The 144,179-nt window shown below is 42.8% G+C and overlaps 1 protein-coding gene across 1 annotated transcript; it reads left to right on the top strand.

The window, feature by feature from the left end:
• The first annotated feature begins 31,465 nt into the window (after window positions 1–31,465).
• On the top strand, window positions 31,466–116,353 carry LOC124555927 (protein DDI1 homolog 2-like). Its single transcript, XM_047129981.1, has 6 exons — window positions 31,466–31,628; window positions 33,956–34,090; window positions 50,516–50,634; window positions 87,927–88,031; window positions 105,142–105,358; window positions 116,172–116,353. Exons 1-6 carry the CDS (start codon window positions 31,466–31,468, stop codon window positions 116,351–116,353), a joined length of 921 nt encoding a protein of 306 aa, XP_046985937.1.
• The last annotated feature ends 27,826 nt before the right edge of the window (window positions 116,354–144,179 follow it).

A 144,179-nucleotide genomic window follows, 5' to 3' on the forward strand; every position in this document is an offset into this window, starting at 1 on the left:
TTCCCCTACCCTCTTCAGTGTTGCACAGGGCACCTTTTCTGCCACTGGTCTCACCATCTCCTCACCTGCTCTCGTGGCTTCCATACATTGGTCACAACATGATGATCTTTGTGACAGTGACCACTTTTCCACGATTCTGCAATTTCCTGCCACACCAGACCCCGATGCTGGGCATTCTGCAGAACCAGTTGTCTGCTGTGCACTTCAACACTTCCTTCTCGTATTACATTGATGTGGTCATGCAGGACGTCTCTGCTGCTCTTCTTTATGCCTGTGGCACTGCTATCCCTCTATCCCCAGGTCCCCATTGTCATCAACCAGTACTGTGATGGATCAAGGACGTGGCAGTTTCTATCCAACACCACCAAGTGGCATTGCAACGGTTTAAATGACAACTTTCAGAGACCAATCTATTCACTTTCAAGCATCTCCATGCTAAGGCTTGCTACCTTATTAAGCGGAGTAAAAAGGAATGCTGGGAGCACTATGTTTCCTCCTTGTGACATATGCCTCTACAACTGGTCAACTGTCCAGGATGCTCTGTGTACTGTTCCATTGGCCCTTGCAGAACATGTCACGACACACTTCGTGACAACATCAGCATCCTCTTCCTATCCTGCCACCTTTCTCCAGCAGAAACACTGAGTTGAATAGACCCCCTCTGTTTCACCTCCACCAAGATGATTCTGTAATGAGCCCTTCACTGTATGGGAATTCTTGCAGGCTCTTACCTCTTCACATGACACGACCACAGGCCCGGATTCCATCAGATGAGCCAACATTTGGACATTACCGAATGGCAAAATCTACACAGGGTCTTCAACCACATTTGGCTCATGGGTGCCTTCCCCTCACAATGATGAAACAGTATAGTTATCCCAGTCCTTAAGCCTGGGAAGAACCCAATGTCTCTCGACATCTACTGCCCAATTAGCCTGACAAAAGTACTTTGTAAATTCTTGAGAGGATGGTTGCTTCCAATTATGTTGGGTTCTTTAATCTCAGGGCCTTTTGCCCCCGCATCAGTCTGGCTTCCAGGAAGGACATTCTCCAATAGACCATTTACTCAGATTGGAAACAGCAATCCAACAGACTTTTACTAACCACTGGTACTTTGTCGTGGTCGTCGTTGACCTAGATAAGGCATATGTCACGGCTTAGCACCATCACATTTTAGTTACCCTCCATGACTGGGGCGTTCATGGTCCCCTTCTGATTTTTATCCAAGAGTTATCTCACTGGCGCTTCACTCGGTACCCCTCAGATTCAGAGAATGGCACACCACAGGGGCAGTGTTAAGTGTCACAGTCTTCCTAATAGCCATCAATGGGCTTGTAACCTCTGTTGGGCCTCTGGCTACTGCGGCGCTGTATGTCAGTGATTTTTGCATCTGGTGCTGCTCCCAATTGGCAGCATCTGCTAAGTGACGGCTCCAAGGTACCATCCGACAGGTCTCTGCATGGGCATCCCCCATGGCTTCCAGTTTTCTCCTTCCAAAACACAGGCTATGCATTTTTGTCATTGACGCACAATACACCCTGATCCAGAACTTTATTTAGGCAACCAGCTCCTAGATGTTGTAGCACAGTGCCATTCCTTGGGCGTTATTTTGATAAAAAGCTGACTTGGCTGCCCCATGTTCACCACCTGAAGACTACGTGCATGCAGAAGCTTAATGCTCTCTGCCTCCTGGCCTGCATGTCTTGGGGTGCAGACTGTGCTACTCTGCTCCATCTTTACCATGCTCTGTTTTTGTCCAGACTAGATTATGGTAGCCAGGTTATGGCTCAGCGAATCCGTCCACTCTGAAACTACTTGACCCTGTTCATCATTGTGGGGTGCATCTGGATATTGGTGCCTTTCACACTAGTTCCATTGACAGTCTCTTCACAGAAGTGGGGATTCCTTCTCTGCAAATACAATGGATCCAACTCCTGGTTTCATACGCAATTGCAAACGAGGTATGTCTCCATCGTCATAACCACCCCGTGCGGGTCTGGGGTAAGAATAGGCCCGAGGTATTCCTGCCTGTCGTAAGAGGCGACTAAAAGAAGTTTCAACCGTTTCGGCCTTCCATGTGATGGTCCGCCTTGGGGTTTGACCTCCATTTTTCAAAATTCTACAGAAGTACGAGCATTTTGGGGAAGGACGCCTTACGTGGTGTACCACTGGTCCTCAGTGCACTAAGACCTTGGCACTCAGCATTGTACCGGCGTTGTACACATACCCACTGTTCCTCAAATTGGGCCTAAACGCCTGATGGGTTGTACAAGTTACGCCCATAGTGCGTCCCCATCTGCGCCTACGATCATGGACTTTCCATGGCACCAGAAATCCAGCACGGTAGCCAGCCCGTTGTGGTGGGGTCGTCATGTACCCTCTAGGTTGTAGCCCCCTGACAACACAGGGATCGTACTGCCGATACCTGAGCTGCACCCTCCCCACGTCGGCCAAGGAGTAGATGCCCGTCTCCTTGGGGCATCAGGACTCCCGGCAACGGTCATCCTGCCAGGTGGCCCTTGCCGAGGCTGGGTGGCGCCCATGGGGAGAGCCCCTGGTCGGAGTGGGTGGTATCGGGGCGGACGTTTCGCAGATGAAACGTCAACACGTATCAGGTCGCTCTGTGGCTGAATCTTTCAAAAGGAAAGGTACTGTTTCTAGTTCTGGTTCTCCTGCCCTTTCCCCCTTGGCCACTCCCTGGGAGGAGGGACAGGCCCGCCGACTTGGGGCGAAGTACTTCCCCCGCTATTTGGTCTGTTCTCGAACTGATGGGGGGACGTTCGCCACCTCCAAGCCCATGTTCTTTGTTCAGCACATTGAGGACATCTTCGGGGAAATCGAGGCTCTCAGTAAGATGCGTTCGGGGTCCATTCTTATAAAGACCACCTCCGCCACACAGTCGGCGGCGCTCCAGGCGTGCGACCGCCTAGGGGACATCCCAGTGTCCATTGTCCCGCATCTGGCACTAAATAGGACGCAGGCGGTCATTTTTCATCGTCACCTCCTGCTTCAATCTGATGAGGAGCTCAGGGCCAACCTGGAGCGCCGAGGCGTGCATTTCGTCCGGCGAGTCCAGCGCGGCCCCAGAGACCGTCGCATCGACACCAGGGCCTTTATCCTCGCCTTCGAGGGGGACGTTCTCCCAGAGAAGGTAAAGGTGATGTGCTACCGGTGCGACGTGCGACCTTACGTCCCGCCTCCTATGCGCTGTTTTCGGTGTTTGCGCTTTGGGCACATGTCGTCACGGTGTGAGGCTGAGCCCCTTTGTGGCGATTGTGGACGTCCTCTTCATGAGGAACATACATGCACCCCACCACCTCAGTGCGTTAATTGTCCTGGCATCCACTCGCCTAGATCCTCAGGCTGCCCCGCATATCAGAAGGAGAAGAAGATACAAGAACTCAAAACTTTGGATCGTCTCTCTTATTCTGAGGCCAGGAAGTAGTATGACCGCCTCCATCCCGTGCCGTTGACCACTTCGTTTGCCTCAGTTGTGTCCACTCCTTCCGCGGTATCCTCACCCCTATCCTGTCCCCCCTCCACCTCCTCCCCCCATCCGGGGTCTCTGCCTCCGCCTCCCAAATCCCTCCCTTCCAAATCCTCCTCCCCCGTGGCCCCCGCCCCCTCTGCCCCAGGGGCCACTCCTCCTCCTCCTCCTCCTCCTCCTCCTCCTCCCCCCCCCCCCCTCGCTGCCTGAGAAGCGATCCTCTTCTCAGGCGTCCATCAGGGAAACGTTCCGGACCCCAGCTTCCGAGGTCCGGCGTTCCAAAATGGACCCCGCGCGTGAGGACCTTCTTCGGGTCCAGCCCACCATCCCTGTGCCTCCTCGGACTTCCAAGAAGGCCTCCAAGAAGTAGTCTCTATTCCCCTCTCCACCCCGGCGCGTTTCGTCTGGCACTCCATCCGTGAGTCGCTGCTCCCAGCCGTCCTCAGTTTCGCCGGGACGCTCTGCTGCCAGGCGCTCAGCTGGCCTCTCGTCGGCAAATGATGCTGCCCATCCTACATAACCAGGGACAGCGGCCACAGCTGGCGATGACTCGATGGAACAGGATCCGCCTCCCGCCGGTTGTAGCGTTGTTCCCTCAAAACCTGGCCCTCCCTGGCCGTCGAGGTGACCAGCTCTTCCCCCGTCTCATTCCCCCTCTTTTTTGACTAGCGATGGCCTTGTTACATTGGAACATAAGAGATATTCGATCTAATTGGGAGGAATTACAACTGCTCCTCCGCCTGCACCGTCCGTTCGTCCTTGGTCTCCAGGAAACCAAGTTGCGCCCGACTGACCGTACTGCCTTTACCCACTATACCTCGGAGCGGTATGACCTCACCCCTGTGGACGGTATCCCAGCTCATGGTGGAGTCATGTTGCTCGTTCGGGACGATGTCTATTACCATCCCATCCCATTGACCACCCCACTCCAAGCAATAGCTGTCCGTATTACTCTTTCTGCTTTTACTTTTTCAGTTTGTACCATCTACACTCCATCGTCATCCGCTGTTAGTCGGGCTGACATGATGCACCTGATTGTTCAGCTTCCCCTGCCATTTTTATTGTTTGGCGACTTCAATGCCCATTATCCCCTTTGGGGCTCTTCTGCATCCTGTCAAAGAGGCTCACTCTTGGCGGATGTCTTCAACCATCTCAATCTTGTCTGCTTCAATACTGGCGCCCCGACTTTCCTCTCGGACTCTACTCATACCTACTCCCACTTGGACCTCTCGATCTGTTCGACCACTCTTGCCCGTCGGTTCGAGTGGTATGTCCTTTCTGACACCTATTCGAGCGACCACTTACTCTGTCGTTAGTCTCCTGCACCACACCCCATCCCCACGTCCTTCGAGCTGGAACATACCGAAAGCTGACTGGGGACTTTACTCCTCCCTGGCGACCTTTCCGGACCACGATTTTCTCAGTTGTGACAGTCAGGTCTAATACCTCACGGCTGTTATCATCAATGCTGCCGAATGTTCCATTCCTCGTACTACCTCTTCTTCACGTCGCGTTTCCGTCCCCTGGTGGAACGAGGCTTGTAGAGACGCTATCCGCGCTCGACAACATGCTTTACGCACCTTTCGCCGCCATCCTACGTTGGCGAATTGTATTGGATACAAACGACTCCGAGCGCCCCCCCCCTGCGGGTCCGGGGATTAGAATAGGCCCGCGGTATTCCTGCCTGTCGTAAGAGGCGACTAAAAGGAGTCCATCCCCCTCACGGGGGTAGTTCGCGCCTGCGTCCGGAGACGGACGGTTCCACGACCTATCATCGTGGTCCTTTTGGTTTTTTCACTTCTCGTTTCTTCCTTCCTTTTGTTGGTTCCTTTCTTTGCTCTTCTCCACCTCACTGTCTTCCTTACTCTTTCCCTTGCCTTCTCATTGCCTTTTTCTCCTTGCCTTCTCATTGCCTTCTTCTCCTTGCCTTCTTCCCCTTGCTTTCTCATTGCCTTCTTCTCCTTGCCTTCTCTGGTCTCCGCCTCGGCGTTTGAGACAGTCTGTCCTCTTTCTCCCTCTCTCTCTTCTTTTTCCTCTTCTTCCTTCCTCCCTGTGCGTGCCTGAAGGCCGACCCACGCGTTCGCACGCGTAGCCGGTGACGGGGTAACGCGTAAGTCCCCGCCCTGGGTAGACATGTAAGGCACGCGCGTACCCCCTGGTAAAGGCCAGGCCCGGGGAGGGGTGATTGCCTGAGCTGATACCTTCTGACCATGCCGATTGGTCCCTCCGTCTGTTTCTCGGGAGGTGTGACCTGAGGTGTAAACATTCACCTAAGGCGGGAGTGCCCTCTGAGAGGGTCCCCACAAGGAAGGAGCGCGCCATTGGAGACGCTGGCAATCATGGGGGATTCCTCCGCAATGGATTCTACTCCATCTCTTTCGACTTCGACCCAAAAACGGAAACGTGACCAGCCAACAGTGACAAAAGTACTACCGCCTGCCCCACAGTTCCTCGTAGTTTCTCGAACTGAGGACGGAAAGGATTTTTCCTCTGTCAACCCATTCGTTATTCAGAAGGGCGTAGATGCCATAGCCGGATCTGTCAAATCCTGTACCAGGTTGCGTAACGGCACCTTATTACTAGAAACTGAGAGTGCCTTTCAGGCACAAAAACTGCTTCGGGCCACCCTCCTGTACACGTTCCCTGTCCGGGTGGAGGCCCACCGAACTTTGAATTCGTCTCGTGGTGTGGTCTATACTGGCTCCCTCGACGGATTGACTGACGAGGAGCTTCAATCATTCCTCGCTGAGCAGGGCGTGACGGCTGTCCATAGGGTCATGAAAAAGGTCAACAATGACCTTGTACCGACCCGGACAATTTTCTTGACCTTCGATAGTGTTAAGCTGCCATCGCGCATCAAGGCGGGCTACGAGGTTATTTCTGTTCGCCCCTATATCCCGACACCTACGCGCTGCTACCAGTGTCAGCATTTCAATCACACTCGACAGTCTTGTTCCAATGCGGCTAAATGTGTCACCTGTGGCAGGGATGCCCATGAGGGTGACTGTCCACCTCCGTCTCCTCGTTGTGTGAACTGTCAGGGTGACCATGCCGCATCCTCCCGCGACTGTCCTGTCTATAAGGAAGAACGCTGTGTCCAGGAAATTCGGGTCAAAGAGAAAGTGTCCACCTCGGCTGCTCGCAAGCTATTGGCTAGTAGGAAGCCCACGCTGCTCCCAGCGGGGAAATACAGTACTGTCCTCGCCTCTCCTCGGACTACCCGGGAGGTAGCAACCCAGACATGCGATCTGACCTTCAGCACCACGGTCGTCCGTTCGGCCAGTGCTAAGATTGTGCGGTCGACGTCTCCTCTTCCTCCCATCACCCCACAGACACGAGCACCTTCCTCAGCTTCTGCTAAGACGAAGACACCGAAGTCAGATGCACGGGCCTTCAAGAAGGAACCATCCCGTGCAGACTTCCTCCGTACCTCGACCTCCCAGCCTTCGACCGGTACTTCCACTACACGTCCTTCCAAAAAGGCGCATAGGAAGCACAGTTCTCCTTCCCCGCCACGGCGCATTTCTTCTCTTGCGCCACCCAGCGGCTGCCGCCCCAGGCCGTCATCCGTTTCGCCTGGCCGCACCGCTGGTCGCCGTACATCTGGCCGTTCACTGGCGGAGGAAGCTCCCCCTCCCGGCCATCCTCCCGAGATGGCCGATGACCCTATAGACCCAATGGATGATGACTGTCCGCCTACTGATAGCGGCGGCAGTGCTCGCTCGAAGCCAAGCCCTAAGCGGCCTTCGAGGTGACCACTTCTCTCATCTTTCTTTTCTTACGATGGCACTTATTCACTGGAATATTCGCAGCATTTGCTCCAACCGAGAGGACTTGAAGTTGCTGCTCCACTTGCACCGTCCGCTTGTCGTAGCCCTCCAGGAAACGAAGCTACGCCCATGCGATCAAATTGCCTTGGCACACTACACCTCTGTGCGTTTTGACCTACCCCCTGTGGTAGGTATCCCAGCTCATGGAGGGGTTATGTTGCTGGTCCGGGATGATATTTACTACGATCCCATCACGTTGCACACCGGCCTGCAGGCAGTTGCCATCCGCATTGCTCTCCCCACTTTTACGTTTTCCTTTTGTACCGTTTACACTCCGTCATCTGCCGTTACCAGGGCAGACGTGATGCAACTTATTGCTCAGCTACCTGCACCATTTTTGTTAACTGGAGACTTCAATGCCCACCATCCCCTTTGGGGCTCTCCAGCATCCTGCCCGAGGGGCTCCTTGTTAGCAGACCTTTTCAACCAACTCGATCTTGTCTGCCTCAATACTGGCGCCCCTACTTTTCTTTCGGACACATCTCACACCTATTCCCATTTAGACCTCTCTATATGTACTCCCCAACTTGCACGCCGGTTTGAGTGGTATGCACTTTCTGATACATATTCGAGCGACCACTTCCCGTGTGTTATCCATCTCCTGCAGCATACCCCCTCTCCGTGCTTCTCTAATTGGACCATCTCCAAGGCAGACTGGGGGCTCTTCTCTTCCAGGGCGACCTTTCAGGATCAAACCTTTACAAGCTGCGATCGTCAGGTCGCACACCTCACGGAAGTCATTCTCGCTGCTGCTGAATATTCCATCCCTCACCCTCCTTCTTCTCCACGTCGCGTACCGGTCCCCTGGTGGACCGCAGCATGTAGAGACGCTTTACGTGCTCGTCGACGTGCTTTACGCACTTTTAAACGCCACCCTACAGTGGCGAATTGTATCAATTATAAACGATTGCGTGCTCAGTGTTGTCGTATTATCAAAGAAAGCAAGAAAGCCAGCTGGGCTGCTTTCACAAGCACCTTCAACAGTTTTACTCCTTCTTCTGTTGTCTGGGGTAGCCTGCGCCGGCTATCTGGCACTAAGGTCCACTCACCAGTTTCTGGCTTGAAGGTCGCGAATGACGTCCTTGTGGCCCCTGAGGCTGTCTCCAATGCCTTCGGCCGCTTTTTCGCAGAGGTTTCGAGCTCCGCTCATTACCACCCTGCCTTCCTCCCCCGCAAACAGGCAGAGGAGGCTAGGCCACCTAACTTCTGCTCCTTGAATTGTGAAAGTTATAATGCCCCATTCACCATGCGGGAACTCGAAAACGCACTTGGCCGATCACGGTCCTCTGCTCCAGGGCCAGATTCTATTCATATTCAGATGCTGAAGAACCTTTCTCCTGCGGGTAAAGGTTTTCTTCTTCGTACATACAATCGCATCTGGATTGAGGGACATGTTCCCGCATGCTGGCGCGAGTCTATTGTTGTCCCGATTCCTAAGCCAGGGAAGGACAAGCACTTGCCTTCCAGTTATCGACCTATCTCGCTTACCAGCTGTGTCTGTAAAGTGATGGAGCGAATGGTTAACTCTCGATTGGTTTGGCTGCTCGAGTCTCGACGGCTACTTACCAATGTACAAAGTGGATTTCGTAGGCGCCGCTCTGCTGTTGACCATCTGGTTACCTTGTCGACCTTCATTATGAATAACTTCTTGCGGAAGCGCCCGACCGCGGCTGTGTTCTTTGATTTGGAGAAGGCTTACGACACCTGTTGGAAGGCGGGCATCCTCCGCACCATGCATACATGGGGCCTTCGCAGTCGCCTCCCTCTTTTTATTCGTTCCTTTTTAATGGATCGACAGTTCAGGGTACGTGTGGGTTCTGTCCTGTCCGACACCTTTCGCCAGGAGAATGGGGTGCCACAGGGCTCAGTTTTGAGCGTCGCTCTCTTCGCCATCGCGATCAATCCAATAATGGATTGCCTCCCAGCTGATGTATCAGGCTCCCTTTTCGTGGACGATTTTACCATCTATTGCAGCGCGCAGTGTACACGTGTCCTGGAGCGCTGTCTTCAGCGTTCTCTTGACCGTCTTTACTCCTGGAGTGTCGCCAATGGCTTCCGTTTTTCTGCCGAGAAGACGGTCTGTATTAACTTCTGGCGATACAGAGAGTTTCTCCCACCGTCCTTAAGACTCGGTCCCGTTGCTCTCCCAATCGTGGAGACAACCAAATTTTTAGGCCTTACATTTGACAGGAAACTTAGCTGGTCTCCACATGAGTCATATTTGGCCGCCCGTTGTACCCGTTCTTTAAATGTCCTCCGTGTTCTCAGTGGTCTGTCGTGGGGAGCGGATCGAACCGTCTTACTTCGTCTATATCGGTCGATCGTCCACTCCAAGCTGGATTATGGGAGCTTCGTATACTCCTCTGCACGGCCATCCATCTTACGCCGCGTCAACTCCATACAACATCGGGGTTTACGACTTGCGATCGGAGCATTTTATACCAGTCCCGTAGAGAGTCTTCATGCTGACGCTGGCGAATTGCCACTCACCTACCGGCGCGATATACTGCTTTGTCGGTATGCCTGTCGGCTACTGTCAATGCCCGACCATCCGTCTTATCGTTCCTTTTTTGACGACTCTCTTGACCGTCAATACGGGTTGTATGTCTCTGCCCTGCTACCCCCTGGCGTTCGCTTTCGTCGCCTCCTTCAACACCTTACTTTTTCCCTCCCTGCAACCTTTCGAGTGGGCGAGAGCCGCACGCCACCTTGGCTCCAGGCTCAGGTCCGCATTCACCTTGACCTCAGCTCGCTCCCAAAAGAGGTCACCCCCGGTTCGGTCTACCACTCCCGTTTTTTGGAACTTCGTTCGAAGTTCATCGACATGACTTTCATTTATACAGATGGCTCTAAGACCAATGACGGGGTCGGGTGTTCCTTTATTGTCGAGGCACAAAGTTTCAAATACCGGCTCCATGGCCATTGTTCGGTCTTCACAGCTGAGCTCTTTGCCCTCTACCAGGCTGTTCTTTACATCTGCCGCCACCGACATTCTGCTTATGTCATCTACTCAGATTCCCTGAGCGCCATCCAGAGCCTCAGTGATCCGTACCCGGTTCACCCTTTCGTACACCGGATCCAACGCTCTCTTCAGCAGCTGGTGGACGTCGGTTCTCCAGTTAGCTTTATGTGGGTTCCGGGCCATGTCGGTATCCCTGGGAACGAAGCTGCAGATGCCGCGGCCAAGGCTGCGGTCCTCCAGCCTCGAACAGCTTCTTGTTGCGTCCCTTCGTCCGATTTTAGCAGGGTGATTTGTCGGCGCATCTTATCTCTGTGGCATGCCGATTGGGCTGCACTTACCGACAACAAGCTTCGGGCTTTAAAACCTCTTCCCGTGGCTTGGACGTCCTCCTCACGCCCTTCTCGGCGGGAGGAGGTCGTTTTAGCCCGGTTAAGAATTGGACACTGCAGGTTCAGCCATCGCCATCTGCTGACGGCTGCGCCGGCGCCGTTCTGCCCATGTGGGCACTTGCTGACGGTTAGACACATTTTAATGTCCTGTCCAGATCTTAACACACTGCGCCTCGATCTTAACCTGCCAAATACTTTCGATGCCATTTTAGCGGATGACCCACGAGCAGCTGCTCGTGTTCTTCGTTTTATCAATTTGACACACCTCGCTAAGGACATTTGATGATGCTGTTTTTTAATCCTATGCCTGTCAGTCTGTCTTTTATCGTGTTTTCCCTTTTAGTTGTTGTGGTCAACTTGTGCCTCGCGGTGCATTCTTAGAGTAGTCAGGGCGCTAATGACCATTGAAGTTGTGCGCCCTTTTACCACAAAAAAAAAAAAAAAAGACTCCGAGCGCAAGGCCGTAGAGTCATCAAAGACAGCAAAAAAGCTTGTTGGACCTCTTTCACCAGCTCCTTTAACAGTTTTACTCCCTCTTCTGTCGTATGGGGTGGCCTGCGCCGGCTGTTGGGCATTAAGGCCCACTCCTCGGTACCTGGCCTGACCTCAGGTAATGAGGTCCTCGTTGATCCTGTGGCTGTCTCCAACGCCTTCGGCTGGTTTTTCGCGGAGGTTTCAAGCTCCGCCCATTACCACCCTGCCTTCCTTCCCAGGAAAGAGGCAGAAGAGGCTCTGCGACCTTCCTTCCACTCACTGAATCTGGAAACTTATAATGCCCCCTTTACTATGCGGGAACTCGAACGTGCGCTTGCACTGTCCCGGTCCTCTGCTCCGGGGCCAGATGCCATTCATGTTCAGACGCTGGCACACCTTTCTCCGGCGGGCAAAAGCTTCCTTCTTCGTACCTACAATCGCGTCTGGACCGAAGGTCAGGTCCCCATGCGTTGGCGTGACGCCATCATTGTTCCTATACCCAAACCCGGGAAGGATAGACACCTTCCTTCTAGTTACCGCCCCATTTCTCTTAAATGCTGTGTCTGTAAGGTGATGGAGCGCATGGTTCATGCTCGGTTAGTTTGGATTCTTGAATCTCGACGGCTACTTACCAATGTCCAATGCGGCTTTCGTCGCCGCCGCTCCGCTGTTGACCACCTTGTGACCTTGTCGACATTCATCATGAACAACTTTTTGCGAAGGCGCCAAACGGTAGCCGTGTTCTTCGATTTGGAGAAGGCTTATGATACCTGTTGGAGAGGAGGTATCCTCCGCACTATGCACAGGTGGCGCCTACGCGGTTGCCTGCCCCTTTTTATTGATTCTTTTTTAACGGATCGAAAGTTTAGGGTACGTGTGGGTTCTGTATTGTCCGACGTCTTCCTCCAGGAGAACGGAGTGCCTCAGGGCTCCATCTTGAGCGTAGCCCTTTTTGCCATCGCGATCAATCCAATTATGGATTGCATTCCACCTAATGTCTCAGGCTCTCTCTTTGTCGATGACTTCGCGATCTACTGCAGTGCCCAGAGAACATGCCTCCTGGAGCACTGCCTTCAGCGTTGTCTAGACAGCCTATACTCATGGAGCATGGCAAATGGCTTCCGGTTCTCTGAAGAGAAGACGGTTTGTATCAACTTTTGGCAACATAAAGCGTTCCTTCCACCATCCTTACATCTCGGTCCCGTTGTTCTCCCATTCGTGGAAACAACTAAGTTTCTAGGGCTCACGTTGGACAGGAAACTGTGTTGGTCTCCGCATGTCTCTTATTTGGTGGCCCGTTGTACACGTTCCCTTAATGTCCTCAGAGTTCTTAGTGGTTCATCTTGGGGAGCGGATCACACTGTCCTGCTTCGCTTGTATTGGTCCATAGTCCGATCGAAGCTGGATTATGGGAGCTTCGTCTACTCGTCTGCTCGGTCATCCCTCTTACGCCGTCTCAACTCCATCCACCATCGGGGGGTTACGTCTTGCGACCAGAGCCTTCTACACTACTCCTGTCGAGAGTGTTTTTGCTGAAGCTGCCAAATTACCATTGACCTGCCGGCGCGACGTACTGCTGTGTCGGTATGCCTGCCGGCTGTTGTCTATGCCCGACCACCCCTCTTACGAGTCCTTCTTCGCCGATTCTCTCGACCATCAGTACGGGTTGTATGTGTCTGCCCTGCTGCCCCCCGGAGTCCGCTTCCATCGCCTGCTTCGACAATTGGATTTTGCCCTCCCTACCACCTTCGGAGAGGGTGAGAGCCCGACAACACCTTGACTCCAGGCTCCGGTTCATATTTATCTCCACCTCAGCTCACTCCCGAAGGAGGGTACTCCAGCTGCAGTGTATTGCTCATGGTTTGTCAAACTTCGTGCTCAACTTGCCGGTCACACCTTTATTTACACCGATGGCTCCAAAACTGACGATGGTGTCGGCTGTGCCTTTGTCGTCGGGGCCGCCACCTTTAAACACCGGCTCCTCGACCAATGTTCCAGCTTTACGGCCGAGCTTTTTGCTCTCCATCAGGCCGTTCAGTATGCCCGCCGCCACCGCCATTCATCGTATGTACTCTGCTCTGACTCACTCAGTGCTCTTCAGAGCCTTGGAGCTCCCTATCCGGTCCATCCCTTGGTTCAACGGATACAGCAGTCCCTCCATTCTTTCGGTGATAATGGTTCTCCTGTCAGCTTTCTGTGGGTTCCCGGACATGTAGGAGTGCCTGGAAATGAGGCTGCGGATGCTGCAGCCAAGGCTGCAGTCCTCCTGCCTCGGCCAGCCTCCCATTGTGTCCCATCATCTGACGTTCGTGGGGATGTTTGTAAGAGGCTTGTGTCGTTGTGGTGGGATGCTTGGTCATCTCTCCAAGGAAACAAGCTCCGGGCAGTAAAACTGCTCCCAACTGCTTGGACAACCTCCTCCTGACTGTCTCGGCGAGAGGAGGTCCTTTTGACCAGGTTGCGAATTGGGCATTGGCGGTTTAGCCACCGCTACCTGCTCTCTGGTGACCCAGCCCCGCAGTGCCCTTGTGGTCAGGCATTAACAGTGCGCCATGTTTTATTGTCTTGTCCCAGCTTTAGTCAATCTCGTGTTGTCCTGTCCCTGCCATCTACTTTACCGGATATTTTAGCTGATGGCGCTCGAGCAGCTGCTCGTGTTCTGCGTTTTATAACTTTGACTGGCTTGTCCGAAGACATCTAACTTTTTCACTTATTTTATCTGCATCTTTGTAAGAACTTTCTGGTGTCACCCCCCCCCCCCCTTGAGTTTTACTAGATTCCATGTGCTCTAATAACTGTGACTGGGCGCTAATGACCTCAGTAGTTGAGCGCCCTTAAACCCCACCAAAAAAAAAAAAAAAAAAAAAAAAAAAAAAAAAAATCGTCATAACCGCCCATGGGTGGGATTACCGGTTGGAATGCATCTCACTTTCCTTTGTTGGGTTCTCCATATCCACTTCCTTGTATATGCCCTGTTCATTTCTTCCCACACACCTCCTTCTATGGTGCCTTGACCACAGATTAGGACCAACATATTCCAGGGCCCTAAGGTCTCCATCACTCCTACAGTTTTCTGGCATCTTTTACTTGCCATCCTTACAGAGTTCCAGGGTGCCACCATCTTCTAGACTGATGGTTCTAAAACAATAGGTAAGGAGGGATATGCTTTCACATCTCCAACTTGCTTAGATAACCATTTATTGCTGTGATTATGTAGCGTGTTCACAGCAGAGCTCCTAGCCATTCACAAAGCCTTACAGTTTGTTTCTCAGGCCTCCCTCCACAGTGTTTTAATTTGTACTGACTCAATGAGCAGCCTGCAGGCTATCGAATGATGCTACTCTTGTCACCCTTTTCTCTCTGTTATCCATGACCTTCTCTGTGCCCTTGGCTGTGCCGCCAGCTCAGTTGTCTTTCTCTGGGTCCCAAGTCATGTGGGCATTCTAGTGAATGAACTGGCTGACCATTTGGCTAGAGAAAGCTGATATTTACACCCCCCACCCCCCCCCCCCTCCGATTCCATTTCATGATTCCAACTGCGGATATGCTGATCTATGTCAAATGTGTCTTTGCCCAACATTGGAATGACATCTGGTGTGCTACTGCTCACAGTAATAAACTCTGCACACTCAAGTAGTTAACTGCGGTTTGGTGCTTTTCCTTCTGGACCTCTCACGAGGAGTCCATGTCTTAACACCTTCTACGCCTTGGTCATAACAGGCTCACACAATGTTTCCTCTTGCATTATGAACCACCTCCACAATGTGGTTGTGGAGCCAGACTGACAGTATCCCATATATTGGTGGAATTTCCCCTTCTTTTGGCCCTTTGTACTAAGTATAGTCTTCCAGATTCCTTAATTTTAATATTAGCAGACAATTCATGGATGGTTGAATTGGTCCTCAGTTTCCTCTGTGAAAGTGGTTTTTTGTTTGCAGATATAAGGTTTTGCTTTACTCCTGGAGCAGGGGCAGGATGGTTGTGGTTGGAGTCTCTCTTAGAGCTTTCTCAATCTGGAACCCCATGATCACTCCCCCATGGAAAGACAGCTCTTTTACCCCTCTATCTTTTCCAGTTTTATATTTGGTCTAATTCTTTTATGCCTTCTACCCTGGTTTTATAGTCTTGACTCCACTAACTGGACCCGTCCACTCTTAGCGGACCTTCTCCCTTCTGCAATTATCTTTGGAATTGTGGGATTGATGACCTTGCCGTTTGGTCCCATAATGCCCCTCAATTAATCAGTCAACCAACTTCTCAGTCGAGTAGCTCCTCAGTTTGCCTCACAAGGGCTGAGTGCACCCCTCTAGCCAACAGTGCTCGGTAGACCCGATGTTCACCCATCAGAGTTCTAGCCAAGCCCGACAACGCTTAGCTTTGGTGATGTGACGGGAACCAGTGTTGCCACTGTGATAAGACCATTGGCCAACCAATAAACCCTGATTCTTTAAACTTTAGACTACTACAGACATGCTCTTAGCATTCCGTGCTGAGCAATGCTTTTCCGTTGCTCTACTGCTTGCAGAATGCTGATAACTATGCTGAGAGGTAGTGTTTCAGTTGCTGTGAAATATTTATCATCTGATTTTAAGAAAACTTATGTGGTGAAAAAAGTTGATTTTTTGCACATGTTACAGTCTGATACCTTCACTCAATAAAGGTCTGATTTTCTTTAAGTTATTGATCGTAGTTACTGTGCTGCATCAAATTAAGAAAAACATTGCACAATATTTTAAGAGTTTGCAGAGATAAAAATACATTGCGTAAACTCTGCAAAAGGTGATATTAGTTCATCCTTTTCTGTGTATGAAACATAGATAAGATATTGAAATTTTATTGAAAATTAAGAGCAGTGTGATAACTCATTTCATTGTTGAGTTACTGGTTCTTATTTCTTGCTATGTGCCCTCTTCCATCCCTTTGCATTGAAAATTGTATGGTCATGAGAACCATCATATTTCGTAAATGGTTAAAGATATCAAAATGTGTGTGTTTTTTTTTTTTGTTTTTTTTTTTTTTTTTTTTTTTTTTTTTTTTGTAAATGATAGCAAGTAAAGAGGCACATGTTGTATCGTAAATAATAGAAACATTTTTATTCATTTTCTTATGGAAGTAACTCATTCGCAACAGTGAGTGTGTTGACTGAATGGGACATGTATATATGTAATCAGCATGGAGGGAAAACCCAGGGGCTGTGTTTAAGCATGCCCTCAGCATTGTCTATAGCAGTCAGTGGGTTAAAGAATTAAGCTGCTGTGTATAAAACATCTTCAAACATCTGCTTACTTTACAAATGAATTATTATGTTGACTTTAAGTATGACAGCAAGAAAAAGTTTAGAAAAGATTTTGTTAGTAATTATAATCCCAAAGTATGAGATTGGAGCTGTCACATATGAAATGTTGTGGAAAGGTAAAGCAGACTGTGTTTTATTGGCAGAACACTGGGAAGATGCATCAGATCCACTAAAAATACTGTTCGCACTGTACTTGTTCTCTTCTGGAATGTTGTTGTGTAATATGGGATCCTTACAATTGGATGTAGTACTGCCTCAGTTGTCTGGAATAGGAATAGGTAAGATAGGATACATGCCAAGGCATTGAGGAATAGTCAGTTTGTTAGTGAAGGGAAGCGCGGGTGATAAAAATTGTCGAGGAAGACGGAGGCTTGACAAAAAAGAAAAAAAAAAGGTACCAACTCATGCCAAAATTTTAAAAATATCCGACATATTGTATATGTAAACATAATATCCATAGTCTGAGTGTTTATCTAAAAGAATGTGTTCATGTTAAGTAAGTGGAAGGCTACATAATTTATAAAAATGATGAATAATATACACACAATATTCTTTGATTTTTGTTACACGGACATTGGGCACAACAAAAATCACCAAGCATGGAAATACAGTAGAGCATCGATTATCTGAAGTAATTGGGGGACATGGGTGTTCAGAAAACTGGTTTGTTCGGATAATCGAACTGTACATGTTTATTTGCCAAAAAGAAGTTCTGTACAGTAAATTTATTCATAAAAACAGGCATCTCTTTTAGTATTACAAAGTAACATACAAAGGCAATTTCACTAGGAATATATAGCATGTGGCACAGTTTATTAAACAAAAATATATAAACATATTACATACTCATTTTGCGTGAACAATACACACAGTATACAAAATTAACATTTAAAAACATCCTTTATTTTGGTCTGTCTAAGCAAGCCTACACGCTTACGAGCAGCTAAGTCACGTACTTTTTTCATTACAGATGTCTGAAACTGGTCACTTTCATCTTGGGCTTCAAACCATCGCAAGGCAATATCTAAACAAGTGAATGCCTCAGAAGCTGTTGGTATACTTTAATCTTTACTTTCTGGAGTACTGATTGATGATATGCTGGCGGCGTCATCTTTATCAGTGACAGCGTTTACAATCTCGCTGTCCTGCATGATTTGGTGTCCTGGATCTGCATCATCGATATTCATCCATTCATGAACATCTTCTTCATCACATTCATGGCACTCTATTTCTTTTAGCATACCGAGAATTTCAGACATATCATTCTGTTCGTCATTTTCAATCGTACCTTGTGAATTTTCTTCTGTGTCCAAAATTTTATTCCAGGCTTTCTTCAAATTCTCTTCCTTTACACTATTCCATGCTGCGCTGATCATGTAGGATGCGTCTTTCAAGTCAATATTCTTATGATTTCTTAAGAGACTTTCTTCTCCATCCTCTTCTCTTTCTAACAATAACTTACGCAACAATTCTTTCTTGTAATATCATTTGAAAGTCTCAATAATGCCTTGATCCATGGGCTGTAATAAGGAGGTTACGTTAGGTGGAAGAAGTATTACCTTCATGAACTCGTCTTTTTCGTTTGAAATATCACATGACGGATGAGTTGGTGCATTGTCAAGGAGAAGTAGTGTTTTCTCCCTCTTCCCATTCTTTAGCTGATGAGCTTTCACAGGGGGTATGAAAATGTCCAGAAACCACTTCATAAAAATCGTACTATCCATCCAGGCACTCTTTTTGGCTGATCAGCAGCACCTTGTGAAGGCCCCATTAGAAGCAATCTTCCACCAGTGGTGGCCCAGTGTGATGACTACTGTGGGAAACTTGGTTTGGGAGTGAGGGGGATGATGGACGATAGGGTGGGAGAGTAACAGGTGCAAGGAAGTACACAGTTCGGTTAAGCGGTCGTTCGGTTGACCGACATTCGGATAATCGACGCTCTACTGTACTGATGTCAGAGGCAGCATATTGTGCCCGCTGTGTTGGCACTGCATAAATAACAGTAAATGTGTCTACAGTTTGCACCTAACAGTCTTTATTCTGTACTTCCGATACCTTCTCTTGTTGTGGTAAACTGGCATCATAAAGTAGTGATGGGTTTCTACACTAAGATAGGTACAAATCAGTTGAAATTTGTGACAAGATTGAGGATACTTTGGTATGGACTATGTGCCATAGAGCTTATCAGAAGATGTAGAAGTAACTTCAGCTGTTTTCTAGCAGAGTGCAGAGTGAGGTGTCAGCTACTTTTCTTCCTTTTAGTCATCCTTTTTTAATGTTGTCACCTTTTTAAATTTTGTCATAAATAAATAAACAAATAAATCACTTTTGTTTCCAAGTTACAGTATTCATCTTCATACACTTAACTTTTTGGGGTGCACCAATTTACATCCACATCCATACTCTGCAAAGCAATGTCAAGTGCTTAGCAGGGGGTACATCCCATTGTACCACTTATTTGGCTTTCTTCCCATTCCATTCACTTTTGGAGTGTGGGGAAAATGAAAATGTATGAGCCTTCCAATCCCTGAAGGAGTGATACATAGAGGTTCACAGTATATAAAACTGCTGCTGTGATACTCTGTTCAATTTTGAAAATAAACCTTTGAAGATGGGGAAAACGCCAAATTTTTTAGTGATGGTCTCGAAAAGAGAGATTTGTAGTGTGTGCTCTTGCTCTATTATGTGACAAAAGGTTTTCAGGCAGTTTTTAAACCATCATTTTCAACAAAACATAAGTGTAATTTTGAAGTTAAATGTGGACCATATCAGTTAAATTTAGATTGTTCCGATCAACTAAAACCGTCGAGTTTGGTATGTAAACCAAAATGAGGTCATTAAATGCGAAGCATAGTTCTGTCAAGGCTGAATTAATTTGGGCAGTGAAATGAGTGATTTGCAGTTACTCTATGGATTTTTCAAATGGCATTTGTAATGTTAAGGTGATGTTCCATGAATATTTTTCAATTCTGTCTAAGAAAATGAGGTACATAATAACTGATTGACTGGCAGCATATTTCCGGGAACGTATATTACAAGCAAAATGTTCATCATATTACAGACAGTGTTTCATTGAAACTACAGTACCAATGTTACAAATAAAAATGGATTATAAACAACCATTACATTTTGGCCAGAGGGGGAATGTACATATCAACACAGCACATTTACCTGCAAAACAGACAGTGAAATGTTATATCAGTAATTATATGAAGCACTTTATGAAGCCAACTTGTTCCTAAATTAATGCCTTATGCTCGGGCAGATGGACCTAATGTAAATAAAAGTGTTTATGCTTCAAAATAGTGATGTAAAAGAGTAAACATTGGAAGTTGCAACATTCCTACAATGCATAATGCCTACGCCGAGGATTCGGTCTGTTGAGGGGTGGTGAGGTGGAGGTACAAAATAAGACTGAAGTAAAGAAAGATGGATAACAAAATCAGAAATGTTTTGACACTGTAAATTGCTATTTTTAAACAACACGAATTGCTAGGAGGTCAGGCACCTCTGTTTAACAATTTGTGTCAGGTGAGCATTCTACCACACAGGCACATGGCCTGTCGAGAAAAGTAGACCTTGCTTTAGCATATTAAAGGTGACTGGAAAACTTCAAAGTTGACATTCTTAAGAATTTTTGAGAGTTGTAGTGAACTATTTTGCGAGTTTTAATATTACAGTTGTGAACATCGTGTACCATAAATATAAAAAAATTACAGAAATCTGATTGCTGTGTGGTCCTCTCGTTAGACTCTTCTTGATCTGAGCATGTCATTCTCAGTGTTCCATTCATAGTCTTCCGAAGTAAGAGTGATTTCAGGTGTGCCGCAGGGGAGTGTTGTAGGACTGTTGCTATTCTCAATATATATAAATGATCTTGTAGATAACATCGAAAGTTCACTGAAGCTTTCTGCGGATGATGCTGTAGTATATCGAGAAGTTGTAACAATGGAAAATTGTACTGAAATGCAGGAGGGTCTGCAACAAATTGATGCATGGTGCAGGGAATGGCAATTCAATCTCAATGTAGACAAGTGTAATGTGCTGTGAATACATAGAAAGAAAGATCCTTTATCATTTAGCTACAATATAGCAGGTCAGCAACTGGAAGCAGTTAATTCCATAAATTATCTGGGAGTAGGCATTAGGAGTGATCTAAAAGAAATGACCATACAAAATTAATTGTTGGTAAAGTAGATGCCAGACTGAGATTCATTGGAAGAATCCTAAGGAAATGCAGTCCAAAAACAAGAGAAGTAGGTTACAGTGCACTTGTTCGCCCACTGCTTGAATACTGCTCACCAGTGTGGGATCCGTCCCAGATGGGGTTGATAGAAGAGATAGAGAAGATCCAATGGAGAGCAGCTCACTTTGTTACAGGATCATTTAGTAATCGCAAAAACATTATGGAGATGATAGATAAAATCCAGTAGAAGACTCTGCAAGAGAGTAGCTCGGTACGGGCTTTTGTTGAAGTTTCAAAAACTTACCTTCACCGAAGAGTCAAGCAATATATTGCTCCCTCCTACGTATATCTCACACAAAATGACCATGATGATAAAAACAGAGAGATTAGAGCCCACACAGAGGCATACCGACAATCTTTCTTTCCATGAACAATAAGATACTGCAATAGAAAGGAGATCTCATAGAGGTACTCAAGGTACCCTCCGCCACACACCGCCAGGTGGCTTCTGGAGTATGGATGTAGATGTAGATATTGTTTCTTGTTGGTTCTTCTTTCTTCTTGGCTCTTGATTATGTGCGATAGAGCTACCATGTATATAAGTAATATATACAGTAACTGTATGGAGGTGTAATCAGTATTTTTTTTCAATTGGTTTACCTTTATATGGCATATCTGAACAAACGTGTGCACATGCGCGATGTTCTTCTACGTCAGTACATGTAAAATTCTGTACGTAATAGTATGCATTTTTCTATTAAATCTCTATTGATGCCATATTAAAATACTAAATTAATTGAGACTTAACTGGTCACACAGTGTGTGTATCTTACCATCAGCACCACTACTGTCCATTCCTGCCACCTCATCATTCACATACTGCCTCTCTCTGTCTCTCTCTCTCTCTCTCTCTCTCTCTCCCTCCCTCCCTCCCTCCCTCCCTCCCTCCCTCCCTCCCCCCCCCTCTTTACCTTCCTTATATGCTTATTTCTACACACAATTACATATGTGAATTTATTTATTTAATTCCTAGATATATTATTTGTGAAGGAGAATTAATGTGTGAATGTTGTGTGCCCCTCCAGCTCCAGTCCAGCTTCAGTCAACTGGCAGTGTCTCACTATCCAACTACGAGAGTTCAGCAAATGAAAGTTTGACCCGTCGCGTGGACCAGTGGATCTCACACTACCAGTCTGTCCTGGGTAAAGTTGCACATGTGCACTTCTGTGGAGTAGTGGGGAAAAATCGAGGAAATCCTGGGAACTTTTTAGAATCCTGGAAATTTTGTATTGTTTTAGTTTTCAGCAATTTTTTTTTTTAATTTCACTTGTAAGAACTGGTACTGCAACAGAGAATTTAACTTTTGTGTGTTACTGCAGAGTAATACTGCAACAATAAAACCTTAACGAGAGAATAACATCAAAACAAAACCTTAAGTCACAAAGAAAGTGCACCATTTACAGCAACAAAACACAGTGCTTACACAAGCATCTGCCAACAGCAAAATGTGTCAAAGATCTTCTGAAGAAGATTATGCAATACTTTGTATAAAAAACTGCTTATGATGAGTGTTTAGTTACTACTGTTTAAATTTCTAACAGGTCATGGAAAAATATTGTGAATGGTGATATGAGAAGTGTTAATTTCAAAGTAAATTTCCTTTCATGCATGATGGACTAATGTTACTTGTGAGAATGTGCAATGAATTTCTTAAATTACAGAGCATTGGATCTGTTTCAAAACAAAAAACATTATATATGGAACCGTAGTTTTTCTTATAGCTGTACTGTATGAATATCAATTCAAACCATTAACTTTCCCTGTTAGTGTGTTAACGCTACTTAAGTGATGTTGCTATTGGCTAATTACATCACGTGTCATATGCTCTGAATATCTGCTGTCAGTGGCTGGCGAGATCACATTATGTGAGTTATGATTGGCTGATAAAAATGCATCTCGTAGTGCAACCTTATTTCAGTGCTTCGGAGGCCACTGGGCTGTATTTGGTGGAATTCATATTTATACTCTCATAATACAAAAATATGCAGTATATGTGTTACTGCGCTTCAAAGATCATTCCAAAATGCAAACACAAACATACACACAAAATTCAAGCTTTCGCAACAAACTGTTGCCTCATCAGGAAAGAGGGAAGGAGAGGGGAAGACGAAAGGAAGTGGGTTTTAAGGGAGAGGGTAAGGAGTCATTCCAATCCCGGGAGCAGAAAGACTTACCTTTGGGGGAAAAAAGGACAGGTATACACTCGCACACACGCACATATCCATCCACACATACAGACACAAGCAGACATATTTTCTAGGTCTTTAAATATGTCTGCTTGTGTCTGTATGTGTGGATGGATATGTGCGTGTGTGCGAGTGTATACCTGTCCTTTTTTTCCCCCAAAGGTAAGTCTTTCCGCTCCCGGGATTGGAATGACTCCTTACCCTCTCCCTTAAAACCCACTTCCTTTCGTCTTCCCCTCTCCTTCCCTCTTTCCTGATGAGGCAACAGTTTGTTGCGAAAGCTTGAATTTTGTGTGTATGTTTGTGTTTGTTTGTGTGTCTATCGACCTGCCAGCGCTTTCGTTCGGTAAGTCACCTCATCTTTGTTTTTATATATAATTTTTCCCACGTGGAATGTTTCCTTTGTGAGACTTGAACTAGCGAGCCATGAACTGAACCATACTATCAATTACTATGCTACCAATTCCACTATACATCGAGGAAGTAATTTTGTTTCAACTGTATCAAATATAGTCCCTCGGAAAACTTCAGAGATGTTTTTTTTTTTCCTGTAAATTTATGACAAAACATTAAGAGCAGCCTACTTCTCACCTCTTTTTAACCCCATTCTGCATGCATGTTTCATGACAGGGCAGGAAGCAGCCTCAGTCATTTTCATACTGCATATTAACAGCACAACAATGAGAGCACAACAGCACAGAGACTGACTGCACACGATTTTTGAAATAAAAATTACTTAGCTAATGCATGTTTTAAGACAACTGCTGAGGGCTGTTAATACATTAGAATATCTTATAGTTTCATTTAATGTTGCTTAGTAACATAAGTAGGACCTACTTGCAAGAGTGTAACACCACCAGTGTATGTATGCTACAGCAGTTTTGTTTATTTATGAGCTGTAGATAACTTTCCACTCCCTGTATTGTATCCTTGACACTTTCAGAAATTTTAAAGAGTGGTTTCCAGTCGACCTTAACAAAAAAATTTCTCTTAAACTACAAATAGAGTAAATGTTGGTTTGCCCTTGTTCAGTTTACCTTACAACATAAATTGTCAGGGCATTGTTGCTTTGCACGTTCAGATTTTACTGCAACCCACGCTGAGCTACCTCAAGGATGGCTTCTAGCAATTCTTCCATTATTCTGTGAAAAATTTATATGGGTACTTTCTCAACATTACTTATTAAACAGATAGTTTGGTAATAATCACACCAGTTGGCACCTACTTTCTTTGGAGTAGAAATTATTAAATTCCTCTTGAAATCAGAGGATATTTTCACACTCATAATATCTTATGCACTAGGTGCAATAATTTTGCTGTGGCTGGCCGTCCCTAGGACCTCAGTAAATCTCAGGGAATGTCATCTATTACAGGGGCCTTGTTTCTACACAGGTCTTTCAGTGCTCTGCCAAATTCTTCCCACAGTTCCGTACCTCCCATCTCACCTTGTTTACTACTTCTTCTGTTTCTGTATTATTCTCTCATGAAGATGTTCTACATATATCTTCCACCTTTCAAATTTTCCTTCTGTGCTTAATACTAGCTTGCCATCTGAGCTCTTCATATTTGTACATGTGCTTCTCTTTTCACAGAGGTGTTTTTTAATTTTCAAATAGGTGGCATCTATCGTTCCTCTATTCATGCCAGCTTATACGGTCTTGCAGTTGTCCGGTAGCCTTTTGCACTTCCCTTCGACCTCATTTTTTAGTCATCTGTATTCCCTTTAGCTTGCTCCATTTTCTGAATTTTTTGTTTCCTTGTCTCATCAATTAACTCTAGTATCATATATCCAAAGATTTCTATTTGGTTTTTTCTTTTTCTTCTATTTGACATTCTGCTACCTTCACTATTTAATCTCTCAGAGCTATCCATCCAGATTCTGTTGTATTACTTTCACCTATTTCAGCCAGCTGTTGCATTAATTCTCAAGAACTCTTTATTCTTGTAATTTTCCCAGGTTCCATCTCTTTAGCTTCTCACATTTATGCATTTCTTTATTTTTAATCTGCATTTCATGATCAATAAATATGGTCAGGGTCCAGCTCTTGTAATGTCAATATATGAGGGCTGTTCAGTAAATAACGATCATAGCTGTTTATGACAACTCGCCTACATAAATTTGGCGTTCTCCTCAAAGTAGTCTCCTGTGGAAGCAAGTCACTTGTGCAAGCATTTCTGCCAGTCTGCAAAGATGTGCTGAAATCCATTTTTTGAAAGGTCCTTCAGAATTGCCTCCAGAACCTGCTGATGGAAAAAGCTTCCCATGAAGGTGCATTTTCAGCTTATAAAATAGGGAAGAAGTCATACAGGGATAAATCTGGACCATAGGTAGGGTGAGGGAATACAATTTCCACTGATTTTTGCAAGATATTCAGTAACGTAATTTGAAATAAGCGGATGTGCATTTAAGTGGATTGGGATCCAGCCAGTTTCGTGGATAAGTGGTCTCTTGTGCCTAATATGGACTCTTAAAGTTTTCAGGACATCTCTGTAGTATTATCCATTTATTTATGTGCATGCCGTTACAATGTGCTGATAAACCATTTCATGAATATAAAAACTGAAATGAATGTAAATTTCCCAGCAGAAGCAACCGCTTCTGGGATTTGTGATGGAGTAGATTTCCACACTGAGCCTTGCTGTGTGCTCTCAGGATCAAAATTATGTATCAAAGTTTCACTACCAATGATTGACATTGAAAGAAACTTCTAATCTACATCTAACATCAACTTGAACTACATGCAGACCTGCATGTGTAAACCTTTTTTAGGGAATTGACAGTCATTGAACCCCACTGGATCCACATTCTCCTGTCTCCAACTTGTAGGTGGACGCAATGAAATTTTCACTGTTTTGGAAAGTGGTCGTAAGGTTATTGGTTGGTCCTCCCTCACAATGACACCAGCAGTGTTTTCTTCCTTAAGGCAGTAGCAAGAGCACTGGTACCACCTTCCTTTAAAAATAGTCTGATCTCTTCAAATGATTTTATTATATTTGAGCTCTACTATGGGAAAGAGCACTCTCTCCATAGGCCTCCTGTACCACTGAAAAGACCTCAAGTAAAGATATTCTGAGATGAAAGAAGAAATTCAAAGCATTGTGCCACATATACAGTAGTTCATCATTTGTGACCTCCATTGTTACAGTAGGTGATTCTGAATTTCTTAGCTTGAAACAATGAAAGTACAGTGTGTTTGTTTCACATGAAGCTAACAGAATATGGCGAGATTAAACTCTAGCACAAAAAATTATAACAGTGAAATCATTTGGTAATCCTTTATTGAACAGCCTTCATATATCTATCTCAAATCCAGTAGTGTCTCCAGGTCTCTTCAATGTATATAATGTTATTTCCCCCAGTCCATATTTTCCTATGTTTTTTCCTTTACATACTATCAAATTCCAGTTCCCATTAACAATGAAATTTTCAGCTCTTTCAAATATCTGAGTAATTTTCAGCTCTGATTGTGCATTCACTATGATTTTTATATAATTGCTTACCCGCAGTGCTAATTTTTCGGTTCATCATCAGTCATACTCGTGCATAACTCCTAATTGATACCATGTTCATAACCTTTACTGACCTGACCAGTAGTACTTTGCTTCCTATTACTGCACTTAAATAATTTGCACTATATTTCACTTCAGTTTATCCACCTGTCTTTTTAAATTCCCTGAGCTATCCACTCCATTAAGGGATTTAGCACCCTGTGCTCTGGCCTGTGGAATGCCAATTTTATTTTTTCCGATATTACTGTCCTGAGTAGTCACTGACTGCAGATCTGAATTTTATGCGGAGGATGTGAGACTAACCCTGATGTTATTCAATCTATACATTAAATGAGCAGTAATGGAATCCGAAGAGAAATTGGGAAAGGGTATGAAAGTTTAGGAAGAACTAGTAAAAAACAAAGTTTGTCTGTGAGATTGTAGTTGTATCAGAGGGCAAACAACGTAGAAGTGCAGTTGATTGGAATGGATAGTGTCTTGAAGGGAGATTATAAGATGAATAATATCAAAAGTTAAACAAGGCGATGCCCATGGTATTACATTAGCAAAGAAGACACTAAAAGTAGTAACAGAGTTTTTGCTACTTGGGCAGCAAAATAATTGTCAATGGTTGAAGTAAGGAAGATCACAAAATGAAGACTCGTATAAATTTACATTTGAGGAAGTCTTTTCTGAAGGTGTTCGTCCGCAGTGGGAAAGGGGGGGGGGGGGGAGGGGGGGAGGCAGCTATCTCTGGAATATTTTACCCAAGAAGATCCCATTTTCATTAACCCATACAGTGGAGCTGGGTGTCCTCAGGACTGAAACTTCTGTGAGGCTGAGAATTTTGGTGGAGAGGTTAAAAAGTGTCCTGGAATTGTTTTGGTTACAGCACAGGTGTCAGCAGCTGGCAAATATCTCTGATAACTGGAGTTTGCATGCAAATTTCGTGGAGAGATGGTAGGGGATTTATGGTGCAAGCAGTGGTAGTGGCAGCACCAGCAGGGGCTGAATGTGGGTGTGCAGGTGTCTGACATCTGGGAGAGGCCCTCTGCCAGATGGTCACTCGGGCAGGATTTAATGTCCAGTTGACAACACAGACTGAACACACCGAATGGATTTGCTAGGAAGTGGCTACAAAAAACTGTAGCCTCTGTGAGGAAACCATCTGGGTATTTGCCTCAAGGAAATTAGCCGTACTGTTGGTGCAACCGCATTGGAGGCATATCTGTTGGGAGGCCACACAAACCTGTTTTTCCTGGTGAGTGGCAGCAGTCATTTCAGCAATTTCAATGACTGATGTGTCCTTTTAACATAACTGAACACATTCTCATTATATTGGCACTGTAAATAGCTGCGAGCAATGGGAAACTTGACCAGATGTATTTCAGACACCCCACCCCCCATCCCCCGCCACCCCCTGTCACTCCCCCGCCGCCCCCTGTCACTCCCCCGCCGCCCCCCCCCCCCCCCCCCACACGCACCAGTGTGAAGGGAGACGAAAATTTAATAGTCATGGGTGACTGGAATTCGTCAGTAGGAAAAAGGAGAGAAGGAAACATAGTAGGTGAAATGGATTGGGGGGGAAGGAATGAAAGAGGAAGCCACCTTGTAGAATTTTGCACAGAGCATAACTTAATCATAGCTAACACTTGGTTCAAGAATCATAAAAGAAGGTTGTATACCTGGAAGAATCCTGGAGATACTAAAAGGTATCAGATAGATTATATAATGGTAAGACAGAGATTTAGGAACAAGGTTTTAAATTGTAAGATATTTCCAGGGGCAGATGTGGACTCTGACCACAATCTATTGGTTATGAACTGTAGATTAAAACTGAAGAAACTGCAAAAAAGTGGGAATTTAAGGAGATGGGACCTGGATAAACTGAAAAAACCAGAGGTTGTAGAGAGTTTCAGGGAGAGCATAAGGGAACAATTGACAGGAATGGGGAAAAGAAATACAGTAGAAGAAGAATGGGTAGCTCTGAGGGATGAAGTAGTGAAGGCAGCAAAGGATCAAGTAGGTAAAAAGACGAGGGCTAATAGAAATCCTTGGGTAACAGAAGAAATATTGAATTTAATTGATGAAATGAGAAAATATAAAAATGCAGCAAACGAAGCAGGCAAAAAGGAATACAAACGTCTCAAAAATGATATCGACAGGAAGTGCAAAATGGCTAACCAGGGATGGCTAGAGGACAAATGTAAGGATGTAGAGACATGTCTCACTAGGTGTAAGATAGATACTGCCTACAGGAAAATTAAAGAGACCTTTGGAGAGAAGAGAACCACTTGTATGAATATCAAGAGCTCAGGTGGAAACCCAGTTCTAAGCAAAGAAGGGAAGGCAGAAAGGTGGAAGGAGTATATAGAGGGTTTATACAAGGGCAATGTACTTGAGGACAATATTATGGAAATGGAAGAGGATGTAGATGAAGACGAAATGGGAGATAAGATACTGCATGAAGAGTTTGACAGAGCACTGAAAGACCTGAGTCGAAACAAGGCCCCGGGAGTAGACAACATTCCATTAGAACTACTGATGGCCTCGGGAGAGCCAGTCATGACAAAACTCTACCATCTGGTGAGCACGATGTATGAGACAGGTGAAATACCCACAGACTTGAAGAAGAATATAATAATTCCAATCCCAAAGAAAGCAGGTGTTGACAGATGTGAAAATTACCGAACTATCAGTTTAATAAGTCACAGCTGCAAAATACTAACGCGAATTCTTTACAGACGAATGGAAAAACTGGTAGAAGCTGACCTCGGGGAAGATCAGTTTGGATTCCGTAGAAATGTTGGAACACGTGAGGCAATACTGACCTTACGACTTATCTTAGAAGAAAGATTAAGAAAAGGCAAACCTACGTTTCTAGCATTTGTAGACTTAGAGAAAGCTTTTGACAATGTTAACTGGAATACTCTCTTTCAAATTCTGAAGGTGGCAGGGGTAAAATACAGGGAGCGAAAGGCTATTTACAATTTGTACAGAAACCAGATGGCAGTTATAAGAGTCGAGGGACATGAAAGGGAAGCAGTGGTTGGGAAGGGAGTGAGACAGGGTTGTAGCCTCTCCCTGATGTTGTTCAATCTGTATATTGAGCAAGCAGTAAAGGAAACAAAAGAAAAATTCAGAGTAGGTATTAAAATTCATGGAGAAGAAGTAAAAACTTTGAGGTTCGCCGATGACATTGTAATTCTGTCAGAGACAGCAAAGGACTTGGAAGAGCAGTTGAATGGAATGGACAGTGTCTTGAAAGGAGGATATAAGATGAACATCAACAAAAGCAAAACGAGGATAATGGAATGTAGTCGAATTAAGCCGGGTGATGCTGAGGGAGTTAGATTAGGAAATGAGACACTTAGAGTAGTAAAGGAGTTTTGCTATTTAGGGAGTAAAATAACTGATGATGGTCGAAGTAGAGAGGATATCAAATGTAGTCTGGCAATGGCAAGGAAAGCGTTTCTGAAGAAGAGAAATTTGTTAACATCGAGTATTGATTTAAGTGTCAGGTAGTAGTTTCTGAAAGTATTTGTATGGAGTGTAGCCATGTATGGAATTGAAACATGGACGATAACTAGTTTGGACAAGAAGAGAACAGAAGCTTTTGAAATGTGGTGCTACAGTAGAATGCTAAAGATAAGGTGGGTAGATCACGTAACTAATGAGGAGGTATTGAATAGGATTGGGGAGAAGAGAAGTTTGTGGCACAACTTGACTAGAAGAAGGGATCGGTTGGTAGGACATGTTTTGAGGCATCAAGGGATCACAAATTTAGCGTTGGAGGGTAAAAATCGTAGAGGGAGACCAAGAGATGAATACACTAAGCAGATTCAGAAGGATGTAGGTTGCAGTAGGTACTGGGAGATGAAGCAGCTTGTACAGGATAGAGTAGCATGGAGATCTGCATCAAACCAGTCTCAGGACTGAAGAACAGAACAACAACAACGACGTTGGATTGCTGCAGTATGCTGGGCAAAAGGAGGTATGACATGATATTAGCAAATGTTGCATGACTTTTCACTTTAGTGTGTATTTGCTTATGGAAACGGGATGTTTGTGTAAGATATCTAATTAGAAGTGAGATGAAATGTGTTTTTCATCAAAATATCTGGTAGATATGTTACTTAGCAGATCTTTGCTGAATTTTATGTTTAAATGCTGGAAGTCTTCAAACTGGATGGGTGAAGGGAGGATAAAATAATATTAGTAATGATAATCATAATCATAATAATAATAATGTCCAAATGAGAATTGAATGGGCGATTATCAGTCTCAAACACAACTGATTGCGTATTTCAAACTTTATGTAGTTGCTGTTTGAAACATTGCATCAGCTGGAACTGAAGCTAAAACTCCTGTATGCCTGGTGAGCATTCTACCACACGGCCTGTAAAGGTAAACCAAACTCACTTCCACATTTTAAAGATGGCTGGAAAACTTGAGTCAATTTTCTCCAGAATTATTGAGGATTGCATTGAACTATAATGGAAGATAATTGTTTGAGTTAGGAACTTGACATATCATAAAAAATATAAAAAATACAAAAATGAGACTGCCTTATGGTTCCCTTGTTAGACCCTTTTTGTCCAAGCAGTTCATTCTTGGTGTTCCATTGTTTTCCTTTCTTCTTGGTAAGTGTGTGTACACACCACCATAAAACCTGCTGTCATGTGTGTCTAAAGCAGGTCATACATTTTTCTTCTTAAACTCAAATGGTAAAATACAAAAAAAAGTGACTTACATAACAAAACTTATTATTTAGTGTTTGTAAATAAAATGTGAATAGTTGGGAAGAAAGCATACAAAAGGCAATAATGAAAATGTCACTTCTTATGTAATTTCTCTAGCTGTTAGCTGCTTATGGTTACCTGGGTACACCTTTGAGCTTTGCCTGCACTGCAATTAACTGTAATTAATTGTACAGTTGTTAACCAATTCAGCAGAAACTTTTGTTGGTATTCTTTATATATGTATTTCTATTTCTAATAGTTTCTAGGAACTTGTTTAGTTCATTCCTAGATATATTGTCCATGAAGGAGAAAAATGCCGTGTATGTGCCCAGTGGGAGGCCGGCCAGTGCAGGACTACGACAGCATGCGGGGATGGCTGGAAGATGCAATCATAGATGACATCAGTGAGAACATCAGTGACGACCTTGCCACAGTTCGGAACTGGCTACTTAAAAACCCGGAGACCGCAGTGCCACTCCAGCAGGACGTCTCGTGGGTAGAAGATGCGATGGCCTCTGGGGACATAGGTAAGGCTGCACACTGTGAGGTGGCGAACGTTTCCATTCCTTACCATGTTTAGCATCACCATCTGTTTCTGATCAATAACCAAAAACCTAAATGTCAACAGTGGTGGTGAATTGGGATATGCAGAGAGAGAGAGAGAGAGAGAGAGAGAGAGAGAGAGAGAGAGAGAGAGATTGAGAGTGTGTGTGTGTGTGTGTGTGTGTGTGTGTGTGTGTGTGTGTGTGCGTGGGGGGGGGGGGGGGCGGGCCTGCGCACATGCCTGCATGCACACGCGCATGCATGCAGTAGAGGAGGCACAAGGGGGGCAGCGTGCTTGCATGCAACTCACACACAGAATTGGTATACATGGCAGAGTTCATTCCCACAACATATAATGTGAATTGAAAACTTGCAGTTGTTAACTGCTCCATTGCATACACATAAGCAATGCTGACGGTTCAGTACTTAATAACTCATTAGGTATTGTTTTTTCATGAACACAATTCCTGATAACTTGTATAGTATTCTTACAGAACACAATTAAGAATACTGCTATAGGATTTTACTAATATAATTGACACAGTTTGTTCTCTTCTGAGTACACTGCCTGGCTCCCTCGTCTGCTCTTGATCCTGACTGTTTATAGCCTCATCTTCTGGTGGCAAGTCCTAACTACATGGTTTGTGTGTCGATAACAAGTAAATGATACATTCATTAATTATAGTGAAACAGTATGTCATAAAGATGACCAGAGAGTTTTTTTAGGACTAATTATTTCATTTACCAAATGTTCCGTATCTTTGTGTTTCACAAAATCACAAAGCATTACTTAATTGATATTGTGACTATAACATTTACCAAAACTTCTGTTTCCAATCACCATCATTTACACATTAATTTAAAAAAAATGTAACTTTGTGTAATTCTCTTACAATACAAAATACTAGAAACTATGAACATCACTGTGTTCAGGAAACTTGAGACTGGAATAATATCAAAACAGCTTTTAAAAAGGACAGGGAATAAAAATGGGTGGTGTCTTGAAGTCATGTCTCAATATCTTTCAATCTACAGAAACTTAAGATAAACTAATTACTTTTTTCTGAATCACAAGCAGTAGATCCACTAAACTGATGACCCTGTTGACCCTTAGACTTCAATTTTGACACAAACATTTTTGGTTAGCAATGAATTTAATATATATTCAGAATAATGGTATCAACTGAAATGATTAAATTACAGTCAAAACAATCGCCCCAAAATATTCAGACTTGGAGAATTTATACGGGTTGTACAAGAACTGAGACAAATATCTGGAGGTTGTTGATGGGTACCAGCAGAATATTTTGATATAATGGGCTCGCAGTCTCCAGCAGTTTGTTACTGAGTAACAAAGAAAGTATAACTACTTTGGTTTGTTACTCATAATACATGTGGTTCCATGAAAAGACATGCACAACAATGAAAAAGTCTATTATATGCAGTCATCACAAAGAAACACAGATAAATGCAGCAATTTTCAGACAAAACAGTGATGCAGCTGCCACTGCTGCAGAAAAATCTCAAGATAGCATTGTCGTACTGCTCTTCTGCATTCATTGAAACAGTATACAAGTTGCACATTGGTCAACTCTTCAGCGGAACTTATCCAGTGTACTGCTGTGTGTGTCACTATTCATGTATGACTAATAGTGCTGGAAAAATAAACCTGGTGAGCAGCACTGAATGTGAGCTTGAGACTGAAGTGTAACATGGGCATTATGTTGTCAGGAATTATGTTTTCAGCAGCAAATACTGTTAATGGATGAAACAAGTTTGTTTCCAAATACAACTCTGAGTACACCATCGCTACTTGCATTGTTATGATGATATTTTCACTGCAATACAGATACAAAGCTAATTTGCTAAGAAACCAGATGAAATGCAATAACTTGGTAACAAGCTGCCAGAGATACTTTGAAGGTAAACCTGAACAACCTCTGAAAGTTTGTTGGTGGGAGCTCTGGTTTACCCTATATATGTAATGGTAGGGTATCCGTCTTGGGAAAGGTTTCAACTGCAGTCTCTTTGTGTGCTGTTGTGAGCATCTTTCTTAATCTGTTAATCTGTTGCTTGTCTTCTTATGTCATCCATCATTCCAATTCTCCTCTCTCTCTCTCTCTCTCTCTCTCTCTCTCCCTCTCTCTCAATCCTTCCACTTTCCCCACTTCAGTTCTTTGCTATAGACAATTCTTACACCATTATGTCCCAGCCAAGACTATTAACTGAGAAAGTAAGTGAAATCTCTGGATGACTAAATAAATACACAAGTAAAAATAATTAATTTGCCTGTCTCTCTTCTTGCCGGCAGATGGGTTCATCCGTGCATTCCGGAAGCACTGGCAGATGTGGCACAAGACTCAGGAGGTGGAATCCCACACTGTCGGCATGCTGTACGTCAAGTGCTGGGTCAACGGCTGCCCCGCCAAGGCGTTAGTTGACACAGGTGAAGTATGGAATTGCTGGTCCGTCTGGTGTGTGTGTGTGTGTGTGTGTGTGTGTGTGTGTGTGTGTGTGTGTGTGTTTTGTACTTTAGGGATGTTCAGCCTTGATGTTGTCACCATCCAAATGACTTCAATTGAAATGAAAGTGGTTAAAGCATAGAAAATGTGATAAAAGTGACAAAAACCTAGGTAGAGAAAAACCCCTCTCTCTCTCTTCCAGTATCACCCATGATCAACTGCTCAATCACGCTAGCTCATAACATGGAAAACAATGGGAAAAATGGGTAGATGTTCAAAAACTATCAAATAAAACACTACTAAGACTAGAGGGGAAACTAAGAGACTTGCAGGTGTATGTGGCTGCTTCATTACTTACAAAATAGATTGATGAGCCAGCCATACTGTAAACATGTTGAAATTGTCACCCCAAAATTTTAGGGAGCAAGTCTGACATTGCACAAATCTGAAAAATACATACAAATTTGTGTCATTGTGCCTTACTGCATTTACCTAAACCTGTCCTGACACGCTCTGGAAGTTTCATGCTGTGTAAAGTAAGTATAAATGAGCCAGATTTGATCAGATTGCCATTCACTCTTTTCATTGTAATTTGCATGTCAACTATGCTTTCTTGGGCCTACTCAGCTTTCACTTCCTCTTTGGTAATATCTACCATATCTTCCCCCAAAGGGCTCACAGCTTTTTCGTGAGTTCGTATGTGGCATAAGTGGGGCCTTGACCTTGTGGCCATTTCTTCCTTTTATGTATTTATTTACATGTCAAGTTCCATAGGACCAAATTGTTGAGCAAATCTCCAAGGTCATGGAACATCTCAGTACATGAAATTACAACATCAAAATAATAACAGATAAAAATAAATGTTTGTGAACCCGAAAAAACTCAGCCCATAAGTCTGCATTCCTTTCCCTATGCCTTTCTCTCCATCCCTGTCACTGCTCCTTCCCCCACCCCACCCCTCCCCCACCCGTATGCATTCCTTTCCTGTGCCCCCCCCCCATTGTTACCCCCGCCCCCATGTCACTCCCCCCCCCCCACCCCCCCACTTGCCCTTTCCCTCTGTCCCCTCCTTCCTCTTAGTGTCCTTGCTCACATCAGCTTTGCTATCCTTTGGGTTTCCGGTATTCATCAAGTTTCTGTTTATCTTGGTCTTTCTGTTTTCACCTTTCCTTCGCAGTGTTTTTGCTCCCCCTTCAGGTTTTGACCTTCAATTCTAAACATTCTCTCCAAAATGTGAGCCCCCCAGGGGGTCCACAACTCTTTTGTGGCTACGTGCGTGGCGAGCATGGGGCCCCGAGCCATTGCAGCCTTCTCTCTCTCCCGGGCTGCATTTCCTTTCCCTTCCCCTCCTTTCCCCTCCATACCCCTTTCCCCTCGCCCTCTCCTCTCCCTCTATTGGTGTCCTTGCTTATGTTGGCCCCCGCTATCCTCCTGGTTCTGTTGGTTTTACACTCCGGCTTTGTTGCGTAATCATCTCCTCCTTTTGGCATTCCTTGGTCCCCCTCTGGGGTTTGACCTCCATTCCAAAATTTCTCTTCCGTAGTGTGAGCCATTTGGGGAAGAGCACCTTACCTAGTGTCTCCGACGTGTGCCCTCCTAGTACATTCCACCTTTTCTTTCACGTCGTTGTCTGATGCTAGGGTGCATAGCCAGCACGGTAGCCAGCCCGTGTGGTGGGGTCGCTATGTACCCTTTTGGTTGAGCCCCCTGAACACACAGGGATCACACTTCTGATACCTGAGCTGTGACCTCCTCATGCATGCCTTGGAGTGGTTGCTCGTCATCCTGGAGCATCGGAACTCCCGGCAATGGCCGCCGTGCCAGACGGCCCTTGCTGCGGCTGGGTGGCGCCCGTGAGGAGAGCCCCTGATCGGAGTGGGTGGTATCAGGGCGGACGCTATGCAGATGAAACGCATACGGGTCCAAAACTCTGGCCACTCTTCTGTGGCCGTCTCTCTGCGTGGTACTGATTCCTCAAGTGCTGCTTCTCTTGCCCCTTCGGCCTTCCCTTCCGTGGCTACCCCCTGGGAGGAGGGTCAGGCCCGTCGTCTAGGGGCAAAACCTTTCCCCCGTTATCTAGTTTGCACCAGGACTGATGGAGATACTTTCACCAGTGTCAAACCTTTATTCTTTGTGGAACACATTGAAGACAAGTTCGGCGAAGTGGACTCCCTGAGCAAGATGCGGTCGGGTTCGTTGCTGATAAAAACTGTTTCGGCTGCCCAATCTGCGGCCCTTCGTGGCTGTACCCATCTTGGCACAATTCCCGTGTCCATTACCCCTCACCAGTCTCTAAATATGGTACAAGGTGTGATTTTTCACAGAGACCTCATCCTTCAAACTGATGAGGAACTTCGGGACAATCTCGGACGGCAGGGTGTTCACTTTGTTCGGCGTGTTCAGAAGGGTCCTAAAGATAATCGTATTGATACTGGTGCCTTTATCCTGACCTTTGAAGGGGATACCCTTCCTGAGAAAGTTAAGATTATGGTCTATCGCTGTGATGTGAAGCCGTACATCCCACCTCCTATGCGGTGTTTTAAGTGCTTGCGTTTTGGCCACATGTCTTCTCGCTGTTCCCAGGACCCTCTCTGTGGTGACTGTGGACGTCCACTCCATGAGGGGAGTCCCTGTGTTCCCCCTCCTGTATGTGTAAATTGTCATGGTAGTCATTCTCCACGTTCAGCAGATTGCCCAGTCTATAAGAAAGAAAAAAAGATACAGGAGTATAAGTCCCTTGATCGTTTAAGCTACACAGAGGCCCGTAAGAAATATGCACGATTGCACCCTGTGTCCATGACATCTAGTTATGCCTTGGTTACATCTTCATCCCTTCCTCCCCCTTCCTTACCCCCATCCCGGACCCCTCTCCTTCCCCCCTCCCCTGCGGCTCCCACACCTTCTCCTCTGGGCGCTGCTCCCCCTCCCCAGCCGGAGAAGTGTCCCACTCCTTCGGCGTCTGCCGGTCAAGGGCGCCTCTCCCGGGATGCCCCTTCCCGGCACCTTCCAGGTCAAAGGTCTGCTGCAGCGCGGCGACCGCGAGAGCCGCGGTTTATCGGCCCCCAGGTCGCCCGGTCTCTTTCTGTTCCTGATCTTGCTGCAGCTGGCTCCATTATGCCACACAGCCCTCCTCGATCTCAGCCTGAAAAGAAGAAGAAACATAAGTCTCGGGACAAAGAGCCTCTGGTGTCACCGGAGGTCCCTTCCCCGACTTCACAACCAGATTCTGACCTGTCGTTTATGGATGTCGCCCCCTCCTTGTCGGTGACGGGTGGGGACCCGGCGGTATGACTGGATTTAGCGTGTTCAGCCCTCATTTAAACCATCGTTCTGTGGTTCTCCAATGGAATTGTAATGGCTACTATCGTCACCTTCTGGAATTGAAATCCCTTCTTTCGTCCTACTCAGCAGCTTGTGTGGTTCTACAGGAATCTCATTTTACTGATGCTCACTCACCGACCCTCCGTGGGTTCCGTGTTTTCTGTCGAAATCGGGTCGGACCCTTGCGGGCTTCTGGTGGCGTTTGTACGTTGGTCCGTACAGACATTGCTAGCACATGGATTCCTCTCCAAACTACATTGGAAGCAGTTGCTGTTAGGGTCCACTTAGACTCTGCAGTCACAGTATGCAATCTTTATCTCCCTCCTGACAGGACTCTTACACCTGCTGCCTTAACCACCCTTCTTCAGCAACTTCCTCCTCCCTTCCTCCTCCTTGGGGATTTTAATGCTCTTCATCCTTTGTGGGGCAGTGCCTTTCCATCTAGACGAGGTCTTCTTATAGACCAATTTATTGCAGACCACGACCTGTGCCTTCTTAATGATGGCTCCCCTACTCATTTCAGTGCTGGTCATGGTACCTTTTCTGCCATTGATCTTTCTCTTTCTTCTCCCTCTCTCCTCCCTTCATTACACTGGTCGCCACACGACGACCTTTGTGACAGTGACCATTTCCCGTTGATTATCACGCTCCCTTCCCGCTCCCCGATGGAGAGGTTACCTCGTTGGTCTTTCCACCGCGCCGATTGGCCTCTATATACTGCACAGGTAGAGTTTTCTCCCTCTTTGTCGGGTTGTATTGATGACGTCCTACGTGACGTGTCTGACGCGATTGTTCGCGCTGCTAACCTTGCTGTCCCGCGCTCATCTGGACAATTTCGTCGTCGGCAAGTCCCGTGGTGGAGTACGGCCATTGCCATTGCCATCCGTGATCGCCGTCGAGCTTTGCAACACTTTAAGAGGCACCCATCTGTAGCCAGCCTTTCTACCTTTAAGCGCCTTCGCGCTAAAGCCCGTTATTTAATCAAACAGAGCAAGCGGATATGTTGGGAATGATTCGTTTCTTCCCTTGGTTCCACTGTCCCTCTGTCACGGGTATGGGCTACACTTCGCTCTCTCCAAGGTTGCCATCGGCAGTCCACCCTCCCAGGCCTTCACCTCCCAGATGGCATTTGTACGGACCCATTAGTTCTCGCAGAACATCTTGCGACCCATTTTGCAGTGGCATCAGCGTCGGCCTCCTATCCAGCTGCTTTCCTTCATCAAAAACAGCAGGCTGAAGCTGTCACCTTATGTTTCACCACTTGTGAGTCAGAATCTTACAACGAACCTTTCACTGAATGGGAATTTCTTCCTGCTCTATCTTCTTCTCACGATACGGCCCCTGGCCCAGATTCCATTCATAACCAGCTGCTTCAACATCTCAGTGCTCCACAACGGCACCATCTTCTTCGGGTGTTTAACCGTATCTGGCTCCAGGGTGACTTCCCTTCTCAGTGGAGGGATAGCATTGTGGTTCCTGTCCTTAAGCCTGGTAAGAAACCCCTATCACATCTTACTAACCCTTCATCAGTGGGGTCTTCGGGGCCCACTCCCGATTTTTATCTGCCAGTTCCTGATCCATCGGTCATTCAGAGTTCGAGTTGGTACTGCTTTTAGTTCTCCACAGACCCAGGAGACGGGCATCCCACAGGGTTCTGTCTTGAGTGTCCTTCTTTTCCTCATTGCTATCGATGGACTTGTGGCCTCTGTCGGTCCCTTGGTCGCTCCTGCCCTGTATGTGGATGATTTCTGCATTTGGGTTAGTTCCTCCTCGATGCCATCTGCAGAACGGCAGCTCCAGGTGGCTATACGGCGTGCCTCTGCATGGACCCTCTCACACGGGTTTCAATTCTCTCCTTTAAAATCGCGGGTGGTCCACTTCTGTCGCCGTACTACGGTCCACCCTGATCCAGAGCTCTATCTCGCTGCACAAAGATTGCCTGTGGTTCCACAGTTTCGTTTCCTAGGTCTTCTTTTCGACAACGAGCTCACTTGGCTGCCCCATATCAGACTCCTGAAGGTAGGATGTTTCCGTAAACTCAATGTCCTTCGCTTCCTTGCCCACTCCTCTTGGGGTGCGGACCGTTCCCTCCTCCTCCGTCTTTATCGTGCTCTAGTTCTGTCACGTTTGGACTATGGTTGTCAAGTTTGTGGTTCAGCTGCTCCTTCCACGCTGCACGTGCTGGATCCGGTCCACCATCATGGTATCCGTTTGGCCACCGGTGCCTTCCCTACTAGCCCTGTTGATAGTCTCCTGGTTGAAGCTGGGATCCCCCCCCCCCCCCCTTTCTGTTCGGCGGTCCCAGCTTCTGGTGTCTTATGCCCTTACTCTCCGTTCTTCTCCTGCTCATCCTTCCTATTCTATCCTATTCCCAGACCATGGACGTCGCCCGCCTGACTCCCGCCCTCGGGCAGGTTTACCGGTTGGACTGCGCCTTGCGTCTCTTAACCGTGATTTTCGGCTTCCTTCTTTGTCCTGTCTTCCTCGCTCCCTCCCCTCCACCCCTCCTTGGTTAGTTCCTCGGCCTCGAATTCGGATGGATCTCCGCCGCGGTCCGAAAGATTCCATCCCCCCGGTGGTGTTCCGTTCCTTTTTCCGCCAAATTTTATGGGAGTTTCGGGATGCTGTTGTTTTTTACACTGATGGCTCTAAATCTGCTGATCATGTTGGGTATGCCTTCACGTCCTTTGTTGGAACGGAAAATCATCTACTGCCACCCTCATGTGGGGTGTTTACTGCGGAATTGATGGCAATTTTCCGGGCCCTTACCTTTATTAAACAATCCCAACACAACCGCGTTTTGTTATGTACGGACTCGATGAGTGGCCTTCTTGCTATTGACCGGTGTTTTTCGCGCCATCCCTTGGTCTCTGCCATCCATGACCATCTCGCTGATCTTCACCGTGCTGCTTGTTCCATTGACTTCCTATGGGTCCCGGGCCATGTGGGTATCCCGGGTAATGAGTTCGCTGATCGTTTGGCTGGGGGAGCAGTTACTTACCCCCCGTTTTCTGTAACCCCTCCTGCAGCAGATTTACGGCTTCACATCAAATCCCACTTTGCACAGTCATGGTCCAATTCTTGGGAGGCTACTCCACTGTCTAATAAACTTCGTGCCATTAAAGTGAATCCAGGCCCATGGCGTTCTTCCTTTCGCCTCTCCCGCAAGGATTCGACCACACTGTGTCGTCTCCGCATTGGCCATACCAGGCTGACCCATGGTTTCCTTTTGCGTGATGAGCCACCCCCGCTATGTGGTTGTGGAGCCTTCCAGTCAGTGGCCCACATTTTGGTTGAATGCCCCCTTCTTTTGGCTCTGCGTGCTAAGTACAGACTCCCCCACACTTTACCTTTGATGTTGGCTGACGATTCCCGGATGGTCTCTCTGGTTCTAGGTTTCCTCCGGGAGAGTGGTTTTTATTCTCAGTTTTAAAGTTTTTAATCTCCCTCTGGTGTTGGGGCAGGGCGGTGAGTGTTTGGGTGTCTCCCACTGTAGGCAGTGTTCAGAGATTCCCGATTCACCTCCCTGACCAGAATCCTCTTTTCTTTCCCTTTTACTCTGTTTTTACCCCTTCTTTTTAAGGCTTGGTTAGTTTTTCTATTCCCATACGTACTTTCTGCATTATAGCAGTTGTACCTTTTAAGTCACAGGTGGTCTTGCCTATGCTGCTTCAGCATAGTGTTGGGTTCGTTCTCTTGCCAACTTCCCTCATTTATTTTTACTATTGACAACGTGACTGCCCTTTTACGTTTCCCCTTTTTCTGTTTTCTTGTTCTGACTTTTCTGAGATGTCCCGTTAGCAGAATGGAGTCTATTTGAAACAAGGGACTGATGACCTTGCTGTTTGGTCCCTTTAACCTCAAACAACCATCAAACAACCAAAATGTGAGTGAACTGGGAAGGAACACCTTACTTAGCATCTTCGGCATTAATGCATCTTCCATCTTTTTCTCAACACCATTGTCCAACAATGCTAGACAGCCAGCACGGTAGCCAATCCCTGTGGTGCGTTTGGTTATGTACCCTTTTGATTGAGCCTCCTGACAACATAGGAATCATGCTTCTGATACCCGAGCTGATACCTACCAATGTATGCCTAGGAGTGGTTGCTTGTCAAGTGGGAGCACTGGAACTTCTGGCAGCTGTAGCTGGGTGTCGCGCATTGGGAGAGCCCCTGGTAATGTCAATGTGGTGGTTGAGTGAGTCACCAGAATGACCGTTTCTGCAGCAGAAAATGTGATCCCATGTTCCTAAGGTGCCCCCGGTGAAAGACAGTACTGTGGTGGTCACTGAAAATTGCTGAGGCCATTAAAGATTGTAGGCAGGCTCTACAGAGTCATAAGTGGCACCCTTCCCCGGAGCACCTAATAGCTTTTAAATGGCTCTGTGCCCATGTTCGCCAGCTCATTAAAAGACGGAAACAGGAGTGTTGGGAGAGGTACACCTCAGCCATTGGGTACCATACATAGCCTTCACAAGTCTGGATGAAAATTAGACATATCTTTTGGTACCAGACCCCTGACAGGTGTCCCTGGCAATGACATCAAACACAAATGCAATTGACGAGCACTTTGCGGAGCACTATGCTCAAGTGTCTGTGTCGGAGAACTAGCCCCCCCTCCCTGCCTTTCGCACCTTCAACCAGAGGATGGAAAGGAAATTCCCCTCTTTCACTAGATGCCGCAGTGAACCCTATAACGCCCCATTTGCAGAGTGGGAGCTCCTCAGCGCCCTTGCACATTGCCCTGAACAGCTCCTGGACCAGATCAGATCCACGCTTAGATGATTAAACATCTCTCGTCAGGCTACCAGCAACATATCCTTGTCATTTTCAACCATATCTGGAGTAATGGCATATTCCCATTGCAATGGTGAAAGAGCACCATCATTCCAGTGTTCGAACCTGGTAAAAACTTGCTTGATGTGAATAGCTATTGGCCAGTCAGCCTCACCATCATACATTATAACCTGTTAAACGTACGGTGAATCGACAATTGTGTTGGCTCCTGGAGTCATGGGGCCTTGCCAGGGTGATTTCTGCCAGGTTCGCTCTAGCGCTGACAACCTAGTGTCCCTCAAGTCTGCCATCTTAACAGCCTTTTACAGGGCTCAATGTTGAGTGTGTGTGTATTTTTAGTGGCCATTAACAGTTTAGTAGCAGCTGTGGGGCCATCGGTCTCACCTTCCTTGTATGAAAAAGACTTTTCCATTTCCTACTGCTCCACGAGTACTGGCATTGGTGAGAGGCACCTACAGGGAGCCATTCACAAGGCACAGTCATGGGCTGTAATCCACGGCATCCAGTTTTCAGCCGTGAAGTCGAGTGTCATGCACTTCTGTTGGTGTTGTACCATTTATACAGAACCAGAACTTTACCTTGAAGACAATTCACTCACTATAGTGGAGAAATATCAATTTTTAGGACTAATTTTTGATGCCTGAGTGACTTGGCTTCCTCATCTTCATTAGGGTAAGCAAAAGTGCTGGCAGGACCTCAATTCCCTCCACTGCCTGAGCAACACCAACTGGGGTGCAAATCACTCTACACTGCTGTGGCTCTACAAAGCCCTTGTTCAGTCCTGTCTTGACTATGGGAGCCTGGTTTATGGTTTGGTGGCACCCTTAGCATTGTGTTTACTAGATCCAGTGCACCACTGTGGTGTTAGACTAGCTACAGGAGGTTTTAGGACAATTATGATGATGTGCCTACTGGTGGAGACTGGGGTCCCTCCATTGATCAGCCAGCGACAAGTGCACGCCAATTACATTGTGCACATTCATAGTGCTCCTGAGTATCCAAATTACCATCCCCTTTTCCCAACCATGGTGGTTTATCTCGCACATCAGCAGCCCAGGTCAGGGATTATGATCATGGTTCATGTCCGATTCCTTCTGTCTGAACTAGAGTCCTTTTCTTTACCACCTCTGCTCCAGGTAGCTTCGTCTGGACGTTCTGCATGGCTCTAAGGACTCAGTTCCTCCTGAGGCTCGCAGCTGTCACCACCTCTCAATTCTTGATGCATCCCAGGGCTCTGAAGTAGTTAACACAAATAGCTTGATGGCTGGTGGCCATGTTGGCTTTGCCGATGCTCACAAAGGGTATATTGAACAGCATTCCTTGCTGGATGGCTGCAGTGTTTTCGCTGCAGAGGTGGTGACCATATCTCGTGCTCTTTAGCATAACCATTTGTGCCCTGGCAAGTCATGTTTTGACTGTAGTGACTCCTTGAACAGCGTACAAACTATCAACCAGTGCTACCCTTGCCATCCATTGGTAGCCCTCATACAGGAGTGCATCTATGCCCTGGGACAGTTCAGTCATTCACTGTTGTTTGGTTGCCCTGTCATGTAGTCTTCAGTTACCGGACTTGTTACCATTAATTTTAGCTGACACCACCTCATTGGGTGATTTAGTTATACATTTTGTATGTGAGGGTTTTTTTATCATTCTATCTTAGTTTTAGTGCATGTCCTTTGTCATTGTGTGTGCTCTACCCTAGTACTTTTCGGCTGGAGGTTTTAGTGTGCTGCAGATTGGCAGGCTTATCCTTTTTATTCCCATGATCAACCATCAATGGTCATCTGCTCTCTTGTTTTAATCCCTTCTACCTGTTTCTTGCATCTCTCTGTGGTTTTCTTGTCCTATTTTGTCCATTGTAGTGTTTGTTGCCCTTCTGTCATTCTTGTGGTTTTCCTTTTCTCCCGGTTTTGTGCTGTAAGTCTCGTGTTTTCTTTTTCCCCCTTGTGGACTTGTTTTATAGGAACAAGGGACTGATGACCAAGCAATTTGGTCCCCCCCCCCCTCACCCCCCCCCCCCTTGCCACCCTTAAACCAACCAACTGATCAGCCATGGTCGTGCCACACATGAGCTTCTTGCCAATCTTGCGCCTGCTGCTTCTTTGGCACATTTCATTTGAATCCCCAGCCATGTGGGTATCCTGGTTAATGAACTTGCTGGTTGTGTAGCTGGAGGGTGCCACGCCCGGTCTCAATAAACTTCGTGCAATCAAGAGACTCACACTCCATGGTGTCCTTCCATCCACTCTCCTTGTTGAAATCTACCATACTCTGCCGTCTTTGTATTGATTGACCATATCAGGTTGAACCATGATTTTGTACTTTGTAATGAACCCCCCCCCCCCCCCCTCCATTTAGCTCACAGTGATCCATATTTTGCTGGATTATCCCTGCCTTTCCACCATTCACACCAAATATGCCCCCACCCCCCACCTTTCTTGTCTTGGGTGTCACATGGTCACATCCATTCTCGGTTTTCTTGTAAAAGTGGTTTGACCTCCCAGATTTAAATACTTGAATTTTATTCTGGTGTTGGAGGCCCTTGGTTAGTGTTGACATTGGTTTGAAAGGCCTTCGTTCCTCCCTCCATCCCGAGAAGGTCGCTCCCTCCCCCTCCCCCCCCCCCCCCCCCCTGCCATTTTCTATGTTTTGTCTGGTTTTTTGTGTGTTTCATTTCCCCAGTTATATCACAATCATGGTAAGGCCTTGGGATCAGTATGAGTCAGTGGTGGCGGTAGTGATGGCCCATCATGTGTAGTGCCTTTGGGGCACCCCCTGCTCTCACAATCCTCCCCCTCCCCCCCACCCCCCTCCTTACCCTCCCTCCTGTTCTGCTCTTTAATCATCCTGACGCCCAGGTTTACCTTTTGCCTCTTTTTTGCCATTTTCCTTTCCCATTGACTGAACTGTGCTGTTTGTGTTGTTCCTCCCTTAGTTTGTGTCACTTCAGATCATGGGACCAATGACCTTGCTGTTGGTTGGTTGGTTGCTTGATTGGAGGGTGAGGGAAACAATCTAGCAGATCGCTGTATGCCACAACACCTTTGCTGTAGTTCAAGGTGCTGTGTAGCTCAGTTTCAATTGCATATCCACTGAAGCATTTAGCTTTCTGAAGATCTGTACCAATTGTGAACTAGAAATTTCTATTCACAGTGTCCTATTGCACAGTCACTTCACAGATTTTAAAGTGCCAGCAATGCCCTCTGATCGCTTTTGAATATAGAGAGGGGAAACTTCCTCAAAGCTGCCCTCTTTCCTTTTAACTGTTAAAAACATATTCTGACTGGCAGATTGGATGCTGTTACTATTAACACAAGAATTCTGAAAATCCATCAGTCAGCAGGACCGGCTACACAAGATCACTTGTCTGATCGCATGACAATACCCACCATCGGTACATCCATTCTGCTGAGAGTTAAAGAATTTAATATCAGGGGTTCCGTCTCAGTCGCACTAGCAGCTAGGGAAATAAAGGTCTACATAGACAGGCCCCTACTTGCTTGAGTAAGCCTTACATGACTGGGGTGTGGCAGGTTTCCCAGAGATTGCCCCCATGTAGCGCACTTCGGTATTGAGGGTTTTTATAGATGTTCTTACCACCCTCGCACTTTGGGTGGTCAAGCAGAGATCCCCATTCCTTGTGGCACAACGCTCACTGCCGCACTGTACAGTGCTTGCTGAAATGTGCTGAGAGCTTACAGTGACAGAGGGCTACGGTGCAACCATTCCCCAGCTTAGGAACCCCACAGGTACTGAACCTATACCTGGCAAATGAGTGCTGAGTCCTGAAGGGCATTTCAGATGTTTGGTAGTATAGGAGTCCTATAAACACTCAACATATCTACCAAAAAGACTACACATTAATAGAGACCGGATTATATGCATTTGCATTTGCATATTTGGCTCCTTTTCACCAGTTATTGCATATTTTAATTAAAAACTGGTGACGATGCATATTTTACTCTTTGTTTACAATATTGTAAAAATTTAGATGAGCAGTCTCCTGCTCAATCTAGTTCTGATGTCTCTGATTAACTGCAACCTAGAACTGCATGTAATCGCTAACCGAGATGCCACTGCCTAGCAAATCATTACAGAACAGAAACAGGAACAGGCAGACAGAGTCAATGTTTCTGCACTCGCATCCCTGGTTAATCCCCTCTGCTGTCATACCGAACATGTTGGCAACAATTAAATTAAACTACACAAGCTTTTAGTCGCACACCCATTGTTTCAGTTTAGCTTTCTATTTACTTGTACACAGTTGACACATGTAGTGTGTAATGTGTTGTGTGCCATGCTGCCCAAAAAATGAAATGTTGTTTGATGGATAGCTGACCATCCTGGAATATTGACATATAATGGAATTGTTTTATATTGGTGAGTTTGTGAGAGAAAAGTTTCATGCAAAAAAGTTTTAAATAGACCAGCATGTCAAGACAAGTCTGCATGTCGCAAGAATGCAGAGGAAAGGACCACGACAACAACTTCTGACAGCAGCAAGTTGCAGTAGCAGGGATTTGTCCAAAGGTAACCAAAAAAGTTGGTTTAATATGGATCTACGTGAAGCATTCATTGCAAGCAATATTCCTCTTCGCAAACTTACAAACCTTATCCTCAAAGGCTTCCTGCACAAATATTGCTTAAATCAAAATATACCAGACAAATCAACATTGAGTAAAAATTACACAGCAACAGTTTACATCAACAAATGTAAATGTTCTGGAAGAAATATGCAATGAGCTGAAGGACAGGATTATCTGGATTTTAGTTGATGAAACTACAGACACTTGTGGCTATTACATTGCAAATTTAATTGTTGGTGCTTTAAAGAAAAGAGGCTGCTTCTTCCTATTTAGTGCCCTGCAAAGAACTTGAAAAAATAAATCAGTCTAAGATCACCAGATTTGTGAATGAGGGTATTAGAAAAATATTTCCAGAATCCTCTGCAGCTGAAAGGGTGTTTGTGTTTATTTCAGATGCTGCTCCCAGTATGACCAAAGCAGGAAAAGCCCTGTGAGTATTTTATTCCAATTTGATTCATGTGGTGTGCTTTGCTTATGTAGTACACTGCCTTGCTGAATAAGTACATTCCCCATTTGTGAATGTAAACAAACTGATATCATCCTCAAAGATAGTGTTTCTATAGGCTCCTGTTTGCATCAAGACCTACAAAGAACAACTATTAAATTTGCCTTTACCTCCCGAACCAGTGGTAACTCATTGGGGTACATGGGACGAAGCTGTGTTGTTTTACAATGAACATTTGTAGGCCATTAGAGGGGTAGTAAATGACTTTGATAGTGCAGAGGCTTTGGCAGTTTGCCAGTGCAAGGAAGCTTCTAGTAATACCGGTACTAAAAAAAGACATTGCTGTGATTACCACTCATTTTTCCCATGTACTTGCAAGTATTAAAAAGTTTGAAACTCCTTATTGCTGGAGGTATTCCTAAGAAATCTTAAAGAGAAGTTTGAAAACATTTTAAACAATAACCCAGGCTTTGACCCCTTGTGCCAAACTGATAGTTTTATTAATACGATGGACTAACTTTTACCAGAAACAATAAGTGTCACCATAACACCCAAATTCAATTACTGCCCAGTTACCTCAGTCAATGTAGAGTGGACCTTTGCTGCTTATAAAAATGTTTTGAGTGATCGAAGACACAATCTTACTACCAATTTCATTTGGAACACTATTTGGTCATTTATGTTCACAATAGTAAGAAAATGTAAAATAAATTGTAAATGATGCATTGATCCAATATTATGAATTAAAAGTTAATGCTGTTTAAAAAATTTCATGATTGTATGTTGTTTACTAAATTAAATATTACGGAGTCTTTGAGCGTGACCCTCTGCGTGCGATATATCTCGAAGTTGGTCCTGTACATATTGATTGTTTTGCTGCGACTGACTCGCATCGCATCTGCTTGGTACCGACAACAATAACAAAGAAGGAACAATTCATGAGACATGATATGTATCCCCATTTTGCAAATCTTTAGAAAATAATGCCAGTAAGGCCCCCTTCCTAACCTCTACCAGAAAGTATTTAGAAAATGATATCAGCATTCTAAATGTATCAATTTTTCATGTGGCCAGTGCTCTTCCTCATTATTGATATACACAGGTGCAACTCTGAGATATAATGCATGCAGTAACTACCATGTTTTTTAATTATTTGATCTTGCATATTTTAACACTTTTCATGCGTTTTTTAAGTGTTATTCATGCATATTTGCATGCATAATTTAAGGTTTTATGATGCATATAATTCAGTCTCTGCACATTAATAAGTCAAATTACAACATGTACACTTGATAAAAAGTACATACATAACTTTGAAATGCAATGAGCTCTTCATTGGTGCTGTATTACATATGATAAGTGTTCTCTATAGAATCCGGTAGTCTCAGATGCTTTTACAAACATTTAAGTCTCTGGCTATTAGTAATGGTGAGTAGCATTGTGCTACGTCAATGTAATGTCCTCACCTCCGCCAGTTTCCTTACTATTGCTGATAAGTTGATAGATACACTGACACCAGGTGACATTCTGTATTGCAGCTGCTGAAAAGGATACTCCAGCCAGCTGGATTTGCAGGTAGTGAATTAATGTTAATTTAGCATCCTCTGGTGGTGGTGGTGGTGGTGGTGGTGGTGGTGGTGGTGGTGGTGGTGTGTGTGGGTGGGTGGGGGGGGGGGGGGGGAGGGGCGCACACACTTTTTAATAAAAAAAATGAAGAAGAAAAGGAAAAAACAGGAACACTAGAAAATGAAATATCGAAATAACCAAAACACCACATAATACTACTCATAGGAGACTTCAATTCAGAGATCATTTCAGAAGAGAAAAATAAGGCAATAGGAGGAAATTTCCCTGCACATAAGCACACTGGTAAAAATGGAGAAAGGCTCGTAAACTTCTGTGGACAATTCGATTTAAAGCTAATGTCAACCATTTCAGAAATTCTTCTTCTTCTTCTTCTTCTTTTTATTCATCATCTTTATTTTTTATTAAAAGGTGTGTGTGTGTGTGTGTGTGTGTGTGTGTGTGTGTGTGTGTGTGTGTGTGTGTGCATATTTATGATGGTATAGACATGTGCTGATCTAAATGTGAGAAGTTACATTCATTCTGCTGGGTATCTAAAATTCATTACAGATTCTGTTAGTCACTGTGCCTGAACAGCTTTCACAGTCTGTTAATCTTTATGGCCAGTTTGTCTTTGTAAATCCTATAGAACTTGGATTCGAATGCATTCTCATCTCCATTCCTGGTGTCCTGAACAGCTAACATGAACGTGTTGTGTATGTTTAATACATCCACCAGTTGTTTAAGCTCCCCAGTTTTCACTAAACTGTTGGATGTTCAATGTGGCAAGTAAATGTTTTTTCTTAGGCCATATTAGGGAAGTTAGAGGAAGCTTCCTTAAATGATGTTCTTGGCTCTCAACAATCTGATGCCTAAGTTGCATCACTGTTTCCACTGATAGATTGTTTACTTCCTGGAGTATTTTTCCTTTCAGTATTTACCATCACATCGTGGTGGAAAGCAAATGAGAATGGGGTGTTAAGGACTTCATGATATGTTACATCTGTGATCGAACCACCAAATGGATATTAACATGCTGCTCATTATGGGAACAGATGCCTTTCATAGGTGACCACTTCAATAACAGATGCTACTGATTTTTGCAACCGCCATTGACATGTAGGTGGACACTGGCCACATAGCTGCTTTTTGCAAGTCGTATATGATGGGGCGTGCTTTTTGTTTTCGTCAGCAGGTTGCCGCTTCTGCTAGATCCACCACACTGAGTTCCTCTCCACCTGTACTATAATTGAGGGATTGTTGTCAAGAAAAAATGACTCATCCAGCTTCCTTGCCATTTATATTAATATCTTCATCAAAATCGGAAGCCGTCAATGTTTTTCACACCCTCTTCCATGTCACTGACTAATTAGCTTCCTCTCATCACTTACTGAGTGACAGGCTACTAAATACAGACTGCCTACATCTGTTGACTGAATCGTTGAGTACTGAGCCACACAAGTATGTGTGGGTCTAGTCCCTGTGGGGATTTTATTAACACTTATTAATAGGTATCATTATTTAATATTTACATATTAAATATACTAAAAAATTTTCCTTTAAATAGTAGTTTCAGATAGATTGTGTCTCATGCTTCTGTCATTGTGCTTAACATTTTCATTTATGCTACATGGCACCCAGGAAAAAAGCTTAAACAGCTCTTCTGACATTGATTTCTTGCTGCCATCCTAACAGGTGCACAGAGGACAACCATGTCAACAGCGTACGTCAAGCGCAACAATTTACAGCGAATGGCGAACATGCGCAGGACTGGTGTTATTGGTAAAAGGCATATAGTTGGCTGTGTCCCCAAGGTGAGTCAGTCTGCCAGGCAGTGGGGAATCACAAACACTGTACGTTCTAAGAAAAAAAAAGAAAAATTCTGTCTTTGAAAAAGGTGGTTTCCCATTAGGTTGAACTAGTTGACTTGATTTTCTTCTAGAGAGGAGATTTTTTTTTTCTCTAGATCTGTTAAATACATAAATAATTCCAGCCTCAGATGTTATAACTTCAGGAACTATGCTCAACAAACAAAATTTTTTGATCCCCAGGGGAGAGCATCTCATTTAGTCATGATAATGGCCTCAGTTAGGCAAAGGGGAATGACAAGCTTCTTGAGGTATACTGTATCTGTACAAAGCCACTCATTGATAGTCAGATTGAGTAGAGCTACCAAGGTCTGGAGATGTGTATTGCTTCATTTCGTCTGTTGTTCCAAATAGACCCAGACATTTTCTATGTGATTAACAGTTTGAGGACTGGGTAGCTAAGGTGGTGTACAACTGGGTTATACCGCGCATTTTTGTAGTTATTCTGAATTTTGTGTAGAAGGTTCTACTGTTCATAACTCAGATCAGTTTATTGCATTTGAAAGATGGAGCTTCCAAGAACTGCCCAGTCAAAAGGGGCAGATTGATAGGTTGGGACAGAGGGGTCTCTGATATGGCATCAAATTGAAAACTTCATCTTGAGGGCTCGCTGACACTTCATCAGAAATTTCTTCTTCTTCTTCTTCTTCTTCTTCTTCTTCTTCTATGACACAGATCATAAAAATTAGATTCCTGGTGTTCAACTGACAATACATACAGTTACAGAAAAAAAGGTGACAGAACAAGAGCTTAACATTACTGCTTTCAAAACCAGAAATTTGTTCGTTGAGCACTGAACCACTATTATTCAACAGAAACTCTATCTCATGATCATGTAAGGCCATCATGAAGACAAATACAAAGCGTGAATTTGACAAGAGAGGCAATGATATAAGCCGTATGCTCTGCATGTGACCTTGTGAGTTGCTACATGTGGCAAAAGCTGAATCTGCACCCTGTAAAGTGAGTAACTTTCTTTTCCTGCAAATATGAGTGGCAGGTGCTGCCAGCCATATTTTTTTATGGTAGTGCAAGCATCGTAGAAAACCTTTACACAGACAGCAGGTGTAAAACAAACATCAAAATACATTTACAACGCTGAAAAGTGGTCGATGTAGTTCCGACGTCACTCTTTTTTTCTGAGTAAATCTGTGTGATATACGAACTGTGTTGCTCATCTCTAAAACATTAAGATTGGATGATTTAGCAGGCTAGTTGTGGTATGACAGGGTGCCAGTGTCTGTCAGTCAGGGAAGGTATGTGTGCAAGTGTGTGCACATGGCTATCGTCAACTCACAAGCCCTTTCACAGTATATCAATCGTGAAGATGGAAAAGAACAAATATTGAAATCAGCCCAATTCACATTTATGGTAACCTGAATGACTATACCCGAGTTGCAATACAAAAATTGCTCTCAAAATCGCCTCAGGCACCAACTACTTTCTCCACACACATTAAATGCCTCATTTGGCCATCGCTGCAAATGGTGCTTTATGACTAGGGTGGCCCAGAAAGTAATGCCCGCTTTTTTTCTTCAACAATTCTTTATTGAACATAGTGAAAATTACACACACAAAATAATGGTGTTTTATGTAAACACGCTATTTTTTCACATAATCTTGTTTTTTCTGTGCAATTTGTGATCCGCCATTAGACGCTGCGGGACCCATCTTGTACACATTTTTGAATAGCCAATAGAGCGGATAATTGCCTCCACATTTCCTCTACTGATTGAAAGATGCAGCACCAACTGTCGAGTCATAATGGATCTGTCCTCATGAATGACAACACCAGCTCGCTGCAACATGTCAGGTGTGACTGCCGTGGATGGTCTCCCTTACCGCTGCAAATTGTGGAGCTCCGCCAAACCGCCTTTTGCTGACCTCACCCTCAATGCCTAGTGACTAACCGTCAACAGCAGGTGTTCTGTAGACTTTGCACAACCATTTGTGAATATTCCCCACTGTTCCTTTATCTGCAGTGAGAAATTCAATGATGGCACTTTGCCTGTAACCTACATCACCTGCAGACACCATTTTGAAACTGTCTTTGAGCTACGCTATCTGTCAGAAGTGATGGAAACTTGGCATGCTTACTGAGGACACTTCAAATAATACACATGTAACGTTTTGCATTCGTAGCATTGTTTTCATTTGGGGGGGGGGGGGGGGGATGGAATAATGCAGTGCATTACTTTCTGGGCTATCCTTGTACAAGTTGAAACAAGGCAAAATTGACTTGCCAGATCACACTACATGCCTCCGACTGGCTACTGTCCAATTTGTGTTGTCTGGTCCATTGAAGATGTGCAGCCATATGTGACACTGGAAACAATGGACTTTCATGAGGTACCTGACTCCAGTAGGGTATTCGTCTGTGTTAAAAATATGGTTCGCATTGTTATTGTTGTGAGTGATTATAACATTCAAATAACTTTTACAGTCAGTATTCTCACATGTCTGTTATTTTTATGTAATTAAAGCTTAAAGGTAACTAAATTTAAAGAGATGGCCACATAACTGAAAATGCTCTGTTATTGGCTGAAGTTCTGGTGACATCACAGACTAGGAGTGAGACAAAGCTATATTTAGGAGTGTTGGCCAAAGTTACTAGATTTTTATGTACGTTTTCTGTGAATAGTTTAGCTATTTAGTGATGGAAAATGCATTTACAACTTTAAGGTAACAATAGAAAGGAATTTTATGAACACTGAGAGTGGAAACCTTCTGAATGTTGATGCATTTTTGCTCCACCCATTTAGAGTGGCAATATGCACAAAGTTGGACATTCTTTTCTCTGCTCCCTGCTACGTCATTAAACTCTGTCTAAACAGAGAACTTGTAGAATATTTTGCAAGTGGATCCATATCTTATACCTAGATTGTAGACTATCAATCATGAACCATAACCAAAAGTACAATAAAATTATTCTGGACAAATTTTACTGCGAAGTTCCTCGTGGGTAAGACCATCAGCAGAGATTCCACAGGGCTCATGCAATTTCAGTAGCATTACCAAGAATTCATTGTAGCAGTTGTTTTGATGGTGAAATCTAATATATATCTTCAAATAACTGATGATGGTCGAAGTAGAGAGGATATAAAATGTAGAATGGCAATGGCAAGGAAAGCGTTTCTGAAGAATAAAAATTTGTTAACATAGAGTATAGATTTAAATGCCAGGATGTCGTTTCTGAAAGTATTTGTATGGAGTGTAGCCATATATGGAAGTGACACGTGGACAATAAATAGTTTAGACAAGAAGAGAATAGTAGCTTTCGAAATGTGGTGCTACAGAAGAATGCTGAAGATTAGATGGGTAGATAACATAACTAATGAGGAGGTATTGAATAGAATTGGGGAGAAGAGGAGCTTGTAGCACAATTTGACTAGAAGAATGGATTGGTTGGTAGGACATGTTCTGAGACATCAAGGGGTCACCAATTTAGTGTCGGAGGGCAGCGTGGAGGGTAAAAATCGTAGAGGGACACCAAGAGAGGAATACACTAAGCAGATTCAGAAGGATGTAGGTTGCAGTAAGTACTGGGAGATGAAGAAGCTTGCACAGGATAGAGTAGCATGGAGAGCTGCATCAAACCAGTCTCAGGACTGAAGGCCACAACAACAACAACAACAACTTCAAATTAATCTTAGTCTGAGAAATGGATAACTCAGGATAAATACATTTATTTTGCTTTCAAAAGATCCACTTTTTTGGAAAGCATCCCTAGTGGCCAAGGTACCACCATACACCCACACTGCAACAAGGTGTAGGACAATTAAGTTTTGTATATGGAGAGATATAAAGCCACAAAACATAAGGCCCTGATGCTTGTTAGTGGAAACTAGCATCAGTATCTGAAGCAGGCCTGCTTTCTTCTTTAAACATAAGGACCCTAGCTGGACAATGTGAAGATAAAAGCATTGTTTCCAATAAAGTAAAAAGTGTGTGATCACATTAACTAGAAATCTTCTTGAAGGTGACTTGTGGGAACAGCGATTACAAATGCAAGTGCATGTAAATGGCAAGGAAAACACAACAATACTCTGTTTCTGATCAGTGTCTTGAAGTTTTGTAATTGTGATTTAGTTTCCATATGTGAGGACTGTTTGAGTCACTTTAAAAATAAATTAAAATATTCCTTCTGACCGAATTTGAACCAGTACCTGTGTATTTCAGCTTACTGACTTCTATTGCCTGCTGCACTACTAATTGAGCTGCCAAAGGGTGCTCGTAATGTTTCATATAACAACTGTTTTCAGTGGGAGTTTAATTTTGTTGGATTACACTGTCCTTCCTTGTTCAATGGAAAAACGTATCTTGGAAATAAATTAATGTCAGCTTCAGATTGCAAGACATTTGTAATTATGTTAGAGAACTTACGCATTAACATGGTGACATTTTGCCAGTACAATGCAACCACATTTTACACATCTTCTCATTCTTTGGAACACTCCACTTTTTCAGGATTTTGTATAGATGTATTTGTGCAATGTGGTACCTCACAACATTTGTAACCCATTTTCCAAAGCACAAAACCCAAAATGACATCACTGTGGCTAAGTGTCAGGACAGTATGAGCAGTGAAGTAGCCAGTGATGTCACAGCATCACGAGACGCAGATGGAGCATTTTTCAGGGCTTTCAAATTAATTTAATTTCATTTATTTTTTTAATACTGAAATTAAAGAGAAAAAAAGCATGTTATGAGCATAAAATGACATAATTAACCATTTAAGACAGATTTCTGGAAAACTGTGATACACCCTATTGTAGTTTTCATGCAGTTTGCACAGAAACAAGTTAAGCTGGACCTGACAGCAGTAATTTTTTGAGTATGAAACAGATTGTTGTAGAAAAGGTGTGACATCAATCTCCAGTCTCTTTTGATTAGATTATTTTTACATTGTGTTAACTGGCTGAGAGTCATACACTGTTTCTCATTGTTGTGTTGGGCACCTCGTGTCTGTACACTGATAAACCAGTGAACTTTACCCATAGTGTGGTCACTGGCATCTCGGAATGCAGTAACTCCTTTGTGCCGTTCTGTTGTGCTTCCGTGTCAACTTGTCTCACTGCACTGATTCCGTACGACTTAGACTGCCAGTGGAGAGTCACATGACTGCCTGATGACAGTCCTACCAGTGTCATCTTTTAAAAGGTGTGACATTTTCTGTTTGATGGGCTTTGTTTCTAGTTTTTTTTAGTCATCGAAGGATTTGAGACCATTGTGAAAAAATGCGGGTCATCTTCCTTTTTGAGAGGGCTTGTTGGAAAGACTAACGTGACATCTGTCTGTTGTTGAAATACAGAGCATGCGTTTGCAACGTGTATTATGACCTTGGAGACAGAAAATCTCCTCATCAGTTTGTAAAATAGGGTCTGAATGGGGGGGGGGGGGGGGGGGAGTAGGAATCCTCAAACAACTTTTAAAATTCAGCTCATTTTGTTCGTCAGTGGCAGAAGATACTGGTACAGAGGTCAGTTGTTGTGGTTGTTTTTTTTCCTTCGAGAAGGGATTCAATACAGTTCCACCCTATCACATACGGAATAAAAGTCCAGCTTACGGAATGTCAGATCAGCTTTGTTTCTGATTTGGGACTTAGAAGCACAAATCAACAAATTGTTCTTGACGAGTTGAAATAGATACATAAAAGTAAATGTAATTGTATCCCAGTGAGTATTATAGAGCTGTTAGTATTCATGATATATGGGTGTCAGAAATATTGCTCTACCCACTAAGAAAATGTGAGAGGAAATGTGCACACTGCTGTTTCTCAGTTAGCTGTGCAGTTTCTAAAGAAACCCCTCTGTGTAAAAGCATTAGAACTGAAATAACCATGGACACAGTGCATCTCCTCAAGAGAAATATCAGTTGTGCTTCCGTGACAACTTGTCTCGCTGCGCTGATTCCATACATTCCACGTGACTTAGACTGCCAGTGGAGGGTCATATCTTTCCACAGATTGTACTCCAAAAAGAAGAGTGAGGTAAATTCTACATTGGCTGTTTCTCAGCTTTGTAAATGTATTGTGATGTGAGGTGAAATCTATCTGTATTTTGAATTATAATGAAACGTCACTAAAGGAACACCGTGTATGCGACATTTCTGTAAGTTTTCAGGAGAGAGAAAAGATAACAGAAAATATGTTAAAATTATAATAGGCTTTAGTTGTCATGTTTCTTGTATTCTTTGTTGTTGGTTATAATGTATTTTACTAGAAATTTAAAGTTACTAGGTAAAACTATAATTTTCTATGAATCACTCAGTTTCCAAATTAAATTAACTTTATTTGTTTCTAGTAAGAACTAGACAAAAATAATAATCAGGTATGACAGTACAGTTTGGTTTGTTTTATACAGTCATCACATACAATCATAAAATGTTACAGGAACTTTATTTACTAAATTTAAGAATTAGACAAAAAGAATAGTAAAATATTACATCAGTGTAGCTTTCATATCTTAGTTATCAAACAATATTTCAACTTTGTTTATGAATGTTGAAGTAGACAAAAATAATAATGAAATATGTCAATAAACCTTAATATATATTCCCCTAAAAAGTTAAATCACTGGTCAAATGTCTTAAGATTGAATTTCAGAAACTTTGTTTGTGTTCTTTTCATTTTTCATAGGGTATGTTGCCATAAAATGAATCACAATCAGCTGGAATGTATTCTTTTAACTGGTGAAGATAATTCCACTTAGACTGTTTTGTTTTCCACCTTACTGTATGGAGAGGTGGGAATGCTGGCATAACTTGGAGAGCTTTCGATCATCTTGATAATGAGAAGTACTTGTTGTCGAAATTGGTCTTGAATTTTGTGATCACGCTAAGATCAAGGTGGATACGACCTGGGACAACTGGGAGATCCAGGAAAAACCCAATAATTTTTTTAATGCGGGAGAAAATCAGGAAAAACTGGAATTTTAAAAAATTCCTGGGGAATTTTTCTTTGTTTGTCTTCAGTTAAATTTTTGTAATTTTGGCTGGTAAGAACCAATAATTTAACAAAGGATATTACTGTATCCCGCAACTGCAGAATAATACTGCAGCGAGAAAACGTGAAAAAGAGAGAGAAAAAAAAAATAAAACTTCAGTTGCAAAGAAAATGCACCACATACAACAACAAAACAGTGTTTATACGTGTGTCTGTCAGCAGGAAAATGTGTCAAAGGCTTTAGGAAGAGTACACAATGCTTCTTAACAACAAATTTCCTCCAATGAGTGTGATGTCACAACTGTTTACATTAGATTCATTCGAGCAGTTGCGAGTGGGCTCGTGCACATGCGCAGTTGAGTCGCATATGAGTAGTACCTTCTCCTGCTTCTGGCTACAGAAGTGTGCCTATTAGCTGTATAAGCAGTAGCAGCAAGCAGCCAGATGTAAATGGAAAAATTGTACTGGTGTGCCCAAGCTGCCAGATTCATGCCTGCGCTGCAGGCCTGGATCTAGCAAGGGCGGGGGCAAGCTGGGATGTCTGCCCCAGGCAGCAATTTCAGGGGAGGGCACAAAATTCATATTCTTGAGGAAAAAAACCTTGTTTCACATAGCGCCTAGCATCCAGCGTGTGTTGGTCTATTGACTATTCATATGATTTTGAAATGCACCTCTATTGATTTTTTTAACATTTTTGAACACGTTCTAAGTTGATTTCTGAATGAATCATAAGTTAATTTTTGAATGCATGAGTAGTGAACATGTCTGCCAGAGGAATCCTGGTCGCATCTAGAAATAAACTTTCTTGGAGACAAAAAGGGGATGGAGCTGTAAGAGATGAGTGGAATTAAACTGAACGGGTGAATGCCAATCGCTGTTTGTTACGTAGTTCAGTGGGTTTGCGAATGACCAGCTTTGTTACAATTGCTAGTGAAATCCGTAGATTCAGTTCCCAGAGTGTAAATAAAATGAAAAACAGGAATAACAGATAAAAAATTACATATTATTTTCTCGGTATATCCAAGAAATGAAAGTTTGACAAAAAATGGTTTGGCCAGATTGCTACACTAATAAGAGCCAGTTGTACAGTCCTTGCCTAGCAGCCACTTAAGTTCAATTCTGGCACTAGCATGGAAAACGCATTGTACGAACATGTAATAACGCCTAACCGGAGAATAAACGGGGGGATAACTAAACCGGTGATTGTGGCAAGTTTAGTGAAGTTAACCAGAGAATGACCCTTGACACTGGCAGGAATAGTTACAGAGTTAGTGATGACAAGATTGATTGTTAGAATGAGGAAGGAGAAGAAATGGGAGGGTGAGGGCATCAAACAAATTAATGGAAGAATATGACAATTCAAAATTTATACAAAAATTTCGACCTCATGCTTGAGAAGCTGGAGCATATGAATTAAATGTGAAACTATTTCCTAACACAAAGCTTTTTGGTTTTAGTGGGCCTAATACTCATTTGATATTGGTACTTAATGCATTATATTCTATCATGCTGTAAAAATGACCATTTGTGCGAAAACAGTCTTGTTTATTTGGGGTGTGTGTGTGTGTTTTACAATTGCTGCAATATTAGACAATCCCATTTTGTTTTGTCTAGCAGACAGTGACAAAATAGACATAATAAGATCAAGAAATCATACCAGTCCTTGGTACTATTTGTATTAACAGCTTTTTCAGTATTATATTATGAAATTTTTATTTTTCATGTAGCAAATTGTTTGACAAACTTTGATGAGGTAATAGATTCTTTTGCAGAAAGGAAAGCATTCCATGTAAAGCTGTGGCAAGGTTAGAGAGAGAAATAATGCTAGGGCCTAAGGATTGAAGAAATGTGTACTGTCTTACTTGTCTCTTGTCTTTGTTGTTTTATATTAACGATATTTAATTTTACGTTACACACAACAGCAAGTTAGTAGCTAATAGGCAATAAAGAGTGCAAATTTTCTGAAGAGTTCTTGTTTCCCAGTTACAAATAATTCCATCCAGTATTAGCTGAGAGTTTTTTTGTTTTTCTTTTTTTGTTTTTCTTTTTTTGTTTAAAAAAAAAGAGGGGCAGGCTGTCAAACCAGCAGAGCAGGAGAGGCACCACAGAGCATTTTAATTGCCGCTGTCGCAAATATAGTTTCATGGCATCCATTACAAAAAACACACATTCGAATTCCACGGAGCAAAATACAGTGACGTGCGATAGAAGAATGCTGTGTGAAGAGGTATGGCCCTGCACTTTGGCACACTTAAGGCCAAATAACATGTCTTAAATTTCCTTGGACCTATGTATTATGTGTATAATGTATCAGACTGTTCAGGAAGATGTACGCTAAAAAATGAACATTTCTTGAAAAAATTTTGGCGTCCAATCTCAAAAAGCTTGGGGGTGTGGGGTGGGGGAGTGGTTTGGAAATATCATAGATCTGGGGCAGACACGCAGAGCAGTTTGAGTTGTAGTTGGGAGGTGGGTAGTCTCCCTGTGACCCTTGTTTACATTTAGTGATTGTGGTGTTTCCTCTTTATTTACTGCTTATGCATCAAATGAAAACAAAACAGATTTCTGTGGCCGTGAGCTATCACGTGAATTAAAATAAATTCACATAATTACGGAGGGATAATATGTTATTAGTTTCAGATCTTACTTTATTTCCACCTTTCTGACAATCGAGTATTAATTGCCTTGCAGAACAATGAAGTTATTTTTGTCGGTTTGCTAAAGAAATTAGGCTTTAATTAATCTTTTCCGCTGAGGCAGTCAGTTTATTTAAACAAAGTATTTAATTATATGCTATTGGCTAGTTTCAGCTGTTTATTCCATTTCAAGTGCCCATATTCATCTTCTAGCATGTATGGCATTATGCCATATTAAAGAACCAAGCATGAGATAAAACAGTACTGGTACTCCAAGAAAATTTACATTCTGAAAACCACACTGAAAAACTTATCAGGTTGATGCCTACTTTATTGGGAATCTGAACATGTGAATGTGCACTGTAAGCTGGTTTATGCATTTTAGTATGGTTCACCAAATTCCAGTGCTCTTGGAGTATCCTCTGATGCCCTGTTTCTTTTATGGCATAATGTAAAATCTTTTAATGTTTTACACGTACGAACGTATGTGCTCCCTGTGTCGTCATAGCTGCACAAGCGCAGTGACACCTGTTATCTGGTGCTCTCTGGCAACTGCTGAAACAAACCTATTTCTAACAGGTCATGGGAAAATATTGCTAATTGTGGTTTGAAAAGTTTTAAGCCTAGCTCACGCGAAGACATAGAGTTGCTCCACTCGTTGCATTGAACGAGTTGCCATGTCTACAGTCATATATGAAACCATTTGCATGCAACATTAGCATACACTTCAGTTTCATCATCTTGTGGGTTCCTGAGTTGTGTCTGAAATGAAAGTTTTGGCAGCTGCACGTCACACGAGTTGTGATGGAGTTAAAGCTTCTTGTGTGGAATCACCGCATAAGAAAAAATAAGAAACATGTTTCAACTGGATGATGAAAAGATGTCAGCTCAGTTGCTCAGTAACCTTGCAGAAATAATTTATAATGGAAGACCCAAGAAGTTCTTTTAATTACCATACAGTGCCACCAGAACTGTTCACGTTTCTTCTAAATAGAGTTAATTACGCGATAAGGAAACAATACTGTAATGCATGAAACACTGTTGCCAGAACTGAAATTATGTATCAAATTGCATGCATTACAATCAAGGACACTCAGCATGATGGAAGATGCAGTTGTAGTTGATGACACACATTCATTAACGCCAATAATTATTAACATTAACAGTAATAATTTTTCGAATCAGGCCGCATTAAGAAGAGAATGGTTTGCAAACTACTGTCTTGAAGATAGATCTGTACAGTGGCAACATTTCAAAATTCAAACCTATATGCTGCAACATTTTAAATAGATGGATATTGAATAAAGAATGCAGCTTCTTGATTCATGTACCCTTCAATCCTATCATCACTATTCCTTAAAGTGTAGGCCAACTTGAACTATAGGATTTTAGTCATGTAGACATTGGATATGTGCCCCTAATGCAATAAATTTTGCCCTGCAGCTCAGATATTGTCAAACCATCTATGTTCTGTTCGCACCTGACTGTCTCAGGAGCAGCAATATGTTGCTTATTTTTGTAAGCAGCATCACTGAAATTCTACAAACACCTATTCAGACCATAGATATCCAAAAAGTGAACATCATTCTTCCTTCCCCACTTCATATTTCAGTTTGTCCACACACTATGTACACACGCAAACTCAAAACTCGTGCAACTAGTGTTGCCAAAGTTGGAATATGCCAGAAGTGTTTAGTTTCACCGAGTTGGGCAAACGCACAGCGCACATGCACAGTGGTTGGTAGCACAGTTGCCTGCAACCTAGTGTAGTCGTGTAAACTGGGTTTTACTTTCAAAGTAAATTTCCTTTTATGCGAGATAAACTATGTGTTATAATGTATGATGAATTTCTTAAATCTCAGGACATTTGACTCTCATTTAAAAATCAACTCTTTGAGGACAAGCCATTTAGAATAATTTCGAGCCCAGAAGATCAACCATTTATGTTGTTATTAAACATTGTAGTGGCACATTTTAGTGGCACGGTTTAGTGGCACGGTTTAGTGGCACGGTTTAGTGATGTATCTTAAAGTGTGACATGCGAAAAAGATCAACATTATATGTGAAAGCTTAGCTGCTCTTGCAGCTTATTATCTATAGGTAGTGGAGTGTGTGCATGGTAATTAAGATGATAATCAATCACTCGCACTCCTGTCACTTCCTATGAATACTTTTATTCTCACAGTGTATACACAATGCATGTAGCTTAGAGCATGTACTACAGAGAACTGATCTGCCAAAGATACAGTTTTTTTTGCTGCAGTAGGGTATTATTGGGGAGTGAGTTAGTGGTTCTACATCCCCACAAATCTTTGAGACCAATATTATCTGTCAGAGCTTCGCTTTTCTTGTAGCAGGACTATGTATATTAATTTAAAACATTAGCTTTTCCTATTTGTGTGTTCGCGCAACTCAACAGGGATGTTGGTATTGACTGACTGCATCACCTGCCCTATACTCTGAATATCCACTGTCATCGGCTGGTGAGATCACGTGACATGAGCCGTGACTGGCTTACAACAGCACATTGCAATCTTGATTTCAATGCTTGACAAAGTAACATGCGGTGTTTGGTGGAATTTGCATTTATACTTTTGTAATACAAAAACACAATGAAAAACCATAAAATTTGTGTTAAGAGAGTAAAAGGAGCTGCAAGAAAGCTAAACAAAAACTTATGATTGGTAAAAACAAAATCATAGCAATTGACGGTGATAATGGGCGCATAACGGAAAAGGAAGAAATTCTAAAGGTTGTAAAGAATTTCTATAGTAAATTATATGAAAGAACACATGAACCACTAGGAAAACCTTACACAGATGATGATGAAATCCCCAAAATCCTCCCCGAATAAATAAGAAAAGCTATAAATGAGATGCAGAATGGCAAAGCAGGGGGGGGGGGGGGGGGGGGTGGTCATGATTGTCTGACAATTGACATACTGAAGCTTCCAGGGAAGGAAAGAGTCTTTACTTCATGTATACAGAATGACAGCATCCCAACCTGCTGGAACAAAGCAAACATAACCTCACACACACATTTGACACATCTGTAGCATCTATCAACATAGGAAAAAACAAGTGTGAATTTCCCATTGGAAAAGGAGTAAAGCAGGGCGATCCTATATCCCTGAAGTTATTTATAGCAGTTGTCAAGATGGCTATGTCCAAAATTATTTGGAACAACAGAGGAATAAGGATAAATGGTAAAAGGCTCACCAACCTGAGATTTGCAGACAATATAGTGGTCCTAGCTAATAGTAAGGTGGAAATGCAGTCCTCTATGAAAGACTTAATGGATTGTTGTCAGGAAGTTGAACTTAAAATAAATCACTCTAAAACTAAGGTTATGCATGATAAGTGGGTAGCGGCAGACAAGTAACACTGAACGGCAACATCCTAAACAATGTTCCAGAATATGTTTATCTGGGGCAATTAATTGACACAAAAAAGGGTTTGAAACCTGAAATTTTTCGTCAAATTAAACTGAGTTGGAGGGCTTATGGAAGGAATTAAACACTTTTCAAATCTAACATGCCAGTCTACTTAAAGATGACAGTTTTTGATCAGTGTGTCCTACCGTTTTTTAATGTACGGGTGTGAAACTTGAACTTTAAATGAATTTTTCAAAAGAAAACTTAGAACTGCTCAGAGAGCTATGGAAAGGTCAATGTTAGGTCTCACTAAGAAAGATTAACATAAAAGTGAAGACATTCAAGCAATAACAGGAGTAAAAGATATTATAGAATGGGCTAAGACTCTGAAATGGCAGTGGGCAGGGCACATTGCACGAATGAAGGATGGAAGGTGGACAAAATCAGTTTGGGTGGAGTCCCAGCGAAAAATGAAGACCTCCAGGGAGACCACCTGATCGCTGGAATAAGGAACTCAGGAAAGTTGCGGGCTTCAACTGGCAGAAGACAGCAGCGGACAGAGATGCATGGAAAAAAACTCTTAAAATGTATTTAATAACATAAAGAGGCTAAACCATGTATAGATTGAATTAGCTGAACAATCGAAAAATATGCGACATACATATTTCTGCACATCAAAGATCTATACAAAATGTGTTCTCCCCCCCACCCCCAAGCTTTGAAAGTGCAGGTGTATAAAGCCATAGCCATTCAAAGGATTGGTAACTTCTACATTTCTGGGGGATAGTATACGGTCACATAACACAGAAAAAGTGTATTTTCACCCACAAGAAAATGTATTTTTAACCTGGTAATACGGGAAAAATCTGGGAATATTTTTTCTTTGTCCAATTATACACCCTGAAGATGTATTTCAGGGCTCTGAGATTATGAACAATACTCAAAATATCCACGGGTATGCTGCCGGTCTATAGTGTCCAACGGGCACAATATTTCGGCGATCATACATGTCGCCATCATCAGGTGAACTGACGGACTGAGCTCCTGTGAACGTGCCAGCACGGAGATCCGTATGCTATGCCTGCTCAGAGGGAACTGGGTTCGGTCACGACTGCGGCCGATTTAAATACCCTCCGCCCGCGGCGCGCTCCCTCCGCCGTCCGCACCCCGCGCCACGGTCGCGCGGTGGAACAGATTGCGACAGCGTCTGAGATGACATCGGTATGATGGCTCTGTCCGCCGTGGTCGTCACAACTATACGTTTGCTCGATTTACTCGTGATTGGCTATAATCTTAGCAAGGCTTGGGAACCAGCGATCGGGTTAATCAAGAGTAAATCGAGCAAACGTATAGTTGTGACGACTACGGCGGACAGAGCCATCACACTGACGTCATCTCAGACGCGGTTGCAATCTGTTCCATCGCGTGACTGTGGCGCGGGGCACGGACGGCGGAGGGAGCGCGCCGCGGGCGGAGGGTATTTAAATCGCCCGCCGTCGTGACCGAACCCAGTTCCCTCTGAGCAGCCATAGCATACGGATGTCCGTGCCGGCATGTTCACAGGAGCTCAGTCCGTCAGTTCACCTGATGATGGCGACATGTATGATCGCCAAAATTTTGTGCCCATTGGACACTATAGACCGGCAGCATACCCGTGGATATTTTGATTATCAAATACGCCGGGAGAATCTCAAGAATCACATGAACAATACTGTTGCTGGAGCTTCTCCCTTGTCTACTAGAATCATATACTGTTGATTCTTTCAGAGAATAATTTCTGAAAAAGATATAATTGAGACACTCTGCTCCGTAGGGTAGTGGAACATTTCTGGCCTCTTCTGTCCTCTGAGCATACTGACTTCGTAGGAAAATTTCCCTGAATGTCTTCTTGCTCTTTTGTTGTTGTTTTTGGGTTCAGAATTGTTTTGATTGTGGAATGTACACTATCACACACTGTGTGCCTGTGTCTCTTAAGTGTAGAAGAGCATTAGATAATACATAGTTCCTTCCTAATCTAGTCGCCACAACTGTTCGACCATAGAATAAGCCTCTCAGAGTGGTTTTTTTAGGTCATCAGTAACACAAAGATGAACTTTGGTTACCTTTTATTTCATCCCACCAATAGTTCATGGCATTGTGACTTGGGTGGTTATACATAGTGAAATTATGTACGTTAACTTACTGTTTTATTACAGTGCCCCTGCAATCACACAAGAAGTGAGTTTCACTGCTTGTGTGCCTTGTGAGAAAACGTAAAACGTCTTTACATTTTGCTTTTTAAGTATCCATGTTTTTCCTCTTTCCAAGCTCTCTTGTTTTCCTCTTTGCAAGCTCTGCCCTTATTTTGTGTTTGTGTCCCGTGTACACACTGAGATACTTTTTTACTACCCTTTTTGAAGCTGTGACAAGTGGTAGAAACACCAAATCGAATGTAAGCCTGCTTAATGGCTTCTTTTCTTCTTTTTGGCATTCTTCTTTCTAAAATTCAAAGAGTTTGGTCAGTCAATAGAATGTAGGCCCAGAGTACAAATTAGCTGATGAAGACCTAAGTAGTATGTGAAAAGTTTCCTGAAAACATCTTTAAGGAAATAACCATGAACTTTTTTCTTGCTGTAGCCCTCTTTTGGGTGGTTGAGTAACTAATGCTGGAGGGTATCATGTTATTAGTCTGGTTGCAAAGACTGGCTGAAGTTTAACCATCTCCATCCAATGACTGTTGAACAATCCCATACCTAAGGTACTGAGGAATGTGTAGTGACATACTTACAATTTTTTCCCTTATTGAGTCATTCCTTCTTGAGTTCTCACCATCTGTCATTCTACTTCTAGTTATTGGAGCCTTTTTGACCATATTCACTATGTAAATCTTCTGCTGATCCCAGTTCATGCCTTTCCAGTAAGTGGAAAATATTTTTTCTCACTCTTTTTCTGTTGTATCAAAGGATGTCCTTATCTTTGACTTATTACAAAGACCCAAGATACATCAAGGTTCCAATTGCTTTGGAGGGCTTTAAACATCATGAGCTGTTTTGCTGTGGGTAGCAAGCCTATATTCTATGTAGGCTTCACCATGTTCTGTATTCTTTTGGTTCTCAGTTTTATTCCACTCCTCTCTACTATTCTGTCTTCTTAGTTTTCTTCCTTCTCCTGAAGTGTCTGCTGTCTTGGTGCTTTCACTAATTATTTTCATATGTTAGGACCTTGATTTTCATTCATGGTATGTCTTTCAACAAAACCTTGTTCCTGTATGTGTGACTTGTCCCCCAGATCTTCTGAAAGAGGGTAGTCGGAATCGGAATCAAGATTGTCTTTATCCTAACTGTGCTCAGGATCTTGATATTTGATTTTATTTAATATAACAGAGATAGCTAAATAATTACTTCATCCCCTCTTAGTACCTGACTGAATTTCTCATGAGTGAGTTAATGAGTCTTGTTCCTTGCACAGAGCATTGTGTGGTTTCCTGGAGCATGAATGAATGCCACATTTTCTTGGAGATCCATTTCCATATTGATTAGTTTATCTCAAAAAAATTATGAAATTGTTTACTGAATCCAAAATGCTATGAAAATGTTCCTCACTAATATGAGACTGACAATTTGGATAGTTCTCTGATGAATATAATGCAATTGGGCATATTGAAAAATTATCCATGAGAAAATAAATTGACAATGTATGTGTTCCCATTGACACATGATGCATCAGTATCATGAATTACCTTTCCTGCTTCTTCATAATGAGGCAAATTTCTCTTGGTAAGTCTAATTATTTTGCCCTCGTTTGCAGGCACAACTGAACCTGCACAGAAGAATAATAACATTATCTTAAGTGTAGTTTAGTAAAGGAGTAGGTACACATAATCATCATCTTCCAAAATATGCCACATATGTACACACTTAAAACAAAGGACAGTTTCTGACATAACAGTTTGCATTTAATGAAATTAAACTTAAAACATACAAAACTTAAAACATACAAAACTTAAAACATACAAAACTTAAAACATACAAAACTTAAAACATACAAAACTTAAAACATACAAAACTTAAAACATACAAAACTTAAAAATAATATGTAGTTAAATATAATATACTTCACACACAAAATACATAAAATACTGAAATAAATTGATGGAAACAAAGAAGTACACCATGAGCTGTCAACTTATTTAGGAACTGACAGAGATTGGCAGTTTAAGAACTTCCAGCATGTTGGAGTAACTTTCGCAGTGTTTTTTATTGTTGAACTTGGGCGGTGTTTCTCAAATGGTCCTACCTCACCATCTATTGAACGTAACATGAACTATTTTCCCAATTAATGAGAAGTGCCATGGAAATGGCGATGGTAGTAATACCTCAATTTCCCAAAGAAATTTAACATAGGCATTGTTGTTTCTTTAGTGATAAAAACAAGTTTGCGTGGACCAAAGGGCTACTATCCTTTTGAAAGGAAGCACATAATGTGGTGGAAAGATTTTTTTTCCCTTTCTCATGGAGAGATTCTAAATTCATATGTTTTGTATGAAGTGTTGAGACCTGCTAACAAACATTTTGTTGAATTTGTTATTGAGTTGGCAATGTCTTCAATGAACAAAGGAGACTGTCTGAATTAACTTTGTCAAAATAGTTCTCCTGTAAACACTCAGTGGAAAACAGTCTCCTAAATTTATTTTGGCTACAGAAATGTAAAAATGGTCTCAGAGGATATGTAAGGTTTGTACAGAATGAAGCAAGTTACTGTCGTAAAGAGAGTGCCATAGGACTCTCATTTTCCAAAATGCCTTGAAATTGTTCATACTGTAATGCAGGACCTTTTCTATATAAAACTAAATTTTAAGCAGTTTTATTTGTTGCAACAACTTTTAATTCTGTCTCTGTTTAGGAAGCAAGTGACAAAAAAATGTTGTGAAAACAACATATTTTCAGTCCAGCTTTTAATAAAAAGGGGCTCACTAATCACATGATTCTTTGCAATATTTCATAAAGAAAAGACCCTACTTTCAACTGCAATTAACTGATAAGCACTGCACTGTAGAAACTGCTACAAAAAATGGAGAAAAAAGTATGAAAAAAACACAGTATCAATGAGCTGCCCAGTCCTCAAAGTTTTAGTCTACTGATGACTTCATTTGTTTTTAATACCATTCAGCATTCCGATTTAATTTTCTTTCACTCCTCCCTGCATTTCCTTCAATGACTCTTTGTTGCAGGCAGTTTCTTCACAGCCAAGATGTTTTCCTTATTCTCACAATTTCTGTGTGTTTCTCCTTTTTTCTTCTAAATAGCGCTGTTTTCTCCATTCCTCATCTTGTTAGCCTATGTCAAGATTTTTCACCTCACCCACATTTCAAAGTTACACAACTGATTCTCCACTTTCTTTTGGCTAGCCATGATTCACTGCCAGATAAAACGTAGCCAATCCCTTTTTTAATTCTCTCTGAATTCTTTTTGCTGTGAACTTATCTTTTACCTTCTGATAATTCCTTCACACAGCTTCTGTTTCCTAAGACTGGTATTACACTATCATATTTCTTTGACAAAGAATTGATCAAAGATATGATCAAACATACATCAAATTTGTTTGACAAAGATATCTGACATAGTGCTAAAAAGGGGTATTACACTGTCATCATATTTCTGTTCAAAGTTAAAGATCGCTGACAACAACAACTTGTTATTATGCACAACAGTTAAGATGTACCACATTTTCACTGTGTGCGCAGGGGGCAAAAAGGAACGTACCTATGTGAAGCGATGGGTTTTACAACGAGATGATAAAAGCATTCAACAAAATTTGTTACATGAGCTGCTAGTGGAGGACATAAAGCCTGCGTATAACTTATTTAAGAATGGATGAGCATACATTTCAGTATTTTCTCAGTGAAGTGTCTCGTCATACCACAAAGCACAATCCTCGCTTAAGAACTGCTATATCTGTAGAAGACAGGCTGACAGCGACACTCCGATTTCTTGCTACAGGAGAGAGTTACTCTAGCTTACAGTACAGTGCTTGAATACCACAGTGCACATTAACTAAAATAATACCTGAAACGTGTGAAGTAATTTATAGAGCACTTGAGCGGAGGCCATTAATTTTCTTTGTCGTCAGCCGTACACCCGAGCCAGCTAATTACCTCAGCAATTTTTTTGTAGCACTCCAGACTCTTAATCTGTTTCTGTACTCAGGATGCCTCATGTTGTAAAGCACACCATCAGCTTCGTACATTTCTATTAATTTTGTGGTTGACGGCACACGAATTAAACTTCGCAGCCATGTTTACAAACACACTACAGGTCACAGACCACTGTAGCAATGCTAGCACTCCAAGTGGTAACATTTCACATTGCAGTGAACAGAAGACAAGCGACTTTTATAATCAAATCAACAGCAAGGCCCTAGATCTGATCATATTTATTTGACGACAGGTGAGATTTGTCAAAGTTCCCTATTACACCATTAAATTTCTTTGACATAAATATTTGACTTACCAACTTCGACAAAGAAATATGATAGTGTACTACCAGCCAAAGTGCCTAAAAGATTTTAGTTATTGTAGAGCCTATGGATAGAAACTGTGCAGGAAAACAGGAAGTATTCAAGAACATGAAAAGAGGAGCAAACATGATTCTGAAAACAGGGAAAAGTTTCACATGATGAATAGTGTGAGGAACAGTCAAAGAAATAAAATAGTAGTTATTAATTATGAGGATGTAAATGTGCTAATAGGAAAGGAAATAATTCAGGGCAGGTGAAGGGGATACTTTGAAGAGTTGTCAAATGCAGAAGATCCTGAGAATGTCTTTCCAGAAGAATTTCAGAAAGTGCAAAGAATGAAGAAATTGATGTGACTCAACAGGATAAACAAAGATACATTGATAAACCGAAGAAGAAGAAGAAGAAGAAGAAGAAGAAGAAGAAGAAGAAGAAGAAGAACACTGAAACATCCAGGCAGACTAAAACTGTGTTCCGGAACAAGATTTGAACTAGTGATCTTTGCCTTTCGTGGGCAAGTGCTCCATCATCTGAGCTACCCAAGCAAGACTTGCACCTCATCCTCACAGCTTTATTTCCACCAGTACCTCGTCTCCTACCTTCCAAACTTCACAGAAGCTCTCCTGCGAAACACGCAGAACTAGCATTCCTGGAAGAAAGGGTATTGCAGAGACATGGCTTAGCCATAGCCTGGGGGATGTTTCCAGAATGAGATTTTCACTCTGCAGTGGAGTGTGTGCTGATATGAAATTTCCTGGCAGATTAAAACTGTGTGCCGGACTGAGATTCGAACTTGGGGCCCAAGTTCGAATCTGTCTGGCACACAGTTTTAATCTGCCAGGCAGTTTCATATCAGCACACACTCTGCTGCAGAGTGAAACTCTCTTTCTGAATAATAACACTGCAGGAGAACGTGGGATAGTGTAAGATATGTTGAAGGGAAGAGGTGAAACATATCAGAAGTGTTTCACCTCTTCCCTTCAAAATTATATAATCTCATAGGTGAATTATGCAGAAACTACAATTACATCATTCCACAAAAGAAATGTGTAAGGAATTTTAGCAACTATAGAGATATATCTCTACTATGTGTGCTGTGTGATATGATACCTAACAATTCTTGAAAAGCTGATGCCATTTGCTGAAGATGTTGTTTGAGAGTGCAATATAGGTTCTCATGCTGGAAAGTCAACTATGGATCAGATATTCACTGTGTCACAAATGTGGGGAAATAACATAACCATTTGTTTCTGTTTACATTTGTAGCTCTCACAAATGCTGAAGATGGTATACACAGATTAAGTATGTGCAGCATTTTGAGGGAGCTTGCCATACAAAGGATATTAATGAACTTAGTGAAGGTGTGTACAGCAGAGTGAAATCTGAGGTGAAATAGCAGGAGTAGTTCTCCAAGAAATTCAGCATCGTAACAGGCCTGAGACAAGGTGATGTCATTTCATCATCATCATCATCATCATCATCATCATCATCATCTTGAACAGTTTCCAGCTCCAGGCTGGGTCTGTTTGGAATGTAAGCCTCACCATCTAGTCTTGTTTTTCCACTGTCTTTCTGTGTTGACTTTGATCATGTTCATGCCTCTTTTCTTCCATTTCATGTGTCTTCTTGGGAATCCTCTAGTTTCCCATTCTCTTTAACACTTGAGTGGGCATGCCGATGTCTAAAGTGTGCCAATGACAAATAAAACTGTTTTGCACCGTTTTATCATTGTTTCACAATTGTGAGCCCACACATATTCTCTCACTATTGTTTCAGCTGACATACTGATAAATTATGTTATCATACGTCCAAGTGAGCAGCAGTAATATAAAATAAACATCTGTGTTAGGTGAGAAAAATGTACAATCAATGCAAGACAATAACCCAGATTAGGTGCTAGCAGCACAAACTAAGAATGAGCAGTTCTGTATGAGATAATTGAATAAATGGTTGGCTGGAATCAAATGCAACTGCATTGTTTAATGGTTTGATTGAGCCATTATTATGGGAGAACACCTGTTTATCACAACAGAGTGATACAATTAAAGTTTCATTATTGTTAAATTAAATAGTGCCTTAGCTCATATTACGTAACTTTATTTTATCGTTGTTTAATGAAACTAAGATCAAAGTGTGATTTCGCTCATACATATTTACCTTGGTAACATGAAGTCAGCTATTCCTTACATGTGTACGAACTGTGCTGTGTACCCACTCGTGTTATGAAAAAGAGCTTGCCCACCCGGGGCTCAAGTACCCATATCATCTTAACCTTGATGTTTCACTATTTCCCTTACCCTTTCACTGCCCATCCTGTCTCTCTGTGTTACTCCTGTCCTACTTCTGAGGAACTTCATTTCGCATTTGCTTATGTCTCATTTCTTCCTTACCCCTGTTTCACATGGGTAGGTCAGTATTGAGATGTAGTAACTTCTTTGCTTTTTTTTTTGTGTGACAACTTTGTTCCAGACTAGGCTCCTAACATTTTGGAAGAATGTTTCAGCCTGATCTTTCTCATTTCCACAATTTTACCCTGTCACACTTCCCAAGTACTGGACACTTTCCATCTTCTGCAATTGTTCACCTCCAGTCCTTGTTGTGCTAGTTTGTCCATCTTTCTTTCTATTTGTAACCACAATCTGACATTTTTTCACATTAAATTTCATTCCATGCTATGTAACAGTTTCTTCCCCAGCATCCAGCTGTTCCTCAATCTCTTCCTCCTTGTTTCTCCAGATCATAAAGTCATCTGTGAACACCATTACTTTCAGCTTGTCTTCTCCAGTTTTTGTGCCACCTTAATCATTGCGTACTCTGAGAGCACAGTGAAGAGAGGTGACAATGCACTACCCTGTTTCACACCACTTGTTTGCTGGCACCAATTTGTCCTTTCATTTCCCACTTTCGCACAAATCTGACATCCACAGTACATCTCATCGATTCTGCTTGTTGTCTACTTTTAAATTTCTTTCTTTTCTACTGCATCGCAGATCTTTCTTCTACAGGACTTATCAGGCACCTTTTCTGCATTGAGGAAGGCGATAATGAGATCTTCCCTGAATTCATATTAGTGCTCCTGGAACTGTGTCACTGCAAATGTGAGATCAGCTGTTGATCTTCTAGGTGTGGAGTCATGCTGTTCCTCTCTCGACCCTTGTTCAGAATCTGCTCTCCCAGCTCTTTTCGTGTACCTTGACACAGTGTGGTTTCAGTGCGACTCCCCTGTAGTTTCTACAATCCTTCCTACCCTCTTTCTTGAAAATGGGGTGAATTGGTGCCCTCTTCTAATCTTCAGGAGTCTTCTCATTCCACATCACCTGATACAGCTGCTGTATCCCAACTTCCCCTGCTGCCTTACCATTTTGACACTTGCTTTGTCCACACCTGGTGACTTCCTCCTTTCAGCTTGTCCACTGCCATTTCCATTTCTTTCCATGTCAGTCCCTCCCCCTCCAGAGTTTACTTATACCCCCTTTAGACTACTATCCTCATCTCAAAGTCTGTCTGGATGTAGCAAGTGCTCAAAGTACTCCTTCCTCAAAATCTTCAGTGTCTCTTTGGTATTAACCTCTTTCCAATTTTTATCCATCATTGTTGCAGCCTCTCCCAAATCTCTCATGTTATTTTGGACTGTTGTGTGGAGTACTTTCTTAATTTCTCTTGCTGTCTTTCTTCATCATCTATGTCCATTCTTCAATCCATTTTCTTCTCTCCTCAGCCACTGTCTTATTTTCCTCTTCCTTCTTTTCCTTACACTCCTGTATTACTGGTTTGGTCCTTTCTTGGTTTTGTCATCATCTCGTCACTGTAGGCTTGTAACATGGGAAGCAAGGAGAGGATGTTGTTTGGTGGCTGGTATCTTCTTCTATAACACAAACTGCTTGCACTTATTAATAGGGTTATTTATTCACAAGAACAAGAAGTTCCTTATCTTAAGGCAGTCCTGGTCTTATGGTACAAGCTCCTCCCTACATTAGCCTCACTGGTGGTGAAGTAAAAGTCTGCTATGTACACTACTCTGGTTGCTAGGTACTGTCTGACTCTGAGAAAGAGGCTGAGCTAACTGTGACTGCAACTGCAACTCCCCTTCCCACTGGGCTGCGACTGATGTATTGACTTGTTGACTCACTGGGTGGGTGACTGGTACTGACTGGTACCTCTGGTCCACAGCAGTGATCTAAATATGGCAGCCAAGAGGACGTTGGCAGCAGGTTTCTTGCGAGTCTGTTTTTGGCCTTTATCGATCTTCTCGCAACCTCTTTGCTGCCTGGTGTGCTGGTGCCAGCTTATGCCAGCACACTTAGAATCAGTCTGAAAGTCGTGCTCTTCCTCTCCACTATAGTCTGGACTCTTTCAATCCATCATATTATCTCCTTTCACCATTTCCTGTCACTTGTCTTTAGGCTTACAGCTACTGCAGCTTCTACCATAGCACATTTAAATTGTCCCCATTCCTCTTCTCCTGTTTTTGGTTCATCCTTTGGTAATGTTTCTCTTATAATCTCCTGGTATTTTTCCTTGACTTCCTTTTCCTTCTGTTTCCATACTCTAATTCTTCTTTCCTGGTTCCCTCTCTTCTTACATTTTAAATACCTAGGCATCTGATGCAACAGACATAACAAGAAATTAGTCAATGTATTGTCTATTGGTCTAAAACTTATTCCAGCCTGAAATGGATGTCATAAAAAATATGTCAATTAAGATGAAGTTTAAAGCACACAGTCAAGTGATATTACCAATTTAATTTTAAGCACAATTTAACTTTAAGCACAAAAAAATGACTTAGAGAACTTGTTAAACTTTAAATGGGAAACTCTGAGAAAGATCTTTGGTCCAATCGTGGAAGAGAACACCTAGAGATGTAGAAAGAACTGAAGAATAGTATCGCCTGATGAAACAACTGAGAGTCGTGCACAAAATGAGTGTGTGGAGAATATGTCTGACAGTGCACATTGTTAGGTGAGGCACTTGACAGGCTAAAGCTGTGTGTACAGTAAACTTGATGGACCTGTCCAATTGTGACATGAAGGAAGCAGTGTGGAGATTAACTGCAAAAGGACTTTCAGTAGCTGGGTGACTATCAGAACTGGATCCAAAATGCTAAAGATCACTATCTATACAGGAACAATTTCAGAGTTGGTGCATGATCTTCAAGGGTCCATGATCATGTGCATGCATGTATGTAAAGGGTGTCATTTAAAGAATGCAACTTTTGAGTGAATGAAATGAATGATGGAATTAACTAATTTTAATATTCGGTTATTACATTATATGCTATCTGTGATTATTTATGAAATATATTGCTCAGATACCCCCCCCCCCCCCCCCCCCATGACTCTACACACACACTTTTATTCTTCTCATTAAATTTTTGACAACTTTTTGGGCATACTAACACTTGTAGTTCTGAAATTACTGTCAGTTTCTGAACATCTCCAGATTCAGTGAGGAGGTGTTTGCATGAATTCTGTACATTAAAATGTGCTTTCTGGCTGCCTGTTTTATCTGTGTGAATGTAATTTTCAACCTGTCTCAGAATGTCTTTTGTTTCTGCCCTCCCTATCCTAAAGAAACTGTTGGCGCTTGTAACCACTGTTCGTAAAGGTACCAGTGGTTACAAGTGACAGGACAGCAGTTTTTTAGGGGTAGGGAGGGCAGAAACAAAGGGTGTTAAGAAACAGGTTGAAAATAACACTCACATTGATAAAACAGGCAGCCAGAAAGCAAATTTTAATGCGCACAATTCATGAAAACATCTACTAATTGAAACTGCAGATGTTCTGTAATTCGCAGAAAAATTAGTTTCATCCAGTTGTAATTCAGCTACCACACACAATCAGCTATCCTTATTGCATCAGAATATCGGAGAACTGAGGAGTAAGATTAATGAGTTGCTTATTTGTGTTGAAGAACTAGAGTTGAGCAAGCCATTTGATAAAATCTGCCTGTCTTAATGTTGTGCGATTATTTGTATAGATGTGTTAAATGTTACAAGATTTAAGTTAGCCTCTTACTTTTGTAGAGAAAATATGGGGAAAGGAACAGTTGCCACATGTGTCAGAAACTGTGGTAATTTCAAGAATATTGATATTATTGAATTTTGTTCAGAGCAGCACTTAAATGCTTGTGAAACAGTAGTAGTATTTCATAATGAGTCCATTATAATAGTAAGTATATACAGAGTACTTTCAGGAACTTCAACCTCTTCAAAAAAAATGTCTGGAAGCTCTGTTGTCCCATCTCACAGTAAAAAAAGGAAATAGTGGTTGCTGGTGATTTAAAGTAGATTTATTAAAAAGCTCTGTCAGTGAACAATTATTGCAATGATTAACAGTGTCATTCACTTTAATTCCTACTGTGGTCTTTGCAACTAGGGTATGTAAATGCTCTGAGAGTGCTATTCATAATATCTTTGCAGACAAATCAATAGAAAAAAAGTCATGTCACAAAACCAATGGTAATTGGATTATCTGATCATAACATGCAGCATTTTATGTTAAATGTTGTAACTTATCAAGATATACAAACCATTAAATCTAAGTATTGGAAGGTAATATATCAGTCAAAAATTGAGAATTTTTGGAGATTGCTGAAAGACATGAACTGAATAGGTGTTTACAATACCTCTGACTCAAGTGGTAAACAAAACATTCTGAATAAAGTCGCTTCCTCATTTGAAACTCAAATCAAACAGAAGTCTAAAAATAAACCATGGGTTATACAATGACAAGAAGGAAACTGTATGTACTATCTAGGAACAGCTGTGATGTTAACATTGTAATGCATTACAAAGAATTCTGCAAAATATTAAAGCAAGCAATCCAGAAATCTAAGGAGCTGTATTATGAGAAGAAGACAATTATAACAGGCAACAAAATAAAAAGCTGTATGGTATATAATGAAGACAGAGACAGGTGGGGCCAGAAAGGAAGGGGAACAGATAGCTCAAAAAACAAATGAGACTTTGGGAACAAGTACACTTAGTGTTGCAAAGCTCTTAAACAACTACTTCGTTTCTGTTAATGACTACCTTGGGCTATCAGGTTCAGTAAACAATTCAATGGAATATCTGAGACCAGTCTCTACAAATAACTTCTGTAAAATGGAAATGACACTCACTACTCCCAAAGTAGCAGCATCTGTTATAAAATCTTTAAAATCAAATTTCTCTAGTGGTTATGTTAACATATTAATGAAGTTAATCAAATTGTGTTCATTTTAGTTGATTTCTATCTTAAGTTATTTGTGTAATAAATCTCTTATCAATGGAACATTTCCAGACTGGCTAAAATATGTTGATGTTAAGCCTCTTTACAAGAAGGGGATAGAGATAATGTCAAACTATCAACCAATTTCACTTTTGCTGGCTTTCTCAAAAATATTTGAAATGGTTGTCATAAAACATCATCTGAAGCATCTGACTGCAAATAATATATTGTCCAAGTCACTGTTTGGGTTTCTTAGGGGTTCCAATATAGAGAAGGGTATTTACAAGTGCAGCTAGAATGTAATTAATTCATTAGATAACAAATTATAGGCTCCTGGCAGTTTGTGTAACCTGTCACAAGCCTTTGACTGTGTGCACCACAGCATTCTGTTAAGTAAATTATAACATTATGATGTCACTAGCAGTGCTGCAGAACAGTAACAAAGGATGGGTCCCCTCCACGCCCACACCAACGTGGTGACCAAACCAAAAGTTCTACTGTCACCTCCGTATAACATGTTAGTTTTTGAATCAGGAGTCACAGGATGCGGGCTGTGATGTTGTCCATGCGTCTGGGTAATATTACTCATTAACATGGTCCATCAGGAGATAGAGAGTGGACGAAAGCGATCAAAGGGTAGCGATTGTAAGGGCAGAGGAAAAGTGCCAAGGCAAGAGCCAAGGTAAAAAACCCTCTGCGACAGTAGGACGGGTAGTAAGGGCAGTAGCGGCTTGCTATCTGCGACAGTGCATGCAAGGTGTGGTTATGTTAGTTCGAGGTATCGTGCATCATTACCTTTGTCGTTGTTGGAGCTTGTTGCGGTGCTTGCTGCAGTTACTGTGCCCCTGCAACAGTTCAAGGTCGTTGTAGATTAGTGGGCGATCAGTCATAGATCGGCTCGCAGACGGTGTAGGGGGGGTGTGTGGCTGGTTTGCGTGCTGTGTACAGTACGGTTTCCGTGCGGTTGCCTGTTTTTTGGCTGGTTGAACATCTGTGTTTCCAGTAATAACTGTGTTGCAGGGGCTCGCCAGTACTGTCGTGTTAGCGTTCTATGGACCATAGATGTTTAGTTCCTAGCCAATAATGTCTTTGGTCTGTTATGCTTCCATTTATGGTTGTGGTCATAGTTACCAAGAGAAAGGATAAACGGGTTGTGAGAGTGTCTCGTGTTATTGTACAGTCGTGTGGAGAGTTTTTGGAATACCTGCAAGATAGTATCTAGCCGGTATTCCCGGTGAAGGTCCACGATGCGTGTGTAGCGTGGAGCGTTGCTTATGATTTTGAGAACTTTGTTCTGTATGAGCTGCAGACGGCGCAGGCTAGTTGGCACAGCGTATCCCCAGACAGGGGCTGCGTACGTCATCAGGGGTCTAATAAGTGTCATGTACATGGACCTAGACACCTTCCTGTTTAGTGTGCTACACCTGTTAAGCATAGGGTAGAGTTGTTTGAGCCTCGTGTTAGCTTTGTTGGTCACGTGTTGAATGTGGTCCCCCCAGAGTAGTTTCCTGTCCAGCCAGACACCGAGGTATTTGACCTTCTCGCGGAAACGTATTGGGCGTGTGTGTAGTGTTGTTGGGTTGCAGTGCTGATGTTTTTTGCAGTTGCTTCGGTCTTCTAGTGAACAGAACGGCCTCGCACTTGTCGACGTTTACTCTAACACGCCATTTCACCAGTCAAGGCTCCGCCGTTCTGAGTGTGGTCTGTAGTCTTGAGTTAATGTTAGACGGCTTCCAATCTTGCGCAAGGATGGCGGTGTCATCCGCGTAGATTGCTACTGTCATGTTGTGTGTAGCTGGGAGGTCGTTAATGTAGAGGTTAAACAGTAAGGGCCCTAAGATACTTCCTTGGGGTACTCCTGCCTGTATACCATGTCGCGTCGATTGTTTGCCCTGCACGTCGGTGTTGAAACTCCTGTCCGTGAGATACGAGTGTACGAGACGTACGAGCCCGTCGGGGAACCCTGCGTCGCTAAGTTTGCGTATTAGGCCGTTGTGCCATAGACGATCGAAAGCCTTTTCAATGTCCAGGAACACCGCCCCAGTTGCTTTGTTTGTGTTGTATCCGTGTGTTATGTATTCAATGACGCGGAGGAGTTGTTGTGTTGTTGAGTGGTGATTCCTGAAACCGAATTGCTCCGGTCTCAGGGTGTCATTTGTGATACAGTGCCTGGTGAGTCATTTTAATATTATCTTCTCAACGATCTTGCTGAACGTGCTCAGGAGACTGATGGGTCGGTAATTTTGTGGGAGGGAGTGGTCTTTCCCCGCCTTTCTGAACATCAGGACCTTGGCCGTCTTCCAAAAGGTGGGGAAGTGTTGGTGCTTGAGTATGGCATTCGTGATGTGTGTTAGTTAGTCTACAGCTTTGTCCATGAACTCCTGGAGGACACGGTTTTGAATGCCATCGTGACTAGGGGCCTTCCTAACGGTGATATGCATGATGGCCCATTTGACTTCTGCTGTACTAGCTTGTCGGATGATGTTGCGCACTGGTTGGGCCAAGATGCGTGTGACCTCCTGGTCCGTAGCAAGTGTGAACGCTGGGTCTGAGGGATCCAGGTTCGGTGTGAATGATGCTGCGAGTGTGAGGGCCATCAGTTCCGCTTTTTCTTCCGCAGAATATGCTGGTCCGTCGGGCCCTTGTAACGTAGGGGTGTACAGTTTCTCCCTGGTGAACTGTCGGGCTAGCTGCCACACGCCAGGTCACGTGGTGCCCAGCCCTTAGAGTTTCTGGTCCCACTGTTGTGTCTTAAATGTTTGTATTTTTTCCTGGATTATACCCTGGAGCCTGTTAATGTGCTGTTTGAAGTGCTGGCACCTGGTACGCTGCCAATGTCTCCTGAGACGGTTCCTCATTGAGATCAGGCCCAGGATTTCCTGGAGCAGGGCAGCACTGTGTTGTTGTGGCGTGCAGATTGGTATGGTGTCGGCTATTGCGTTCTGGATGGCGCCGGTGAGGGTTTCAACTGCCTCGTCAATTTGGGCTGTCTTGTTAATCGCGTGGGTGGGTGGGATGCGACTGTCAAATGTTTCCTTGAGCTGGGTCCAGTTCGTGCGCCTGCAGTCTAACATCCTGCATTGTTCCATGTGCTGCAGTGTTTCTTCAATGTACAGTACAACGGGTTGGTGATTTGAGGGCAGATCGTTTTCAATGGCAACGTTGAGTGTCGTTGTTATGCCCTTGATGAGGGCCATGTCTAACACGTCTGGCCTGTGTCCCCTCCGGTAGGGAATGTGCGTCGGTTCGGTCGGCGCTAGTGTGATGTAGTTTCGTCCTAGTGCGTGTTCGTATAGTTTCTTGCCGTTGGAGTTTTGTATTCGTGAGTTCCAGTCCGGGTGTTTTGCGTTAAGATCTCCAGCGGCTATTACGCGTGGTGATATGTTGAGTATTCTGTTGATGTTGCGTGTTTTAATGTTTTTAGGTCTGTTGTATACTGACACCAGTGTAGTGTAGGCTCCATTGAACATGACCCTGACGGCGGTTGCCTCTAGTTTTTCAAGTTCAGGGAGCACTATGTTTGTGTGTTCTATGTCTTTGTGTATGATGATGGCTGTTCCACCGTGACCGGAGCCGTCCGGTTGGTCGGTACAATAGACGCAGTAGCTGGTGAAGTTTAGTTGGTTGCGTGGTTTGAGCTTAGTTTCGCTCAGTAGTGTGATAAGGATACCCTTACGCTCCATGAGCGCGGCAAACTCCGCCCCTTTGTTGTTGATCCCATCTGCATTCCAGAACAGGATCTGTGTCAGTGTCTGGTTGTTTGCGATGGGGGCGGGGTGTGGCGTGTTATCCATGTATGGGTGTAAACAGTGTGGTGAGCGCTGTTTGTACGGCGGCCCAGTACTGCCCAGGTTGAGCAGTCAAGAGCCGTGTGAAGAGTGTGGTGACGGCCGCCATGATCTTGTTAAAGATCTGAGTGGTCATGTGATGGGGGAATATTGTTTCCAATAAACCCTCAAGTGTTGTGTTGGTGTTGTGTGTGTCGGCCTGTGGCTCGGTTATGGTGTTGGCGGCCGCTGGTGTGGGTGTTGGCGTTGTGTGTGGGCTGGCGCTTGTGTTGTTGTTATGTGGAACATTTTGAGGTGCCTGTGTGTCAGACGTGGTGGGGGGGTGGAGTAGTGTGTGTGTGCTGGTGTCACTGGCTTGCTGACTGCGTGTCTGTGTGTCAGTGTCTTGTTGTCGCTGGGTACTTTGTTGTAGTGCACGTGTGTTCCCGCTCCTGTTTCCACGTGGTCGCCTACGCCTTCTCTGGGTTTTTGGTTCTGGGGTTCCTTGTGTGAGTGTGTCTTCCTGTGTGTTGTGTGTAGGTTCGCAGGCAGTGGCTTCAGGGGGTGGGGTTGTGTTGTTTTTGGGGGCTGGTGTTGGTACCGGTGTGGTTGTAGTGTTGTGTGTTGGCTGAGACGACTGTGTTGTTGTTGCAGCAGTTGTATTAGGTGCGTGTGCTGGGCGCAGAGGTTCCACGGCCTGCTTCGCCCCTCCAGGGCGTGTAGCCATGGTGAATGACACTCCGTTCCTGACAGGGTTTGGTGCGGGCCTTGGACGTGTTATGATGTTGGGTGGCTTCGATTGTTGATTTTTGCGCCTCTGCGCCTCTTTGTACACGTCGCAGCCCCTGTAGTTGGCCGCATGACCTTGGCCACAGTTGGTGCAACGGCGTATGTTTTTGTGGATTAGTGTACCTGCGTTGGATGCGTGTTTGCCAGCGCATCCACGGCAACAGGGTGCCAGGCCGCAGTGGAGGGCCGAATGACCGAACTGCTGGCAGTTGTTACATTGTTGTGGGACCTGTGGTGGTTCGTATATCTCTACCCTTACGTCCATCCGCATAAGGCTTTTTATCTGCAGAAGGCCGCGGGAGGCGGCTGTGTCAGCCATCTCGACCAGGTAGTGTGGTAGACGGTGGTGGGAGCGGAAGCCCGTCATTCTGGAAGCACTTTTGCAGTCGAATCCTAGGAAGTTGAGCGCCGCTTGTACTGTGGTGTTTGGGGTACTGGGGTCCACTCCCTTTACCATGTACTGCTGTGTCCGTTCTTCGGCAGTCCTGTACGTATAATGTTCGATCCCCTTTTCTTTGAGGAAGATCAGGAGATCTTTATATTCATTGTTAGTTGATACGTACAGTGAGGCCCTATCCCCAGAGTACTTCGTGTGTAGCGTGCAAGGTGTATTCCTTTCCGCAAATGTTGTGTTGAGGACACTGAGGTCCCCGTAGTTTTGTATTACGACTGGGGGAAAACCAGTCTTCTGTTGTGCGGGCGTAGCTGTGGTTGGTTCTTGTGTGGTGTTGCTGACCGCAGGTCGGGTCGTGCTTGTTGTTGTGTTGGTGTTCCTAACCGGAAGTGTGGGTTTTGGTGTAGGCAGCAGCGCCTTTTGGCTACCTTGTGAGTGTGGTTGCTCGCTTGTTTGCGTGGTGTTTCTGTTTGCATCGTGGGCCCTCCACCTGCCAGGGCCCAGTGTAGTGTTGTTGTGTGTCCGCATCTGCAGCTGCTGGTTCCGCCGTTGGAATCAGCTGCCGCAGTGGGACAGTAGTACATGAGTCACCAGTTTCAGGTGAATGTAATGTAACGTGATGTGGAGGGTACTTGTCTGCGTGGGGGACTCACTTGGGCCGCAGAGATCGGTTATCAATCAATGCTGGCTCAGCAGTTTCTGCGCTAGCGCAGCGATCTGCCGATCCTTGTCGGCCAACACCACCTCAACGGCGGCAAGCGGGATGTTGACGTCGACGGGAACAGCAGACTCACACGCCTCTTTAGCTGCAGCCTTGCTGCGGGTTAGGGTGTGGGAAACACCAGCGGAATCTGCCATCTTGGTGCTTTAGGAGCTTTATTAGGTGTGGGTGGGCACGACAATTATGCTTTTTCTGAAAAGAAAAGGCTAACAAGTAGGTCCTACAGAAGAGGGGGAGTGCCCTACAGCCTAGCGTGCGCCGTTGCTGCAGTGGCGCGGCACCTAAAGGAGGTGCAGAGGAAGAGAAGTGGCCTATAGTACGCGGGGTGGTCCGACGTGAACGGGCCCCTGGCACTGATCAACCCTAACACAGAACGAGATAGTCTCGCTAGGGAGGTTTGTAACCGAAGTTACGGGTTACTGCGAGTCAGTGACTCTTATGACAATTGAGCTTCCCCGCGAGCTACGCGGCTTTTCGACGAAAGGGAGCAAGCTCAACCTTCCGCCGATCCACAGAGTGCTACTGGTGCCTTGAAAGGGAACTCTCTGTAGAGCAGAGCGGTCAGCGAGGCCTAAATCCCAATAGCTACCGTTGCACCGGCCATCACCGGCTGAGAGCTCCTTCCGCTGCGACGGCAGGAGCATGTCTGGTGCTGCAGAACAGTTAGTGTTAGCTAACTAACAGGGCACAAAGGGTGCCATTGCAAAATACCTGTGGAGTAAACAATCAGTCTTTATCTGATTGACAATTAATTACATGTGGTGTTTCTCATGGTTCTATCTTGTATCCATTGCTTTTTCTTGTGTAAATTAACAACATTTAGTCTGTTGCATTGCCAAGTGCTATGTTTGTTTTGTTTTCAGATGATAAAATCATTGCAATAAACAGCAAGTCAAGTACAGATTTAAAAATGGCTCCTAATCAAACATTCACCAACATTAATATATGATTTAAAGCTACATCACTGTCACTGAACTTTCAAAATACCAACTATGTGCAGTTCAGAACTAGTATTAAGAGATTTCCTTCAAACATGTGTATAACATATGAAGACACATAGATAATAAATTCAGTTGGGAAGGGTGTACCACAGAATTGCTGAAGTGCCTAAACAAGTCTATATTTTCAATGTGAATAATATCATATGTAGATGGTATAAATGTAGAAAACTTGCATGCTTTGCTACTTTCATTCTAATGTCATATGAGATCATATTTTCAGGTAACTCATCAAAGCGAGCAAAAGCTTCTAGAGCGCAAAAGCATGTAATAACATTAATTTGTGGTGTAAATTCAAGAAATCATGTAGAAACCTGTCCCAGGAACTGGGTATTCTAACCACTGCTTCTCAGTATATTTATTTACTCCTTGATGAAATTTATTGCAAATAGTATGTGGCTATATCCAAACAGTACCTCAATATGTAGTATCTATACTAGGAATGAGAACAACCTACATGAAGACCTAAAATCACTTACCAAAAGTGGTCCAATATTCAGCAACACACATATTTGGTAAATTGCCAGCAACCATCAAAAACTTGGTTTCAGATAAAGCACAGTTTAAACAGAGTTTAAAAGACTTTTTGGTAGGTGGCTCCTTCTACTGTATAGATGAATATCTTAACAGGGGATGTTAGATCACCTTAAGTAAAAATGTCTGTTAGATTTCAGTTTTGACAGCACTTTGTCATGACAGTCAAGATTAGGTATTTGGTGAATGATAAATTTATTAAAAGTGAATGTCGAGGTTTCATTCTGACAGTGTATATTAATTCTGCAAATATCAGCAGTTCCAGTTTACTGTAATTTATTCACATATTTTGACTATCTCCTAATAAATGATCAGAGAAGTGAGTATTATATTCAGATGTTCTGTGTTCTTTATGTTATACTTTCTGATGTGTTCCAGCCCACAAGGATAATCTCATTTTTGGGTCTGTGGAACGAAAACTGGATGTAATGTAATACAACCTATTCTAATCTAAATCTTGCCCTTGAGCTCTGGGAGTGAGTGTGGTTTGTGGGTATAAGAGATTTGAAATACAACCTCAGAAGAAATCACATGGCATCAAATTACGAGATCTGGTTGGCCAATTTGTCACCATTCGGAGAAATTTCTCAGCCAAGGTATCTCTCTCGTAACATGTTCAATGTTGCAATTCATGGGTGACAGGTTGCCTTTAAATCGCTCTGTGCCTGTGTTCGCCAGCTTATCAGACAATGGAAGCAGGAGTGTTGGGAGAGATACGTCTCGACCATTGGGTGCCATACGTCACCTTCCCAAGTCTGGGCAGGTATCAAATGTCTTTTCGGATACCAGATCCCAACAGGTCTTCCCGGTGTTACCATAAATGGCGTGTTATCTACTGATGCAAACGCAATTGCTGAGCACTTTGCTTGAGTCTCTGTGTCAGAGAATTACCCCCCAGCCTTTTGCACGCTCAAATGGTGGCTGGAAGGGAACGTACTCTCATTCACTACATGCCACAGTGAATCCTCTAAAGCCCCATTTACAGAGTGGGAGCTCCTCAGTGCACCAACTGGGGTGCAAATTGCTCTACGCTGCTGGGGCTCTACAGAGCCCTTGTCCAATCCCAAATTGACTATGTATGTGTGGTTTATGGTTTGGCAGCACCATTAGCATTGCATTTACTCAACCCTGTGCACCACTGCGGTGTTAAACTAGCGATAGTAGCTTTTAGGAAGAGTCCGGTGACCATTGTACTGGTGGAGGCTTGGGTCCTTCCATTGCAGATCAGATGTGCACAACTGCTTGCCAGTTATGCAGCACACATTTGTAGTTCTCCTGAGAATCTGAATTACCGTCCCCTTTTCCCGCCTGTGGTAGTCCATCATCTCCTGTATTGGCGGCCCAGGTCGGGGCTAATGATTGCAGTTCGCATGCGGTGTCTTCTCTCCAAACTGGAGTCCTTCCCTTTACCACCTCTACTTGCAGTCTGTTCATGTATGCCCCCGTGGTGTACACTTCAGCTGCAGCTTCGTCTGGACCTTTCACGTGGCCCTAAGGACTCCGTTAACCCTGCGGCTCTCCACTGTCACTTCCTCTCGATTCTTGATGTGTTCCAGGGCTCTGAAGTGGTTTACATCAATGGCTCGATGGCTGATGGTCGTGTTGACTATGCCTACATTCATGGCAGCCATATTGAACAGCATTCCTTACCCGATGGCTGCAGTATATTTACTGCAGAGCTGGTGGCCATTTCTTGTGCACTTCAGTATGTCCGTTCATGCCCTGGGGAGTCTTTTCTTTTATGTACTGACTCCTTGAGCAGCCTGAAAACTATCAACCAATGCTACCCTTGTCATCCTTTGGTAGCATCCATCCAGGAGTCCATCTATGCTCTGGAACGGTCCAGTCATTCACTGGTGTTGGTCTGGACCCCTGGTCATGTCGAAATCCCAGGAAATGAACTTGCTGACAGGCTGGCCAAACAGGCTACACGGAAACCACTTCTGGAGATGAGTATCCGCGCAACTGACCTGCGTTCGTTATTACGCCGCAAGGTTTTTCAGTTTTGGGAGACAGAATGGAAAAATCTCAGTATGCACAACAAACTGCGAACCATTAAGGGGACCACAAATGTGTGGAAGTCCTCGATGATGGCCTCTCACAGGGTCTCAGTGGTGCTCTGCCAGCTCCACATTGGCCATGCCTGGGTGACCCACGGTTACCTTCTGCCCCGTGAAGACCCACCTCAGTGTCATTGCAACACCCGGCTGACAGTGACCCATATTCTTCTGCTCTGTCCTTCTTTGGCTGCCCTGCGACTTCATCTTCGGTTACTGGACTTGTTACCATTGATTTCAGCAGACAATGCCTCATCGTTTGATTTGGATTTACGTTTCATCTGTGAGGTTGGATTTTATCATTCTATGTGAGTTTTATTGCATGTACTTTGTCCCTCTGTGTTTTGTGTGTTGCAGTGTTGTGTGTTGCAAGGTGGCTGGCTTTTCCTTTTTATTTTCATGGTCAGTGAGCCACTGTAATCTGCTTCCTTGTTTTACTCTCCTCTAACTGTTTCTTGCATCTCTCTCTCTCGTTTTCTTGTCCTCTTTTGTTCCTTTTAGTGTTTGTTGCCTTTCTTTCATTCTTGTGGTCTTTCCTTTATTTCTGTTTTGTGTTACATGTCTCGTCTGTTTTTTTTTTTCTCACACTTGTGGCAGTGTTTTATTAGGAACAAGGGACCGATGACCTCGTATTTTGGTCCCTTTTCCCCTCTTTTAAACCAACCAACCATCACTTCAAAATTCAGAATTCATACCTTCTCTACACCTAATTTTAGTAAATAACTTTCTATGCAGTATTTGACTTAATAAATTATTTATTCTCTTCATTGTTACAGCCATGAACTACTTTAAATGACCATCTTAATTTATTCAGTTAACCTGCACATCTCTAGGGCAGTGTGGTGATGCAAGGAGTACTTATTTCCACATCTGAGCAGATGCTTTCTCTCAAGAAGCTAGCCGTCACACTCTGAAGGTGTGTCTTGTCCCCAGACGTAGCTCTCCACAAGCAAAATAATAATAAAACTAATGAACAGTAACTGTACACTTTTATTGGACAAATTATTTCATGTTTAAAAGTATTTCGGGTTGCAACTCATTCATTGTTCGGATGACATAGGGATGTGCATCACTCACAGGGAGTAGTATGCATATCTACAGTCTAAGTTTTACCCCAATTGACACTGTCTAAAACTTTTTGCACACATGCTATAAATTTGAGTTTCCTTTCTTAATCCTGTTCTCCGAGATTAGTTGTAGATTCACTGTGGCATTAAGTTTGTCAAAATGTGCACACATATCTGTCAGTAAGGAATATTAGGAGCAGCATGTCTGTAAAGTAGTAGATAAACTTCTTAAAACTTTCTTCTCTCTGTTTATCCACAGGCACAGCTGCGGATTGGGATGGAACTCTTACCTGCATCCATTGACATCGTGGAAGGGCAGCCAATGGACCTTGTACTTGGCCTAGATATGCTGGTTGCACACCATGTAAGTAGCAGTGAGACCCTAAAGCACAAGTCTTGTGTTCCTGCTATCTATCAGAGCAAAATTATGCTGACATTAATTTGTGGATATTAATATGGGATGTGCCCGTCCTTCACCTTCAGGATGGGCCCATTCTTCCTCACAAGCTGAAACAAAAGTGTAGGGTGATGTCAGATCCTGGAGTCTGGAGTGAAGTCAGTGTTCTAATTCATACCAAAGATGTTGCATTCCATTCTTTCAGGACTATGTGCAGGCAAGTTCATTAAGAAATGTTACTGTCGGCAAACCGTTGCCTCACAGGTACTGCTTGATGAGTGGGTTCATTGTCATACTGATATAAAACAATCATCCCCAAACTGTTCCTCTACTGTACACAGTACACAATGATATCAGATATCTTCATATCCTCCTGCATCAAGCATTTTTTTAAAGTGATAACCATGTAAAATGTGCACATAACACTTCCCTCTCTGTGCACAAGATGACAGGTAACAATCTGTAGACATTCGCCAAACACAAAACACTTCCATCAGATTGACACAGGATACACCATGATTCATCACTCCAAATCACTTGTTCCCAATCAACTACCGTCCACTGGCATCGCTCTTCATGCCATATTGAGCACGGCTTAGTGCCGACAGCAAAAGTATGTGGGTTTAGTGAAGCTGCTAAGACTATGTACTCCCATTGTTTCTTAACTCTATATGCATGGTCAGTGTGCTAGTTCAAGTGTGAAACTGGAGTGATTCTATTTGCTTCTTTCGTGAGATTTTTTTATGCTGACACTCTGCAGCACTCGACGGCCTCCATCAGCATGAGAGTCTGCCTGGTTTTTGTGTAGCTCTAGTTTCTCCTTTGCACTTCTACTTCATTCTCGCATCACTAACAGCTGAATTCAGCAGCTTTATCATGGCTGAAATGTCTCTGATGGAATTTTTAGTCAGGTGACACCCAGTGACTGGCCCACATTCAATGTCGTGGAGCTCCCTTACTGACCCATTCTGCTGTTACTGCTTCTCTGCCAAAAATACAATACAACCCACTATATTTTCAGATCCCTACTAATTCATCTCCTAAGTTAGTTAAATGGCTTTGTGTGTATGTAGAAAGATGACAGAAAACTAATATATGGCTAGCATGTATTAGCAATGATTCATTATTGACAAAATAATTAAGCTGTAATGTGGTTTTGTCAGAGAGTAGCCTCATGGTTGAATGATATGTTTATGAGTTTAAGTTAACATATTGTATTAATAACTTTAAGTGTAAATACTACAAAGCTTGTTCAAACACTTACGAAAAACACAAAAGATTTAAACATTGAACAATAACATAAGTTTTGTGATTACTACATTGTGCTTATCCACCCCTTAAAAAAATAGCAACTGACTGGTATAAAAATTTAGAGTTACCATTGGTGTCTTCTGTTGGGATTTTGTAGAAGTGCAAAAATGTTTGTATTGCAAGAACCCAGCCTTGGCTGTTCATTTGTGCTTTGAGTTGCTATCTACTCATTATCTGATAATGAATTGCTAACAAGTTTGAAATGGGTAAGATACTATTTGTGTGATGTCTTGATGTGATAAGCAATCAGATTTTTATTTACAGGAAGGTTGGCTGTGTTCGCCTATGGCTGTATATCTTGTTTCTGTTATGTCGCGTTTGGGATATGGAAATTAATTTGGCCTTTGAAGGGTTAAATGTATGATAACTTAGTATTTTAAAATGAAACTAAAGTGTCTAGTATCAAAATAACCCTCCCCCCCCCCCCCCCCCCCCCCCCCCCGACTTGCCACTCTGTAGTGTGTTCATTCTTGGCTACCACGGGGCCTCAGCCTTTGCAGCATCTTTTCCATTCCGTGCTGCATGTTTATAGTCTTTCTGGTCTTTTTCTCGTCCCTTGGGGAACATGTCTGGGGTGTTTTTGGGGATGTTCTGCATTGTCTGTAGCTGACATAAAAACAGTCTCACCACTGTTTTTCATTCCCTTTACCTTTCTTCGTTCACCTTCTGCTATCCTTCCTCTGCTTCAGCACTTGAGGCTCCTCTTTTTCTCCTTCCTCTCTGTGTGCTTCTGAAGGCCCACATGTCTGACGTGTAACAAGTGACTAGTTAACACATACTTCCCAGCCCTGGGTTGACAGGTAGGGTTTGCACATACCCCCCTGGTACAGGCCAGACCGAGGGAGGGGTGATTGCCTGAGCTGCTACCTTCCCAAATTGCTGATTGGTCCCTCTGTCAGGTGTTTGCAAGGTGCGAACAATCACCTAAGGCAGGTTCGTCCCCAGTTGGAAGGAGTGCATCATCGGAGATGGTGGCAATCATGGGGGATTTTCTTGCAATGAGCCACTGATCTTCACAATTAATGTCTATGAAATGTAAATGGAATGAGGCTAATGATTCCAAGACCCCACGGTTTCTCAGGGTTTCACGTACTGAAGACGGTCAGTCCTTCGTGGCAGTAAATCCATTTATTATTCAGAATGCAGTTACCGGCCCTGTGAAACACTGCTCTTGTTTATGAAATGCCACTTTGCTTTTGGAGACTATTCTGATTCTGAAACCAACAACTGCTTGCCATGCTCCGCTTCTCCACGGCTATCTCGTTTGTGTCGAGGCCCATAGAAGTCTGAACTCTTCCCGCGGTGTCATTTACGCTAGGCTGCTTGACAGTCTCACCGAGGCCAAAATCTGAACGTATGTCTCTGATCATGGTGTTGCAGGCATCCGTCAGGTGATGAAAAAGGTAGATGCCTCCTTAGCGCCCACACACACTCATTTTCTCACCTTTGAGAGAGTGGTGGTTCCATCAAAGTTAAAAGCAGGCTATGAAGTTATCACAGTCCAACAGTACATTCCGAACCTGATGTGCTGCTACCAGCGTCATCGTTCCAATAACACTCAAATGTCTTGTCGACACCCAGCCAAATTTATAACTTACAGTATGGACGCACATGAGGGCGATTGTCCACCTCCTTCCCCGCGCTGTATCAGCTGCAATGACAACCGTACCACCTCCTTTCGAGATTGTCCCATGTATCTTGATGAATGGGCTCTCTAGGAGATTGGGGTAAAGGAAAAAAGTGCCTTACTCAGTCTCTTGCAAGTTACTTGGTAGTCACAAACCCTGTGTTCTACTGCCTGGCACAGTTCTGTTCTTGCTACAACTCGTTCCGTGAAGGACATGGCCATGCAAACATGCAATCTCAAATTCAGATCTGAGTTTGTGAAATTGCCTAGGGTCACAGTAGAATTACTGTCCCCTTGTCCAGCTTTGCAACTAGCCATTAAACTCTCGCCTCACAGGGCAGAGTCACCAGCTACACAACTGGCAGGCTGGAAAGGACAGAAGGAATACTCCTGCAAAAACTTCCTATTTCCCTCCAGCCAACAAACACCTGAGTCTTCTCTGCTAACTGGAAAAACTCAAAGTCCAGGGAAGGTAAAGAATCTACTCCTTCACTGACTTGAAGATCCTCTTCGATAATGTTGCCACACGATACCTTTCCCTGGCCAGCCTCTGTGTCACCGGTGTGCATCACCAACCATTTGTCTGCGTCGGACTCTGCAGGCTGACATAACAAGAAAGCCGATGCTTCTGTGGACCGTACGAAGCAGGCTCCTCCTGCCCCTGTGCCATGTATCAGCGAGTCTTCACAGGCAGCCGCCGAGGTGACACCCCTTCATTGTTTCCTCATTGTGACCCCCCTAATGAAACGTTTACAGCCTTCAATCCAACAAAGAGAATTTATGATTGCTTTTAGAATTGCAGCATCCACTTGTACCCTGCCTTTAGGAAATAAAATTATGTCCTCATGATCACGTTGAGCTTTCACATTTCTCTCTGGTCTGTTTTGACCTTCCCCCCTGCGGTCAGCTTTCCATGTTGTGTGGGAGTCATGCTGCTCATATGGTCTGATATAAGTACTCAACACAACTCCCTGACTACCCATCTTCAAGCTGTTGTAGTTCACCTCCTCCACTCTCACTTGACCTTTTCCCTTTGTACAATTTATATCCCTGTCATTCAGTCACCGGGTCAGACTTCCCTCAACTTAGTGGGCAGCTACCTCACCCATTTGTGCTGCTCGGTGACTTGGTGTTCTCTCAGAACCTGTTGGAGAGGTCCCTCTTAGTTGACCTTCTTAATCAACTTAACCTCTTCTGCCTTAACACAGGAGCACCCAAATTCCTTTCCGATTCTTCACACACCTATCCTTCTGCACTGCCCAGCTTGCTCATTCTCTCAAGTGGTCTGTTCTTTCCGACACTTACTCGAGCGACAGATTTCCCATGTGCTATCTGTTTGCTGACTGCTACCCCACCTGTGTGCACACCCATATGGCAGCTTACTAAGGCTGACTGGCGGCTTTACTCCTCCCTGGCGGCCTACGCCAAACAAGATTTCCCCAGCTGTGATGACCAGGTGAAATATCTTACAAATGTTATCCTTACCGATGGAGAATGTTCCATTCCTCGCACTTCCTCATTACCATGCCGTGTCCCATTCCCTTGGTGGACTGAGGCATGCTGCAACACTCTTTGCATGCAGAGTCATGCTCTCCACATTTTTAACCAGTATCCTACAATATCAAATGGCATTTATTATAAACTGATGTGTGCACAGTGTTGTCACATTCTTTGGGATAAAATCCTTGGGTAACAGAAGATATATTGAATTTAATTGATGAAAGGAGAAAATATAAAAATGCAGTAAATGAAGCAGGCAAAAGGGAATACAAATGTCTCATAAATGAGATCAACACGAAGTGCAAAATGGCTAAATAGGGATGGCTAGAGGACAAATGTAAGGCTGTAGAGGCTTATCTCACTAGGGGTAAGATAGATACTGCCTACAGGAAAATAAGAGACCTTTGGAGAAAAGAGAACCAGAGCTCAGATGGAAACCCAGTTCTAAGCAAAGAAGGGAAAGCAGAAAGGTGGAAGGAGTATATAGAGGGTCTATACAAGGGCGATGTTCTTGAGGACAATATTATAGAAATGGAAGAGGATGTTGATGAAGGTGAAATGGGAGATAGGATACTGCATCAAGAGTTTGACAGAGCACTGAAAGACCTAAGTCGAAACAAGGCCCCAGGAGTAGACAACATTCCACTAGAACTACTGACAGCCTTGGGATAGCCAGGCCTAACAAAACTCTACCATCAGGTGAGCAAGATGTATGAGACAGGCAAAATACCCTCAGACTTCAAGAAGAATATAATAATTCCAATCCCAAAGAAAGCAGGTGTTGACAGATGTGAATATTACTGAACAATCAGGTTAATAAGCCACTGCAGCAAAATACTAACACGAATTCTTCACAGATGAATGGAAAAACTGTAGAAGCCGACCTTGGGGGAAGATCAGTTTGGATTCCGTAGAAATGTTGGAACACGTGAGGCAATACTGACCCTACGACTTATCTTAGAAAATAGGTTAAGGAAAGGCAAACCTACATTTCTAGCATTTGTAGACTTAGAGAAAGCTTTTGACAATGCTGACTGGAATACTCTCTTTCAAATTCTGAAGGTGACAGGGGTAAAATACAGGGAGTGAAAGGTTATTTACAATTTGTACAGAAACCAGATGGCAGTTATAAGAGTAGAGGGACATGAAAGGGAAGCAGTGGTTGGGAAGGGAGTGAGACAGGGTTGTAGCCTCTCCCCAATGTTATTCAAACTGTATATTGAGCAAGCAGTAAAGGAAACAAAAGAAAAATTTGTAGTAGGAATTAAAACCCATGGAGAAGAAATAAAAACTTTGAGGTTCGCTGATGACATTGTAATTCTGTCAGACACAGCAAAGGACTAGGAAGAGCAGTTGAACAGAATGGGCATGGTCTTGAAATGAAGATATAAGATGAACATCAACAAAAGCAAAACGAGAATAATGGAATGTAGTCGAATTAAATCGGATGATGCTGCGGGAATTAGATTAGAAATGAGACACTTACAGTAGTAAATGAGTATTGCTATTTGGGTAGCAAAATAACTGATGATGGTTGAAGTAGAGAGGATATAAAATGTAGACTGGCAATGACAAGGAAAGCATTTCTGAAGAAGAGAAATTTGTTAATATTGAGTATAGATTTAAGTGTCAGGAAGTCATTACTGAAAGTATTTGTATGGAGTGTAGCCATGTATGGAAGTGAAACATGGACAATAAATAGTTTAGATAAGAAGAGAATAGAAGCTTTCAAAATGTGGTGCTACAGAAGAATGCTGAAGATTAGATGGGTAGATCACATAACTAATGAGGAGGTATTGAATGGAATTGGAGAGAAGAGAAATTTGTGGCCCAACTTGACTAGAAGAAGGGATCGGTTGGTAGGGCATATTCTGAGGCATCAAGGGGTCATTAATTTAGTATTGGAGGGTAGCGTGGGGGGTAAAAATCATAGAGGGGGGGACCAAGAGATGAATACACTAAGCAGATTCAGAAGGATGTAGGTTGCAGTAGGTACTGGGAGATGAAGAAGCTTGCACAGGATAGAGTAGCATGGAGAGCTGCATCAAACCAGTCTCTGGACTGAAGACCACAACAACAACAACAGCAAAAAAAGCTAGCTGGATTTCATTCACTAGGTCCTTTAACAATTCCATCCTCTCCTCTGTCTTGTGGGCCAACCTCCAATGGCTCTCTGGGACCAATTTCCTGGTTGACAGTAGCAGAAGTAGGAGAGGGGGTACTGGCAGAAGTGAAGCTGTGAGGACCGGGCATGAGTCGTGCTTGCGTAGCTCAGTTGGTAGAGCACTTGCCCCCCAAAAGGCAAAGGTCCCGAGTTCGAATCTCAGCCCCCACACAGTTTTAATCTGCCAGGAAGTTTCAGTAGCAGAATATGTCATTGTGGACCCTATTGCTGTCTCCCAACACCTTTTGCCACTATTTTCAGAAATTTCCATCTCTTCTCACTATCACCCTGCTTTCCTCCATTGAACATGAGCAGAGGAGGCTCTGGTGATATCCTTCTTTTCTCAGAATGGTGAGTGCTACAATGCCGCATTTACTATGAGGAATCTAGATCATACTCTCACTTCATTCTGATCCTCTGCCCCAGGGGCCAGACGCTTTTCATATTCTGATGTCTCAGCATGTTTCTCTTGTGAACAAGCACTTCCTGCTTAATACATACAGCCTCATTTGGGCAGAGTGCACGTTTCCCAGATGCTAGTGTGAAGCCACTGTCATACCCTTACCTAAGCCTGGTAAGGACAAACACCTTTCTTCCTGCTACCATCCCATCTCTCGCACCAGCTGTTTTTGCAAGGTGATAGAATTTATGATTCATGCTTGGCTGGTATGGTGGCTCGAATCTCGCAATTTATTAATCTCTGCACAGTGTGAATTTTGAGCATGCCGTTCTGCAGTTGACCATCTCATCACTTTGTCCACCCACGTGATGAAGGATTTTCTAATCCCAGACTGTGGCTGTGTTATGTGATTTGGAGAAAGCCTACGACAGATGCTGGAGGACCGGTATCCTCCGTACTATCTGCACATGGGGCTTCCATGGCTGCCTGCCCCATTTCCATGAGGAATGTTTAAAAGACAAAGTTTTCAAGGTCCGTGTGGGTTCTGCTTTTTCGGACACCTTTATCCAGGAAAACAGTGTGCCTCAGGGTTCAGTCCAGAGTGTTGTCCTCTTTGCTATCGCCATTAACCTTATAATGGCCTGTCCTCTGCTGGGCATCTCTGGCTCTCTTTTTTTATTGATGATTTTGCCATCCATTGCAGTTATCCACGAATATGTCTCATTTAATGGTGTCTTCAGTGATGTCTTCATCATCTTTACTCATGGGACATTGACAGTGGGTTTGATTTTTCCACTGACGAAACCATTTCTATGAATTTCTAGTGGCGCAATGAGTGGAGAGTGTTTGTCTCCAAAATTGACGGTCACATACATTAAAAATTGATAAGCCTCTTTCACGTCAGGGCTATTCTGGCTTCTTTTTTTCTTGTTACAGTTCTGGGAGTATGACAGATCTGAGAACAGTGGCACTGCGTTCACTTCCTACTCATGGACTAGTTCTCTTCTAGAAGTGTGCAGGAGTGTACAGCTAGTCATGACTCAGTGCAGTGCACAATCTAGCTGTTGCAGAGTGGCTCAGGCAGGATTGTTGGAATCAGATAGCCTCTAAGAAAGCTGTTTTTTGTGAGGTCATGGAGTGTGCAAAGAGAAAATTAAGTCACGCAGTATATATGATTGCAAATGTGCTCTATAAGAGAAGTAGTGCTGCCTGGAATAAGTTTGATGCTGTAGTACTCACTTCAGACAAAAAAACAAATTGCATCTAATGTAAAAATTTGGTTATATTTTTATTTATACCACTTCCACAATAAGAAAACATATGCGCTCCATCGGACAAAAACTGGATACAAAGCAGAATCACTGTTATGTGCATACTAACAAGAAGTGTTCTGTTCAAATATTCTTTTGATCATGGTAACCTGAGTTTATTGGCTAACAGTGAGTTGGGTTGTTTACCATTCACTTCTGTAACTTTTGCTGAAGACTATTTTAATGATTAATCACCATTGAGAGAATACATTGTATCGTCATGTCCTGTTACCTTGTACTGTTATAGATTCAGTTGTCCGTCAAACGTGTGCATGTGTCAACATAATTGTGAAATGCTCTTGGAATACAGGTTAAATATTAAAATGTACAGGTGCTTACTGACATATGCATCTATAAGAGGCAATCCAAAAGTTTCTGTTTGAAGACTGTGCAGTCTACAATTGGTATGCCAATCAGGCAAAATCACAATGAGCATTGAGGCAATCATCCCACCGATGCACCAGATTGAAGATACCCGTTTAGTAGCCTTGTCATATATACATATATGTTTGTACAAGCAGAAAAATGTTTGCAGCAAACTGATGATTTTATCAGTATATAGAAATTCTCATGCTCAACACTTGCATACTTAGTGGCAATACGAGTCATCTTTGGATTTTCATCTGAACACATGTACTCACTCACATTCGCATGCTGGTACCCAACAAAAGACTCCCATGAGAAGTTTTTATTTAAATGAGCAGTGGTGGAGACTCAAGAGTTGAGTTCCCGTGGATAATGTGAATTCAGAGATGATGTCATAGACCTTCTGGCAAGTGTAAAGTTAGTACATGGAGCTCATTTCTGATCTGTGTTACACATGCAGTATGTCCTGTGAAGTCTTATTTGGTATGGGTCTCTCACAGTTCAGCTGTATACTGCAGTGTGTCACATGAGTATCTCCTTTGTTTAACTACACCTACACCTACACCGACATAGATATTCCTCAAGCCACTGTACAGAGCGTGGTTGAGGGTAACATGTACCACTACTGGTCATTTCGTCCCCTGCCCCACTCGCTAATAGAGAGCGGGTAGAACGACTGCCTATATGCCTCCAAATGAGGCCAAATTTCTTGTATCTTATCTTCTTGGTCCTTACGTGTAATGTATGTTGACGGCAATAGAATCATTCAACAGCCAGCTTCAAATGCTGGTTCTCTAAATTTTCTCAGTAGTGTTCCTTAAAAAGGATGTAGCCTTCCCTCCAGGTATTCCCATTTGAATTCCCATGGCACCTCTGTAACAGTTATGTGTTGTTCAAACCTATCGGTAACAAATCTAGCAGCCCACCTATGAATTGCTTAGATTTCTTCCTCCAAACTGACCTGGTATGGATCCCAAACACTAGAGCAATACTCAAGAATAGGTAACACCAGTGTCCTATATGCAATCTACTTTAAACGTGAATCACACTTTTCCAAGATGCTCCCAATAAACCAAAGTCCTTCCCTATCACATTTCTCACATGCACCCTCCATTTTATATAACTTTGCAAAATTACAACCAGATACTTAAATGACTTGTGTCAAGCAGGACACCACTAATACTGTATCCAAACATTACAAGTTTGTTCTTGCTACCCATCCGCATTAACTTACATTTATCCTCATTTAGTGCTAGCTGCCATTCATCACAGCAATTAGAAATTTTGTCTAAGTCATTTACTCTCTACATACAGTCACTCAACTTCAACACATTACCCTACACCACAGCATTATATGCAAACAACCATATATTGTTGCCCACTCTGTCCACCAAATCATTTATGTATATAGAGAACGACAGTGGTCCTATCACACTTCTCTGGGGCAGTACTGATGATACCCTTGTCTCTGATGAACACTCGCCATTGAGGACAACATACTGGATTCTATTAATTAAGAAGTTTTACAGTCACTCACATATCTGTGAACTTACTCCATATGCTTGTACCTTTGTTAACAGCCTGCAATGGGGCATCGTGTCAAATGCTTTCCAAAAATCTAGAAATACTGGAATCTGCCTGTTACCCTTCACCCATAGTTCACTGTATATCAAATGAGTAGAGGGGAAGCTTAGTTTTGCATGAGCGATGCTTTCTAAATCCATGCTGATTTGCGTAGGTAAGCCTCTGTCTGAAGAAAGTGTGTTATATTTGAACTGAGAATATTTTTCAAGGATTCTGCAATTCTTGAGCATCCTGCCAGTGAACCAAGGTCTGCAACAAATTTTACTCATGACTGAGCCTGTGTTATCATCCTGTTTCATATCCCCACAAACCGTTGCATTCGTGTATTTGTAGAAATTGACTCATTCAGTTGTATTCAAAGGGAAAATAGTCACAAATTCCTCTCTCCTACATTTTATGGAGTGCACAAATTTATGTATTTTAAAGTTTAAAGCAAGTTGTCAGTTTTTGTACCACATTGATAGCTTGTTGAAATCTGATCGTATATTTGTGCAGCTTTTTTCCGAGTTACAGTACTGATAACCGCATCGTCTGCTGACTGTTGGAAGCTACAACTAATGTTGTCTACTAGGCCATTATTAGACAACATGAACAGTGAGAATCCTGCTGCACTCTGCTGGGGCACGCGTGAATTTAAATCTATATGAGATGAATAGAAAAGAACTTCACAATTTCGAAAAATTGTGCAACTAAACAGTACAACTTGTTTGCTTCAAACCTTATCCTATAAATAGAGTAGATTTGGAGGTTTATTTGAGTAGATTTGGAGGTTTATTTGAGTAGATTTGGAGGTTTATTTGAGTAGATTTGGAGGTTTATTTGAGTAGATTTGGAGGTTTATTTGAGTAGATTTGGAGGTTTATTTGAGTAGATTTGGAGGTTTATTTGAGTAGATTTGGAAGTTTATTTGAGTAGATTTGAAAGTTTTTTTTTTTTTTTTTCAGGTTTATTTGAGTAGATTTGGAGGTTTATTTGAGTAGATTTGGAGGTTTATTTGAGTAGATTTGGTGGTTTATTTGAGTAGATTTGGAAGTTTATTTGAGTAGATTTGAAAGTTTTTTTTTTTTTTTTCACTAGATTTGGAAGTTTTTTTTTCACTAGATTTGGAAGTTTTTTTTTCACTAGATTTGGAAGTTTTTTTTTCACTAGATTTGGAAGTTTTTTTTCACTAGATTTGGAAGTTTTTTTTTTCACTAGATTTGGAAGTTTTTTTTTCACTAGATTTGGAAGTTTTTTTTTCACTAGATTTGGAAGTTTTTTTTCACTAGATTTGGAAGTTTTTTTTTCACTAGATTTGGAAGTTTTTTTTTCACTAGATTTGGAAGTTTTTTTTTCACTAGATTTGGAAGTTTTTTTTTCACTAGATTTGGAAGTTTTTTTTTCACTAGATTTGGAAGTTTTTTTTTCACTAGATTTGGAAGTTTTTTTTTCACTAGATTTGGAAGTTTTTTTTTCAGTAGATTTGGAAGTTTTTTTTCAGTAGATTAGGAAGTTTTTTTTCAGTAGATTTGGAAGTTTTTTTTTCAGTAGATTTGGAAGTTTTTTTTTCTTCAGTAGATTTGGAAGTTTTTTTTTTCTTCAGTAGATTTGGAAGTTTTTTTCCCTTCAGTAGATTTGGAAGTTTTTTTTCCTTCAGTAGATTTGGAAGTTTTTTTTTCCTTCAGTAGATTTGGAAGTTTTTTTTTCCTTCAGTAGATTTGGAAGTTTTTTTTTCCTTCAGTAGATTTGGAAGTTTTTTTTTCCTTCAGTAGATTTGGAAGTTTTTTTTTCCTTCAGTAGATTTGGAAGTTTTTTTTTCCTTCAGTAGATTTGGAAGTTTTTTTTTCCTTCAGTAGATTTGGAAGTTTTGTTTTCCTTCAGTAGATTTGGAAGTTTTGTTTTCCTTCAGTAGATTTGGAAGTTTTGTTTTCCTTCAGTAGATTTGGAAGTTTTGTTTTCCTTCAGTAGATTTGGAAGTTTTGTTTTCCTTCAGTAGATTTGGAAGTTTTGTTTTCCTTCAGTAGATTTGGAAGTTTTGTTTTCCTTCAGTAGATTTGGAAGTTTTGTTTTCCTTCAGTAGATTTGGAAGTTTTGTTTTCCTTCAGTAGATTTGGAAGTTTTGTTTTCCTTCAGTAGATTTGGAAGTTTTTTTTTCCTTCAGTAGATTTGGAAGTTTTTTTTTCCTTCAGTAGATTTGGAAGTTTTGTTTTCCTTCAGTAGATTTGGAAGTTTTGTTTTCCTTCAGTAGATTTGGAAGTTTTGTTTTCCTTCAGTAGATTTGGAAGTTTTGTTTTCCTTCAGTAGATTTGGAAGTTTTGTTTCCCTTCAGTAGATTTGGAAGTTTTGTTTTGCTTCAGTAGATTTGGAAGTTTTGTTTTGCTTCAGTAGATTTGGAAGTTTTGTTTTGCTTAAGTAGATTTGGAAGTTTTGTTTTGCTTAAGTAGATTTGGAAGTTTTGTTTTGCTTCAGTAGATTTGGAAGTTTTGTTTTGCTTCAGTAGATTTGGAAGTTTTGTTTTGCTTCAGTAGATTTGGAAGTTTTGTTTTGCTTCAGTAGATTTGGAAGTTTTGTTTTGCTTCAGTAGATTTGGAAGTTTTGTTTTGCTTCAGTAGATTTGGAAGTTTTGTTTTGCTTCAGTAGATTTGGAAGTTTTGTTTTGCTTCAGTAGATTTGGAAGTTTTGTTTTGCTTCAGTAGATTTGGAAGTTTTGTTTTGCTTCAGTAGATTTGGAAGTTTTGTTTTGCTTCAGTAGATTTGGAAGTTTTGTTTTGCTTCAGTAGATTTAGAAGTTTTTTTTTATGGATTACATGGACTCAATATGTGCCCTTAAGAGTTACATGGCAAATGTCGATACATATTTGGACTCAATTCTGGCAGGCATGGGACAGTTACTTTGTTTCATGTAATGACCCAGTAGAGATAGAAATTTGGGTTTCAAAAGGTGGAGTAACTTTGATTTTAAGATATGTTGTATTTATTACCCCTCTTGTTTTAGTTTTCTGCCTGATGTGTATTATTGGCCATCTTGAAAACCTCACTAAGAAATGGCAGTTTTTTCAGATTTTCCTCAGTAACTCGCTTTAAATTTTCTGCAAATTTCATGCATGACATGTTGGAAAATTCAGAACAGTTACTGAGATAAGAGGCTGCGAAAACCTGCATAAATTTCAAGTAATCACAAAAAAGTCAGATATGTCAGTGGTATCATCTTAATAACTTTTTTTAGTGGAGTTTTGTGCACAAATGGTGCCAGTTTGAGAACATTTTTCCACACGAGTGATTTACCATTTGGTGCCCCCCTCCACATTTCCTCACACAGTTTCACCCGTGTCAGCTATCACAACCAATGGAATAGGCACTAGGATACAGTTATCAGCTTGGCACCCTAGTGGCTGCTACTAATAGTGATGCATCCCGTATAGAAATCTTACAGTTGTGGCACCCCTGGCACTCCACAGCTTGGTATCCCAGGTGGTGGCTTGCATTGCTTGAGCTCTAAACTGGCCCTCTGCACAATGCATAATAACCAGTGTTTCAGGGGATTTAATATCCTTAATGATTCGTCTAAAATATTTGTAATTACTCTCTATACATGCTGAGAAATGTTGCATTAACAATGTTAGTGAAGGTGGACTATAAACTAAAAACAGCATCCTCAGTAAAAAATAAATTTAGGAATAGTAAGATCATCGTTAAGCCATTATGTATGCAACATATACATGTAGCTCATGAGCTTTATGTAATTTCTGGAGAATAAGTATTTTTGAAAAATAGAAACAAAAATTTTAAATACTTTTATTAGCAAAATATAGTTTAAAAATAAATCTTGAATTTTATTTTAATGACGCATGCCATATGTTATGGACTATAAGAAGCACTTTTTTTGTTCAAAAAATTGCCTTCAAAATTCAGGTGTGTCTTATACTTGAAATTAACATAAAAATATCCAGTGTCTGATGTAAAATTCCCACCAGTCTTAAAAATGGCCATGCATATGATGCCGCGAGAAACCTCTGTCTATCTGCAACACCGGATTCAACAGCTAGCAGCTGTGCGCAGATTTGATGAACATGAATTGTGAGGATTCACAACCTTGCTTGCACTGTCTGCTACCCATCCCACCATCATAAACCCAGAACACTCTCTAGCCTATGATGCATCACTGCAGTCTATGGTACCAGTGAATTTGGAGTGGAAGTGATTTGTGTTATCAGTAACAATACAGTATCTTTGTCAGTAGCTAGTTTTGTTCTGTAAGAGAATATATGATGTGGCCTATAAAGTGAAAGTAATAGCATATGCAGAACATGGTAATAGAGCAGCTGAGTGGCATTTTGGCCCTCCACCAGTAGTAAAAACCATTTTTGACTGGTGGGCTGGTAAAGAAGAACTAAAAAGAATGAGGACAAAATGTGTAAATAGAGGACTGAATGCAAAATGGCCAAAACTAGATGATGACATATGGAAATTGATTCAGGGACGCCATAAAAATGGCATTGGCCTTAATACAAAAATGATTCAAATACCTGCTCGTAATCTAGCACTGCAGTGGAACTTAACAGACTTCAAGTGTGCAGTTGGTTGGTGCTACAGGTCTGTGAAGCATCGTGGACTTACCATATGAACCAAAACCAAAATATCCCAGAAAGTGCCACATGAGTATGAAGAGAAAATATTACCTTTCAATCACTTTAGTACTCTACATCAAAAGAAACCAAATAGCTAATATGGGTGAAATCCCTATGACATTTGATGCACCGAGTAACAGAACTGTTGCCATGAAAGGTGCTAAAACTGTAACCATAAAAATAAGTGGACATGAAAAAATGTACTACACTGTTGTCCTTTAATGTTGTGCTGATGGTACTAAACTTAATCCAGTAATCATTTGCAAGCACAAAATAGTGCCAAAACTTTCTGAAAAACTGCCTGGTGGTGGTGGCCATCGTCACATACATGACAAGGGTTGAATTGGTGAGGCAAGTGTTGGATTGATGAGGCATGTATGAAATTATGGATTAACAGAGTGTGGAAGAGAAGGGAAGGTGCTCTATTGAAGAAGAGTTCTCTTCTTGTGCTAGATCAGTTTAGTAGTCATTGTAAAAAGCCTGTGAAGGAGAAATTGAGACAGGGAAACACAGCTTGTTGTTATTCCAGGGGGAATTACTTCACAATTACAACTGCTTGATGTCTCAATAAATAACCATTTAAAGTGTATGAAGGAGAGGAACGGAACAAATAGATGATGGATAAAATTCAACATGAATTTATGCCGAAGGCAACTTTAAAATGACCTACAATCAAACAAATGTCTCAGTGGATAAAACAGTCATGGTCTAGAGTGAGAGAAGACATTATTGTTAAATCTTTCAAGAAGTGTGCCGTAAGTAACACTGTCAGTGGCAGTGAAGACCATATTATATATGAAGAGGACAATGATCGACTATGAAGAGGAGGAGGAGGAGGAGGAGGAGGAGGAAGTAGTTCAGATGACATTTTCAGAGATTTTATAGGTCAGTTTGTTTTTATAAACTAAGAATTTTGTGTTGGTCTGGATTTACTAGCTAATAATAAATGTGGTAAAATGTCTAATAGTAAATAAGGTAAAAATATTATTTGTCTAAAAATTGTTTGAAATTGAGGTGCATCTTATAGTCCATAGTGTCTTGTAGTCTGCAAAATATGGTACATAATTTTACATAAAAAATTTATCAAGGCCTGTGAAAAAGAATAGGCCATAGATCTCCCTTGACACTGAGCAGAACACTCAAAATTTGGTGCATCATATTTGTTTTTGATGGCGTAATGGGGATTTTCAGTTTCCCAAAAGCAAATCTTGTGCAGATTGGCTTCACCGTTAGTGAAATATTGCCTTGTCACATGGGGATAGGGGTGGTGGGAGAGTGGGAGGAAAAAATCTTCGTCAATGAGTCATTATTGTCTGTTTCTGCCTACATCTCAGTGCAGAAGTCAGATTGTGCAGAGTAATCTGTCACAGTTAGTAGCTGGACCAACTCTGGTCGGTAATTCTACACACGTGCATTTATGCGGCATTTTGGAATTTTTTTTTTTTTTTTTTTTTTTTTTTTTTTGGAGGATCTGAAGCTAATGACCTGCTCAATGAGTCAATTTCTGTGGACTTCACTGGAATAAAGCTCAGCCATGATTGACATCTTTCTCAGACACAAGAGTCCACTTGGGACTTCTGCCTTTGCAGATACAGCCCTTCTTTTCAAACTGTTTGTACTAGGCTGTATGGCTATCAGTGAAACCATGTGTGAAATAGTCACTGAATGCCAGTTAATTACTCCATTTTTACTAACTAGAGGACACACCAGCTCCTTTTTTTACATTGTAGTTGCCGTTTTATACACAAGCGCACACTCACAATGGGAGCCCACGACACAAAAACTGCGCCCATGTGGGGGAAAAAGAACTTTCTAGAGATACCGTATTAACAAGTTAGCATTTGAAGCTAGTTAGTTGCACCTTTCATTTGTATGAATTTTTGAAAGCATAAAATTGTTTAGCATCCACCTTGAATATTCAGAAGAAATTCTGAATCTGGTAACAAATTAGTAAGACAGTGAGACCCCATCTCTCAAGTAACAAAAGAACTGACAACTGAAGCAACATATAATGAAAGAGATGCACCCCCCCCCCCCCCTCCCCCAAACGCTCCCCCCGCAAAGTAGTAAAGGCAGCTTGAAACTTCCACTCGATGAAACTGCCTCCTTTCCACAACAAGCCCTCCTATTTCTAAATAAATATTTAAAAATAAGAATACTGGGCATACAGTGTGGGTACTGTCACTAACTGAGTCTTCCACCCCACAGTGCTGCATTGACCTGCACATGAATGTGCTGCGTGTTGGCACATCAAGCACGGAGACGCCATTCCTGCTGCAGTGGGAGCCGGAAGGTAGCACCCAGCCCTCGGAGACCAGGGGGAGCATCTCAGTCAAGCCAGTGGGGCAGCCCATGTCTGTGGTGGAGGACATCGAGCTGCCACGTCCCATGCAGGACTCGGATGCTGCTGGTGTGGCACCCCAGAGTGAGTTCGAGTCTGCTTTGCTCTATTATGCTCTGTATTGTGCCTGCCTAGATTTGTATTCTGTAGCGCCACTGCAGCGGACGTGTGGTTTGGGGAATAGTTTGCTAATTATTTGTGTTTTCAAGGATCATCACTGCCATCTTTCAGTATGATTTTGAAATTTTATGAAATTGTCTTTGAGCCATGTTTTTTTCCACATGATATGTTATGGCATAAAGTTATGCACCAGCACGCCTGTCAGGAATGACAGAGCAGAGAGGGCTATGCGAAGACATCAGCCAATTGCACACTGACCGACCCCTCTCCAGGAAAACAACACAACAGCAGCAGCCTCTATGCGAAGAGGACATAAGTGCCACACTTGACTGTTGGTGGCCCAGTTGAAAAGAAGCTTTAAGAATAGTGACCTAAATAGAACTGTCAACTGTATTACTTCATTTGTCTTTGGTTTGTTTATATGAAGAAGCTTGTTTATTTTGTCTGTCTGCCCTTTGCTTACAACACATCTATGTAATTATCAAAGTCAAGTATTGTCATTTATTTTTCATAATGAAACTCATTAATGTGATTTGTTTGAATTGTTTGTCTACTGATCTGAGAAAGCAGGTTTCCTAGACATCCTACGATGGACAACTAGGCAAGATTTAACATGATAATTTGTATTTAACTTATATTACATCTGATGAACACTGATTAGCCAAAATATTATGACCACTGCCCACAGCGACATTGGATGCAGCCTTGTGGCATTGCAAGCATGTGATGTAGTAACATAACTAGATAAGCAGAGCAGACATCGATGGGGATCGCCCAAGCAAAGATATGGGCTGTAAATGGGAAAGTCCATTGATGTAAGTGAAAATAACAAAGGGCAGATTATTATTACACAGAGCTTGTGAACAAGTATCTCGGAAATGACGAAGCTGGTCAAATGTTGGTGTGCTATTCTTGTGAGTATCTGTGGAAAGAGGACAGTGACACTACCATTAGGTGCTAAATGTTTGAATGTCTATGACTCTTAATAGACCCCCCCCCCCCCCCAGGGGGCCCACAGTCCTTTTGTGGGTATGTGTGTGGCGCGCACTGGGCCCTGAGCTGTTGCAGTCCCCTTTCCTTTCCTGGCTGCATTACCATCCCTGTTCCTCTCGCTCCCTATCCTTATTCCTTTGTCCCTGCCCCCTCTTTTCCCTCTTAGTGGACTTCTTTATGTCTGCCTGGCTATCCTCCTGGATTTGTTTTGTTCTGTGCTATTGTTTAGTTTGCTGTTCCCATCTCCTTTTTGGCATGTTTGGTCCCCTTTTTCCATCTCCTTTTTGGCGTGTTTGGTCCCCTTAGGGTTTGACCTCCATTCCCAAAACTTTCCATTCAGTGTGAGCCATTTGGGGATGAACTCCCAACCTAGCTTCCATGGTGGAGGTTCCTCTCCCCCTCCCCCCCCTTTTCCCTTTGCACCCTGCCCCCCCCCTCCTTTTCCCTTCGCACCCTACCCCCCCCCCCCCCCCTCTCTCCTGTTAGGTCACCAGGATGGTAGCCAGTCCGTGTGGTGGAGCTGTTAAGTACCCACTTGGCTGAGCCCCCTGAAACTACAGGGATCACACTTCTAGTACCTGAGCTATTCATGCCTCGTGTATGCCCAGGAATCGATGCTCATCACTTTGGGGCACCAGAACTCTTGGCAATGGCCGCTGTGCCAGACGGCCCTTGTTGTGGCTGGGTGACACCCACGGGGCGAGCCCCTGATCTGAGTCGGTGGTACTAGGGCAGACGCCTTGCACATAAAGTGACAAAAGCTTCACCATCCTGGGCATTCTATGGCAGTCTCTAGGAGTGGTAGGAGACGGGACACTCCTCCTCCTGATCCTTCGGCCTTCCCCTCCCTGGCCACCCCCTGGGAGGAGGGTCAAGCTCGCCCTCATGGGTTGAAACCTTTCCCTCGGTACCTGGTTTGTACCAGGATGGATGGCGGAAGTTTTGCCATGACCAAGCCCTTGTTTATCATTGAGATGTTTGAAGATATGGTGTAGTGAAGTGGAATCGATGAGTAAAATGTGGTCCAGTGCTTTGCTCATAAAGATCTCTGTCACACCCCACCAATATCTGAACTCAGTACAGGGCATTATTTTCCACTGAGATCTTCTTCTCCAAATGGACAAGGAGCTCCATGCTAACCTTGAGTGGTGAGGGTTTCGTTTTATCCTCAGTGTGCAACGAGGCGCCCCCTCCATGAGGGGAGTGCCTGTGCTCCCCCACCAATGTGTGTTGTCATGGACAGCATTCTCCACGCTCACCTGTATGCCCAGTGTTTGTGAAAGAAAGAAGGATTCAAGTGTACAAAACCTTAGATTGGCTCACCTACACTGAGGCTTGTCAAAACTATGATGGGCTCCATCCCATGTCTGTGTCCTCTACTTTTGCTTCTGCTATGTCCATTCCACCTCCTACCCTCTCCTCTTCCCAGCCGCACCCCATCACCCCATTTGCCCCATGCCTTCAGCCTCCTCCCCCCTCTCCCATCCCCCCCTCCCCGTCAGTACCCATACCCACCCCTTTGGGTGCTGCTCCCCCCTCTCCCCCCCCCCCCCCCCCCCCCCACCGTAGAAGTGCTCCCCTCCTTCGGCAGCCACAGGTCCTGGAGCTCCCTCCCGGGAGTCCTCTTCCCGGCACCCCATCGGCAGCACGATCCGTGGCCGGTGGGCACCAAGATTTCCTGGTGTATTTCTGTGCCCGCCATTGCTGAAGTCTGCCAATCTCTTCCTTCCCAAGTGGAGCAGACGAAACAGAAAAACAAGGGCAAGGCCTCTCCGGTACCCCCTGAGGTGCAGCCTTCCCCTCCTGCAGTTAATGAACCAACAGCGTCTGACACCACCTACATGGATATTACCCCATTCTTATCAGTGATGCATGGTGACTTGGTGGCATGACCAACTCCGGTCCATTTGCTTCCCCTTTTGGACTCCGGCTTGAGAAACCTCCAGTGGAATTGTAATGGGTATTTGCGTCACCTTCCAGAGTTGCAGCCCCTTCTTTCCTTCTACTCTGCCACTTGTATTGCACTCCAGGAGACCCATCTTGTCAATTCTTACTCACCTGCCCTTCATGGGTTCCACACTTTCTGTCAGAACTGAATTGGCCCTATACGGGCTTCTGGTGGTCTTCGCATCTTGGTCTGCAAGGACATTGTTGGTAAATGGGTTCCTCTCCATACCACTCTGGAAGCCATTGATGTCAGAGTCCATCTGGCCACTCTAATCACAATCTGTAATCTTTATCTCCCACCTGACAGGCTTCCCACATCTCATGCCATCACCACCCTTCTGCAACAACTCCCTTCTCCCTTCCTACTATTAGGAGACTTTAATCCCCACAACCCTCTTTGTGGTAGTCATACGACTACTGCTCTGGGCAGCACAGTTGAAGCTGTTCTGGCAGGGCTTGACCTCTGTTTACTAAACACAGGCACTCCCACACACTTTAGTGTGGTGCACGGGACTTTCTCTACCACTGACCTCTCCATCTGCAGTCCCGGCCTTCTTCCCTCCATTCAGTGGGGAGTCCACGATGACTTATGTGACAGTGACCATTATCCGATTGTTTTGACCTTCCTTCAGTATCTCTTGCTCCATCACCCTCCCAGATGGGCCATAGATAAGGCTTATTGGGGTGCCTTCTCCTCTGCTCCCATCCCCCCTTTATTGCCACACGACAGTGTTGATGAATCTACTCAGTCTTTGAATGCTGCCATCCTTTCAGTAGCTGTTTCAGCAATCCCTCCTTCCTCAGGCTCCCCACACCGGAAGATGGTCCCTTGGTGGACTCCAGAAATTGCTGCAGCCATAAGACTGCCGCCATGCTCTTCAACACTTCAAGCAGCAACCTTCTACTGCTCTTCTTCTGGTCTTTAAACGACTCCATGCCCGGGCCCACTACCTAATCAAATTTCAGAAATGAATTTGCTGGGAACGATATGTAGCTGCCATAGGACCCCACAACCCCACTTCACAAGTCTGGACAAATTTGGCCACTGTCCTCCCACCGGGGTTGCAGGAATTTCTGTCCATGGTGTTTTCCATACCAATCTGGACTTAGTAGCAGAAAATTTCGCTCAACACTTTGCTCAAGCTTCGGCATCAGCTCAGTATCCGCCCACATTCCTTCTCCTGAAAGCGCGGTCAGAACAATTGCCTTTGTCTTTTGTTTCTTGCTGCTCAGAACCATATAATGCCCCATTCAGCAAATTGGAATTTGCCAGCACCCTCGCCCCTCGCCCTTTGTCCTGACATGGCTCCTGGACTGGATCATAACCAAATGCTCCAGCACTTACCAGTGGCTGGCCACCATTGTATACTGACCCTCTTCAACCGTCTGTGGAGTGAGGGAGTCTTTCCTACCCAGTGGCAGGAAAGCATTGTTGTTCCGGTGTTGAAGCCTGGGAAGCCGCTTCTGCAGTTGGATAGCTACCGCCCAATTACCCCTACCAAGCTCCTTGAACGCACGGTGAGTCGGCGGCTGTTTTGGGTCCTCGAATCCCGCAACCTTTTGTCATTGACTCAAAGTGGTTTTCACTGTGGCTGCTCTATGGCGGATAACTTGGTGCATCTGGAGTCTGCTATCCCGTCCACTTTTGCCCATTGGCAACACCTCCTTGCAATGCATAAAGCCTATGACATCACTTGGTGCCACCACATCCTCACCACCCTTCACAAATGAGGCCTTTGTGGTGCTCTGCCCATTTTCATCTGTAACTTCCTTTCTTGTCACTCTTTTTGGGTCCAAATTGGCTGCTCCCCATCGGCAAGAAAATGGGGTTCCACAGGGTTCCATGCTGAGTGTCCCTCACTTTCTCATAGCCATTAATGGTCTGGTGACAGCTGTTGGGCTAACAGTGTCCCCCTTTTTGTATGCTGACGATTTTTGTATCTACCTCACTTCTTCTGTAATGGTCGCTGCAGAACACCGTCTACAGGGGGCAATCTGCCAGGCACACTCATGGGCTCTCTCCCATGGCTTTCAGTTTTCGGCGGCCAAGACGTGTCATTTATTTCTGCCTTCGCCCTACAGTCCATTCCTATTTGGAACTGTTCCTTGATGGCCAGCCCCTCAAGGTGGTGGGCACCGATCACTTCTCGGGTCTGGTCTTTAATGCCCGGTTGACATGGCTCCCTAATCCTCACCAGCTGAAGAGGATGTGCTGGTTCCATCTCAGTGTTCTTAGCTGTCTGTGCAATACCACCTGGGGTGCAGACCGCTCTGTTCTCCTGCTATTGTATAAAGCAATGGTCCAGTCTCATTTAGACTATGAAAGTCCTCTCTATGGTTCTGTGTTGCCCTCAGCGCTGCAGGTCCTAGACCCCATCCACCACTGTGGGGTCCAACTTGTGACTAGTGCCTTCTGGACCAGCCCCGTACTTAGCATTCTCGCAGAGGCAGGGATTCCACCACTGTGAGTTTTGCACCAACAACAGCTGATATCTTATGTGCTCCACGTTTGCTGCACCCCAAAGCACCTTAATTATGTTCTCCTTTATCCTGATATGGAGATCACTCTGCCGCAGCGGTGGCCACGATGTGGGCTTACCATGGCTGTCCGCATTCAGTCGCTTGTTTCTGAACTTCAGAAATTCCCTTTACTGCCTCTCTTCCCTGTTCACGCATATACCCCTCCTTGGTGTATCTCTTGGCCACAGCTCTGTCTTAATCTCAATCGATTCAAAGGATTCTGTGCCTCTGATGGCTCTTTGCCACCAATTCTATGGTCTCCTCAGTTCATTACAGGGTGAGGAACCCCTCTCTGTCATTGTGGATCGATGTTGACTGTGGCTCATATCTTATTGGACTGCCCCAAGTTAGCCACCCTGCGATGGACTTTCAGCTTTCCAGGCTCACTACCCCTAGCGTTGGCAGACAGTGTGCGAACAGCGGATCTCGTTTTACATTTTATTCATGATGGGGCTTTTTATCGCTTTATTTAAGGGAGGGACCTTCCACCTTATCGGTGAGTGTAGGGGATGGCAGGCCCTCTTGCTCTCCCCCTTCTTCCCGACTGGATTGGCTGCAAACTGGGCATGGTGGTTCACCCCGGCCCTCTGCTTTCCCACTCCTTTCCTTATGGGGTCTGTTAGTCTTGAGCATCTCTCTTGTCTCCTGTGCTTCTTCCTTCCTGCCCCTGTCATTTGTCACTTTCTTTCCCACACCTCTTCTTCTGTCCTTTTCCTTCCTTCTCTGCCAATAGTTTATCATTTTATGGATATTGTAGTTCCCTCTTTTAATGTGGGATTTTATTGGTTTTAGTTAATCACAGGTCAGAGAGACTGATGACCGTGTAGTTTGGTCCCTTCTCCAACCAACCCTTAACAGAATATGGGGTGCAGAGGCTTGTCTGCTCTGTTACACTAGGTCAGTGGTCATCTCCGTAAATGCCGTCGTTGAGGTGAATGGGAGACATTCTCCTGTGATTGCATGGGACCTGTGGTAGTAATCAGAGATATACTGACAGCTGTGAATGACCTGCTTTTGTCTGCATTTTGGAGCCATAACCAGGCTACCGTGGTTTGAGGAGCATTATAGTGAACTCATGTGGACATCTCGGTGACCAAATTCGCCTGATGTAAAACCTATGGAACCTGTCTAGGTCACTATCGGGCACCATCACTGTATACACAAATCAGCAGTCCATTATTTACATGAATTACATGACCTGTGCATAGACATCTAAGCCACATGCCTTTACAAAGCTGTCAACAGACTGTCACATCCCTGATACACAGATTCAGTGACATAATTTGTTCTGAGATGGACAGGAAAACTATTAAGCTGGTGGTCATTATGTTTTGGCTCATAAGTGTATATACTACGTGTGCCTACTAAGAGCAGATCAGATGTATTTTCTCTGATGTTTTGGCAGCTGCTTTCAGTTTATTTTTTTCAATGTGTAGTTGGAGTCACCCTGAATAAATGTTGCTAATCATGTGGATCTTAATCCACTAGACTTTTATTTGTGGGAAAGGAACAAATTTATAGTGCTCCACTTGTGGATATACATGACATAATAGCTCACATAATAGCTTGCGTGGATGCCACTTCGGCAGTGGTGGATGCAGGTGTGTTGCGTAGGGTCAAGCAAAGTATGATCGAGGGAGTAATGGAGTTTTTGCAAATTTGAGATGGTCACTTTGTACACTTTCTCTAAAGTGAACATGTCTTGTACATGTACATATTGGCTTTCAAGGCAAGCCTGGGCATCAAATGTGCCGAATGTAATTATTATGCATAGCATACTGTGCAATCTAGTGTAGCATTCCTGTTGTGTTAATTGTACCTCTTTGGGTACAGACAATGGTATGAGTGTTTTGGATAATGTATTTTGTAACAAATCAGTGTTTGTGATTTGAAGTTACTGCCAAAGAATAGATCACCCCACATTTCATAGTATACCAGTGCAAATAAATGTGCATTTGTGAGAATTTTCAGAAGTTACTGTTCTCCTGTGCATAATATAATTTATTGTAAAACAGCATTTGTGATTTAATTACTGTAGCAGGTATTGTAGTTAACATATTGTGCTACACCCAGTTTTCACTTGAGGAGGAGTGTCTGTGACCTTACTGCATTAAATGGGTACAAACATTTGAAGAAAAAGATTTCTCTCAATGACAAAAATTCTCAGAATGGTTTTTGCTAAAAAGTGCTCAGCATTATTTGGTAAAATAGTCACAGACAAAGCATATTTAACTCACAGTGTAATAACTAATTTCAATAAAATCCACATGTGCAGTGTATACAATCCATGCTAAGTAGTAACAACACATTTTCAGCATGTGTAGCCAATGATTACATTATTTGGTCTTATGTTTTACCAGTGTGAAGCCTGGTAACAATTAATGAACCTTTCTGGTGAAAAAATTGCTACCAACTTTATTAGAAGATATTCTGTTAGCCATCAGCTATAACATGTAGTTACTTCAGCCCATATTGGTCACAAGAATATGAAGATTTTTGAATAGATGATTTCCAGAATAATGGCCAGGACTTTTTGGTCCATGTTGATGGCCGGCATTCCTAATTTAAATCTGTTGGATTTTTATTTTTGGGGCCATATGAAGGAATGTATTTATGCTCAGCAAGGAAATAATGTGGGCAAACTGGGGCCATATGAAGGAATGCGTTTATACTCAGCAAGGAAATAGTGTGGGCAAACTAACACACAGGATTTTCAATGCTGCCAGTACCATAGAGGCAAATGTGCATATTTGTGAGCAAGTGCATTGAAATTGGGTTCTCTGTAGTGGTGGCATTTTGAACCCTTATTGTAGTATTGATGTAAGAGGGAACAAAGTAATGTGGGTTTCATTTTCAGTACAGTACTGTTGTACAAAAGGAAAATAATCTGAAATTAATTTTTGTTATGCTATTGTTGTAAAAAGAGGAATCAGTTCATTGTAATTAATTCACAATGAATTATGAGGTAATTTGTTGATTTTGTACTAAGGGACTCACATCTTGTTGTACTTAATTAATTGTTTAGTAAAATGAATTATATGGTCTTGACTACCTAATGACTGTTTACATTATTTTTTTCAGTAGCACCTGACTACTGCACTGCATCATTGTACACACCCATTGTTTATATTGATCTGGTTTGCGTGTTACTTTCTCTGACCACCTCGTCGATGTTGGTAACACACAATGGTCGAGTGTTGTCAATTTATGATGTAAACAAGATTGCGTCTACTATTAATACCACAAATATCGATCTTTTAGGAATACAAAAATAGGCACTTGATACAATGATATTTCATTAGACATTTTTGTCAAGCCCTCAGAGATCTACCATCTATATAATTTTGGCAGCTTATACCATTTACACCCTGTATATTACTTCATTTATTGTAAAGAAGCTCTATTTTTGAGTTTGCTAAAACTACAATTAATCTTGCCACAGTGGTAACACCAGTTCCTGTCAGATCACCAAAGTTAAGTGCTGTCGGGCTGGGCTAGCACTTGGATGGATGGCCACCTGGTCTGCAACCATTGTTGGCACGTGGGGTGCACTCAGTAACAGTCAAATTCCGAGACAAAGACATAATCTTCAATGGTTGCAGTAAACGAGGTCGGCATCTGGCGTGAACTAAACTTCGGGCCTGGTTCCAGCCCCTAAATAGCTGTCTCCAGCCAATCAGGTTTCGGCGTAGTGATACTTCCCGCAGGCCATGGCCCGACCTCCCCCTGCAGGAAGTAGTGGTCAGAATGTTTGTTTCCATTATCTTGTATGTAAATTGCCGGTGTTTATCATGGTGCTATTGGGTACGCCTTTGTCATGGACAACCTTATCCTCTGTGGTATTATATGGGTTGCCGGCCCTCAGTGGCTACCTTGGCTCTGGTATAGCACCCCTCCCCCCTTGGAAAAGCTGGTGCAGCATGGGTGACTGCGGGGCAGAGAGTACCAATATAGCCTGGTGCCGCAGGCTGATCTACAGATAAGTCCTCCCGAAGGAGGCGGTGGAACCCGGCCACCAGTGAGTAGGGTGCTGCTTTCCACACTAGGTGGCTGGAATGCTGCACGTGGAATGCTGTGGCTGCAGCTGCGAGGTGACGTCAGGCTGGGCAAGCGGCATGGGGACGTCTGCATTGTCCAAATGAGGCGGCGCCAAAGAGGGACTGGGAAATGGGTTCCGGGGAATGTCCTGGAGCTGTCCCGGGTCCAGAGTATGCAGCGGCGTGGGACTAGCAACTGGCGTAGGGACCAGCGATGGGAGAGAGAGAGAGGGGGGGAGAGAGAGAGAGAGAGAGAGAGAGAGAGAGAGAGAGAGAGAGAGAGAGCAGAGAGAGAGAGAGAGCAGAGAGACTGCGTTTGGGGCTGTGGCTGCTCGAGTGAACAAGGACCCAGTTGGTTGCGGTGACGCAACACCACCCTGTTGTCCAGGCGTACGTCGAACAGTTGTCGACCCCGGGGCCGCATAATGACCCCCGGAAGCCAGCTGGGCCGGGGGCCGAAACTGCGAGCCCACACATTGGAGCCAGATGAACAGCAGGAAGTGCCGAGCAGGGCACGAGGTCTGGCCTGCGGCAGGAGGAGATGGAGTAGGGTCCGAGGCTGGCGACCATGGAGCAGTTCGGCTGGACTCTTTGTCACCCACCGGCATGGCCCTGTAGGTACTCAGAAGTAACGTAAGAGCTTCTTCAGGGGAACGGGCATCCATGTACTTCTTCATCTAAATTTTAAAAGTGCAAACAAGGCACTCTACCCCTCCTTTCCATCCCCAATCCAATGGAGAGGCAAAGACGTGGTGGATACCATTATTGTGACAATTTGGTGAACTCTTGACTGTGAAATTGTGGGTCGTTGTCTGATACCAAAGTAATGGGAAGGCCTTCAGTGGAAAATATTTTTGACAGGGCCATGATGGTATTCTCTGTGGGAGCGCCAAGGAAGGTTCTGCAAAATCCACATGGATGCGTGCCCATGGGAGAGAAGCAGCTGGCCAGGATTGGAAGGAATGGTGCGGTACAGGAAGGGCCTTCAATCTTCGCATAAGAGGAATAGTTGGTCAGTGAGACCTCTTCTCCAGTACCCACCTGCATCTGCAGTGGTTGACCATCGACCTGAACGTCGATCATCAGCTTGGAAGATCCCAAAGACTGCACGTGGTTGACATCCATGGGTATAGGCCCCCCAACGGTCATTGGCCATTAGAGGAGGAGGCTGCCAAGATCGGCAGACCAAGCTGACATGTCCGTTATGGGTACACACTGCACAATTTGCCCACCTGTCAGGGCAGTCTTCCTGTGCATGGTTCTTAAAGCATCCCGGGCAGGATGGCAGCTGGAGGGGCTGGCGGTGCTGGTGAGGGTGCGGGGGCCTCCGTGCACTGACAGTCTGCGCTGGACCCACAGAGCCTTCAGAGGGTGCAAATTCCTGGACAGGGTGACTGCCCTGTCGATGCCTGAGACTGTCATCAGAACGGACGGCGGCAACGTCTCCGATCTCCGCCAGTGATGCGACGGGCTCTGAGGCATCGTGGTCGTGGAGGGCCGCCCAGGATTCCAAACGCTTGACAGCTGCCATAGAGACTTCATATTTGAATACTAGATCAATGACAGTAGGAGTCTTTGAAGACTCGTGTGCTGAAGTGACATTTGTGGCTGATACCTTGCAGTTCCACTGCCTGCTGGTGATAGGATTGGCCAGCCTTCTTGCGACATTGGTAAAATTTTACACGGGCAGCCAACATGTGGAGCCGTCATCGATAGTAAGCTGCGAGAACTTCACAAATCTGGGAGAAAGTCAAAGAATCCAGAGGTCGAGGTTGGAGTTTTATCAAGAGAACGTACACTTTGGACTGGTTCCAGGACAAAAAGTAGGAATGACGAGCAGCCTCCTAGACAACCTGGTGGATTGGAAAATGCTGCTGGAGCCACTTCTCATATGTTTCCCAGTCTTTAGCATCCTCATTGAAAGTGGGAAACAGCGGGGGCGGTGGAACTGGGCGGTTTTGCAAGAGCTCCTTAAATAAACGTTCCTGTGTATCCTGAGAGTTCTTGCAAACATGCACTCTTTGGACCAGCTACCGAAGGACAACTTCCACCATGAGGAAGACACACACAGGTAACAACTCATTGTCACTTCGCAATTTTTCACAGACACAACTTTTATTGATGTGAGTTCACAAGGTTGATGACTGAACATACAAATGAAAGGTAGCAATAACGAAAAAAGTTTTGAGGCAAACAAAAGTTAACTTCTAATTTTCCACAAAGGTTCGCGGTAACACACTCACACACTAGTAACAGTCCAATTCTGAGATGAAGACGTAATCTTAAACGGTCGCAGTATACGAGATTGGCATCCAGCATGAACTGAACTTTGGGCCTGGTTCTAGCCGCTAAATAGGTCTCCAGCCAGTCAGGTTTCGGCTTAGTGATACTTCCTGCAGGCCGTGGCTTGAGCTCCCCCTGCAGGAAGTACTGCTCGGAATGTCTGTTTTCATTATCTTGTATGTAAATAGCCGATGATTACCATGGTGCTTTTGGGTACACCTTGGTCATAGACAACCTTGTCCTCTGTAGTATTATATGGGTTGCCAGCCCTCAGGGGCTACCTTGGTTCCTGTATAACAAGACTCACAGCAGATAGATACAGGCCTTAATCTATTAAGAAGGCTGAGGGTCACTTGGGTAGCATTGTAAACATGTACTTGAAATTAACAGGAGAGATAGGGAAATATGCAAATGGTTCAGGGAGGAGACTGGAGTGGGAGGCATAATGGGATTTAAGTGGAGGTTTGGGGGACATGAGGCACAGAGAATGTTTGTCAGATGGGCTGAGGGAGTCCTCTGCTGGAGTCTGTATAGAGAGGTGAGACAGGGAAGCACTGAGGCTGACCGATGGGAGAAGTGGCTTCAAGAGATGGGCAATAGAGACAGGGACTTGCGCCATAGGGTGGTGGGGTTTCGGGTTCCGCTGGATAGGTCAGGAGTCCACTACACACAGCAGGTGGCTACACGGGTAGCAGGGGTTGTGTGGCCTCGGGCAAGTACAGTAAGGGCAACAGCCTCAAAGGGTGCGGGGCAAAGTCAGGACATGCGGGCACCAAGCAGCAATCAGTATTGTAATTGTAAACTGTTGAAGCTGTGTTGGTAAAGTACCAGAACTTCAAGCACTGATAGAAATCACCGAAGCTAAAATCGTTACAGGTACAGAAAGCTGGCTGAAGTCAGAGATAAATACTGCTGAAATTTTTACAAAGGCTCAGACGGTGTTTAGAAAGGATAGATTGCATGCACCCGGTGGTTGTGTGTTTGTCACTGTTAGTAGTAGTTTATCCTGTAGTGGAATAGAAGTGGATAGTTCCTGTGAATTATTATGGGTGGAGGTTATACTAAACAACTGAGCAAGGTTAATAATTGTCTCCTTTTACCGACCTCCCGACTCAGCAGCATTAGTGGCAGAACAACTGAGAGAAAATCTGGAATACATTTCACATAAATTTCCTCAACATGTCATAGTCTTAGGTGGAGATTTCAGTTTACCAGATATAGACTGGGACACTCAGATGTTTAGGATGGGTGCTAGGGACTGAGCATCGAGTGACATTATACTGAGTGCACTATCCGAAAATTACCTCAAGCAATTAAACAGAGAACTGACTCATGGAGATAACATCTTGGACCTACTGATAACAAATATTTTTATGGAACCATGGCAGTCCTTGCAATTGTGTGTGGAGCTCAGTGTTGGATCATGGAATTGTGGCAAGGGGCTATCGAAGAAATGAGATTTCTATGATATAATTTAGGTTATGTGAGAGCTAATCACAGCTGAAATTAAGATAATGGAAGTACACTAGAAAAATTTGAACTAATTAGTTAACAGAGTTCAAATACATTGAAAGAATGGCTGATAAGATACTCGGACATAATGTACATTTAATGGACAGTAATAATGACACATAAGCAGTGAACACTCTCATCATATGGAACTGTAACAATATCAATTTGCAATGATGCGTGGTCAGACACTTTGCATTCCAATGAAAGGTTTGAATCTGGGTGCAGCAAACTTTTCAAGAAACCCACAGACATCTGAGAGTTAGTGGATTCCATGATATGTGGTTACAGTTGTAGGAAGGATTTTCCAGGAAATAATTTGAGGTTGTGATCCAGATAGTGCAATGCACACAAGCAAGAAGTTATAACTAGTAGCATATGCAGTCATTGCAAACTGTAGTCATGCATCTGTTGTTCTTTTATAAGTTTAACAGATCTTCACTTTTGAATAATGAAATCTTGTTGGTCCAGTATCACTGCTTATTCTCTTCTTTTTGCAGATGCCACTTCCTTTCCTCATGAAATAATTCCCATTGAGTCTGCCACTCCTTCCATTCCATGACCCATCTGTAAGCAGAAGAAAGTAGTAGCGTTGTGTTGTAACTTCCTACATGATGTGGCAGTTTTAGTGCACAAACAGCAAACATACATTAAGCGATAAACTTGTGTCCTGTCATCATTTTGTGTGGGGAGTCCATGAGGAAAAGTTTTGTAATAGTTCAAAGCTATAAGTAAAATTTGTTGCAAGTCACTAAGTACTCACATTCTGAAATTCTGGTCAAATATAATGTGGGCATTAGTGCACAGCAAACACACATACACACACACGGTGGGAAGGGGGGGGGGGGGGGGGGGGGAGTGTGTTTCTAACCGGAATACTCAGCTTATTGTGTTGACCCTGCTACATAAGATTATACATATTACTGAGTAGATTATTACAGCCTTGTAAATTCTTAAAGTCAGTCAGTAATTGTGTGAAACACTGGTAATCAGTTTTTTTTGTCCCATGACAGTTTTCAGGGATCCTTACAAGGGAACCTCCCCATCGCACCCCCCTCAGATTTAGTTATAAGGTGGCACAGTGGATAGGCCTTTAAAAACTGAACACAGATCAATCGAGAAAACAGGAAGAAGTTGTGTGGAACTATGAAAAAATAAGCAAAATATACAAACTGAGTAGTCCATGAGCAACATAGGCAACATCAAGGAGAGTATGAGCTAAGGAGCGCCGTGGTTCCGTGGTTAGCGTGAGCAGCTGCGGAACGAGAGGTCCTTGGTTCAAGTCTTCCCTCGAGTGAAAAGTTCATTTTCTCTATTTTCGCAAAGTTATGATCTGTTCGTTCGTTCATTGATGTCTCTGTTCACTGTCATAATTTTAGTGTCTGTGTTCCGCAACTGCACCGCACAACTGTGCGGTTGTTATTGAAGTCGCGAGCTATATTTGCTGGATTCATATTGCCCACGGAATACATCTCACGTATTTAATGCACTCTCGTCCAAAGTAGCAAACAGTCAACTGTCAGCCAGGGAGCCTCGTTAACATGAATACTCTCTCACGTGTGCTGTAGTGGACTGACGTCGTGTGTTTTGATGTTTGTCTAGGTGTAGCGTCCCCATACTACGGCGCAGTTACCTCGCATCGGACGGGCGGACCGACAGATAATAATTGAGTGAAAAGTTTAATTTTCTATTTTCAGACGAGGGAAGACTTGAACCAAGGATCTCTCGTTCCGCAGCTGCTCATGCTAACCACGGGACCACGGTGCTCCGTAGCTCAGGCTATCCTTGATGTTGCCTATCTTGCGCATGGACTACTCAGTTTGTATATTTTGCTTATTTTTTTCATAGTTCCACACAACTTCTTCCCGTTTTCTTGATTGATCTGTGTTCAGTTTTTCAAGGCCTATCCACTGTGCCAACTTAATCTGAGGGGGGTGCGATGGGGAGGTTCCCTTGTTAGTTTGTCTTTTGGTCATTTTACATTTGTGTGTGAAGTTGTTAACCTTGTTACAGTAACACTTTTTTTTTTCCTTCTGTCAACCAGGAGAACCTGCTCAACGAAGAGGCAGAGGCATTGGCAGAGGCAGGGGCATGACCAGCAACAGGAACAAGACCAGGGGCCAGACCAGCAACAGGAACAAGACCAGGGGCCAGACCAGCAACAGGAACAAGACCAGGGGCCAGACCAGGACTAGCAACAGCAGCAGGGGCATGACAACAAACAGGAGGAGCAGGAGCAAGAAAATTTAATGTGGCCAGCTGAAATGTGTGACTTACGATAACACTCCATTTATTTCATACAATAATCGACCTCCACCTTCATGCATATTTAATTGAAGTAAAAGCTGTCCAAGTGGGACACTTTTAGTAGTGCAGAATGTTATCTGTTAGCTTAGGGTTGCTATACTAGTGCCAAGCATCCAACATTGTATACAACCCATTCTGTAGGTGTTGGAAGAGGGTGCGTGGTTGGGTCATCATGTACTCTTGCAGATACAGCCACTCGACAACTCGGGGACTGCACCGGATGTGGTTATTTTGGTTTACTGCACAAAACACGGTCAGCCAGGGTTACTTGCTGTGACAGCTGTGGCAAAACCCTCCTCATTGTCAACAGTGCTAAATCACATCTGGAGGCTAATATTTTTGATGCAAAGTAAAGAGACAAATACTCTTCTGCCTATTGGGAAATTGTAAGCATTAACTTTAGCTGCCTGGGCATTTCCAGGCCATTTGAATTCTTAGGGATGATGCTGACATAATTGCTGGACACCTGTGTGTGTGTGTGTGTGTGTGTAGGAACACTCTCTCATGTGAAGCTGAGAGCAATGAAAGCAAACTGGACCCCTGGTTTCTAATGGTCAGGGATTTTTCCTTACAGTCCTAAAGCAATTCCTGAGTATGCAGTTACACCATCAGATTTGGTTTAACAACATGTTAAGACAAACTCATAAAAGTTTTATATCATAGAAACACATCATTTTTTTTGTAAGTAGACAAAGCTTTTTCTGAACCTTTTTGATAACTGTCATTTTCAGTGGTCAGTATAGAAATGTATGAATTTCAGGACTGTCATGCGGCATTCTCTTTAAATTGCCATATATTATACTGTGTTCAGTTTAAAAATTTGAAAATACAATTTACCTACAAAAGTATGTAGGTTGTAATGATATATGCAGATCTTTATAGTTTTTCACTTTCAATTGTTTGACAACCATAAATAAAGTGTTTCTAACAAAATACAAACTTGATTTTCTTCATATACCTAACACTTTACTTTATTTCATGAAAGATCACTAAAGACCACAAAATCTATGAAAATTTCTGAGTAAAATGACACAAAAAAATATAATTGCTATTATTTTTTTAGAGAGAGAGAGTAAACATAATATCTGGAGACTACATTACAGGCTGTCCCACTTGTGTTACGTAACATTTGTGCTTAAGGACATCTCAACTCGTTTATAATATCAGGAAGAATATCACTATAACTTCTTGAACTACTGCTGCTTTCATTAAAAAAACTGTTTCTAGTATTTCCAATAGCTCATGAACTGTATTGTCAGTCTTCTACTTGGACTTGGTGGAATTTTAGTTAACCCAAGTATTCATCAGGTACAAAAATTTTATACCAACTACACACTACTACACTGTATTATTCAGGATATTTTTATACCAGCAAAATTCATCTGGTCAAAACAGTCACTTTTATTTGCAGTTTGTACTAGTGCTCTGCAATAAGGAACCAAAATATCAAAGCACCAACTGTGAAAAGTGAGAATGACTGACTAACAAAACTTGTAAAAACAATTTCATTGTACGCACTTCACTCACCTAATGTAAGAATCACAAAGGATACCAAAGCACATTTGATACTTCGATAAAACCACAATAAAATAGAAACAATCTGCCCTAGTCAAATTGCCACACAAGGCAACGACCAGAGGAATAAAGGCACAGTGGTACATGCTTGACATGGCAGGTGCATTGAGTGATGGGGGTTTGTCACTGCCAGCTCAAGTGCCATGTATCATTTACCTGCTATAATAGGAATTGAGTACAATGTAAAGATGTTTGTGTTCAAATGTGTTGTTTATTTACAGCAGTGAAGATAAATTAATCCTGTTATGACACCGATAACAACTCAGTTGATTCCAGATGTCATTACTGGTAGCTGCACCAAAGCCAGCAAACATTTCAATGAAAATGTGCAGTGATATCTGGAGTAAAAAAATACATAGTTCAAGCATTTAACACTGTAATTAGGAAAATTCATAATTTGGTACAAAATATGAATTTCAATTCAGTGTGGTGTAACACTATAAATATTAGACTGCTGCAGTTGGCAGAAGTTAAAATCATGAAAATTATCAACTTTTACTGATGTCTACAGAGGTGAACTGTTGGGTTGAGCAACAAGTCGATGAGATAAACCACTGCCACCTGTGTGGTCATGGAAGGGATCTACTGCCTTGATCATTATTTAATCATCGTGTGAGCAAATACACACTCAACAGATGATATGTGATCAAGGCAGGAAGCTCACCCCCCCCCCCTCCCCCCTCCCACACCATAACTCACTTTTCTTTCTTATTTTGTTTTCTATTGTGGCAGGGAACAGGTGAGGAGGGGGCAGAAATATCTCTGGAGGGATACCTATGTCCTGGCAGCCCCCCTCCTCCAGTTACAGCACTGACTGAATGATCTGATAATTAAAATTTCTCTAATTGAGCCAGTATAGCCAGAAAACTATTTACCAGCAACACAAATCCTGTAGTGCACACTCTGAATGTTATTCCTATAATGTTTGGTACCCATATGGTAGTGCATCATGACTTGACATTAGATGTGGTACTGCTGCAGCAATGTACAGTTGGAACACGTGCGTCATTGTTTATCACAGGTGCAGACAGTAAATATAGATCTGAGCCGAGTGAAGAGGGCATTATGTGATGTTTTATCGAAACATAAGCAATATTACTGCTCAACAGTCAACAGTCAATTTGCCGGGAAAATTTTAAAATTCACAATATTACTGCTGCTCTTCACAATTATTGACACCTTAAAGTAATATTGAGAGGTCCTCTCTCTGCACCAGGCTTGAAGAATACTGTTTGGAAGTTCAAATTAACTGGCTATTTGTGAATTGCTTCCAGAAGTGGCAACAATTGCACCACAAATTGTTGAAAAAGTACTCTTCCTATGGCTAAGAAAACTGGAGGCAATGTGAATGACCTTGAAGCAGTGCACGAGCTATTGATGATGAGTAGAATGGGGGAGGTAGTCAACATCCCAGCCGAGATGTTTTACGCAGCAGTAGAGCAATCTGTAGTGCAGTTCCAACTTGTCATGGATGCAGACGGTTGTTACTTTGAGCAATGTTTGTGTCTTGGAATGTATAACATGGTATGCAAGTGAGAACCTTTACCCCATTGTGTGGATAATAAAAGGTTTTTGGCATTGGTTTAATAATTATTTCTCTTACACATGTGTTTACAAATGTTTCCACAACATTTTTGTCCTACAATCAACCATTTTTATGGGGGTCCCCTCAGCTAGCAGATGTTTAATTATAGACACCATATACAATGTGAAAAAGTAGGGTCCCAACCTTCTTCCGTGGTGCAAGCATGAACTTACTCCTACATCTGTTGATGACTCTCCATGAGAGGTAATTTCCTGCATCCTACTTACTCGGAAATGCTTAATCCAGTAACAAATTTTGTTCAGTACCCGAAACAGTCGTAATTTTGGTAAAATTCGATGGTGTCATTTAGTCAAATGTCTTCTGGAAGTTAAGGAATACTGCATCCACATCATTACCTCAATCTGTGGCATTCAGTATTTTGTGCCAGATAAGTGAACTTTTATTTCCCCGTGACTGACATTTTCACGTATCGTGCCACTTAGAATCTAGGAGGTAATTCTGTTTGATGCACTTCATTACATTTGATTTCAGAATATATTCTAGTATTCTGCAGTGGATGAGCATCACTGAGACATGACAGTAGATTGATGGTTCACTTTTGGTACACTTCTTGTAGATGAGTATGACCTGTACCTCCTTCCAGCCACTGGCCACATTTTTTTGCTTGAGGTATCTGCAGTATACGGTATTACAATTAAAATGGGAGCTAACTCAGCTGTACGTTGTGCATAGAATGACAGGGACTCCTTTGGGACCTGAGTCACATGCCCATTTTATGAGTTTTAGCTGTTTCTCAATGCCACTGACACAAATATCACTCATTTTTTCCAGTGGTGTGAGAAGTAAAGTTTGGCAATTCTTCATCTTGCTTAGAAAAGGAACATTGGAGAATGCAGCAGAATGTTTCTACTTTCCCTTTCTACCAGCCGAGTCAACAAAGACCAAAAATAGGGGAAAAATCGTGTAGTCACAAATTTCTGTACAGGGAAGGGAACAATATACTAAAAATCCGAACCAGTGCTATGAGAGGGTGATGGTGGTTGGTGACGTTTAAAGGTCACTTTGTGGTTTTTGAGATATTTGAGGAAAACATATAGTTTCAAGCAAAAACAATTCTTGGCACATCATTAAACTATATTAAATACCCTACAGTAAGATACTCCCTAGGACTACTAGTTTCTGCATTGCAGGAAATGGAAAAATTGCAAATTATTAAAAATAGCATTTCAGAGGTATAAAATTGGTAACTGTTAGATGAAGTGCCTTAAGAACAAATATTAATTGTGTGTACCAGTTCAGTGAAAAATTGTGTTTTTTGGTTGTAACAGGGTGGAGGGGTGGCATCGGAATGTTGTTGTGCAAGGGGAGGTATGTTGCCAGACTGGGGCATGCAGTTCCCCCTTCCATAAGCCTGTTTATGGACAAAATATGTGTATATCTCTTCATACTGCTCTGCACTGCGAGAGGGAAACTGATTCTCAATCATCCTGTATGGCAGCTGCAGTGCTCTTCTGGGAAATCCAACATTCCCCATTAAAAGTGCTGCTCTTTTATGTATACAGACATGACTATACCTCGTCAGCATTTCCTCTCCATTTCTCTTACGTGTGTAGACGTAATAATGTCGCGGAGCTTGTGCTTATATACTGGAGTTATTTTAAGTTTGTGAAGTGAGTTGTTACGTGAGCTATCACGTAAAAAAGCCTCGGATATTGTCTGCTACTGTCAGGCTGGAAATTGGGGACTAGACCTTGGTCCCAGAGAGCTATCATAGTTGACCCTGTTGTGATCTCCAACACCTTGGGCCACTATTTTGCAGAGATTTCAAGCTCCTCCCACAATCACCCTGCCTTCTTCCATTGGAAACGAGTGGAAGAGGCTCGGGCAATACCCTTCTCTTCTCAGAATCATGAGTGCTACAATGCCACCTTTACTATGAGGGAGCTAGGCTATGCTGTCACTTCATCCCAGTCCTCCACCCCAGGGCTGTATGATGTCTACATTCAGATGTTGTGAACTTCTCTCTTGCAGGCTAGCACCTTCTCCTTCATACGTATAATCGCATGTGGGCAGAGGGCATGTTTCCCAGACAGTGGCGTCAAGTCACTTCCTTCTAGTTATCACCATATTTCTCTCACCAGCTGTGTTTGCAAAGTGGTGGAATGTATGGTTCATGCCTGGCTGGCATGGTGGCTGTAGTCTCACAATTTACTGACCCCCACACAGTGTGGATTTCGAGCATGCCGTTTTGCAGTTGACCATCTCATCACCTTGTCAACCCTTGTCATGAATGGTTTTCTGTGGAAATACCAGACTGTGGCCATGTTTTTTGATTTGGAGAAAGCCTACTACACCTGCTGGAGGACTGGTACCCTCTATACTCTCTACACATCAGACTTCTGTGGCCACACGCATGCCCCCATTTCCTTCAGGAATTTTTAAAAGACCTAGTTTTCAAGGTATGTGTGGGTTTTGCCTTGTTGCACACCTTTATCCAGGAGAACGGTGTGCCTCAGGGTTCCATCCTGATGGTTGTCCTCTTTGCTATCACCATTAACCCTTTAATGGCCTATCTCCCACCTGTCATCCCCGGATCCTTTTTTGTTGAAGTTTTGCCATCTACTGCAGTTCTCCAGGGACTTGTCTCATTGAGTGTTGTCTTCAGCCATGTCTCGATCATCTTTACTCATGGGGCATTGACAATGGCTTTCGCTTTTCCAGTGACAAAACTGTTCATATGAGTGTCTGGCGGTGCAGTTGGTTTCTTCCACCTTCTTTACATCTTGGGCCTGTTGCTCTTCTGTTCATTGAAACTATGAAATTCCTGGCGCTCATGTTTGGTAGGAAACATCCTTGGTCCTCCCATGTGTCTTACCTGGCTGCCCACTGTATGTAGTCCCTCAGTGTCCTACATGCCCTCAGCAGTACTTCCTGAGGAGTGCAGCGGACACCCCTCCTCTATTTGTACTGATCCCTTGTCCATTCAAAACTAGACTATGAATGTTTCATTTATGCATCTGTACATCTGTCCATCCTACACCAATTGAGTCTGTATGCAGAAGCTGCCAAACTACCGCTGTCGTACCGCCATGACTTCCTCTTCAGCAGATATTCGTGCTGTATGTCTGCCTTGCCTGGCCACCCATCCTGTGCCTCCCTTTTTGATGACTCCTTTGATCGTCAGTATAGGGTGCATTCTTCTTTTCTGTTACCTCCTGGAGTTTGCTTTTGGCTCTTTGCTCCAGCAGCTTAACTTCAGGCTACCTGCCATTTCCTACTGGGTGTGAAACCTCCACCACCTTGGCTTCGTGCAATGGCCCGTGTTGACCTCGGCCTTCATTTGCGTCGTAAGGACTACTCCAACCATGCTGTATCACGATACGTTTCACGACCTTCACATGGAACTTTGTGACAGAACCTTTGTGTACACTGATGGCTCTCGTGGTGTCGGGTGTACCTTTGTCATTGGCACCAATGTTTTTCCAAATCAGTTTCCAGAACACTGCTTAGTATTTACAGCCAAACTCTTCACACCGTATCAGATCATGCAGTACATCCAGAGACACAGGCTTTTCGATTTCATCATCTGCTCCAACTCTCTCAGTGCCCTTCAGAGCCTGTGTGTTCTGTAAATCGTCCATGCCTTAGTGCAACGGTCCAGGATACCTGTCACTTGCCCACTCTTGATTGAGCCACTGTGATGTTTATTTGGGTTCCTGCTCATGTTGCCAGCCACTGTGGCTGAGTGGTTCTAGGCGCATCAGTCTGGCACCGCGCAACTGCTACGTTTGCAGGTTCGAATCCTGCCTCGGGCATGGATGTGTGTGATGTCCTTAGGTTAGTTAGGTTTACGTAGCTCTAAGTTCTAGGGGACTGATAACTTCAGATGTTAAGTCACATAGTGCTCAGAGCCATTTGAACCATTTTTTTGCTCATGTCAGTCTGATGGGAAACGAGACTGCTGATGCTGCTGTCAAAGCTGCAGTCCTGGTACATCTGACTGCTAGTTCTTCCATTCCCCCTGACAACCTCTGTGTTGCTGTCTGTCTCAGATGTTATTGAATTTAGCATATGTTAAAATTCAGGAGTAAGTAAGAAACATGTATTTTTTTTGTTTTCTCCAAAAAAATTCCTGCTCTGAGATGCAGATGACACTGTGAACACCATTTTGAAGATAGGAATTTTAGAAAACTTTTTAAAATGCTGTGTCTCTGTAACAGGTCTATATATTTTGTTAGAGCTTTTTTTATTTGAAAGATAATTGCTTTATGATTACAACTGTATCCTCCCCCTAGACATATCTGTCTAAGTTCTTTAACTGTCACATTTTTTTATAATTTACAGAAATTTTTTTTCAAAAATGCCAATCTAGAAAAGTTAATTTTTTTCTGTTGATTAGTACCATGTAGTACTATATTCTCTGCAAAGGAGAGCTTCCTCTTTTTAAGTTCGACTGGTTTTATTTTTAAAAATATTTTTTTTAACTTTCAAGGGTAATGTCTGTCTTCACTGAAGTTGTTTCTTACTTACAATGTTTATTTCTATTGGCTTTGTTGCAGTTATTTCTTATCCTTTCTTTGTTGCAGATATTTCTTACACTTTGTTGTAGTTTCTTGTCAGTTTCTTTGTCATGGTTGTTCATTGCAGGTTTCTGTATTGTAGTTGTTCAGTGCTAATTTGTTTACTGAAGAGGCTTCTAAGATAACAGACCATCAAGTGAGTTCTAAGTTTTCATGAGAAATTTGCCAGGTGTCACAGTTGCAGTGTGTTTTGTGAAAAGGACTGTTTGAAATGTCTTCTGACTGGGGCCACAGGAGAGTGAAGTGTGCTGACTACTTGCATATCCATATAAGACCAAGGCACATATACTGTATTCAAACATTATGAATCACCTCGAAGGGAACGATCTATTGATATGTAATCAGCAAGGTTTCAGAAAACATTGTTCTTGTGCAACACAGCTAGCTCTTTATTCGCACGAAGTAATGGCCGCTATCGACAGGGGATCTCAAGTTGATTCCGTATTTCTAGATTTCCGGAAAGCTTTTGACACCTTTCCTCACAAGCTACTTCTAATCAAGCTGCAGGCGTATGGGTTATTGTCTCAGTTGTGCGACTGGGTTCGTGATTTCCTGTCAGGAAGGTTGCAGTTCGTAGTAATAGATGGCAAATCATCGAGTCAAACTGAAGTGATATCAGGTGTTCCCCAGGGAAGCGTCCTGGGACCTCTGCTGTTCCTGATCTATATAAATGACCTGGGTGACAATCTGAGCAGTTCTCTTAGGTTGTTCGCAGATGATGCTGTAATTTACCGTCTAGTAAGGTCATCCAAAGACCAGTATCAGTTGCAAAGCGATTTAGAAAAGATTGCTGTATGGTGTGGCAGGTGGCAGTTGATGCTAAATAATGAAAAGTGTGAGGTGATCCACATGAGTTCCAAAAGAAATCCGTTGGAATTCAATTACTCGATAAACAGTGCGATTCTCAAGGCTGTCAACTCAACTAAGTACCTGGGTGTAAAAATTACGAACAACTTCAGTTGGAAAGACCACATAGATAATATTGTGGGGAAGGCGAGCCAACAGTTGCGTTTCATTGGCAGGACACTTAGAAGATGCAACAAGTCCACTAAAGAGACAGCTTACACTACACTCGTTCATCCTCTGTTAGAATATTGCTGCGCAATGTGGGATCCTTACCAGCTGGGATTGACGGAGGACATCGAAAGGGTGCAAAAAAGGGCAGCTCGTTTTGTATTATCACGCAATAGGGGAGAGAGTGTGTGGCAGATATGGTGCACGAGTTGGGATGGAAGTCATTAAAGAAAGACGTTTTTCGTCGCGGCGAGATCTATTTACGAAATTTCAGTCACCAACTTTCTCTTCCAAATGCGAAAATATTTTGTTGAGCCCAACCTACATAGGTAGGAATGATCATCAAAATAAAATAAGAGAAATCAGAGCTTGAACAGAAAGGTTTAGGTGTTCGTTTTTCCCGCGCACTGTTCGGGAGTGGAATGGTAGGGAGATAGTATGATTGTGGTTTGATGAACCAACTTAAATGTGAATTGCAGAGTAATCGTGTAGATGTAGATGAAAGTGCAGAGAAATTACTATAGTATGTTTAAAATAAGTTGTGATTTTTGACTGCTTCCCTCCACTCACTCCATATTGAACTTAGTTGCCAGCGTGTGCTGAGCACATCAGCAGGTAACCGCAGTGTAATGCCAGTCCTATTCAGCACAGAAGTTGGTAGGGTTGTTTGCTGATCGGACGGCCTGTTGTTCACGCAGTCAATCTTTCTGAAATTATTTGGTAGTAAGCTCTCATTCTCGCACATTTTGTAGTTTAATTCTTCAGCTTCATGATGAACTGAACTGCCTATAACTAATGCAAGAAATTCGTAGTTTGCAGTGAAAAACAGATGTCTCTATAAATTTGTGTGTGGTCCATGTTAGGTTAGATGTTCCTGTGGATTAAATGTAGGCAATATATTGAGTTATTCTTTAAATTTGGAAGGATCCAGCTGTCTGTTTCCAATCTCGAGAAAACGGAAAGTATGTAAAGCGCTCAGTCATGAAATCGTGCACCAGTGAAAAAGCTAGAATGAAATGTTCATAGATTCTTTGTATCTTATAAATGTTTTGAGATATCAAAACAAGATCTTGGCAAATGATAGTGCACAAAGATGAGAGTGTTTTGCCATATGATTAATATGTGAAACTTACATATTTACCACAATTTTTAGGATGCTACAGATTTTTTTCAATCAAATAATGTAATTAACGAGGGCCATCGGCAGCTGGTGAAATGAGAACTGCTGTGGGTTTTGTAACAATATAAGAGATGAAGCTACATGTTTATTTTTATACTGAGAATGGTCTGTTTTGTAAGCTATTGACATGACTTGCATGCAGTTGTTAGTTAAACAATACACTATTTCAGTATTCTGTCGCAATTTCAACCGCATTACAGTGTTAGTGAGATGAATATTTCTAAGCTCTGCCATTTTCTGACAAAAGAAGCAGATCTTAACGTAGCAACAAGAGAAGTTATGTATCCCTCAGCACTCATCACAGTCCTTCATGAATGGCTCCTCAACTACCTTCCTGGTATGGCTGACAACTCAAGACCTGTCCTGTTGCGTAATTTTTGCAGTAGCTTCTTTTGTGAGAATTTCGACATCAATGACCGTAAACTTATTGCTGTTTTTTGCCACAGTACTTTTCACCTAGACCCATATACTGTCAGTTAGATTGAAATGAGCTTCATACGGAGGAAGCCTGATTAAACTATGCCCTTTACTGTTAGCCATTTCGCCGACCTGGTAGCATGGAGTTTTGATTTGTACAATACTACAGGTTCCATTAACTTTTCCTTATACACGCTACATTAAACTTTATCTCATGGCACATTTCTTTGTACCCAGAGCAAAATATCAGCTTTCGTCCACTGCACTGTTGAAGCTTTGTGCATCGCAACAATGTGGTATGGGTTTTGTCCATTACTATTGTCAAACTGTGAGGAATGTTTTGCAGCAGAATGTTGTCTTGTCAGCAGGTTAACATGTTCTTGGACTTCACTTTTATTGCAGATCACGTATTCAGATGTACTGCACTGTTGTTATTAATGCAATGCCGACACAAAACTCTTGTTCACAATACCCGATGACTACAGAACATTTCAAAGCAAGAAAATATGACTTTGCAGCAAGACCTGACAAATGTTGATGCGTGTCACTATGTGGTAATGTTTACTCGTGGTGTGGCAACAGGGGTACTTTACCAGCCGAACTGCTGGCAGTATAGTAGGGAAAGTCGGCTCACCATTGGTGTTACCTGGGCAATGACGTCTCGTCCCCCTCCGGGCAACCAAACGTCAAAAGTCGCAACTAATTTTAAACGCACTATAAAGCTGTGGATGAATACACTACAGCAAAACTGGCCACACTCTTAAAAATAGAAATTCCATCTTTAGAAGAAAATGAACCAAAGCACTCTTGCATCTCTTGCCAGGAATTTTACACAAATACCAATTCAGCTGTTGAATATTGTGCATCCTACAGTGAAAAGGTGCAAGTTATAACTATTATTACAGAGACATTTTCAAAGAATACAATTTTGAACCACATTCCATCATTGTCAAAGTACACGGTAGACAAGAAATTTAAGGTCTGTAAAAGGAGGCTTTGGAAGACCAGATCATCCCGTAGAAGCAGCTGAAGTTCAAATAGTGCAGTCATTTTATCTTGAAGATAAATGGGACTGTTATCATCAGAGTGCCAACAGAAAAGACACTATAACTGTAACAGTTGAAGGCCAAAAAGTTGTGAAAGTGAAGAGGTACATGACTCGCAGTATTAAAGGAACTTTTGCAATTTATAAGATCAACTATACAGCTTCACATATTGGAAGATCAAAATTTTATGCACTACAACCTAAGTGGAGAGTTCCACACCCACCTAGAGATTTCTGTTTATGTGTGTGCTGCACAAATTTTGAACTTTGTGTGGTAACTTTGAAGTACTTCCTGGAGCACGTGACATATGACTCCTGGGTTGGGCATGTGAAGTCATTAGTAACCTGTGACTTAAAGCGAGAGACTGGTCTGTTTCAAGAATGTGGTGACTGTAAAGGGAGTCCTCCCTTTTCAAGGCAGACACTTGGGCTGGAAGAGGTAGCAAATAACTGCAGAAATTACATATGCAACATGAGAGAAAAAGTAAACTAATTAAGAAAACGGTTTTTTTTTTTTTTGACAGTTTCATTGCTGAACTTGGTAAATGGTCAGTGAAAGCAGTAAAACACCAGCATATGAAGAAACTGCAACAACACATTGCAGAAATGAAAGGGTGTGTACCGGCTGAAGAACTATGTTTAGTGTATCACTGTGATTTTGGTTATAAGTGGTCTGTAATTCTGCCACAAGAAGTAAAAGGGAGTAATGACCAGGTTTCAATTTTTACGGGAGCGACATATTTTCAAAACAAGATCACAAGTGTTGCAGTTATAAGTGATGACACAGGACATGACTCAACACATGCTTCGCTAGCAATGCACAAAATTCTTGAACTGCAAACAGGGGCCAAGAAGATCATCATTATTTCTGATGGTCATTTTAAAAATTGTTACCAGCTGTTTGAATTGAGTAAGTCACTTGTGCCAAATGACTGGGTGTACAGTGCTTCTGGTCACGAGAAGGGGCCTTGTGATGGTGTAGGTGATCTGCTGAAGCACCATACTACAAAACATAATCTTTCTGGACTGAATACAGCTGCGATTCAGAATGCTGAGGATTTTACAAGAGTTGTGAAATCTTACACATCTGCAACCCTCATTCTTTTGTCCAGGAAGGAAATCAAAGAACTCCACGAGCAGAAAAAAGTGTAGTCCAAACAAACTACTCCTGTGAAAGGAATTCAGAAGACACATTTTTGGACTCAAAGTAATTTGTGAACTCATATTGCATGCACTGTAAAGAGCAAGAAAAAAGAAATTTTGTTCGTTTGGTCAACACCTCAGAAACAGCAGGATAACATTCAGATTCACAACCTGAGAAGGCCGATGTTTGTGGCATGTGTGTATGACTGTGAATGGTGGATTGTAGATATTATAGACACCAGTTATGAGTTAAATGACTCTGTAGTGACCTTTATGCTACCACATGGACCAGCTGCTGGATATAGGTTTCCAGCTGAAGGACAGCAAAAATGCCATCAGTGCTCACTTCCTGTTCACAATGGTTTGAAGATTGTAAGTGCTCCAGTTCCTATTGGTTGGTTCAACAGGAAGGCATCACTCTATATCAAAGGAAGATACTGAAAGAGTGGAAGACATTTTTAGTTCATTGACTGGCTAATTTCAGTACAAACCAGAGTGCACAGAAGTTGAATAAATTGAAACCTTAAAGTCTTTGGACCTTTCACATACATTTTGGAACCATTTAAAACGCTTGAAAAATTAGTCTCTTACTCGTCTTTTGAAACTAAAATTATATTAAATAAGGCTAGGTTTTGGTTTTGATGAGCCTGTTACATGATAATGTGGTAATAAACATGTTTTATCTAAGGCAAAAATTTCAATTGTTTATAAAACCTGTTCATCCTAAATGTGGAAAGCTCTCCCCGGAACTATATGGTACTAATCAAAAAAAAAAAAAAAAAAACTAAATTTTATGGATTATCATTTTCGAAAAAAAAAAAAAAAAAAATCCATAAATTATAAAAAAGTTCAGAAGGCTATAGTAAAAAACTTTGACAGATAAATCCAAATGGAGGATTTCTTAGTAATCGTAAAGCAATTACCTTTCAAATAAAATTTAAAAAAGCAACATAATATCAAGAACTGTTCTAGAGATACAGCATTTTAATATTTTTTTCCAAAATTCGCATCTTCAAAATGGTATACACAGTGTAAATCTTCAGAGGATTGTATCTCAGAGCAGAAATTTTTTTGGAGAAAACAAAAAAATACATGTTCCTTACTTAGTCCTCCCTTTTTACATATGCTAAATTCAATATCATCCTAGCCTGCCTGAACTGATATGGACTATGCCGGATACAGCTTTGTGAAACGACCTTTAGTTGCTTCTTATGATGTAGTGGTGTATCCTGCTTGACCTTAAATTTGAAGACCTGCAAATTGAGTGAACTATATGCTCACAATCCAGCAATGTACCTCTGCCTCCACACTGTTACACCCTCAGAACACAATATATTTCCCTTAACCCTTTCACTGCTGTGGGCACATACACACGGCCTGCTGTGCCATTGTATATGCACAATGGATGTGTGTATATGCACTGTCCGGGTTTTCCTACAGTGTTGTGGATGTCTGAATGTGTCCTGAGCTGCTGTCGTCTTACTGCTGTGGACGGGTTACTTCTGTAACTCGGCAAATAAAAAAGTTATTTACTGTATGACATGTGGCTCATTGCATGCCATCATTCGCAGGAAACCCTGTTTTTATATCTCGAATCATTTGAAATAAGATGAATGTTAGGACCACACAATTTGTGATGCACGAGGACAAGAGTGGGCGTGCTGCATGTGATGGTCTTCTGCATATAAAACTCAATAACTAGAGAACAATATGAGATATTGTTCTGCTGTGAATTATATTCATTTGATTCACTGCAGTGTATGAGCTAAAATCAACAATACCCAAAGTTTATGCGGTGCATTTTTACCTCTACAAACTCTATAAAATTTTGGGCAATGTTTTACTTAATTTGTTGCAACACAGTGAGTATGATGGATAACAAAGGGAATGTAGTTCTTTATGGGGTAAAGATATCGGACTGGAAGAGGTGGGAAAAAAAAAATTTTTTTCAACAAATATTTTTCAGAAGATTGTATAAGTATTTCATATCGGCCAGAATGCCATATCTCAGCACAGGTACCAGCATTTTGTGAGCAGTACAGCCAAAACAAAAGTTGTGTAGGTAGTGGAGAGCGGGTGAGGTAATTACAATGATAAATAATTACTTGCACTCCCGTCACTTACTATGAATACTTTTATTCTTGCAGCATAAGCACAATGCATGTAGCATAGAGTGCATACTACAGAGAACTGATCTGACAAAGGTACATTGCTGCGGTAGGGCAGAGATATTATTGGGGGTAGAGCCAGTGGTTCTACATCCCCACAGTTAACTCATCATGGAATGCAAAGAGCATGTCTCTAGTGCTGAAAGGGGTAATACTGCTCCACTGCACGTAGATGGTACACACAAATTAAGTACATGTTCCTAAATCCACTTTATTTAGTGGTAAACACTAATTTTGCACCATTAGAACACTATACTAAGTTCACAAGTAAATAAATTGAAAATAATTGCACTTGTTTGAGATCTTAATTTAAACTTTTCTGTCCTTTGTAGCATCTGAAAATGGAATTTCAAGCCCAAAACAAGCTATTATTGTATCATGAAGTGACTGTGTCAAAAATAAAAAAAGAAATTACTAATATTAATAATCTGGAATTTTTCCATCCCCCAGTATGTGGAAACGATTAATCCTAGATCCTATGTATGCCAACTTGGTTGCCACTGTTGTCATTTGCAAAAGAGCAGAATTTGTGTTATCGTGAAAAATCTTTAATTATATTCTGGTATGGTGGTTACTGAAGGCCCCCCATGCCATGAACCATGGTCCTTGCCTAGGAGTATGGATTAGGTGCCTCAGCGATAGAAAGAGGTCAGACTAATCCATGGTTGCTGAAGAGGGACAGTGCCCTTTCAAGTAGTTGCAGGGGCAACAGTCTGTATGATTGAATAATCCGGTCTTGTAAAGTCAGCACACATGTCCTTGCTGTTCTGATACTGCAAGTCTCTGAAAGGGAGGAGAAATTAGAGCCAATACTTCTCATCCCAAAATTGTATTTCCAGGTGGGGACTGCTCAGGAGGATGTCATATCGAAGAAACAGGGAACTGCCATTCTAAGAATTGGCATCTGGACTGTTATGGCCTTCATTCAGATTGCCAGGCTAATGAATTTAAAAATAGAAAAAAGAGGAATGTTAAAGCTAGAAGTATGGAAATTAGTGAAGTCCCGTGGCAAGGAGGACAAGACTGACTTTTGGTCAGGTTGGTTCAGAGTTTACCAACACACAACGAAGTAGGTATAGTCCAGAAGTAAGCTTAAACCCTACAGAGCTGCTAGTAGAAAAATACCTTTATCCATCTACAGTAATGTTTCTATTACTTTCAATTACTTGACCAACAAGATGAACAAAATGTTGTAGGTTTCAAAAATTAGTGGCTAGATTTCCGAAAAAAGTTGTGTATGGCACAGTGGCATTTGAGGCAAGCAGATGATTATAAAACCAGTATATTACTCACTTCCATTTTACTTTGTAAACTAGTAATGAAAAGGAAACTAGTACATTATTTAATTAAATCATGGTACATGGAAAAATTTCATACAGCAGATGATGTGTCCTCTTTAGGATAGTGAAGCTAAGACATCTTAATAGATATTCTAAAAATGTATGTAATTATTCAGCTGTTGTATGTAATGAGTTGTCTGGATGTATGAATGACGTCTGGTTCAGACAGGTGGAGATCAGTTGAAAAATCTCTGTGGTATGTATTTTATGAAGTGCTAGTGTGGTTAATTGTCCTTTCTTTCCAAAACTGCTTCTTTAAAAGCAAGAGAAGGTGGCAAGTGCCCAAACACATCTTAATTGCACCAAGGTGTTTTATTTCATCATTGTGGCGAAAGTAATTTTGTATCCGTCACATCAGAGTCGTCATCAGATCACAAAACTACATAACTTGTGTCAGTAGGTGGGACAAAGGCCTTGCCATCCCATGACATCTCATCTCCTGACACTAAGAATAAATATTTACTTATTTTATCACCAGTAAAGACATTATCCTGTTGTTGTTTTTATATCTACTTTTCATATTATCAGTCAAAAATAGCAAAATGTGCCAAAACTGATTAAAAATTACTGCTGAATGTTTGCAGTTGAATAAACAACTTTGATACAAATCCACTGTCATGTGTGACACACACTTGAAACTCGTACAGCAAAATACTGGAAAGTGATGCCTTAGTGCTACATGGGGGCTAATATTCCATTGACCGTAAAATAGCATCAGTTGGAAGTAGTTATCATGAGAATAAATGAACAAAATCACAGACTTCATGAATGTCGACATTGTTTTGCTGTTCTTCCAGTGCACGTATTAGGTAATCTGTACCTGACCATTCAGAATGTTGAAGCTTGCTGTGGTGGATCATGATACCTTATGGAAGGTGAGATAGCTGTCATCACATGTATCTTTGGTGTTGCATGGATTCTGTAAGCAGGCAAAACCTACCAGTTTCTGCTGTCTTAGTGAGGGAAGGTACGAAATTCAGTAGATGGGACTTGGATACACTGTAGGAACCAGAGATCTTTAAGAGTTTGATGTAGTGTTAGGCAACATTGGACTAAAACAGGGAAATTAATACAGTAGATGATGAACAGGTAAGTTTGAGAGATGAAATAGGGAAGCCCTCAGAATTTCATATGCGTAAAAGACGATGATGATTTGATTGACGAAAAAGTAGAAGAAGAAGAAGAAGAAGAATGGAAAAACTGAAGACCATTACTTTACATTCTGGAGGAATGTTAGTACCAACCTTATAACTTACTCTAGAAGGCAGCTTGAAGAAAGGAAAACATTTGAAGATTCAGAGAAAGCTTTTAAAAATATAGTTATTACTATACTTATTGAAATTTTTACGGTAGTGGCTGTAACATATAGTGAGTGAAAAGTCATTTATTACTTCAGAAACCAGACTGCAGTTACAAGAGCTGAGGACATAAAAGGAAATTGTTGTCGAGAAGAGACTGCGACAGGCTTGTAGCCTATTTCCAGTTTTATTCAGTCTACATTGACATTTATAGCCTGCAAACCACTGTGTAGTGGATGGCAGTTGGTATTTCCCACTGCATGTTGTTATAGCTTTCCCACATTCAATTCACATATGGATACTCAGAAAAATGATTGTTTAAATTCTGTGTACAGACCGTAATTAGCCTAACCTTGTCTTTGTGACCCCTATGGAAATGGTACATAGTGAGTTGTAGTATGTTCCTAGAGTCATCACTTAAAGCTCATTCTACCGACAGTCTAAGTAGGTTTTCACAGGGAAGTTTGTGTCAGTCTTTAAAGCCTCTGTCAGCTAAGTTCTTTCTTGATCTCCATCTACATGGATACTCCGCAAATCACATTCAAGTGCCTGGCAGAGGGTTCATCGAACCACCTTCACAATTCTCTGTTATTACAATCTCGTATAGTGCGCGGAAAGAATGAACACCTATATCTTTCCGTACGAGCTCTGATTTCCCTTATTTTATCTTGGTGATTGTTCCTCCCTATGTAAGTCGGTGTCAACAAAATATTTTTGCATTCAGAGGAGAAAGTTGGTGATTGGAATTTCGTGAGAAGGTTCCATTGCAATGAAAAACGCCTTTCTTTTAATGATGTCCATCCCAAATCCTGTATCATTTCTGAGACTCACTCTCGCATGTTTCATGATAATACAAAACGTGCTGCCTTTCTTTGCACTTTTTTGACGTGCTCCATCAGTCCTATCTGGTAAGGATCCCACACCGTGCAGCAGTATTCTAAAAGAGGACAGGCATGTGTAGTGTAGGCAGTCTACTTAGTAGGTATGTTACTTTTTCTAAGTGTCCTGCCAATAAAATGCAGTCTTTTGTTAGCCTTCCCCACAACATTTTCTATGTGTTCCTTCCAATTTAAGTTGTTCATAATTGTAATACCTAGGTACTTAGTTGAATTTATGGCTTTTAGATTACAGTGATTTATTGTGTAACCAAAGTTTAATGAGTTCCTTTTAGCACTCATGTGGATAACCTCACTCTTTTCATGATTTAAAGTCAACTGCCACTTTTCGCACCATTCTGATATTTCTTCTAAATCGTTTTGCAGTTTGGTTTGATCTTCTAATGACTTTATTAGTCAATAAATGACAATGTCATCTGCAAACAACCAAAGACAGCTGCTCAGATTGTCTCCCAAATCATTTATATAGATAAGGAACAGCAAAGGGCCTATAACACTACCGTGGAGAATGCCAGAAATCACTTCTGTTTTACTCGATGACTTTCTGTCTGTTACTACAAACTGTGACCTCTCTGACAGGAAATCACAGATCCAGTCACATACTTGAGACGATATTCCATAAGAACGCAATTCCACACTGAGCCCTTGTGTGGTACAGTGTCAAAAGCCTTCCGGAAATCCAGAAATACGGAATCAACCTGAAATCCCTTGTCAATAGCACTCAGCACTTCATGTGAATAAAGAGCTAGTTGTGTTTCACAAGAACAATGTTTCCTAAACCCATGTTGACTGTGTGTCAATAGACCGTTTTCGTCGAGGTAATTCATCACGTTCAAACACACTATATGTTCCAAAAAGCCTGCTGCATATCGACGTTAATGACATGGGCCTGTAATTTTGTGGATTACTCCTACTACCTTTCTTGAATATTGGTGTGACCTGTGCAACTTTCCAGTCTTTGGGTACGGATCTTTCATCGAGCGAATGGTTGTATACAATTGTTAAATATGGAGCTAATGCATCAGCATACTCCGAAAGGAACCTAACTGGTATACAGTTTGGACCAGAAGACTTGCCTTTATTAAGTGATTTAAGTTGCTTCACTACTCCGAGGATATTTACTTCTATGTTACTCGTGTTGGCAGCTGTTCGATTCAAATTCTGGGATATTTACTTTGTTGTCTTTTGTGAAGGCATTTGAGAAGGCTGTGTTTAGTATCTCTGATTTGACAGCACTGTCTTTGGAAGGATCTCCATTGCTATCATGCAGAGAAGGCATTGATTGTTTCTTACCTCTAACATTCCTCACATATGACCAGAATCTCCCTGGATTTTCTGCCCGGTTTCGAGACAAAGTTTTGTTGTGGAACCTGTTATAGGCATCTTGCATTGAAGTCCACACTAAATTTCAAGCTTCTGTAAAAGATTGCTAATCTTGGGGGTTTTGCATCTGTTTAAATTTGGCATGTTTTTTTCATTGTTTCTGCAACAGTGTTCTAACCCATTTTGTGTACCAAGGAGGATCAGCTCCATCGTTTGTTAATTTATTTGGTATAAATCTCTCAAATGCTGCCGATACAATTTCTTTGAATTTAAGCCACATCTGGTCCACACTTATATTATCAATTTGGAATAAGTGGGGATTGTCTCTCAGGAAGGTGTCAAGTGAACTTTTATCTGCTTTTTTGCATAGGTATATTTTTAGCTTATTTTTGGAGGATTTGGGGATTGCAATATTCAGTCTTGCTACGACAGCCCTGTGTTCACTAATCCCTGAATCAGTTTTGATGCTTGTTATTAACTCACAATTATTTGTTGCTAAGAGGTCAAGTGTGTTTTCACAACCGTTTACTATTCGCGTGGGCTCATGAACTAACTGCTCAAAATAATTTTCAGAGAATGCATTTAGCACAATTTCTGATGATATTTTATGTGTACCTCCAGAATTAAACATGTATTTTCACCAACAAATCGAGGGTAAATTAAAGTCACCACCAACTACTATCGTATGAGTTGGGTACATGTTTGAAATCAAATTTAAGTTTTCTTTGAACCTTTCAGCAACTGTATCATCTGAATTGGGAGGTCAGTAAAAGGATACAATTATTATTTTATTCGAGTTGCCAACAATCACCTCTGCCCATACTAACTCACAGGAAGTATCTACTTCAATTTCGTGACAAGTTAAACTACTTCTGACAGTAACAAACACGCCACCGCCAACCGTGTTTAGCCTACTCTTTTGGAACACCGTTAGGTTCTTTGCAAAAATTTTGGCTGAACTTATATCCGGCTTTAGCCAGCTTTCAGTGCCTATAATGATTTGTGCTTCAGTGCTTTCTATTAGTGCTTGGAGCTCTGGTACTTTCCAACACAGCTACGACAATTTACAACTGTTATACCAGTGGTTCCATTATCTACTTTCTTTCTGTGTTCAGCCTGCACCCTTTGTGATGGAAGCCCTTCTTGCGCTTTTCCCCGAGACCCTCTAACCTAAAAAGCCACCCAGTCCATGCCCCTGCTACCCGTGTAGCCGCCTCCTGTGTATAGTGGATGCCTGACCTATTCAGCGGAGCCCGAAACCCAACCACCCTTTGGCGCAAGTCGAGGAATCTGTGGCCTACACAGTCACAGAACTATCTGAGCCTCTGATTCAGACCCTCCACTCGGCTCTGTACCGAGACCCTCTAACCTAAAAAGCCACCCAGTCCATGCCCCTGCTACCCGTGTAGCTGCCTCCTGTGTATAGTGGACACCTGACCTATTCAGCGGAGCCCGAAACCCAACCACCCTTTGGCACAAGTCGAGGAATCTGTGGCCTACACAGTCGCAGAACTATCTGAGCCTCTGATTCAGACCCTCCACTCGGCTCTGTACCAGAGGTCCGCAATCGGTCCTGTTGACTATGCTGCAAATGGTCAGCTCTGTTTTCATCTTGCAAGCAAGACTGGCAGCCTTTACTACTTCTGTTAGCCACTCGAAACCAGAGAGAATCTCTTCTGATCCAAAGTGACACACATCATTAGTACCGATGTGAGCCACCACCTGCAGTTGGCTGCACCCTGTGCTTTTCATGGCATCTGGGAGGACCCTCTCCACATCTGGAATGACTCCACCCGGTATGCACATGGAGTGCATATTGGATTTCTTACCCTTCTTGTCAGCCAAGTCCCTAAGGGGCTGCATAACATGCCTAACATTGGAGCTCCCAACTACCAGTAGTCCCACCCTCTAGGATTGCCCTGATCTTGCAGGCTGAGTGGTTTCCTCTGAAACATGACAGGCGACAGCATCTGGCTTAGTGACAGTGTCACCACAAACAGCACCTGGAACCTGTTTGTCGGACAAACCGGGTAGGTCTTATGTGTGGCCGCCTGGGAAGTCTTTCACCACCTGCTTAACCCAGGGGTGACCTCCCACTCAACCACAGGTGAGGGATAAATCTCAGTACAACCAGTAACTGGGTTGGCCACCGGTGAGAACCAATCGGAGGACTCTGACGTGCTGGACATCCATTGATCCCCATGGCCAGTCCACAACAGTGGTGCCCATCCACTGCAGCCTCAAGCTGTGTAACTGAAGCCATCACAGCCTGAAGCTGAGAGCGAAGTGTCACCAACTCGGCTCACATGCGCACACAACAATCAGAGTCCCCGTCCATACTAAAGACCGTGAAAAACTAAACTATGCAGATAAACGGACTGTCGGCACATGCTGCGCAACTCTACTGTAGAACCTGACAAAAATGCACTAACTGTGTCTAGTAATACACATAGATTCAAAAACCTAACTACCGAAGCCCTCAGGTGAAACTAAATAATTTGACCCTGATTTGGAACTTGTAATACGTCACAAAATCAGTCTATTTTCTGACGCAAACAAAAATGCGATGACTGTGGCTATTAGATATTAAATTTACTTGCAGAAACTCAAGAAACTGAACTATTAAAGCACACAGATGATATAATAACATTAGCTCCTAGTTAGGAACTCATAAATGACAAATGCGGTTACTTGCCTGTTGCTGGGTCTGTCTCGGTCAGCTACTGCTGCCATGACACTCTCCCACAGGTCAAACACATCTGTGACCATTCATGCTTCCTTTCTCCATATATGTCAAATATACCATATTAGTCTTGTTTTTGGCACAGTCCCCACACACTGTATGCAGCCTCATTCATAGACTGATTACATTTCCCTTGTATTCCACCAGTGAACCTTATTCTGTCAACCTACTTTACCTATTAGTGAGACTGTATGAGGGTGATTCAAATGAAAACCTTAAAATTGTTACAATATTTTTAGTTAGAACAGTGAAAAAAACACTTACATGTCATTTTTCGATATAGTCTTCCTCATGTAGAATGCAGATATCCCACGAATTTAGAAGTGCATAGATAACACAACAAAAGAATTATTTTGGTCATGCATGTAGCCAGTTGTGCACTGTGGTTTTCACCTCTGTCGTTTCTGGAATGCTTGCATACTATTACTTGTGAGAGTGCATTGAACAGATGAGCCTGTAGGAGTGAGGTCTGGTGAATGAGAAGGATGTATCAGACATGCAAACTTGATTTCCTGAACAGTCTCAACTGTCTTACAGGCTGTATGCAATTGGGCATTGTCATGCTGTAACAATATTCCTGAAGTCAAAAGTCCTCATCATTTATTCCTGATTGCATAGTGAAGTTAATTTATCAGCTTGGCTGAATAAGAAGTACTGGTTACCACCACTCCACTACCCATGTAATGCTCCAGAATTACTCCATTTGCATCCCATAAGAGAATGACCATACCTTTTCCAGCTGAGAGCGGAGTGTGGAACTTTTTGGTTTTGGCGATGAGCTATAGTGCCATTTCTTGCTTGACCTTATCATTTCTTTGTTGATGGAAGTGGACTCAAGCCCTAGCACCTGTAAGAATTTTGCCCAGGAATGCATCACCTTAGATGTAGAAATGATGCTAAAGTTCTTCACAGGCACTGACA

The sequence above is a fragment of the Schistocerca americana genome, chromosome X, assembly GCF_021461395.2.
Source record: "Schistocerca americana isolate TAMUIC-IGC-003095 chromosome X, iqSchAmer2.1, whole genome shotgun sequence".
NCBI classification, from domain to species: domain Eukaryota; kingdom Metazoa; phylum Arthropoda; class Insecta; order Orthoptera; family Acrididae; genus Schistocerca; species Schistocerca americana.

Excerpts from the sequence above, each read along its gene's own strand:
- LOC124555927 (XM_047129981.1), top strand. The coding sequence starts at position 31,466 with ATGCGGGGATGGCTGGAAGATGCAATCATAGATGACATCAGTGAGAAC. Across the intron at positions 34,091-50,515 it reads CAAGGCGTTAGTTGACACAG|GTGCACAGAGGACAACCATG; the intron begins GTGAAGTATGGA and ends CCATCCTAACAG. Across the intron at positions 50,635-87,926 it reads TAGTTGGCTGTGTCCCCAAG|GCACAGCTGCGGATTGGGAT; the intron begins GTGAGTCAGTCT and ends GTTTATCCACAG.